Raw genomic sequence first — 144,179 nt, 5'->3', positions numbered from 1 at the left:
TTCCTTTCTCCCTTATATACCTTATCTAGTACAGGATTTGGGGCAGGGGAAAAGGTACTGTCAGTTGGTACTAAGTTTTTCAACTTTACTGTCTTTCCAACTGACGAGTTGGGTGACAGTGGATAAGTTATTGACCTCTCTGGTTCTCATCATAAATAAGGGATACTGATTCTTAACTAATGGGTCTATAGAGAGGAATGCATGAGCTCTGTGCATGGGAAGTGTATATGGGCCTAGTACACATTCAATTTTGATAAAAATTTGCTATTATAGTAAGCAATAAAATTTAGGACAGGCTTCTGAGGGCATCCTCCAGATAGAGAATGAGAAATAAACTGGATATGCATTTTTTTTTTAACTTTTATAAAGAAGAGGAACAATGGAGGAAGTTTGGGAGTGTTAGTTTCAATAGTTTCTCCAGAATTTCTACTAAGTGCAAATGAGGTTCACAACTATGCCTTGGAACTCTCAATGAGAAAGGGCTCTACCTGTGTACACACAATACGTCTTTCTGTATAAGAGGACACTGTCTTGAAGATCTTTTCATCTTTATAAATACATCTTATTTTCTATAAGCTTTTCTCTGGCCTAGACATAATCTATTTTCCACTTCACTTTGGTGGATGTCCAAGTGAGAAGTGACAAGTGAAAGCAATGAACTGATGTGCTGTCTTATTTAAATATCTCCCCAATCTTTGCACAAACTCCTCAGGAAAAAGCCAATTTCTAGTACTCCATTTTATTCCTTTGGATCAGTTGATTAATGTTTGGTTGAGGATAATACAGAGGCATGATCTGGATTTCACAAGACAATACATGCAATCGTGTTCAGAGACACAACTGGCTTATTTTTAGTATTATACCTCAGTGCTGACTTTTATTTTATTATCAGCCTTTGGCTTAATTTTAATACCTATCTCAGCCAGAGGAACCAGAAATTTTATATCCCTAACTGGAATAATAATGGCACATGCCTCAGGGTCTTTGTCTATGTGTCATGAATGAACAAGTGATTCACTACAGGTCGAGGGTATCTGCTGCCCTCTGGAGGGTCCTGCGCTGTTGTAAATGAAAACAGCATTGCCGAGGCATATTCCAAGGCAGATGAGGAGGTATATAACAGAAAGGTTTCAGGGTCATTTGGAAAATTCGCAACTGTGGAAAGCACTATACCCATACCTAGGCAGGAAAGTCCTAAGGCAAGAGGCAAAAATAGAGATGGAGAAGTTCTGTGATAAAGAAACCTGATTCCCAAACTAGTAGGGCCATTTCCTACCCCCACTCAAATCCTGCCAATATTTGGGGAGCTAATATTCTATAAATAATATTTTGCATTCATAATGTACAAATAAAAATTTTGGAATATGTACAAAAGCTAATGAAGGATCTCTTAAATAAACTACGAAAACAGTAAGATTGATGAAGTGGATACGTTCCAATGAAAAGGTCCCACAACCCAGGCAGTGAAATACTGACTGGAGGGATGAGATCTGATATGGAAGTGTGATATGCCACGTTATAATGTTCACATTTATCTTTTTCCCAATTTTTATCCTAATGAAACATTTGCAACGTTTACACTAATACATGGAATTGTGATTTGTGCTTTCCAATATACACATCTGACTTCATTTACTATCATGTGCCAGGAACCATCCTGTGCCAAAAATGTTTGAAGGACAGAGAGAAGCCAGGCATAATGGGGTTCTACCAAGAATTCAGTTAGTAGAGTGTCAATCCCACATACACAATTACAGTTGTGCTTTCCTCTGACTGGGAAGATAACGCATTTGACAGAAATAAAAAATTTTGTAGCCGGGGGTTTAGGTTTAATCCTTTTTGTGATCCTGGTCAAGCAAATAAAATTCTCCTTATTTGTAAAAGAAATATCTAGAGAGCTGTTGTAATTGTCCATGGAGATAAAATATGTGAAAATACTTCACACTGCATCTGATTTACAGTAGATGCTCAACAAATCTACGTCAACGTAATATCACCAGTGAGTACAGAGATAGCACCAAAATAGTCAAAAGATCATCCCAGGGGATGGTTGAACTGGAATAGTGGTCACCCTACCTTCAAATCCAGAATGGAGTGCAAATAACAAGGACATGGGAACATAAAGAAGAAGGGACCTGATGTGGACCAATATTTTTCAGGCAGGGGCTTCCTGATCAAATGGCCAAACAGAATTCAGTGTGAGTGGCGTTAAGTCCAGAAGTGGAGGTCAGTAGACATACCTGACTTTCCTGAGAGAAACTAAGGAGTCAGCTAGTGCTATCAGAGAGCAATTCTATAAAGTAATGTCTTAAATGACTACAGTGATAATGAGAAAAGAATGTTCTCTTCTGTGAATAATGTTAAGACAATAATTATCCATAATGCAAAAGAAAATATCCTGCCTCAGATGACAAACAAAAGTTAACAACTTAGAAGCCTAGATTTAGAAAAAAAAATAAGCATTTTAGGAGAAAATAAAGGAAAAAAACTTAATGAAAGACTTCTTTTTTTAATATCAAAAGCAATATACAGAGTCAGTGTAGTCCCTATCAAAATATTAATGATGTTCTTCACAGAACTAGAAAGAACAGTTCTTAAATTCATTTGGAAGAATAAGAGACCCAGAACAGCTATCGAAATCCAGAGCAAGAAGAGTGTTGCAGGTGGCATCATGATACCTGATCTCAAATTACACTTCAGAGCTAGAGCAACAAACAGCATGGTACTGGCATCAAAATAGACACGAAGACCAATGGAACAGAACAGAAGACACAGAGACAAACCCATACTTATAGTCATCTGATATGTGACAAAGGTGCCAAATATATATTGGAAAAAAGATATTTTTTTCTCTTGTACATCTATTCTTTATTTTTTCCATATTTTATTGGTGCACTTTAGTTGTACATAGTGGTGGGATTTGTAGAATGAAACTAGATCTCTCTCTCATACCCTACACCAAAGTCAATTCAAAGTGGATCAAAGACTTCAGAATTAGACCAGAAACTTTGCAACTGATAGAAGAAAACAGAGGCTCAACATCCATCATATTGGTGCAGGAACTGACTTCCTTAACAAGACCCCTAAAGCTCAAGAAATGAAACCAAGAATCAATAAGTGGGATGCCAACAATTTAAAAAGTTCTGTACAGCAAAGGAAAGACTTCTTAAATAAGCTCAAAACAGGAAAAGATTGACAACATGACTATTTGAAAATGGAAAGATTCCATGAGCATAGTGAGCATTGAGCCATAACTGGGGAGCAGTATTTGCAAGGTATCAAATCTACAAAGTACTTGCATCAAGAATATGTTCAGAACTCAATAAATCCATAAGGACGAGGCCAGCAATGCAGTAGACACAGAATAGGAATATGGCATTTGCAGAAAAAACTTGAGTGGCAAATGCACATTTTTAAAAGCTCAGGACATCAGAGAAATACAAATGAACCCCACAAAGAGGTAACATTTTATACCAGGCAGAGAGTCAGAAATAGAAAAAGCTTGTCAGTACCAAGTGTTGGTTAGAACATGGAGCCTCATTGCTGGTGAGGGAGTAAACTGGCACAACCATTTTGCAGAGCAAATGCTCAATATCTATAGATTTTTTAAAAATATACATACCTGGGCAACCCTTCCTAATTGTGTCACCTAGAGAAACTCAAACATGTGCACAACAGATCATATATGAGGGTTTGCTGTAGAATAACTTATGAGAATGAGAGACTAGAATCAACCTAAATGTCCACCGTGTGTAAAATAAGTAAATTATGGTATCATTCATTTAATGCATTAATACCATACAGTAGTTAAATGAGCAGAGCTAGATGATTAATATCACCAAATCTCAAAAACACAATATTGACCTAGAGAAAGATTTGTACAGCATGGCATCATTTATAGCATATGTAAAATGCAACATTATAAATTTTATGTAAATGCAATGTATAATAAAAATATAAAAATAGTCATAGAGACAATAAACGATAATAGTTCTGAGAAGAATAAGATGGAGATGCAATCACGAAAGAGTTCAGAGGGCATCAAGTGTGTGTATTATGGTTTATTTTTTAAATATCGGAGGTAAATAAAGCAAAATGTTATGATTTTCCAGAGCTGAGGGATAAATTCATAAGTTTAATTTTATTCTCTATATTTTCTATATGCTCCAAATATATTAGTTTGGAAAAATTGAAAGTAGTGTTGTTGACATTTAAATTCTGATTACTTCAAAATTACTGTAAACTTTTTAAAAAGTGAGACAAAACTATGATTTTAAGAATTGGCCTCGTAGCAGCCCCCAGCTGAGCATTATTTGCAAAGAATAAACTAAATTACCCACTGAAATGACACAGATTCCACTGCCACTTACCCAACACTAGATGTCACTTTACTTCATGGATTGAATTTGATATAAGATTTTTCTGGTTGAAATGAGATGAATTTGGTATGTTTTATCAACTTCTTTCTCCAGTAGATTCAGAGAATGAAGAAAACTGAAAGTGCTGTCTGCTACATATCCACCCAGAAAGACCAGGAATATGTCTACTTGGGTTCATCCTTTTTTTTTCCCCCAGCATCTACTGGGTTGTAAGAATATTGGTAACTGAATGGATAAACTATATAAAAGACTAAGAGACTTCCTCCTCCTCCTACTCCTCTTCTTCTTCTTCTTCTTTTTTAAAACAGTGCTGGGGATCCAACCCAGGGCCTCACACACATTAGGCAAACACTTGACCACTGAGCTATATCCCCAGCCTAAGGATACAAGAGACTTTGGAACAGTTTTTCCTTCAAATGGCAGCTCAGTGTTCGAAGTAGAACTCAAAAGGGCCTGCACCATAAAGTTGATAACTCTAACCTCTAAGTTCAGTTTGTGGTCAATGAGGAAGAGATCTTTTAATTCAAGGTTCAGGTCTATTAATCCAAGGTTGTATCTCAGTAAATTGAGCATTGGGTACTTGACAAACAAAAGCTCCTTAAATCAACAGTTGTAATCCTTTGAGTAGGGTGGGGACCTTTGATAATCATGAAAATTGTGGACTTTGGAAATTTTCATATAAACATATAACAGTTGATACATGCCATCTCTGAAGATGTGCTGACCTCCTTAAGCTCAAGCATGGATCTCAGCTCAGTGTCCCCTGCCTCAGATCAATAAAATCACTTGCCAGGGGCCTTTTCTGAGAGCCTTCTTTTTTGTTTGTTTTGTGGTGCTGGGATCTAACCCAAGTCCTTAGGCATGCTGAGCTAAGGTTATACTGTTAAGCTACACCCCCAGTCCCTCCTGAGCCTTCTTAAACTCTACTTTCACACTCTGGCAATAACTAGAATTTTTGCTAAGATCTTCACATGTCATGAGGACTAAACAATAAGGTCTTGTAAATTAACAGTATGGAAATTAACTCTGAAAAATCAGGTGGTAACCAAATGTGGGCAATAACTACTTCGGAAATACTTGGTTTGTAGATACCAGAATATTTGTGCATATTTTTCTATCAGTGTATTTAACAAAAGAAGAAATGGAATGTATTTATTTGTGAAAATGTTTATTTGGAAACTTCATTGGGGGAGTAAATTAATTCCCAGGAATTGCTCCACAAATTAAAAATAAGTCCTAGTGCCTGAACATTTACCCAACTGTTTTCATTTTACTTCTCTTTCTTCTTCTATTTTTAAATTGATTCTTTCTAGTTATATAACATTAGGATACATTTTGACATAATCACAAAAGCATGGAATATTATTTGCTCTAATTCAGTCCATAGCATTTACTCTCTCCCTTTAATCCCTCCCCCTACTCACCTCCCTCTTCTCTACTAATCTTTCTTCAATTTATTGATAGTTTTTTTTTTAAATTAGTCTTGTGGATATACTTGATGCGGGGATTCACTGTGGTAACAAAATTCCGTCAGATTCATTTTATACCTCTTAATGATAAAGGACTACTTCATAATTTTATTACTGATTTTCTTGCACCCTAAGTGTTATAAAAGTAATCCTTAGCCCAAACTAGTTAAAACTACTTGATTTTATGAATAGGAGTTAATATAATTTGCTAGGTGCTGTGGTGCATGACTATAATCCTAGCAACTCAGGAGGCTGAGGCAGGAGGATCACAAGTTCAAGGTCAACCTGGGCAACTTAACAAGTCTCTGTCTCAAAATAAAATAAAATAAAAAGGTCTGGAGATGTATCTCAGTGGTAGAGTGTCCCTGGGTTCAATCCCCAGTATCAGAAAGCAAGAGAGTGAATAAATTTCACTACACAGTGTAAAGATACTCAAAATCAAATAAGTCAAAACTTGTTTAACTTCTTTGCGCCAGAGATTTTATTAAAAAGACCTTCTCTTTCCAGGGATGCTCAGTTCTGTAAGCCACTTTATCAATCTACCCAAATCAGGTGCTGAAAGACAACGAGGACTCCTCTTTTTCATGACCACTCTTTTACTTAAACTACTTAGGCCACAGTTATGACAGATAAATTGGGTCAGGTTTTTTAAAGAACCATTTTACTCACTGGACATTACATCAATGCCATGAGAATGACACAATCAGGGTTTATTTTTCTATTACGCAATTTTGCTGTATGTGCTAGACCATGGTAAAATAAGCCAAGAGTCCCAACTTGTTGCAATGATCACAGCATCCATGGCAATTACATGTGGAAAATGGGTCTTGGTTTAAGAGAAAAGAATCTAACTCAGATGTTTTCTTAAAGAAAATGATGATGAGAACACTTTAACCCTATGAGAAAAATTTATATTTTCACAACTAACTACATGACCATTTACCCAATAAAATTTTGTGAATTTTTGTGTATTGATTTAACTATTCCTCTTTAGCCTTAAAACTTGGAATCAACTGACTTTTCTCTTTAAAAACTGTTATTGCAAGTGCTTGATAAATGACCACCCTCTTCCCTGGAAGAAGTCATTTCCCATCTGAGTCATGGGAGGCTAAAGCCACAGGCTTGTAATTCTAGTTCTCCACCCGCAATCTTAAAATCATATCTGATCATTCTGCCTCTTTTGGTTCTGTGGTACAATATTTCATGGGTATATGTTAACACCATATGCCAAATTCAAGTGTTCATTTTGTCATCATTCTTGACACTTTAAAGATTATTAGCATTTTTTTTTTTTTTAAGTTTAGAATCACCTACCAGGGAGAAGTTCAGTGAGGATAGCAGGTAGATAGCATTTAGACCCAGGTGCTACTGAAGACTGGCTCCACTTTTTTAAGGTATTCCTTGGATCTCTGGGTTCTCTTTCTGGGCCAAGTTACATCTTCTTTTCGTTGATAGTTAAAGCATATCAGAAGGTCTTGCAATCTTCACCTTTTTAGAATTTCACTCCTTCCGATTAAATCTCACCAATCCTATCACCATCCCCAAAGACTGTCTGATTCTCCACGGAATCTCCAATGCCTAAAACGAGGTGCTTGGCCAGCACTGGCCGAATAAATGAATGAGCAGATCCAATACTTACAAATATGTGAACCTGGCTTTGTGATAAGGGGCTTATTGATGCGCTTGTAGTCTCCACTCAACAAGAAGCATCGTGACTTTTAAAGAATGCCAAGAGGAATTCTTAATTACAAACACTCTTCAAATTCATCAAGAAAATTCTATCTCTAAAACGATCCCCTGGTCTGCATATGTTTTATAGTACTTGAGCCAATGGGTTGTTTAAAGGCTTACCCAAGTGAGTAGATTATTATATGTATTGTTACACACAGAATCACTACATTTGTCAAATTATATTCTATTTGTATATTTTTATAGAATTAAAAAAACAGACATCACTGGTATTACTATTATGCAAGTACAAGGTATCTACACTTTATGACAATTTTAACTCACACTCAAATCCTTAAAGTTCCCCAGCATTCTCTACTTGAAATCTGAATCTGTGTGAGGCAAATCTACATCACAAATAATGCTGAAAAGTAAGAAAAATTTTAGCAGATTTAAAATTTCATATCTATTCATCTGAGTTGATCAACAGTGAAAGGGCTAACCACAGTGGGGGATGCCGAGTTCCCAGTCAGATGGTGAATTCAGCTGCCAACCATCTGCATGAAGATCCTGGCTTGGTCGCTTACCAGCTCCATGACCTGAGGCAAATCAATATCCTCCTCTTGCCTCATTTCCTCATCTGTAAAACAGGGATAATGGTAGTATTTCTGTCACAGAGTTATTATGAGGGTCACCTGAGTCCTTATTGTTTTTAAGTCAGTACCTGGAACATGGTGTAATGTAAAGCTAAACAAATCAACAGAAATTATACCATTGTAGATGTTAAATGGTTTTTATCCATCGACAAGAGATGTATGCATGTTCAGAGAGATCAGTCTAGAAGACCTTCAAGTTCCCTTCCAAATTCTTTTACTCTCGCTTGCTCTCACAAGACATGGCTACCTGGTGTATCTAAACATTCCATACTCTGACCATTCACGTGTCTTTGTGGAAAGTCTTTTCTGTCATTCTTTAGCCTGTTCACATCTCATCATCTCTACCCAACATCTTTATTCCTGGGCATCCTGGGCTCCCGAGTGTTTTATTACTTTGTAGTATGCCCTCATTATTTTACATGCAAATTATTGTCTGCCTGATCAGATTGTAAGGCTCTTGAGAACAGCTTAATGCTTCATGTATGTTTACCAGCACAAAAGTAGCCATTTAATGAATGAGTAAATGGCATGGGAAAAATGAAATTAGGACTCAGTTCTTGAGCGATCATGAAATGCAAGTAAAGCAGACTATACATTCAACGTTTAGATGATTACTAAGCAGTTCCTATTTCTAAAGAAATTTTGGTTTATATCCTCCCCCGCTTTTTTTGATCTGATCTACTATATAGGTGAAAGATTTGTAGATTAGCTGGTTCCCCTTCATTCCTTCTCTTCTGAAATGTTTGTTAAAGTAAAAATGCCCAGAGCAATAATTTGTGGATAAAAAACAGCTGCACATGAAAAATAATTGATGTGGTTTAAAAATTACTCTGAGGTGAAAAGTAAAATGCCTTTTTCAACCTACACTGAGAAGAGTGCTAAAGCCGATTCCTTAGAAATCACAGAACAGAGGCACCCATTTGGGGCAGTCAGGTGATTGTAAACAAATCATTTTAAATTTCTGTGTAAAAAAGTTGGAAAATATTGTTTGCTGAGAAGACACAGCTGAAGTTAAAGAAAGCCTTATCTACAACCTTGGCAACACGAGTTTAATTTTTTCCATAATTACAAATAAAGAACCTGATCACTGTGGTTTATAGGCTAATTTTTTTTAAAGCCTTTGTAGTTTTAGTTCTTTTTTCTATCATGCCTCTGAAATTTTCCTGGAAGTGACCCAAATGGCAAACACTCTTTATTGTATTCCCCAAGGTGCTATTATCACTGATGTGCTACCCAAATACCACTTGCGCCAGGTGTGCAGGTACATCTGAGATGCCAGACGTTGGGATAAGACTGGAAGATGCAACAAGAGATTATCACATCACAACACAGAATATATTTGATTGCTTTTTGTTGTTGTTGTTGTTGTTGTTGTTGTTGTTCTTAGGAATTCTACACAGGCTCATCCTTTCTTTTCTTTTTTCTTTTTTAAAAAAATACAGTTCAGAGGTTTTTCCTTCCTCCCTCCCTTCCTCCCTCTTTCTCGCTTTCTCTCTTTCTCTCCTTCCTCCCTCCCTCTTCCTTCCTTCCTTCCTTCCTTCCTTCCTTCCTTCCTTTCTTTCTTTCTTTCTTTCTTTCTCTCTCTCTTCAATACCTGTTATATAAGTGTGCTTCTCTGGATGCAAGAGGCCAGCACTTCAGTCAAACCCAGGTACCCTCTCTTTGGCTTCCTTCTTTTTCTGATTATTTTCCTTCACACATTTCAAGAAACTGTCTTGACTCTCACCATGCTCAATATGATCAATATGCACATTGATTCTCTTGGCAAAAATCTCGCCCTTAATTGTTTACAGGAATGCCAACAGCATGCTGGGTAACATTGCAAACTTCTGATTTGCCATGGTAACGTGGAACTTCTTTTCTGAGCAGCAACCTTTCCCTTGATGTCTACATCACCTTCCCTGCAGATCCACATGTATGCGGCCAAGGACCAACTCCATACTTTCTAAAAGTCCTAAAGAACAGAGTGGGTATCTTTATCTGAAATGGTTAGCTCTAGACGATATGCCTGAGAGATTTCCAATTCCCTGGTTTCCTTTTTACAAAGTGTGTCTGAGAAATATTTAAAGAAAAAAAAAATACTTTCCTTTAAAAGGAAATTTAAGCAGGAAATAGAAAAGTTTTTAGTCATTATTTTTTAAATTGCTGTATCTCTTAGCTAATTCACACAGGAAGCCTACAAATTAAGCAGCATTAAAACAGAATGAGTCACTAGCAGTTTTCAACCACTTAATTTGAGGCTGTTATTAATTTCAGTATTTCATAAACAGTAGTTAAGCATAAAGATTTTAAAAAATACATGTACTTTTAAAATCTTTAAGCCCTATGATCTTTGCTGCTTAGTAGTACTTGTAATACAAAGATAAAAAAATTCTAAGAATGTATCACATTTTTTACAGTCTAATATTTACTTTTTTACTTGAAGAATTTGCTACTAAATTATATAAAGATTGTAATTTAAGCCTAATCCTGATTTGGGGGAAAAAGATAAGCTGGGACAATAAAAAGCAATGACTCTAAATATTCGAGGATTACAATAGAATTAAAGCAAAAACTGCAATATATTCAAATTAGAAAGACTTGACTCTCAATCACATATAAAATATATTTGAGACATTTAGAGTGGGGAAAATTGGAAGTTTTCCCTATGAACACTTTAGTAATGCATCTGTAAAAATCAATTGGCAATATATATATATTTTTACATGCGAAATTACATTATAATTTTTTTTAGTTGTCAATGGATATTTATTTATTTATTTATTTATATGTGGTGCTGAGAATTGAACCCAGTGCCTCACACATGCCAGGCAAATGCTCTACTACTGAGTTACAATCCCAGCCCCTATAATTATTTTTTACATGGGAAAAAGTAGAGAAGAAAAAAACACATGTAAGTGCATACTATGTGCAAGGCACTATTCCTAGAACTTCACGTGGAAGTGACTCATTTAATTCTCAGGACAAATCTATAAAATAGATATTATTACTATCTAGATTTGTTGGTGAGGCATAGATAATTTGTCCAAAGTCACTGGTAATGAATAGGATTCTACTCAGATGCCAGAATCTCAGCTCTTAACCATGTCTCCATTCTGCTTTTGCAGCATGATCAATACTCTTGCAACTTGCTTTTTTAAAGCATTAAGAATGCCTAGTTACAATAGCAAGTTGTGGCAAGTTGATATTCTACCACAACAGGGAATAGCCAAATAAGTTGTATATAATTTTTTGTGCAGTGCTAGGAATCAAACACAGACCCTCATACATTGCTGCTAGGCAAACACTCTACCACTGGGCTATACCTCAACTCTTAGGAAAAAAAGCGACTACCTTGCTAGAAATCACATTATCAGGCTATCGGGACTAGAAAAAAAAAAAAAAAAAAGACAAAAGAAAAAAGAAAAAATTCCACTGCACCTGGTAGAAAAAAAAAGATAAATAATAATTAACTTTTATTAAATGTGCCAAGTATTATTCTAAGTGCTTTAATTAAAGCTATTTAATCTTACCACAACCTGATATGATACCTATTATTACTATTCCTATTTTATGAATGAGGTTAAGTGGCAGTTAACATACTTACCTTGCCCCCTCTCACCTCTATTCTTTATTCCTGGAGATTTCTAACTCTTCAGTGTTTTCTTGATTTACATGTCTAGGTGAATTTTTTTTTTTTTTTTTTTTTTTTTTTTTGGTAAGGAAGGTTGCGATTTTAATTTAGGACTGAGTTGGAGGATAATTGCAGCTTCATAAAAATTAAAAATAAAACTTTGAAGGTATTTTGCTTTCTGCTGGCATGTTACTAATGCGTAATCTAGTTTAGTATAAAGATTATGAGTCTCATGTTTCAAATCCTGTCTCTGCCTGTGTCTTTGTTGCTTCCTGCTGCTATCACAAAATACCTTAGACTGGGTAATTTATAAATTTATTTCTCACAGTTCTGGAGGCTAGAAGTCCAAGATCAAGGCACCAGCAGATTCAGGGTCTGGCGAGAAGTTGCTCTCTACTTCTCACCTTCCAAGATGGTGTCTTTTTGCAGTGTTCTCACAAGGCAGGGGCGGGTGTAAGGGAAAACAGGCTCCCTCAGGTCCTTTTATAAAGCACTAATTCCACACGTGTGGTGATCTAAGGGACTCTGAAAGATCTCAACTCTTAATAGCGTGACCCTGGGGGGGTAGGTTTGAACATATGAATTTGGGAGGCCCAACATTCAGACCATGATGGTTTCTTCTTGGTTAATCTTGTGCAGGTTACTTAACTTCTGAAGACAATGCTGTGAATGAACCATAGGGAAATGTCCCTCCCTGGTTTGTGTTTCTGAGGTAGGGGTGGAAGAGGGTAAGCCTGGACAGGGGAAGGAGGAAGCTTACTGACCGAGGAAATGAAAGAGGCAGAAGGTTGTAAAAGTACCTAAAAACGTTCCCTCCTAACCTCACTGGACATTTTCTGTTACCTATCTGATGTTCTGATGCTATTTGTTTAATGATGAAATCTGTACAATTGCTCTCAGCTGCTTCTTAGTCACAGGAGAACTTTCTAGAACTAGTGTTCTTACATGAGAACTGACCTATCAGGCCCACCCATGCTGTTATGGTGAGGTCACTTTGTGCAGCACTCGTTCTCTGTCTGCTTGCCATCTTTCCTGATGTGTCACCAATGCTGTCTGTGAACCACACCCACAAAAACAACTCAAAACAGATCTTCTCTAACCACATATGACGCTGGCGCATTGGGATATTTTAAAATCAGGTCACATATCTATCTAATTGATCATTCTTCTTCCACTTCCAGCAAGTGTTTTTTGAGAACTTATTTTTTAATAAGTTCTCAGCTGTGCCTGGTACCAGTGATAGAAAGATGAATTAATCACAGCTGTGGTTTTTGGTCACTTTGTCATAGCAGCAAGCCTCATATACCTTAAGTACTGTTAGGGTGAACTTTTAATTATTTTAATAAGTTACTTTCCAACTCTTGAAAACTTAATTTTTTTAGATACTGGGGATCAAACCCAGGGTCATTTAACCACTGGGTCATATTCCCAGCCCTTAAAAAAAAAAAAAAGTATTTTATTTAGAGATAGGGTCTCACTAAGTTGCTTAGGGCCTCACTAAGTTACTAAGGCTGGCTTTGAATGTGCAATCCTCCTGCCTCAGTTTCCTGGCTCGCTGGGATTATAGGTATATAATGTGCCTGGCCAACTCTTGACTATTCTTAACTTTATCTTATAATATGTGGTCTTTATTTATTTATTTATTTTTTTGTCTCCTGTTTACCTCCTTTGCTAGCATTATTGCTTGCAAATAGCAGAACATCCAAACTTCATCCTTTTCTAATAAGGTCATGGTTGATTTATATTCCTCTTTTGGCTTAATCTACTGCCTCGTTCTAATACTGCAAGTTAGTGATAAGCATTTACTTTATACATTGGACATATTATTCCATGAGTGAGTGAAATATTCCACATAAATATAACAGCTATGTGACTTTAAGCTTTAGATGTGAAGCTGCAAAGACGAATTGGCTATATATCCTTTACCCCTTTGAGGATATATCTTAAGGCCTGCTTTTCTAAAGAAAGCTATATGGTTTCAGTTAGATAAAATTAATTTTGACCTTGCATGGGCATGAGATGAGACTTTAAAGAGTTATAACAAAAGAATCTGGCGTCATTGTAAGTTTGACTTACGTCATTAAGAGTGCCATTTCTTAGTGAGAAAGCAGCAGCTATGCTATGTTCTGCTCTCTTTCTCTGTACTTAAAGAGGTTTTTATGGCAGGGTATAAGCTATAATGCAGCTTAAACTTGGAACTAAGCCAAACAACTAGCATTTATGGGTATAATATCATCATCATCATTATTATTATCATTAATGCCTTACCATTATCTCATAACAAATATTATTAGTACTACTAATAATAATTAAAATTATACTATTTTTAATGTTGATTCTTTCCCCCAAGGAATTTCTCCTGTATTTATCAATTTTTTTAACTTCATTCCAATTGCATCTCTATAAATAGAAGTGACAATTAAATACATAATACTAAACCAAAAAACAGAATCAATACTGATTTGGAATAGTATTTTGCCTACTAAAATTGTATTATAACAACGTATCTCTGGGGTATAATAGTTGTCAGCTTGCAGCCAAGAAAATAAACAGTTTTTAAACACATTTTAGGTTTGCTTTTAGAATCAGGCATTTGCAGATTATCATTACTTGCCTGAGAGAGACCCCACATTCCCTAATTAGACAGAAAATGAGAGACACAGGCAGGGTTATGTATCCAGCCTTGCAGGTTACACACTGCACAATTCCAGGGTATGCCCCTCATAAAACAGTGATGAGAATGGTATCCCTGGTATCGTACAGCAAAGCAACCTACATATGTGGAAGTACTGTTTGGAAGGACAATTTCTCAGTAGGGAACTTCATAATAAATATTCAATTCCACAAGAATACACCATTGGAAAAGATAAATGTGAAATAAGGGAAGTATAAAATGAGCAAAATGAGTAGTAGAAAAGATAAAGATGTGGGAAGAGATTTAAGATAGTAAATGCAGATGAGATAGCTTGAATTTTCTTGGAACAGAAAAATCTAATTCAGGGTTAAAAAAGAAATCAACCGACAAACATGATTTTAAACACATTGCTTACCTCACAAGACAATAAGGGAAATCACTGGTTCTCCAGTATTATGACTTTTCAAAATGCACTAAATGGTGTAGCCAATGTAACAAGAAAAGAAAAAGAAAATGTATAATGATTGAAAAAGAACAAATTGTACCTATTTACACATATGGTTGTTTACACAGAAAAATTCAAGAAATTATATATGATTAGAACTAAGAACTTAGTAAGGTTGCTGGATAATATCAGTATACAAAAATCAACTATATTTCAATAAGCCAACACCAAAGAGTTATAAAGTACTACTTTTATAAGGATGCTATTCATAAATAAAACCAACAATATGTCTAGGAATACATCTAATGAAAGAATGGCAAGATTTTTTATGAAGAAAAAAAAAAAACTCTATTGAAATGTTTTAAAGATGACCTGAATATATGGGGAATTAAACCACATTCATAAAAATGTAAATTCAATTCCCTAAAGATATAAATACTTCTCAAATTAACTATAAATGTAACACAATTCCAACTCAACACAACCCAACACATGTAAATAAGTGGAATAGACTTGAGGTATTTGGGGTGAACTGCAATTCTGTGGGGAGCCTGACATAATTAACAGTACCTCTGATAGAAAAAAAAAATTCCCTGCAACTCAAAAGGATGAATACTCAGATAAATATTGCAAATAGAAAAGCTATCTTATTTACCAAGAACTGGAATATTTGCATCCACATTAGAACATTAAGAATGTCATTTCTTGGCAAAGGGACTGCTATCTCAGTTGTAAGATGGCATTTTTCATCCATGACTCAGAAGGAAAGTCTGGAATACCTGCCCAGTACCTAATATGGGTATAGATATTAGGTTTTCTTCTCTAGAGAAGAGAATGTTTTAGCAAGTGCACACTACCACACATGAGAGCATCCAAAGCATCCAGAGGTATCTGAATGACTATATCTCACCCACTTGTTAAACTATAACAGACATGCCACCTGTTCCTTCAGAGGCCAATAAGTGATCTTTGAACAGGGCTGAAGTTAAAAAGTAAACCTGTGCTTCACGTTTTTGCATTGTTATAACTAAAGTACTTATAACAACTGACTTGATAGGAGTGTGCAGTCAATGTTTGCTTCTAAGATTTGCTCAGTGTTTACATTTTAAAGGAAGGACACATTTGCTATGACTATTTTTCCAAACAGTCTGATTGCTTTTGAAGCAGCTCTTAAAACTCTATGTAATCAGCCAAACTTTCTGTACTATAGTTACCTTTCCAACTCTATCATCATTGAATTTTTGTTATTTTGCAGTGAAGAGAATCAAAGCAAAAGAAAATAAATGCTCTTTTTAAGCGTTACACTACTACTTCTGCATTATAAACTATGAATTCTCAAGAACATAGCTGAAGATAATATCCTTGGTTAATAAATATTTTCTTGGTAGTCATGAAAGCATTGTATAGAATATGGAAAATATGTCAGACTAATGACGTGATCAGTGTTGCCTTTCTGGATTTTCTTCATGTTTCTGACTCACCCCCTTACCCTGCTTTTCCTCTTACACATCCTCTTCATTGTTAGAGAGAGATGACAGACGCAAACTAGAAATTTCATGGAAAGCAAGCATGACAATCTGTTTCCTACAATGTACGCTTTAAGGGTAATTAAGGTTTTTTTTTTTTTTAATTAACTTTTCTTGTTGCTCACTAGTTGCTAGAACTGTGTGCCATTTGGAAAGGGCAAAATAGTAAAGTTATAGATGGCCCAAATAAACTAACAAAATCCAAACAATAGATGTTAAATGTCCAGTTGTAAAATCAATTTGATTCAGTTGACATTTACAGAATACTCCATTCCACAATAGCATAATACACATTCTTCTCAAACTCACATGAAATATACAAAATAGACCATATGCTGGGCCTTAAAATATACCTTGAGGCTAAGTTTGTTCTCAGACCACAATGGAATTAAACTAGAAATAAATAAAAGATAACTGGAGCATCTTCAGTTATCTGCAAATTAACATGCAAAACATGACTCTAAATAACTCTGGGGTGAAGGAAGAACTCTCAACATCAATTTAAAAATATTTTGGAACACAGCAAAAGCAGTGCTTCATGGACAATTGGTAGTATTATATGCATATCTTAGAAAAGAAGAAAAATCTAACCTTGTTAGGAAGTTTGGAAATTACAACTTAGGAAGTTAGAGAAAAGTGGTGAAATAAAACTGATTAGCAAGCATAGAGGAAATGTTCAATTTAAAGTATAATCCAACCAAAGAATGCAAATAAAATGCCACTTTTCACATATTGAGTTAGGAAATTTATATTTTTAAAATATAATGTCTAATGTTGGTAGGGATGAGGTGAAATGGGCACATACAAATGACAGGCATACAAATGGATACAACCTTCTTAGAAAGGAATTTGGCAATGAGGCCTAATATACCTGTCCTTTGACCTGGTACTTCCATTTTAATAGGTTATAAAGAAATAATCTCAGAGTAAGAAAATATTTAATTCATAGAGATAGCTATTTAGAATACTGAAAATAGTCCATGCAAATAAATGTGGCATTAAGTAGAACAGGGTGTACCTACTCACTAGAAAAGTAAAATGGTCCTGAAAATTGATGCTTGAGAGAATTTCTAATAACTCAGCAAGTGAAGAGTGTGTGGAACAAAAATCATATGGATCAGAAGAAAATACACCAAAATAAAAACTGGTTTCTTCTGATTATGGGTTTGCCTTTTTTACTTTCTATATTTTTGCTTTTCCATATTTCCCAAAAACCCATGGTGAAAATAGTATGTCGCTCATGGGCTTTGGAGTGCAATGGTTTGGATTATGGTTTCAACTCTGCTACTTAAATAGTTGTATGAATCCTCATTCTCATTTGTAAAATGAGGATGATGACAGAAGGACTCTCACTAGGGTGACTGTCTGAAGGTGATCATGTGTGCGGAGTGTTTAGCATAGGCCCTGCCATGCATTAGGTCCCAGTAAATGCTAGCTATCATTATTGGTTATAATAGGGAAAGAATGTTTTATCAAGAGTAAGTACAGGGGGCCTGGAGTTGTAGCTCAGTGGTAGAGCACTTGCCTAGCATGTGTGAGGCACTGAGTTTGATCCTCTGCACCGCATATAAATAAATAAAAATAAAGGATCATCATTAACTAAAAAAAAGAAAAAAAAAAAAAAAAAAAAAGCAAGTACATGCTGGGTGTCATAGCACATGCCTGTAGTCCTAGGAGCTCATGAGGCTGAGGCAGGAGGATCACAAGTTCAAAGTTAGTCTCAGCAACTTAGCAAGGTCCTAAGCAATGAAACCTGTCTCAAAAAAAAAAAAAAAAAAAAGTAAAAGGGTTGTGGATATAGCTCAGTAGTTATTCGCCCCTGGGTTCAATCTGCAGTATCAAAAAAAAAAAAAAAAAAAAAAAAAAAAAAAAAAATCACAAAGAAAGACAAGTCCATCCAGATTTTCAGGGTTTAGTTCTATTTAAGCTGCTATTTACTTGATCCTTTGAATAATATGCAAATTCAAGGCATTTATATACTGATTGCAGAGCATTTTATGTCCACAAAGGGGCAATCATATACATATAGATATAAAGTACACACTGGGAACCTATAAGTACATTTTGCTCTCTTTGTGTATTTAAAAGAGTCATACCCAAGATAATTCCAGTGAGAATGAGGAAAGAATTCAGTTACTGACTTTAGCTACTTATTACCTTAAGTCTGCAGGTTTTGATTTTTTTTTTTTACCCCAGAGTAAAAGATAGTAATTTGTACCTCCTTTGTCCTGTTGGGTGGGTAGAAGGCCAGAGAATACAGTAGGCCACAGGGCAAAATTCCTTCAGGGTCATTAGTAGACGAAGAAATAGTCTGCTATGTCAGGATTCTTTTCAGTATGAAATTTAATATTATTTTAAAAGGGTTAATATAACTCTATATGATGTCATTACCAAAACCAGAGTTCTGCCCTTTAGAGAAATACCATGCATTCTAACAATGATTAGTCCTTTTTTTTTTTTTTTTTTAACTTTGTGTGTGGTCTTTATTTCAAATATTTGTTAAAACACCACTATTATTCCTTAGGACAAGAGCAAAGATCACCCCCTGCAGAAACTTCTAAACTATGCACAGACTTTACAGAACAGAGGCAACAACCCTTCAAGGAGGCTGAGGTTTGACCAGAGAAAGGAAGGTGCCCTCTGAATTGAACTACAGCTGTCATGGGGGCCTATCTTGTGGTCACAAATTGCAGGCTCTGTTTTTGGATGGTTTGGGTACAGCATAAGAATTCCATTTGTCTTCTTGGCTAAAACCCTGGCTGTGGTGCCATTAGATCAATGTCACTCAAGTTCTTGGCTACCAAACTCCCACAGCAAAGAATCCCAAATGGAGAATCAGTTTCCTCCAGAAATCATTCCTATTGGTCGAAAAAAGTGAGCTGCCCTGGAGTCAGTCTCCTGCGTTGTCTGGAATACTGGGGTCTTCATTTGCTGAGCAGGCAGCACTCTCAGAGACCCTGCTGGAAGCCATTAATGCCTTCCAGCTCTGTGCAACCCTGGCATGAAGCTGATTATCATTTTTAAAGAAGAGTCCATCTTTCCTGCTTGCAGTAAAGCTTGTTTTCAAACACTTCAGAAGTAGAACTGAAAGAGGGGAAATTATGTGTTTTTCTTATGATGAAGGAATCTTCTAGAGTTATGTTTAGAGGAATTAACTTCTTGAGTGCAAAAGTGCTTGAACTTCAGAGTAATAAATACTTTTTTTTTATTAACTTTGGCTTTAGGCTTTCAATTCTTCAAATTTAGTAAGGAATATTTGTGTAAGCATATAGCTTTTAAGTAGAGAAGGACTAAGGTAGACATATGAGGTGTTATTCTAAAGTGTGAAGAAACACGAAGAACTTATATTTATTGTAACCTTGGGTGGCTACAGTCTTTCAATTTCTGTTACAACTCATTCATAGAACTTCAAAATGTATTAACACTTGAAGTTACTTCTTGAGCCCTGAGGATGGATGGTATTATATTTGGATACTGCTTAGAGAAGTTCTTCTGATGTTTCTGGGAACTGAATCCCCAATATGGTTTAGATCTAGAAATGTACCCTCCAAAAGCTCATGTTTTGAAAGCATGATACCCAGTGCAGGAAAGTTCAGGAGTGGGGCTTTTAGGCAATGATAAGAGCTATCACCTCATTAGTACATTAATCCATTTGATAGACATGTAATTTGAATGAACGATTGGGTGGTAACTGTAGGTAGGTAGGGCATGGCTAGAGGATGTAGGTCACTGGGGGTTATGCCCTTGGGAATTATATTTTGTCCCTGGCCCCTTTGCTTCTTTCCTTCTCCCTCTCTCTCTGTTCCCTGGCTATCATGAGCTGAGCAGTTTTCTTCCACTGTGCCCTTCTGCCATGATGTTTTACCTCACCCCAGGTCCAGAGGGAAAGAGTCAGCAGACCATGGACTGAACCTCCAAAAGTGTGAGCCCAAAATAAGCACAATGGTAAAAAGCTGACTAACACAATCCCTCTTTACTATGAGCTCCGTTATAGTGAAATTAGTGTTGAAGCAAACTGTGTCATACATTTGCCTTCTAAATTGCACCATAATCATGTGAGATTTGAAATACAAATTTTTAGAAAGGTCTTGTTTTTGAAATTACAGCACAGATTTAGGATTGGAAAATATTCAGGGTAATTAAGAGCTAGAGGTAACATGATGCTAGAAGTATATCTAGTTTTATTAACAGGTTGAGCACACTGTACTATAGCATATATCTTGAGATTCTACCTATAGAGATTTTTAAAGTCAAATTGCTGCTTTAAGAGATTATAAGATTTTTTTTTTTAAATTTTTAGTTGTTGATGGACCTTTATTTTACTCACTTATATGCGGTGCCAAAAATCAAACCCAGTGCCTCACACATGTGAGGCAAGTGCTCTACCACTGAGCCACAACCCCAGCCCCAAGATTGTGAGATTTTTACACCTGATCTTCTAATTTTTGGACAATAAATTTTCTTTGATTTTTAGATAAAAAAGCAGAAAAATCTGTAGAACCTTTGTGCTTTCAATTGCTTACATAAGAATACTAGACATAGAGAAGTTTAAATCTGCAATCCCAATGCAGTCATTCACCCTAACTAGCTGTATAATCTTGACTAGGTTAGAGTCTATGGAATAATAAGTTTTAATCTAGAATCTCAAGGGACTTCAGTTTTCTCAGGTCAGAAAAGGAGGTTGGACTAACTTCCAAGATCTTTTCCTATACTGATATTTTATCATGAAATTACAAATTAGGTAAAATTATAATACTGATTTTAAATGTTTATTTTAAAAGTCTGCCTCTCTTGGAGATTTTATTTCTACTATTGTTTTGACTGTCTTTTTATGTAAATGAGTCCTCCCTGGTGTCTGGATCTTGATGCTCTGTTGAGTGAGGTCAGGGTCCCTGTGTACTGGACATGTCGGGCCTACCTTCTCTCTAAGTCAACTAGTCCAAAATGGAATCATTTCCCCTCCCTAGCCAACAAATTTCCTGATTTCCCTATTCTTGAAAAAGAGATTAGCCTTTTTTTTTCAGCTAGTCAGAGTAAGAGCCACCGAGTCATTCTTAATTTCTCTCCAGTCTTCTGCTGATTACATGATCAGTCAGAGTAGAAAGGCCAATCAGTCCCCTTTATTTTTCCTTCAGTTCACTTTTCCTTTCCATTTTCCCTATCATCATCTTGGTGTAGACACAGGTATCCTCACAGAGAAGACCTAAGCCTCCTCCTAGGTCCTCTTTCAAAATTTATTATGTGCCATCTCTGGATAATGACAGCTACGATTGTGTTACTTCTCAACACAAGATAGCCTGTCTCCCCAGTGCTGTTAACTGTTTGGCCCTACTTTCCTCTTTCTTCCCCATCTCTGAGGATCCCCATGACTCCTCCCCTAATAGAATCCGCCCATTCTCTTGGAGGCACTTTGTATATTCACACCTGAGCCCCCGTCATGTCCATCACCAGCAAAGTCGGCCCATACCCACCACAAAATTCATCAGACCCTACCCAAGTGATAGACCCAGCTCAAGTTCACACCCTCCTTGTAGTTCTCGCAACCTCCTGAGCCCACAATGTTCCCCGTGCTGCCAATGCCCTACTTTATATACCACTTTTCATGTACAGCTTTATGCTTTTTAAATATTCTGCCCTAAGCTGTTATATTTTGTAAAATAAAAATTTCATTATAACAGTCACATGATATTGCTGAAAGTTCAGAAACCAGAGAAAAATTCATCTCTGATATTTTGATATATTTCTTTCTGTACCTTTTTCATATAAATGTTTCTCACTCTTCTGACTAAAGCATATATTCCATTTTGCTTCCTGTTTTTTCCCACTTGGTGTATCAGAAAAAAATTATAACAGAATAATAAAAGTCATGCAGGGGATGTCATGGGATGGTGGAGGGTCACCCAAGTCTGTTGTCAGAAGAGAGAGTAAGAAAGAAAGGTGTCATAACACTTAGTGTCAGAACTGAATTTCCAAGAAACTGCCAGAGTCAGCCAGAAGGAGAGAAGAGGAGGTTGTCTATCTCAGAGACTGCAGGAAGTTCAGTGTGGATGGCAAGAAGCCCATGGCAAGGAACTGGTACATGATAGAAAGTTTGGGTGCCAAGCTAAGAAGCATGAATTCCATCTGCCAATGCAGAGGATCCATGGAATATGTTAACAGATACTTGGGCCAAATATGTTAGTGAAATTGCTAACTTTTGATGACACATACAGCTCGTTGTCTTCCTGATATCCAACCTCCCCTCTTCCTAATAGAATCCTGACTTGGTTAAGAGTGGCAATGTGCCCAGGTGAAATGCTTAGCTCCCTAGACTTTCTTGTGGTTTGGAGAGGCCATCTAAGCCAGTTCTGGACAATTAGATATTAGCATAGGAGCTGCTAGGAGAGTTTTTAAAGATTCCATTGGCCTATGCCTTTTTTTTTCCTTCTCTCTTTTTCCATCTTTCTTGCCTAGAATAGGAAGGCAAGTCCTAGAGGCGGAGTAGCCATCTTATGACCATGAGGAAGAAAACCACACAAATCCTGATGAGCTACTTGAACAGGGGCACTACATTAGACCGTATACCTCCTGAGTCCTTGCTGGATGAGGAAAGTTAATCTCAGTTTGGCTAAGCTAATGAATTGGGTTTCTGTTCGTGCAATTGAGTGCAATTCTATCAGATATGATAGTATAGCTCTTGTAGCTTCACATAAGATTCTGAGAAAGACTAGTTAACTTTGTTTAACCTAATATTAAAATTAACTGACTATCTGGGGCTATTGTTCAGTGGTAGAGCTCTTACCTCACACGGGTGAGGCACTGGGTTTGATGCTCAGCACCACATAAAAATAATAAAGATATTGTGTCCATCTACAACTAAAATTTTTTTAAAGAAATCACTTGATTACCAAATTCTTTTTCCTTAGAACATGTATCTCACTGAACACAAGTGTTCTGCAGAAGTTTGGGCAGGATACCCTTTTTGTGTTGATCAATGCACAGAAGACGCTAATCTGTAATCCCAACACAATCACTAATACTAACTAGCTACATGACCTTGAGTAGGTGGGGGTCTATGAAATAAGTGCTTTTACCAATGAGGCCATTGGTCCCAGGACCCTCCCTCTTCACTGCCTCTCTGGCTACACCAAAGAGGAAATGGAAAGAATGTACTGTGTACAATCAGACACCCGGGAGTTCAAATCCTGACTTGTCTGGTTCCTCAGCCGTGTGACCCCGGCTCAGTCAGTCAACTTCTCTGAGCTTCAGTTTCCTCATCATGCGGGTGACAACCACCTTTAGAGAGTCGCCATGATGATTATACTTAACAAATTATAGCTGCTCATTCAAAGCTAATTCCTTTCTCCCTCCGTCTAGAGAAGGTTTGCTGCTTCAGATATATTTTCATCTCCTGTAGAGTGCCTTTCATAGATGGAAAGCAGCATTCAGAATTAATCCAGGGTTACCACTTAGCTTCTGGCTACTGAAGATCTATCCACATCTAACTTGAAGATGGAATTTCAGAGCAGGTCAAAAGAGATTGTATGTACATGATCAACTTACACTTTACTATTTTATGTTTTAGCAAACTAAAGTGCTTCCTGTGTGTCTTGGACTTGTCTAAGCACTTCATAAATATTAGCTCATTTAAGATTCATGTTAGTCTTACGAATTAGGCACTGCTATTATTGCCATAAGGTCAATGTGGAAAGGATACACAGAGAGGTTAAGTAACTTACCCACAGTCATATAGCTAGTAAGCTTCACAGCCAGGATTCAAACCTGGGGAGTCACAGACCATAATTCATGCTCTTAACCATTACACTATTATATGAAAGCCACAGATAAAAGGAATCACCCCCTACCGTTCACTATTCCTTCATCCTCATGAGGCCTTGTTGATTCTTTTCAGATTTCTCTATATTAAGAAAAGTAATAATTTGTTTCAGAGAATCATTTAATCAAGGTCAGAAAAAGCAATATGTGTAGAAAGTTTTAGCTAACAGTCATTGAGAGGAAAATTGTTTACCATGTGTGTGGATACAGGGCTGTCAATAGTAGCTATCTCTGTAAAAACAACAGAACTGTTCCTGTCGTTTAAATTTTCTAGGCTCCATATAATTAATTTGAACATGAGAGAGCATGCGTGCATTTTTTTTTTTTTCTTAAAGAAAAGTACTGGTTACCCTCTTGCAAGAGCACGTGTATTTTCAAAGGCCTCACTCCCTTCCTAGGAATGAGCAGCTGTAAGCCAGGAAGCACATGAAATAAGAAACAGTGCCATTGGCAGGAGCCTTAGATTAAAGCTTAAGGAAATTCCCAAGATGATGTTCTTAAAGGGCATTCAAAGGGCATAGGCCAGATAGAAAATTGATGGTAATGGATAAACAGTGATTTTTTTTTTTTTTTGATCTGCAAACCCAGGTTCAATCTCCAGTATATTAATTACATGTTTATGTATGTATGACCTAACTCTGGCACTTGCATCTTCTCTATTACTTTCTCTTTGTGTAAATGGGCACAACTATTCCTGTTCCCTCCCACACACTGATGCCGCAAGGATAAATGAGATAATGTTTATAGTTCCACGGAGGAAGGATACTAGGTATACTAAAAATATCACTATTTGCAAAGTCCTTCCTTTCCTTGGAAAGTAGAGTAATGCCACATATGTGCAATGCTATTGAAGAGTTAAATTTTTCATTGAAGTTAATTCTTTTCTCTCCAGAAAATAGATAGTTATTCCACTAAGGACTAAAAGTTTCTTTTAAATTTTTTAAACAATTTTTTTAAAATTCAGCAATTTGCATTTGTTGATTTATTCTTTTAATTAGTGTGTATTGAATGCTAACCACATGCAATGTATTCTAATAAAATCTCCTCTGGTTATACAAAATATACTTTGCCATTTATGAATGACACTGTAAGGCACTGGTATATGTAAAAGGTATCTTGGTTGACTTCAAGCGTGGTATCAACCAACATCACAAAGCTGCGAAAGCATTTTTAGGCTACAGAGATAAAAGAACTAGCTCCAAGTTAAGGGAACTATTAGTTATGTTTATTCTATACTGATCAGACAAATATGGAGTTGAATTATAAGTATATATTATAAAGTAGACTGGAGTATACCTAAAAAGGGGTGATTAAGATGATAAAAGGTTTGGAAATCATGTCATATCATTGATTAAACAAATGCTTTGAATATGTCTCAGAAGAGAAATTGGACTTACTCTGCATAGCTGCAGATTACTAACATATAGACAGTGGACCTAAGGTCACATATGATTCTGAATACTCTATGATTCACTAGGGACCTCAGGTATTGTACCAAGTTGTAAAAAGGTGATGCCTTTATAGCCTTCTGGTGCTTTGCCTCTGAACTAAAAGGCCTTAGGCTGCTGTGAGTTTGGGGATTTTGTTGTTGTTACTGATTTTGTTTTGTCCAAATGTCTGCTTTTCATAGTTTCCCAGTCCTCCTTATTACTAGGTTGTCTGAACTTATTCCTCTATTTAATAGAATCCTGATTTACTTCAATTTATTACTTCTACTATGCTATGATCTAGGAAAACATCATAACCAAACATTAAAATTGCATTAAAAAAGACTGGGGGTGTAGCTCAGTGGCAGAGGGCTTGCCTAGCTTGTGTGAGGCCCTGGGTTCAATCCCCAGCAACACACACACACACACACACACACACACACACACACAAATTGCATGAGTAATTTAAATGAGACCCTGAAAAGCTCTCCATGAGTATATTCTTTGGTACGTGGACTTTTTACTATTTTTAATTATTAAAGTTCTTTTTGGTGTTCCTCCAAGTTGTCAAGACTATTCTAGATCTAATTTTGCCAATTATATGACTTCTGAAAACTTGTTATTGAAGTTTTATAAGTTTGCTAAACTTATTAAAAATTCTGAATCCATTACTGAAATTTAAAAAAAGCATACAATCATAGCCAATGATATGCTTACCATTGAGCAAGATTTACCTAAGCTTTTCTTGGATAACATCTTCAAAATGAAAGTATAATTTGTAACAAATTAGGCTATCTAAGCAAATTAAATTGATTAGAATGCTGACTGCTTTTTTCTTCTGAGATGGTTTATGTATAAGGTATTAGTGTAGAATGTACAGATTCCTATAGAATATGGGAAATCATTCTCATTTCACTGGTTTTCTTCTTAGTCTCTGTTCTTAGTATATAGCAATATATAACTCAATCAAAAATATTTAAAGAGCCACCTGTAATCCCAGTGAATTGGGAAGCTGAGGCAGGAGGATCCAATGTTTAAGGCAAGCCTGAGCAACTTATAAAATAAAAAGGGTTGGAAATATAGCTCCCTGGTAGAATGTCTCTAGTTCAATTCCCGATACCAAAAACAAAGATTTAACAAACATGTACTATATATCTGGTAGGTAATTTCAGTTAAGAATAATGAATATGGTCAGGGATGTAGCTTGGTGGTAAAGCGCTTGCCGTATGCAAGGCCCTGAGTTCAATCCCCAGTACTGCTCCCCCAACAAAAGAATAAATGAATATAAGAAAATGTTTTGTATAGACTAAGAATAAGAAACTGTTCTACCATTAAAGAGCATATTGTCTTGTTAAAATAAACAAGACCCAGTTATAGAGCAATCAAGGAAGTATATTATCTACGCAGGATTGTTGCAGACAGTTAATCCTTCTAAAATTTATAATAAGAAATGGAGTAGTTCTGTCTAAACACAGTAGACTCAGAAGTTAATAATAAATATTTTCTTTCTTTTTCTTTCCCTTAGCAATTGGGTTAATATTTGTGCTGAGTCCTAGGCTGTTACAACTTCCTATCACTTATTTAATAAAAAGTATAGTTGGAGAGGTGCTTCAGTGACTTATTATTAGAAGCCTATCTATTAGATATGAAGAGAGTCTCTGAATGGCCAATATTTGAAAATTCAAAGGATTTGTTTTCTAAATGGAAAATGGCATATGCATTGCTGTCACATACTGATTTGCCACTACCTGATGTTGACCAAAAGAATAATTTTTAATGTTTCCCAAGTGGATTATGCTCACCTCAATCCAGTTCCTCCCAGGAGAGATAAACTTCTTATATATTCATATAAGAAACATTATATAGTAATGTGTAAGGCATTTATCTTTTCCCAGAGGAACTGGGTTGAGGTCATTATAAATAATACCTACATGTGACCCAAGCTCTGAATTATCCCCACCTGCAATACATACCATAACCTAATGGTATCTGTAAAATACTTAATTTTCTGGAAAATATTCAAAGGCACAAACTAAACACTGCAATACAAAATTGCATTCGTCTTAACTTTTGCCAATTTCCCTGAATGTGTAAGTAGAATTATATTTTCACAGAACTTGCAAAAGTCCCAGACTCAAGTGCTATTTAATCTCCTTCCATAAACACCAGCCCTGAGCAATTCTATCCATCCTAATTAGCTGCTTGTGGTTGCTACTAAATTTCTGCCCATGAGTTATTTCATAACATTATTGTTGCACAGCACACCATACTCTATAGAGTGAGAGTGCGTGGAAGGACCAAAGAATGCTTTGTAATCATGACCATAGACAAGGATGTTCTTCAACAGCCCACTAACTAATCCCGTGACCCTTTTTCTTGCAGCACCCTGAGTATGATTAAAGAACCCCTTTTGCACCTGGCTACACGCTCGGAACACGTAGACAGTGTTTAGCCCGGCTGCGCCCCTAGCCCTCAAAGGCGGCAGAGAAGCAGCGAATGCTACTTAGTGGAGCGATCTCGGGGCCAGTACTCCGGACTGAGTTGGGGGTTCCGAACCCGGGTCGTGGGACTCGCGGAGAAGGGATGGCAGGAGGAAGAGGGAAGGCTTGTTTTGCTGGGGGACGTGAAAAGTAGGCGCTAGCCTGTTTCGCGGTTTTTTAAGCCCCTTGGCATGCCCTGACCTGATCAAGAGGGAGTCAACTGCTCTCAGGAATGTTCCGGGAGAAGGTGGGAGACTGCTTCCCAGGGGAGGCCTGTGGGTGCTGGAGGGCACCAGGGGGGTCATGCAGAGAGATGCTGGGCGCGCGCCGGGAGGGGCGCCAGGGCAGCTGGGGGCCGAGGGGAGGGCGCGCGCCCGGCTGAGGCGGGCGGGACCAGCCGGCCGCGGGGGTGGCGGCTCGGGGCGCGGTGGACCCCTCCCCGGGCGGCGACGCCGGCGACCCGGCCGCGCGGGCTGCACCGCCCGGGCTGTCAAGCGCGGGGGGCGGGCGGGAGGAAGGGGTGGAGGTGCGAGGGGAGGAGGGCTGGCACCGGAGCGCCGCGGTGTCGGTGCAATAAAAATGCATCCCATGGAACTGCCCATGGAGAAGGACGGGACCGAGGCGCGGCAACCAGAGGAGGTGGTAAAAGCGGAGGAGGACGCCCAGGAGGCGGCGGCGGCGGCAGGGACGGCCGGGAAGTGAAAGGTCTCGCAAAGTTCAGCGGCGGCTGCGGGCGCTGAGCCCCAGGCTAGCGGCGGAGGAGCCCTCAGGGCCGTTCGGCGGGGCAGCGCGGCCAGGCCGGCTATGGTCCCCGGGTTCCCGCCGCCCCCGAGGTGCCCGGGCCCCGCCAGGCCGGTGCGCGAGGGTCACCCCGCCGCCCGGCGCGGCCCCGGCCCACGGCTCCGCGCCACCGGTGCCCACTGACCGAGCCTAGCGCCCCAGGAGGAGGAAGAAATAAAGAGCCCCGGGTTCTCCTGAGGACGGTTGGCGCTGCATCCCAGAGCCGGGAGGTCTCCGCTCCCTCCCGCACCCGCCCAGCCCGGCTGCTCCCGGCTGCTCCCGGCCATGGGGAGCTGCGCGCGGCTGCTGCTGCTCTGGGGCTGCTCCGCGGTGGCCGCAGGTGGGTGGTGACGCGGCCGGGCCCCCACCCCCTTCCCTCGCTCCTTCTATACCCCAGATCCAGACTCAGGGGTGCAGGGAGCCGGGCTGGGAGCTCAGAGCTCGGCTCCTGAGGATGAAATGAGTGGCCATGTTCCGCCTCCTTTCCCCGGGGCCCCGCAGTTTCAAATACCATTGATATTTTTGCAACTGAGATACACTTGCCCTCGGATAACCCGATATCCTGAGTGCGCCCTACTAGAGATACTGCGACCTGGGTTTCTTTCTCGATTTGGTTTGTTAAAAAACTGCCTTTCCACTTTGTGAGGGAACAAAGGACCCAGCTCGCCATCCCCCGGCACTTCATGGCCTGAGGAATGATGAGGAGCGGTGGCCCAGCGACCCTGGGCGCGCGTGGGCCGGGGCGTGTCTCTCACTGAGAGCGATCACCAACGTCCCCGACCTCGCGCTGGGGACTAGGGAACCAGGTAGGGCCACCTGGGGCGGGGGTGGTTGCCCTCTCCCCCGTGCAGTGACTGGAACGCAGGGGAACTCCGGGCTAAGACGATAGGTGGGGATCACCCTGGTGATTGCACGGAGCTGGCTGGCCGCCCCTGGGGAATTGGTACCCTGGCCGAGGCTCTGCGGGAGGTCGGAGGCGGGTCTGCTCCCTGTCTCGGTAACTGGACAACCGGTAGAGGCGTCGTCAGATGCCCTCTCCCTCACACTCCTGTCCTGGCTTTCTTGGACTGCCCTAGGCCACCCGTTCCCAACTCGCTGTTTCTAAATTCGGGAGCCCCTTCTGCTCCTGTCCCTTCCTCGTGCGGGTCACCTGGTTTCCAGTTAGGCATAAGTGCAGCTAGCTGTGCGGGTAAAGGGGAAAGTGAGGGACTCTGAACCAACCAGGCTCGCAGGCGGACCTCGACTGCTCCGAAAGAGGAGCGTGGGCTATAGGAGCGCACTGATGGATCGCACGCATCTCTTCCCTTAGCTTCTTCCACTCTCATCCCAGAGCCTCTGGGACCCTGTAAAAATCCAGCCTTTAGAGCCTACATCCCAAAGCAGTCAGTCATAGGAGCATCCCCGGTGTACTTGGAGAGTCACTTTTTTAGGAATCTCCAAGTATTTTGTTCATTGATTATCATTATTTATTATCAAATCTTTTCCAGACTTATTAGTGTAGGGGCATTTAAAAATGATTTAGCATTCTCCCCAAGGAGCTGTTAAAGGTCTGCTTTTACTTTAATCTTTCTTGCTTATACACCCTTATGTGCACTTACATATGCTCCTCCAACCAAAAGTAAACTTCAATAAGCTTTTCCCTTTTCAAACCATGTTATGGCAAAAACATGCAAGCAATCAAGAGGTTGTAAATAAATATCACGAGGCAAGTGTTTCAAGTCAAAAATACTTGTACAGGCAGTATATGATTTTCCCCCGAAATGCTTTACAGGTGAGTCATAGCACACCGTGTGTTTGTGTGATTCTGGCCACAAGCAACTGTTGCTGCAGCTAATCAGAACAATGGCAAATAGAGCCAGGCATAGTGCACACTTTAATTTGACATTCAGAAAATAATGCCTAAGGAAGCCCTTTATTTTGGTTGCAAGACTACATGGGACTGGAGATCGTCAATCAGCCCTGAAACATCTCTGTCTCCCTTTCAGTCAAAGCTGTCATTTGGCTCCTTTCAATGCCACAGTGATAACAGTTCAGAGGTGCTCCCTTTTAAGCAGAAACGTTCAATTAGCCAGAATTTGGGGTTTGGTTTCCTTTTCCTTCTTTTTCTCTCTGTTTTAGCTTTTATAATAGGTGATTTTGCTTAAAAGTATTCATAATTAAGATGACAACCCAAATTAAAGGAATATGATTTATAGTCTGCATGTTAATAAGTGGATAATGTTTACCATTTTAAGTAATTTTGAAACATTAAGGTCTCTTGGACCTTTGGGAGGAAGAGTGTGTTTCTTTAAGAAGGTGTTTTAGTTCACAGACAATCGTTAAAGATGTGTTAGTGGCTGCCAGAGTGTAAACATTCTCTTGTTAAGCAAACAGGTAACTGCTATATAACCTGTCAAAGGTAAAGGCACTCAAGAGGCAGAGAACATGTAAAATAGGGTTTCCTGTCATTTGGTAGTTTGGAGGGTTTTTTTCATAGTTATATTTACATAATATTAGAAATGAATTTTGCACATTGCCATCCAGTGATTTATGGCTTTGCCTCCCTCAAATAAAGTCCTATTGTATTATTGTATGTTCATTAACTATCACATATTGCTTTTACTGGGGAATTTATCTCTTCATTGGCTTAAAATTACAAAGAAAGTAGAATTCTGCATTTCCTCCTAAATGCACTCTTGTAACAGACAAGTTAGATAATTGCTAAGGACACAAATTATATTTGAAAGACTAAATTAGCTGATCTTAAAAGCATGGGTTTTGGAGGCTATAATTTAAGTCATGACATCAAAAACAATTATATTTCAAAAATAGAGAATATTAATGAAGCAAAGTACTTGAAAATATTAAGCCAATATTTTTCACCCCAGTGTTCACATTTTCCCTCACTCTATCTGAAGTTTTCTCTTATGTGAATTTTATAACTGAATGTAGAGATCAAACACTCGGATACACAAATGTGCTGTGTATGTAGATCCATGTTCATGATCAAATTTGGTAGAATCTCCCCATTAGAGAAAGTCCCAAGCTCTTTGGGGAGACCTTGACAGTGGCTGCTGGACCAGGTAGCAGAAGCGCTTCCCTGGAGGGTTCGTCTCTAATGACATGTGCTTTTCCCTCCTCAGGACTGAGTGGAGTAGCTGGAGCCAGTTCCCGCTGTGAAAAGGCCTGCAACCCTCGGATGGGAAATTTGGCTTTAGGGAGAAAACTCTGGGCAGACACCACTTGCGGTCAGAACGCCACTGAACTGTACTGCTTCTACAGTGAGAATGCAGATCTCACTTGCAGGCAGCCCAAATGTGACAAATGCAATGCTGCCCACCCTCACCTGGCTCATCTGCCATCTGCCATGGCAGACTCGTCCTTCAGGTTCCCCCGCACGTGGTGGCAGTCTGCAGAGGATGTGCACAGAGAAAAGATCCAGTTAGACCTGGAAGCTGAATTCTACTTCACTCACCTAATTATGGTGTTCAAGTCCCCCAGGCCGGCAGCCATGGTGCTGGAACGGTCCCAGGACTTTGGAAAGACATGGAAGCCTTACAAGTACTTTGCCACTAACTGCTCAGCTACGTTTGATCTGGAAGATGATGTCGTCAAGAAGGGAGCTCTTTGCACCTCTAGATACTCCAATCCTTTCCCATGCACTGGAGGAGAGGTAAGGGCACCTGTTTAACTCTACACTGTAAGTAAAGTAAGGTAGAAAAATGTTACCAGCCTACATTTTTTTAAAAGCATGAAGCTCTACTTGTAGCAACATGAATGAAAATAGAATTTTTCATGAGCTTTATTTGTCATAAATTATTTCTCATCCTTGGATATGGATGTGTAGTCATTTCCAAGCAGGTTGCCCACACTGGCTGCGTTTAAGTCAGAATTCTACGATTCCATTTCATTTTCATTTTAAGAAAGAGTAGGCACACACTCTGCTTTAGAGATTTAAAAGGCTAATGGTTTCTTCAGTTGGCAGGATTACATGTGTTACTGAAGGGGGAAAGAGTTACCAAGACAGACTGTTCCTGGAGTCCACACTGGTACTTTCCTGATACTGTTAACATAAATAGGAAATAAATAAAAACAAAGCCAACAGAGAAAAAAATCTGTTTGCCAGAAGGATACTTCTGTGTGACAGTGGGGTTTTACTGTTAAGATTCCAAGATTCATAGCAAACAAATGAAGATAGTTTGGGACTCAAGGTTCTTTTGGGGCTTACAGACAACGTCTGTTCCAGCTTAGGGACTTGGGTCTATACTGGATTCAAGACCAGCTCAAGCACATTGTGAAAAACAGTCTCCTTAGCTCCTGGTTCAATTGTTGCATGGAATGTTTTCTCTCTAATATTTTCCTTCCCTAGGGAGGCACCTAGAAAGTTGCCCCCATATATGTGAAAACATTCAGAGAAAACTAGATGAAAACAAATTAAAGAGAAGAGATGATTATCTTTCTAATTCTGAAACATATCACGAATATACAGAATAAATAAGTGGTTCTTGACTAGGGGTAATGTCACCCCCAACCAAGGACATTTGGACACTTGGCAATGTCTGGAGACATTTGGGAGAGGGGGCATTACTGGCTTCAAGTGGGTGAGAGCCAGGGAGGCTGCTAAACCTTAGACAATGTGTAAGACAGCATCCCTCACCTTACACCCAACTAAGAATTATCTACCCCAACATGTCACTAATACCAAGGTTGAGAAAGTAGACCAGGTATCATATACCCAAAGCACATATTATAATCTACAGACACTAAAGCACACTTATAGCAGTCCTTTATTTAAACTAGTCACAAACTTCCCAGATGACTTTATTTAATAAACATTTATTGAGTTCCTGCTATGTGTCAGGCACTGTACTTGGTACTAATTCTGCCTTTGGGTTGGTGGGGTACAGTTCTTACCCGGGCCTGATGGAAAGATTGCTTTGGGAACTTCTTCTCCCACTACTCTCATTGGCATATAGGAACTTTCAACATGTTGTCCAGCTACTCGTTCTTCTGAAGAGAACTTAAGAATAGTGTTGCAGACCCCAAAACCAAGTAGGCCCTGGGGCAGGCAGCACACCAACTTCGCAGTCCCTAAGGTACTCTTAATATTGTAAGCCCCTTGGCACCCTGTTATGATGGATGTTTTTAAAGGTACCAGGACAGGAAAGAGATAGATAAGTTAGACTCATTGCTTTCTTATGTGGAGAACACTTTGTGTTGAAAACAAATGACTCGAACTCTCAAATTGCTTTGGAACTGATCCACGGGCTCCTATCGGCTCCTTCCATCTCAGTGCTACTGGGCCATGTGCATCTATGAAGTAGCACAAATACATGTTGGTAACCAGATGGCAGGCACACTCCCTTAGCAAATATCACATTGATTACAGTGTTCTAGCAGTTACTTAGAAGTGATTAAAGTAAGTTACCTGACCTATAGGGGCAACAAAATTTGTCTTCTTTATAGCCAAAGTACTTATTGTCACCAATGTTTACATCAAATTCCAAGCAGACAGTGATTACAATTTATGTTACTTATTTCAATGTACAGATGCTGGTTTTATCCAGTTGTAGATGTTTTTAATTGCTGCTGTTTATTCAGCAGTCTTATATTTTAATGGCAAGAAAAACATCAAGTGCAAGTTAGTTCCCCCTAGAGCATATTAGCAAGTCTACATTAAGTCATAGAATTTCTTCCCTTCAGAGAACAGATTTGCAAACTCATCTTTTTTCAGAGGGTCTTCCTCTAAGATAAGCACCATGGGAAACCTCCCCAGAAAGGATTATAACTTAACTCTCTTCTGTCACTTTAGAATATAAAGTAGTGCTGAGCTACACATTTATTTTGCAGTTACAACTCTATAGCATCAATCTCCATCTTTGGAAATTCAGTTCTCAGAGAAATAAGCCAATTAATCAAGTGCATTTATTGCTTGTTTATAATAGACCTGTTTCTTCTTGCATTCTAAGTAAGACTTCTTACAACTTCTGTGGGTATTATTCTGCTACTCAGGCTAACATAAGTATATCACAGACAAAATTTGTTCCAACGTTCATTCAAAAATACTGCTTTGTCTTTTTACTTTGATATCCTATAGCTTTGTGCCTGAGGAACAGATATCTATATCAATGGAGCTAAAGGAATCAACCTTCTGAAAGAGGACTTTAATATTATAGGCACAAAAATCCACCCAGAAGAGCACTTTTTCTTCTCTCTCTCTCTCTCTCTCTCTCTCTCTCTCTCTCTCTCTCTCTCTCTCTCTCTCTCTCTCTCTCTTCTATTTGTAGTGCTGGAGATTGAACCCAGGGACTTGCACATCTAGGCAAGTGCTCTTACTGCTAAGCTACACCCCAGCCCCAGAAGATCATTTTTTAAACCAAAGTTAAACACAAACTCCCTAAACCGACCAGCAGTTCCAAAGAATGGGGTGTGGTTATATCTGAAAACTCATCAATTTCCCAGGAGACAAGACTGAGGCTCAGAGGTAAAGTGATTTGCCTCACAACATACAGTGAGTTATGGGAAAGAGCTAGGACTATGTCATGAGTCTTCTGACCTGAAAGTCAGTATTTGTTCCATTAAACTATGTTCTCCCTCTATTATTGACACCCCCCAACCTCCAGAACTGCTAACAGGGAGATGTATGCACATCTCCTTTTCCATCAGTCTCCCAAAACCATTTGTTGCTATTCATTGGGAAATAACATGAAGAAGAAAAAGAATCTGCTGAACAGTTTTCTCCTGAGAAGTAATATCCTCTGAGATATTGGTGGTGGTCGAGGATAAAAGGGCTACGTGGTCAGATTAGGTTGGGAGACACCAACTGGTGTCTTAGTCTATTTTCTTTTGCTGTAATGAAATACATGAACCTGGGGAATTTATAAAGAATAGAAGTTTATTTGGCTCATGGTTCTGGAGGCTGGGGCATCCAAGAGCATAGCAAGCACGGGCATTCACTCATTCTGAGGGTCTCGGGCTGTATCCTAACATGGTGGAAGACATCATGTGGTAAGACAGCAAGCTTGCTAGCTTGGATCTCTCTTCCTCTTCTTATAAAGCTACTAACGTTGTCATCCCAATATAATCCTAATTACCTCCTGAAGTACTCACCTCCAAATACCATCAACATATGAATATGGGGATTAAGTTTCTAACACATGAACTTTTGGGGTATACATTCAAATCATAACAACTTGGTTTAACAAAGTTAAACATTTGTAGGAACTGGAGTTGTAGCTCAGTGATCGAGTGCTTGCCTAGCATGTGTGAGGCACTGGGTTTGATCCTTGGAACCACATAAAAATAAATAAAGCTACTATGTCCATCTACAACTAAAAAAATTTTAAAAACATTTACAAATATACAAATATTCTTACTTTTCACCCTGTGCCCCCAAGTGAGAGAAATAGGATAAGGTATTGTTTTGCCATGGGACCCTCTTTTTGCCAAACCCCAGTTAGTTCAGGGCTCCAGAGAGCCACAGAGCACAATGTGGGAAATTCTGGGATGGAGGCATTAGGTGCCCCCAAAGCCCTGGTGCACGGCAAAGAAAGCCTGGGGCTTGGCAGGGTTTTACTTCCAGACTCTCTCACTTGGGGGCTTAGTCTCCAATTTAGGTGAAGCAGTAGATAATAATAACCTTGAAGCTAAGGATGATGGATTCATGAGACTCTTTCAGGATGCAAAGAAGCACCCTGAGATCACCGCTGGGTGCAGGAAATTAGGGAGATATAGAAAACCACTTTAGGCCCCACACAGTCAGGCCTTATGAAACTGGAATTTCAATTATCATTATTCAAAAAACAGCATCTGTTCCAGGAACCCAAAAGCAATTCTAAAGTGATGTAGGTATCTTCTTGTTGAAAGTGAGCTTCCCTGGCTCCCTGCTTCATTAACTCACTATTAAGAGCTCTCAATCAACCTTTTCTCCAAGGCATGATAAATACATAACACTCAAAGGGAGGACTGTAAGGTCAGAGGCGGCAGGGAGAGAAGCCCAGAGAGGAGGGAGTAGCTGGTCTCCAAGTAATCCTTGAATAGATAAGGATTGTTAAAGAGGGTAAGAGATCTGTCAGTCGTATTTATCTCTGCTACCCAGCACTTAGCACTTGACTTGGATCACATAAGCAATCAAATATGCAATTAAATGAAAGTATGGAAATGACAAGCAAGGTCAGAGAGGGAGAAACGGATAAGTCTAGGGCAGGGGACGAGATTCAGAAATCCCAATTAATGTGGAGAAGCTGAGTTGTTAGTAATATGAAATAAGCTATGGGGTAGGGAAGGGCTAGGGAAGGGATCTTAAATAATGTTTATTCGCCCATTCATTCAAATAAATTTTGAGCTTCTATGGATCAGATCCCATTCCAGGTTCTAGGGATATAGCAGTGAACTAAACATAAAAATCCCTGTCCTTTAAGACTTACATTCTAAGTGGAGACACATGGGAAGAGAGAGGGGAAAATGAAATATACTGTGTGCAAGGGTGTGATAAATGATGAGAGGAGAATGAAAGAGGGGAGGGGACGGGGAATGCGGCAGGGGGACAGTTTACCATTTTAAATATATACCAAAGGATTTGTGTTTGACAGAATAGTGACATGGACTTGGAGTTCCTGACAAGTTTTCATGAGTGAACAATATCTATAATTAAGGGTTACATTTCTTTCAACCTATAGATATGGGAACACGAAGTTGGATGTAACTTCACGTGACATCCAGTGGGCCAAATCAATTTTGCTAGTGTTTGCTAATGAAGCAGAATCATCATTGCCAGTGTGTCTTAGAATGAGAGCATTTGAAAAGGAATCTAAATGTCATCCATGGAAAAGAAGATTGCTCATGAGTAATCTGAGGCCTAAAGAGAGTGTAAGCAACTTGTCTATAGTCACTTAACTGAAATCTTTCTTTCCTGACTTCCAGCCCGGTGTTATTTCCATTAAGCATACGAAGCTGAAATTCCTTCGTGCCAAATCAATTAGTGTGGAAGATAGGAAAAACTATATCCGTTCCTTTCCTTTTCTGTCCTTACAACCTGCTGGGTAAAAGAGTACACATGATAATTTATGGACTGATTTATTAAATAATATGAAAGTGTACATGATGAATCTTCCAAATACCTTGTATGGATAATATGCCTCTCAAGATCCAAGCATTTACTTGTCTCTGTGTTTCAGTCTGGCACAAGTGGGCAGAAAACGGAAAACGACTTAATCAGGTTTATACATATTTATGTATATTAAGTTATACTTAGGATTTTTCAACTTAAAAGATAAAACGAAGTAATGTAAAAGTAGAAATGCTTTATCTAAGCACCATTCTTCGGTTAACCACTCATTTTCTTTGGTTCCTGGAGTGGGTCTATGGCAGCAGCTATAAGTCATGAGTTAACTGGCATCTGCTGATGCCTTCCCACGTGTCTGGTAGGATGCACTACACCCTTCTCCTCACCGGACCCTCAAGGTTAGGTAGTGACATTAACTCCATGTTACAGAAAAAAGGAGGGGAGACAGTGAGTGGGAGTAACTCAGTCAAATAAGCAACGAGCTAGCCTATGCCAGAGCAGGGATAATGAGCTACATGGAAATTATTTGTACGATTAGGCTTCATTGTAACCACACACTGTAAAAGAAAAGAAAAACTAAATTGCTCTGGCGATGGTTAGGAGTTGTATATACTTATAGTTTAATTGATAATTTGTGAGAGAGCTGCATGTATTTTGTATAATAAAGTTAATATTTTCTTACATTGGATAGTGAAGACACTGTGCACTTAATGATACCCGAGATTGTTGAAAATATGCTATATTGGTATGAATATGCAGTTCTTCAGTACCATTTAGCATGCCTTTTGATTGATTTGTTTTTTGAGGGAAAGAGGAATTAATACTTTTTTACAAACTGGTAACTACTTCAAGTAGTTTTTCCAAGGTAACTATGTGATGTGTTGATGTGTCATCTTGAAATGTAGACTCGGATATAATTTTGTTGAATTTACTTGAAAATAAAATGTGGTGTATATTTATATAGAATAATTTAATCACACATACCACATGCTATTCCCTTTCTTTAGGGGTGGTGTTGGAGATTTATAGCAGCATATTTCCAAAAAATGCCTTTAGTTTAAAGAAAATCCACTGTGGCTACTAGTTAAAATTATTTAAGGAAGCTACATAAAAATAAGAACAAACCCAGATGTCCAATTAATAAATAACTTGGTTTATTGATTTCAAAGGGTGGATCTTTCTACCAACGAAATAATTTCCTTGCTAACCATCTTTTAAAATGTCTGTTTAGCACTTGTTTGCTTTGCATTTGTTCTATATGATGGTTTTACTTTGCCAATATTTGGTGAACATAATCTGGAAACTTTTGGAAATCAGATGATAAAATGTTGAATTATTGTAATGACTCATTGAAAAATTAAAGCCCAACAATGAAGAGCGTATGAGGAGCAGGCACCTGGAAGTCAGGTCTATACAGGCATATGAGGCAGCTCAAAGGAAGGGAGAACCCCAGAAACCAGGATGGGGGTCCTAGAGGTGAAGCTCTGGAAGATGAGGAAGATGAATCAGGTCAGATGACATGGAAGTTGATTGCCTGTGATCAGTAAGGTGTCTGAAAGTTCAGGGAGGATGATCTCTCTCTCCTCTGCACACCACACAACTCATACATAGCTATTCTGCCATGTCCCTACCTCTTCCACTCCCACACTGTTCACTCCTTGAGGGACATTGTCCTCATTGAATTTGCTCTATGGCTCCCAGGCCCTCAACCTCTGCACCCAGTACAGATCCCTATAAGGAGTAAATGTCCAAAATACATTTGTTGAACTAAATTATATGAAAGTAACTATAAAATACTAATGCTGTCTATTAACTGTTGGATGTTGTGCGTCTACTAAGTACTGATCCTTAAGTGTGAGCTGCCTTTTAGACATCAAATTGGAGATATTGAGGAGGCAGTTGCATTTGTGAGGTTAGAGTTCAGAGAAATCTGGACCAAGTACATAAATTTGGGAGTCATCAGTGTAGAAATGTTATTTAAGGCTGTGAAACTGAATGAGATCATCCAGGGAGTGGGTGTGGATAGAAAAGATGAAGGTCTGAAAACTGAGCCCAGTGGGGATTAAACTCTGTCCATTGAGGCTGCCATTACTGAAAACACTCTTAAAAATCCCAAGGCATATACAAAAACCAGTCTTATGCCTTCGTGGGTCCAACTGTCACTTAATTAAGCAACAACACGAATTTAGATACCATTAAGTTACCACAGAGTGGTGGGTGTAAATTCCAAAATGACAATGGAGAGGGAAGTTGGGAGTGGCAACATTAGGTTTTCAAAAGAGGAAGTAAAACCATCCTAGAGAGGGAAACTGCTACTCGATAACCAATGAAGATAAAAAGGGGAAGGAGAATGGTAGTTAGAATCCTATATTGGAAGAAAAAGTCTTTGAAAATATTATGCTGAAAGAGGAATGCTATAATTTCAGGGACGTTCAGCTGTTGAGATCTCATATTCCATTCCATCTTGATTCATCCAAATTTTCATCCTTTTTTTGACTCTTGAAATTCCAGTTACAGGAGCAGATTTTTGGAATGCTCCTAGATCATCACATTTTGGGAAATTAAGTTAAAGCAGCATTGTACACATTATTCTGCTTAACGGTTTGTAAAATTTGATCTGCAGAATGTGATGTTTGGGCATCTACCTAAGGCACAGGGGCTAGACAATTAATCCTATTTAAGTAGAGTGTTCACATTTTCACAAGCTCAATTCACATGCAGATTTTTTTTAAAAAATGACTTTATGAATGTTTTAATTAATGTTGAATATGTTGATGTTGAATCGCTCTGTTAAGGAGAACAGAAAAACAACACTTAGCGCTCCCTCTAGAATATGCCATTTTCTGGGCTGGGCATTTTGCATGCATCTCATTTTATCTCTAAGATACAAATTCTTTTCCTGGATGATTTCTCTTACTAATGAGCATAAAAGCAAAACAGCACCCTTCTTCCTATATCCTATTTCTCTCCTCTTGCTCACTTTCCTGCAACTGGCAGAGGAACACAAGTCTTCTCAGGCCTCAACTATGTTTGCTGATGTTACTTTATACCTCATAATCATAGTTTCTAAGACAAAAAAATAATTATGAAAAATATTCAAATGCTTTCTACATGACATCATGTTCATTTGTGCTAACATTGTCTCTTGGCTGCTACTGAAAAAGGGCTTCTCTGTTTTAAAATTGAATCGAAGAGAGAAAATGTGATCACTGTCTTGCACTGCTTAGTCAGCTTTACTGATACCTACGTTTCTCTCATACTTTATGCCCCCTGACCCCACTTCCACCTCCAAATTAACAACTAAAGGTAGGACTGGGGTGTGGTTCAGTGGTAGAGCACACCCTCTGGGTTCAGTCCTCAGCACAAATAAATAAATAAATAAATAAATCTAAAGGTAAAGGGTGGACACATCAAACCAGGGCTGTATCAGGAGGGATAGGCACCCCGCTCTCCATAACCCTCTCCTTTGCTCTTTCCTTCCCAACATAACCCAGGTGTGCAAAACTCACCCTTTGGTAACAACAGTTCCCTCTGTAGTGAGTATCAAAGTTCAGAAGAAAATCAGTCCACTGCAGGGTCCTTCCTGAGGGAAGGGGTTGTAATGAGAAGGTGTAGTTTTGCAAGGACAAAACCCAGGCGATTGTCAACTGTGCCTCCCACCTCTCACTTCCCATGTTCTCTATTAATTCCTGGTTTTTACTTCTGACCATTTTTCTTCTTGGTTTTCACTTCGAATTTTGTCACAGTAGACTACAGATTTTCTCTTCTCTGGCTCCTATTTGTCTGCCTCTGTTTGTCTATGAAACCTGGCCCCTTGATTTCCTCTCTGGAATCTTCTATCAGGCCTTTCAATTCCATTGCCTCCCTTGTCTCACTCACATTCCTATCCTAGATCAATCTGCTTCTTGCTCCTTCAGTTGGACAGTGGAACTCTTTTGGGGAAAATAGCACAGTTGTACTAAGAGATTCCTCTACAAGTCTGTTTTCCCACTCTCAATTTGACCCTCAAACTTCCCCCAGAAATCCTGTTTTCCTCAGCCCTTTCCTGCAGGCTCCCTTTCCTTTTCCTCCTCTAAGACCCCTCCCAAGCCCCTGCTCAGACTCAGCTAAAGAACTTACCTCCTATCTCACAGAGGAAATAAAACCAGGAAGAATGGCACCACTGTCCAGCCCAAAGAGGCCCATCAAGATGAAAAGCTGCTATTCTGAATCCCCTGCTCTTCTCCCACCAGCTTCAAATATTCAGCAGGTCTTAACCCACTCAGCCAAGTTTTCGAGTATATGGGCTTCTATCCTAGTGCAAACCAGCCTTGCATTTCATCTGTACACGGGATTGCTCTGAAGTGTCCTCTCTCTGTTCTGTCTCACTCGCTCTCAGTCTGTTCTCTATATTGCACTTGGATCTTTTTAGATGTAAAATGTCATTTCCTGGCTCAAAACTCTTTAGTGACTTCCCTCATAACATCGTCCCATTCTTCAAGGTGGTGCACCACCCTTACCGAATGCCCCCTGGTTCATCTCTCACCACTGTCTCCTACACTCTAGCCTCCAGCAGTGTCTGTGGAATTATTCACATCACTCCAAGGTGCCAACTTCTTTCTCACCCTCTGACTCATGGTTTCTTGGCTTAAAAGACTCGTCTCTTCCAGTCCCTTTTCCCGAGTTCTACCTCTCACTCACTTAACTAAGGTGTGACTCAATATTTTTTGGATGGCTAAATGGATGGATGGATGGATGGATGGTTGGGTAGATGGATGGGTGGATGGATGGATGTATAAATGACTAGATAATTCCTACTCATCCTTAGGGCCTTTGCTTAAACTTCACCTTTTACCAAAAATTTGCATTCAGTGAACCATGCACATGCATCACATATGTGCACACATAGTACCCTATTTTCTCTACTGTCATAGTGCTTATTCCCTTAGTGAACTCATTAAGGTGGTACAGACCACACCTTGAGAAGCATGATCTTGGCTTCTAACATACTGAGTGATGTATTAAACAGAAAGTTATCAAATAAATGAACTCTGAGGCATTACTGTTATTATTATTGATGACAACTTTCCATTGCTTTTTTGTGCTTTAAAGCACCTTTATGGCAGAGAATCAGGTATATAGTCACACAAAATAGTATGTTAGAGAGACAGTCCATCAAGTGTCTCATAAACCATTTAGAATGACACATCCTTGGGCAGACAGTTGATGCATGAAATGATGTCATGGGTTCCATCATCTGTAAACCCAAAGCACAGGCTCTATCCCTAATCTGAGAGGCCTGGCTCAAAGGACTCCAGTTTGGTGAAAGACTTGCACCTATCACCACCTCTTGGAAAACAGCATAAGGAGTGTGTAAAGGTTCACTCAGGGATTCATTTAATTTCTCATTAATATCATGGAGTGATCAGGAAAGGTGTCTTGTACTTCTGCAGTGTGGCCAGCCCTACTCCTTGTCATGGTGCTGCCTCAGTGGTTGTTTCTGTGATTCTGTGTGCCTCGTGCCACTGTCTCTCCCCAGGCTTGTGCTGCTATTTGGTTCACTCAGATAAACTGCCAAGCCGGTTACTCTCTCTCCCAAAGAACTGCTGTTTCAAGTAAGCCAAATCCAACTCACCTGCTTTTCTAGAGTTTGGAGGAGAAACTAGTTGTGGAGAAACTTTCTTTGGAGAAGAAGTTTTAAAGATCATTTTCCTTAACAAAATATGCCAAAAATCTTTTTGCAAAAAAATTCTATGCTATGTCTTTCCCTATTACCTGCATTCCATTACAATATATTCCTATTTTTAAGGAGTTCACGGTCTGATTGGGACTTTTAAATTGCTGTCTCTTAATGGATGGATTACGCTTGAAAAGTGGAGAAGGGGATTCCAAGGAAAATGCAGATGAATAAAGAAGGTTAAGCTTCAAAATGGTTGGAGAGTGTGGTGTGGTGGGTGTTGGGGAAGAGGGACAGGGAATGAGGCTGACCCCGGAGTCTGTGGGAAGTAGAGATCCATCAACGGTTCTTTTGAGTAGGGATAACATAATCACTGTTTTAAAAACTCAGGGATCAGTGTGAAATATCCCTGGGCAAAACTTATGAGATTAAACCTAATAATGTTATAAGTTTCTCTTTTCAAAAATCAGCTGTACTACTACCAGAAAGGTGTGACTTATCAAGTGGCCATGTGAAAAGACTTGAGGGTAGTATTGACTGATTGCAATGTGGGTCAACAATATATCATGACTGCCAAAAAAGCTAATGCAATCTTAGGCCACATTAGCAAAACAATGTCCCAAACAAAGGAGAGAATAGTTCTTCTGTCCTCTGCTCCACTCAATGCATTTCTAGAATATTAGGCTCAGGTCAAGATATTCCTCTTTGGAGAAAGCTGAGTAGAACTGGTGAGATCAATTAGGAGCCTTGTTATATAATGAACAATTAAGTTGGGATATTTTGCCTATGAGAGAGGATTTATGGATGTTCAGGAATTGCTAGCATTCTTCAGATGTTTGAAGAGGGATTAAATGGACTCTGATGTTTTCAGAGGCAAGAGTATGACCAAAGAAAGACTTTCTTAAAATCTGGATGTATCCAAAGAAGAACTGAACTCTATTTTCCCATTCCATGAAATGTTTAGCAAAGGCAAATGATCCACAGTGAGAAATGGTATAGAGAAGATTCATGTGATGAATCAGGTTCGTCTCAGAACTCTTTCATGTCCCGTCCAACTCGGAATGCACACATTCTGACTTAAGAAAATCCTTTGCATCCAGCTACTCAATGACAGAGGGCTGTGTTAGGTACTGCAGAGCCAGGTCAGTTAGTCTTCCTGCTAGCCAAGCAGGTACGCTCAGATTTGGGGTAACTGCATAGGAGAGATTGTATTTCTTGCTACTGCAAAAGGAGCTGCAGTTCTTCACTAATAAACATAAATAAGTCCTTTAACTGCCCCACCTAACAGGTCGCTACTCTCTGAATCTCCACTTTGTATTCAAGGAGGACATTTTATCCATGTTTTGTAATATTGCCAGACGCCACGTAGCAATGAGGATGGGAGTTGGAGTACCACGTCTGGGCCATCCGGGTTCTGGCAGTTCTGGCTCTTACATTGGTTCTCCACGTCCACTGCAGCCACTCAGTTCCAGCTCACACTGGAAACTTGCAATGCAGTCTAAATGGCTGTCTCTTTATTCTAGAGGCAGTAGAATCTTCATTTGTAAATTGGGCCACCTGTGAGAAAGACTAAGATAAGGCACCTATAAATATATTTTCTAAATGCAACATGCCATGTAAGTGCTAATTAATAATATTGTAATTCTATTACTAGTGAAGAGGACGGATGGGGCTTGTTCATGCAGCAAATATGTGGGTGCCCTCTATGTGTCTACCACTGTACCAGGCTGTGGAGATATAAATGAAATAGACTAAAATGCATTCTAAAGCCCAGTTGACCCACAGTACATTTTTGGGACATAAATCAGTTGTAAATTAGGCGCTTTGTGTACTAACTTTGGTTGTCTGTCCATGTTTCCAAGAGCACCAAGGAACTACCTTTTTACTTAAATCCTTTCAGACCAGATTTAGAGAACAGCATCAATCTTGGTCAATAATATTATATAAAGTGACATAAAGAATTACATCGCTTTTATCAAAGCAGTGGACCAGCCATCTTCTTAGGCAATAACAGGTTAAATTCAGAGAAAAATGAAAAAAAAAAACAGATGTAAAAGGACAATTCATATCTCTACAATCCCTATTTAGTTCAACCTATCTATTGTGACTTTACAAATTCTTTTGAAATTATATTATGAATGCCAAGTACAAGATAAGGAACTAAGCCTTTAAAGATATTTTTAGATGGCGGTGTTACCATAAGATAAAAGTAGGAGCTGAAAGTAAAATGTCTTATCAAAACTGAAAGAAATGTATCCACCTATATCTTGTTGGTATTTCAGGCTCATGAAGGAATGTCCAAGTGATTCTGTTAAGAGCTTGCTCTGTAGCGAACCTGGAGAGAGCAAGGGAGTTCAGTGCTGGGCCCTCCTACGGCTTCCCTATCTCCACTCACCTTATTCTTTTGTTAAATGTAGATACTCTGTGGTTTGTCGTTAAGATTTATGGACTTTTAAAATAAAATGCTTTTCAAAAATCTGTCTTAAGGCCCTGTTCAAATTAGTCAGGGATTTATAACATGTTTAAAAGATTATCAATTTGAAATACTGTAACCAGAACTCACACACCTGTTTTCCAAGAACTTTATAAAACATGCACCAGGCACAGGTGGAAGGAGTTCAGTGATGAGTTATTTCTGCTTCTTTTTAGTTCTCCTCCTTTAAAAGCCAACTTCATAAAGAATTTAGCTACTTCTGGGTGGCCTGGCAGGTACTGTGAGTGTCGCCTAGGGAGCAGGCCCTGGCTGCAGGCCGCTGTGTAATATGTGGAGCTGGCTCCTGGTGCTGTCGTCCTCAGAGCCCATTTTGATCTTCTGGTCAGCTTCCAGTCAGTGACCTTCATCACTTCATCAGTGTAGGGGACAGGGAACTGATTCTGTAACTACTAGATATTTAGACTGCTGCTGCCTTCTCAGACCTCCACTGGTTACCTCAGTCTCATTGGCCAGTCTGCCTGTCCATTTAGTTGTCATGTGACCAGAGCAATTATTTTCTCATTACCTAAATAACACAATGACAGCTGTTATGGAAATATGTAGAGGGTATTATTGTGCTCTAATTCAGATGTAGAAGTGAATCTTTCCTCCTTCCGTGCTTCCCATGATAATGGCATTGGAGCTTCTGTCTTCCAGCCCTGTCTTACCATGACTGGCAGTGACTGCATAAAAGGCTATATAAACAGTGTGTCTAGAGACAACACATTTTTTCCCCCATCACACTACCATCTCCAGTCGCTCAGCTCCATTTCTTCCCAAATAGCTTCCCAAATACTGAGTCTTTTAAAATTTGAATATATTTCTTTACGGAAAAACCTTTGAAGACAAGTGGATTAAAAAGAATAAAGTTGGAACAAGAAACATTCAGAAATGTTTAACATCGTACAGGAAAAAAATCTAGAAAATATTGTCATCAGTAGCTTATGCATTTAAATAAAACAGAGGACCTTTGCTACTCAACCAGAGTGGTAATGGTCAAGAAACTATGGAATATGAGACATGTTAGTAAAAGTTAAGTTGGTGACTGCCTTTAAATATTTGAAGGACTTCCATATTGAAGATAAAATAGACTTATTTGTAGAGCTCCCAGGCCAGTGTTAGAAATCATAGGGGACAGATTCTAGCTTTATGCCAAAGAACTTTTTGATAATTAGAACCATCTAGAAATGAATCATGCTGCCTGATGAGGGTGGAGGATCTTCTGGATCACAGATGGGCCTCAGCTACTATAGAGAAACTTCCTGCACTGAGAACTTGGGGTTAAATGGCCTTATGTTCTCTTTTGGTTCCTAAAAATGTTTTGAGATGTTGTCTCACACCACTTTTGATAGAGCTTAATTTTCAAGAATTAGGGGAAAACTGAAATCTTACCCATAACTGATTTTCTTACTTAGTTTGTTATCCACAGTACCCAGGACAGTGACTCCCAAAAGTAGTTCTTCAATTAAGTGATGGTTGAATTAATACATTATTCCTCTATTAAAAGGTTTAATAACACATAGACCTGGGATTTTTATCTTATTTGATGATGGCTTTGTCATCATTTGAAAGTAAGTATGCTCTCATGATGTGAGTCAAAATCAGAATTTATACTAGGCTTGCAATCTATTCAGGTTTGAAATATCTTTTTATAATCAAAATGCGTAAGAAAGAAATATTTTTATTTATTTTGTTAATGTGTGTGTGGTGCTGGGGAATCACATCCAGGACCTCACTTGTGTTAAGCATATGCTTTACCATATGGTCCAAGAAAGAAATATTTTTAGAGGCTAAAATAATTCAATTTGTTGGCCAGTTTCTCTTGTGAGTCTAGAAGGTCTATCATGAGCTTTCTTGTTCCATAAGCCCAATGGCTACTTTGCAGAAGAAAGTGTAGACTAATTTTATAGTATTTACTGTTCTCTATCTTTGTGAATCATATGAATTAGCTCTATTAGAACTTTTTCAGTCAAACTTATTGTGCTTCAGTGCAAGTAGGGCAAAGTACAGAAAATAATACTTGTGTTTTACTTTTAAAAGACTGATTGCTTGTCTTTATTTCTGTTAGTTTTCCCTCCTAATTCAGTTTTCAGTTTTCTCACTTAATTCAACTGTTGAAAATAATCCTCATACTTCAGACTGGAACTCAGTGGGAAAAGATATGTGAGATTAATCTCCACTGGGAAAACTTTTCATAGTGGTAATTAATACTCCTCCTCAAGGTCTCCTACAAGTAAAGGACAAAGTGGCCCTCTCCTACCTACCACTACAGTAACAGCAAATATTTGTCTGTGGCTTAGGGCAAGTTGGGAGGTCCCTTTGAAATCTGTTTGTTTGGTAGCCAGGATCTCCCCACCAGGGTAACAGTGTTTAAAGCTTGATCTTTTTTTTTTTTTTTTTTTAAACCTTAATCAGGGCTTTTGGTTGCTGCTGATAAAGTCTCTTGAATGAAAAATTAAAAGCACATTCTACTGTACATTTGTATTATGGAAATCCCCCAAAAGACACACATATGTTCAATAAGAAAGCTAGTTTTAATGTTGAAATATATTTGACAACCATGGTTTTCTATGGCACTCAGGTAAAATGTTCATTTTTAATTTTATATTCATCTATTTATACACATGTAATTATATAAGTAATTATATGACATATACATTAAATTATTCATGTGTTTGTATGTGTATATATGTTTTAGTCAGCTTTTTCACTGCTGTGACTAAAAGGACCCAACCAGCACAATTATAGAGGAGGAAGAGTTTATCTGAGGGCTCACGGTTTCAGAGGTCTCAATTCATAGAAAGCAATCTCCATTCCTAGGAGCTCAAGGTGAGGCAGAATATCATGGCGGAAGAGTGTGGCAGAGGGAAGTAGCTCACGTCATCAGGAAGCAGAGAGAGACTCCAATCTCCAGATACAGAATATATACCCCATAGCCATGCCCCAATTCCCACCTCCTCCAGCCACACCCTACCACTTCAATTAATCCCATCAGGGATTAATTCACTGATTGGGTTAAGACTCTTAGAACCCAATCATTTCTCTTCTGAACCTTCCTGTGTTGTGTCACATGTGAGCTTTTGGGGGACACCTCACATCCAAACCATAACTATATATATATATAAATATCTCACTCAGTCCTCAGAAAGCCTTAGTAGTGGGGTTAAGTTAGTCCTAGAATAAAGGCTACATTGGATTCATACTAAAACAAATGTAAAACAATCCTCAAAAAGACCAAACTGATTCCAAGTAGGTTAATTGCATGTCAGAGAAATACATCAAAATCCAGCAAGCATCATAAAATTTGCAGTGTGTCTAGTGTCCATTCAAAAATCATCAGTATGAAAATCTGACTCCTACCCAGCAGAAAACTCAGTTAATAAAAGTACACCCATAAATGACACAGCTGGCAGTATTGGGCAACTACTAGAAATACATTCCATACATTTCGGAAAACATGAACATGTTGAAGAGAGAAATGGAAGATATGAAAAAGATCAAGAAAAAACTTCTAAACATGAAAAACTCAATTTCTGAAGTGAAAACTATATTATAAGGGATTAACAACAGATTAGATAGTGAACTTGAAGGCCCAACAATTAGAACCTATAAATTGGTGAAGCACAGGAGAAAACAGGATTACATAAAAAAGAATATCAGTGGATAGAAGTAAATGTTTTAACATTAATGTAATAAGAGTTTAAAAGAAGAAGCAGAGGACAAAAAAATATTTGAAAGAAAAATAGGAAAAAATGTTCCAAACTAGATGAAAACCGTGAATCCACAGATCTAAGATGCTAAATAAACCTCAAAGCAAAAGAAACATGAAGAAAGCTCACCAAATAAATTAGACTTCCATATGTGAGTTTTTTTTCAAAAAGAACCTCAACAGTTAGTTCACACCCTGTAGAAAAATTCACCTGAAATGGACTTTGGACCTAAACATACAAACTAAAAACTATAAAACTTCTAGGAGAAAATACATACTTTGAATTAGGCAAAAATTTCATAGATGGGACACAAAAAGCACAAAACATAAAAGTAATGACAAACTGAACTTCACAAAAATTTTTAAAGTTTGCTTTTAAAATGCTGTGAAGACAGTAATAAAACAAGTCTCAGACTGGGAAAAAATATTCATGAATCAGGTCTGAGTATATATATATATATATATATATCATAATTCATAAAGAACACACAACTGAAGAATAAAAAATGGACAAAATATTTGAGTAGATATGTCACCAAGAAAATGTATGTCAAACATGTGAAAAGATGCTCAACACTGTTAGTCAACAGGGAAATGCAAATTAAAATCACAATGAGATACTGTTCATATTCACTATATAAAGGCTAAGATTAAAAAGACTGATGAAGTGCCAACTGTTGGTGAGGATGGGTAGCAACTGAAACTATCATCATGCATTACTAGTAGAAATACAAGCTGCACTACAGCTTTAGACAAAAGCTTGGCAGCTCCTTATAAATAGATGCTTAGGCTGGGCATGGTGTGGTACCCTTGTAATCTCAGTAACTCAGGAGGCTGAAGCAGGAGGATGGAAAGTTTCAAGCCAGCCTCAGCAACTCAGCAAGGCCCTAAGCAAGAGATGCTGCCTCAAAACAAAAACCTGAAAAGGACTGGGTATGTGGCTCAGTGGTAAAGCACCCCTGGGTTCAATTCCCAACAACAAAAAGTAAACATGCACTTACAATACCTTCTAGTAATTCCTCTCCCAAGTACCCATGAAAAGAGATAAATTGTGTTCTCATAATGACTGTTTTAGTCAGCTTGTTGGCTACTGTGACTAAAAGATCTGACCAGAACAATTTTAAAGGAGGAAAAGTTTATTTGAAGGCTCATGGTTTCAGAGGTCTTAATCCATAAACAGCAGGCTCCATTCCTCCAGGCTTGACATGAGGCTGAACATCTTGGCAGAAGAGTGTGGCAGAGGGAAGCGGCTCACATGATGATCAGAAAGCAAAGAGAGACTCCACTCAACAGATACAAGTATATATCCGAAGCCATGCCCCAATTCCCACCTCCTCCAGCCACACCCTACCACTTCAGTTACCACTCAGTTAATCCCTGATTAAATCACTGATTGGGCTAAGACTCTCACAACCCAATCATTTCTCCTCTGAACCTTTTCACACTGTCTCACACGTGAGCTTTTGGCAAAGCAGCCAAACTATAACAGACTCTCTCTAAATGTTCGAAACACTTTTATTAATAATAGCCAAAATCTGTAAACATCCCAATTGTCTCCCATTTTAAGGACAAATAAACAAAATTCTTCAATCACTTCTTTCTTGCTTTCATTTCCTTGTCCCATGTTCTTTTCTGAAATCTTTACAAACTGTCCCTTATTCTCTCTAAGCTCTCAGAAGTATTCTGCTATTTAGCCAAACTCAGCAAGCTTCTTGCAGTCTTCTTTCCTGTCTTTGGAATTGCTCTTAATGTTGTTAATTGCATTTTCTTTCTTCATATTCTCTTTGGGCTTCTGTGATAGTAAATTCTCATTAATTTCCTACATTGCTCACTGGTCTTTTCTTGTATTTTTTTCTGGCTCTTCTCCCTTCTGATCTCTAACCATGGAGGTACCCACAGCTTAGCCTTTACTTCTGAGTTTGTTCTGACATTCATTTCTTTGTCCTCAGTTGTAGCTGCTCTTCCTCTTACCACCCTCTCTCTGGTTCCCCACCACTGGCTCCCCACTGGCTCAGCTCTTCTCTCTGCCATGTCATTTCTCCTGAAGGGAAGTTCTGATCATTTCACTCCCCATCAAGTACTCTGTAACCATACAAAATCAGTTGTGATGTAACAAGAGCACTGAACTTGAATTCCAACAACCTAGAACTCAGCCTCTTACTAGTTAGATGATCTTGAACAAGTTAGCATTTTCTTAGTTCATCTACCTGAAAGATGCAAATGAATAATACATAATAGATTTACTGTAAGTTTGAAATAAGATCAAAAAAATGAAATCAGCTTGTACAATGTAAATCATTATAAAAGCCTAACTATGAGTTTTCAACAGATATGTGTTTACTATTTGTGCCAAAGCATCGACTATACACTGGGGGGTAAGCAGACAAGGTTCCCTGTGCTCATGGAGTTCAGTTTGGAGAGAAATACAAGCAGCTAACCAAGTTAAAAATTGACGTAGTAAATTCTAAGTCTGGAAGAAATGATAAGGGAGGATAGCTAATCTAGACTTGTGGTGAAAAGGGATGACAAAGAAAACTTGCTGAATAAAATGACAAAACCAGAAGATAATGATGATCCAAGGTGAGGCAGGGATTCCTCACTGTGGGCCAAGCACACTGCAAAGAACACAGAGGTGTGCCAGGCACGGTGGCGCACAGCTGTAATCCCAGCCCCTTGAGAAGTTGAGGCAGGAGGATTGCGAGTTCAAAGCCAGCTCTCAGCAATTTAGAGAGGTCCTAAACAACTCAGTGAAATCTGTCTCTACACAAAATACAAAAAAGGGCTAGGGATGTGGCTTGGTGGTTAAGTGCCCCTGAGTTCAAACCCTGATACAAAAAAACAAAACAAAACAAAAAAACACAGAGGTGATAGACAGTTGGCATCTGAGAGGCCTGTCAAGGAATATCAGCGACTGGGCTGCATTCATCAGTTGGGCTGGGTCCCATTGAAGGGAGAGCCACAAGAACAAGGCAGGTGTCCAGGTAGAGTCTACCAACCAATCAGATTTATTTATAAACAGCAGTAATTTTTCAAGATATTTCTACATCTGATACTTTTTTAAAAATTCTTCACTGCATCATTATGCTCCAAACAAGAGCAGGTACCATCAATTTCACCATGGGTAAGTTTGATCCCACCCATAATTACAATAAGTAGAAGTGAGATAAATCAAAGAAATAATAATAATAATAATAATAATAATAATAATAATTAATTTCCTTAATCCCATATTTTAAATTTAACTTTAATCCAGAAATTGCTAGTTCCAAAAATATAAAGAAGGAAAAATCATTAGATTGAGAGTAAAGAAACTGGGTTCTGGACTTTGTCACTAACTTGTCAGTTGACCTTTAGCAAGCCACTTTAAGCACTCAGAGCCTCAGTTTCCTCTAGCTGGACTGGATCATGATTGTTGAGTACTCTCCTGACATTCTAATCCTTCAACTCCAAGTGCTGAGGGCAAAGGAAAAATTAGGATTCCATATATATTGGGGAAATTTTAAGAATGTATTTTTAGCCCAGATCTTTATTTCTATTTTGGTCTTAGGTTGTTTCTTGTTCCTCCTTGTGGTTCTGTCATTCCCTTCTCCCTGAAGATAGTTAAGAAGCAGTCTTTTCATCACGTTAAAACTGTAAATATGCCCTTGAAACATGCAAAGAGGCTTTTGTGTACTTACAACTGAGGTTATTATCGTACAAGTAAGTCACTTGAGTGCACTGCATTCCTCGGCCTGCTCCATTGAGAGCTTTATGAGGTTATATTGTCCTAGTTCAGAAGATAAGACTCCCCCACTTTAAAAGGTGGGCTATCTGATGAAACGGGTGCCTAATGTTCCAGAGTGTAAGCAAAGGATTTAGGTGCTACCCAAAAGACAGACACACTTCTCTAAGACAAGGAGGTGCTTCACTTAAAGTGGCACAGTCAAGGACAAATGTTCTAAAATTAAACCAACCAGCTGCTCCACTGCAGACACCCACGTGCCAATTATGCTATCTGCTCCTTGTCCAGCCTTCTCTTTCCATGGGACCAGAACTCCATGGGACCAGAACTCCCCACTCGTCGCAATGCTTTAAAAGCCTGAAGTTTCTCATGCTTTCCGAAAGGCTACCTGTCCATGAAAGCAGAAGCCTGCTTAGTGATTATTAGGGTCCCTGTCCTTGTCTCGGAATGTGTGCTCTCTGAGATTATCAACTGAGATGCCCCCAACTTCAACTTCATAAGGGAATTGAAGTCTAACCTTCCCTGTTAAAGTGAGATGACAATACAAAAACTGGAGTGTGTTAGTCCCATACATTTTAGAAACCTAAAAATATAAGAGATTTAAGTCTTTAGGTAGTTTGATAAACATTTGAAATGGAGACAAGTTTTTTTTTTAATCAGTTAACAATAATCCTAACAGTTGATGTCTAGTAACATAAGACTGCAATGAAGTAACCAGATGCTGCTGTTTGCCAACAAACACTTGAAACAAATGATGGCATTATAATATAATGGGAAGTGTTTTCCAATACAGATGCTATTCTAAACAGGTTTATATGGAGTGGGGAAAAGCATGATTATTTTTCTTACATAGAAATAGTTTTTCTAGAGAAGTAACTTGTCTTTTTATTAGATTATATTAGGCAAAATTTCCAAGGACTCCTTCCTAAATGTTTCAAAGTCATTTTTGAGGTTGTGATATGTTTGTTTTTGAAACTATATCATTCAAATAGGGTATTAAAAATCATTACTTTATATTAATATTTAATTCACTTTTTTTATGAAGTAAAATTTGATTATCATATTGAAGGGAGTATAAATGAGCATACAACTGAAGTATGTTGTAAAATGATAAAGTTTACTAAGAAGTAATATATATGTAGTACTTCTCTCACAAATAAAATACATGTTATAAAAATAAAATTTTGTTTTCATACATCAGAAAATTTAAACCTGTACTAACATGATTCTATATTGACTCACTCATTCAATAAATATTGATAATTTATAAGATACTATAGTAGATGCGGGGGATGTAAAGATGTATAAAATTTCATAAACATAAAAATATATGGAGCAGAAAATCAGTATCATAAGTTATTTAAAAAGTTATAATGAAACTTTACCTGTTCATTAAAAGAAACAAATTACTAAAGCATGGAAAAATTGAATAAACTCACTAGATTTAGATGTTTATATGCTAAATTATTTCTTATATTACTTTGTTAATATGCCCAAGAAGAAAGCTTATTTACTTTTCATGCCCTTTATCTACAAACTGTAACAATACTTATAGCTTTATTATAAAACTTCTAGTCTGTCATTTCTATAAATTTCTATCCAAAAATAAAGGGTTAGTCCATATGCAATTTTATGAAAGTTAAGCTACCTTGAGTTTTTACACTATACCTTTCAGCCAGGATGGGGTGACAAAGACAAGATTTACCCTCCTGCCTGCCCAAAACAACTGAAAAAGCAGACAAAACTATGGAACAACAATTTTCAGATATATAGGACACAAGGCAGTAGAGGACAGTAATCCCTGGGGTTGGGGGCAAATGAGGTGAACGGGATTGTCCCTGTTACTGCCTAGTGAGAGCATCCAGGGAGCAGTCGAGGGAGGAGAAAGCTGGACCGAGTCTGATGGGTTTCCTGAATGAAGGACCTACAAGCCTGGGAAGGCCAGTGCAGCTTGAGCTTATGGGGCAGAGTTCCAGACAGTTGAGCACTATACTGGGAGAGACCTCCCAAGGTGGTCCTTCTTAAGCCTCCAACTGGGTATTGATCAACACATGTATATAAGAAAACTACCTCAGCTGAAGAACCACCTTAAAGGACAGAAGGAACAATCTCCAGAGATCACACAGGACCAGAAATAGTCCAGCATGGAAAACTTGTAATTCATCATTAGAGTAATTAAAGGGGCATTGCTTCAGTAAGGGGCTAAAATGTGTCCTATGGTAAAGGATGCATTGGTCCAACCTAACAAAAGTTAAAAGCAAGCCTCAAAAAGAATCTAACTCCTCTCAAGTAACTTAACTGCATCCCAGGAAAAAGCTCAAAAATACCAAACTAGGGCTGGGGCAGAGTACTTGCCCAGCATGTATGAGGCACCGGGTTTGATCTTTAGCAACACATAAAAAAATAAACAAACAAATAAAAATAAAGACAGGCTGTCCATCTATAACTACAAAAGAAAAAAATTATAAAAGCACCAAACAAAAGCACCCAACAAAGTAAAATTCACAATGTCTAGAATCAATCAAGACCTGCAAAGAAACAGAAAAATGCAATGCATAATGAGAAGAAAAATATATCAATAGAAACAGACCCTGAATGACAAAAGTTATAGAATTAGTAGCTTAGAATTTTAAAATAATTACTACAACTATATTCCTTATGTTTTAAAGGTAGAGGAAAGATTGCCCACATTAAGCAGAGTCATGGAAAAGATAATAAAACCCCAAATTTAATGTCCATTGTTGTAAAATTTGATATCTGAGATGAAGAACACACTCAGTAGTATTAGTAGATTACACATCATAGAAGAAAAGATTAATGAAGTTCAGTGCTTAGCAATAGAAATGATAACACAGGGGAAAAGAGCCAGAAAAGAAACACAGCATCAGTGCACTATGGAACAATTTCAAGAAATTTAATATATGTGTAGTTGGAGTCCACAAAGGAGAGAAATAAACAGGAAAAAAAAAGGAAAGAAAGAATGGCTGAAATTTTTCTAAATTTGATTATAACTATAAACCCACAGCTCCAAGAAGTGCAACAAGCCTTAAATACAAGAAACAAGATGAAAACTACTTCAAGGCACACAATAATCAAATTGTTTAAAAATGGTCACAAGAAGAAAACCTTAAAAGCAATCAGAGAAGGAAGGAAGACATCTGTATAGAGGAACAAATTCGACAATGACAAAAGGTTTTTGTCAGAAACGATGCAAGTCAGAAGACAGTGGAGCAAAACTTTAAATATTGAAGGGAAAAAAACTGTCAAGGGCTGGGGAGATGGCTCAGTTGGTAGAGTGCTTGCCTTGCAAACACAGGGCCCTGGGTTCGATCCCCAGTACTGGAAAAAAAAAAAAATCTTGTCAAGTTAGAATTCTATACCCAGCAAAAATATCTTTCAGATAGATGAAGATGAAATAAAGACTTTTCAGTGAAGTTGAAATAAAGACTTTTTCAAACATGGACAAGCCAGAAAATAATTTTATCACTAGCAGACTTGCATTACAGGAAATGTTAAAGGAAGTCCTTCAGACAGAAGAAAAATAATACCAGATATCAATAAAGGAAAATGTGGATATATATGAAATATCCTTTTTCTTGTTTTTAAATTATCTTTAAACATAGTTGTCTTCTTAAAGCAAAAGTATCATCAGTGTGTTGTGGGATTTACAATATAGATAAAAGCAAAATACATAACAATAAAAGTATAAAGGTTGGGGTGGGGAATGGAAGGAAGCATGTTGTTATAAGTTTCTTATATTGTATATGAATTGGAATATGTGACCTAAATGTAGACTGTGATAAATTAATAGCTCTGTGATAGACAGTTGCCTAGCATGGGTAAAGCCCTGGGTTTGATCCCCAGCATAGGAATGCAGACAGGCAGGCAGGCAGGCACTATAGACCCTAAACCAACCAACATAAAAAAGTTTAATTAACAAAAAAAAAAAAAAAAAAAAAAATGGAGATAAATGTGACCCTTAAATATTCAGTCCAAAAGAAGACAGAAAAATAAAAGAAATGGAAAATAAAGCAAATAGCAAGATGGAAGATTTTTAAAATAATGCCACTGACAATCACATTAAACGTAAGAGATGTAAATATTCCAATTAAAGGCATAGATTAACAGATTGGATAATATGTTTTAACAAAGCACTGTGTCAGGTGTGGTGGTCCATCCTGTAATCCCAGCAACTCCGCAGGTTGAGGCAGGAGGGTCACAAATCTAAGACTAGTCTGAGCAACCTAGTGAGACCTTGTCTCAAAAAAAAAACAGTAAAAAGGGCTGGGGATGTAGCTCAGTAGTAAAGCATACCTAGGTTCAGTACTCAATACAAAAAAAATTAAATTTAAAAAATTAGAAGACCAACTGTTCTGTCTATAAGAAACCCCCCTTAAATATAAAGCCATAACTAAGTTAAAAGTAAAAAGATTGAATAAGATATGCCATGCTAACACTTCAAAAGTGACTATAGTACTATCAGACAAAATAGACCTCAGATCCATACTCATAAAGGAGTCAATTCATCAAAAGACTATAACAATCTTGAATGTTTATGCAACGTAATTATTGGGCTTCAAAATGCATGAAAGTAAGTGTGTATATGTCACAATGAATCCCACTATTCTGTATAATGATGGGATGCACCAATAAAAAGTACATGAAGCAAAAGTTGCAAAGAGAAGTAGATAAGCTGATCATTGCAATTGGAGATTTCAATACCTTTTTAAAGGCACAAGGAGCATTTATCAAAACAAACCATATACTGGGCCATAAAACAACTACCAATAAATGTGAAAGATCTATAGTGCACAAAATATGTTCTCTGACCAAAATGGAATTAAACTAGAAGTTAATAGCAGGAAGATATTTGAGAAGTCCCCAAATATTTGGAAATTCACATCTTTTAAATAAGCTATGGGTCAAAGAAGAAATCAAAAGAAAAATTGCAGAGTATTTTAGAACTGAATGAAAACAAAGCCACAACATAGCAAAACTGTAGGCTACAACTAAAGAAATGTTTAGGAAAAAAGAAAAGTCTTAATGATCTAAAGTTCCACTTCAAGAAACTAGTATAAAGAGAGCAAATAAACCCAAAGAAAGCAGAAGAAAGTAAATAATAAAGATAAAAAGCAGAAACCAGTAAAATAGAAAAACAATGGAGAATATAACTGAAACCAAAAACAGCTTCTTTAAGAACATGAAGATGTCTAGGATTTCAAATACTACTAAAGAACAATGCAGTTATGTTTCTAAAGCTTCTATTTTTGGTAAATAAGAAAATAAGACCAGAAACTATGGAAGAGATCTACTATTTCTTTGAGTGTCTGCTCATACCTGCTTCATCCCTTTCCTTAAGTATAGGAAAAATCTTGTGTGCCACTGAAGAGAAGGAATTTACAGTCATTTTGAAACATGTCACATATTTTTACAGAGGTATTAATGCAATGGGGTGTGTTCAGATGCTCTCACCAAGAGGGCAGAATTTGTGGTAAAAGCATCTTTCTTAATTCTTCTAAATCCTATCCTCTGTTTAGCTTCTCCTTTCAAAATGAAATTTGAGAAACAGTTCATTCACTTATTCCTCCAACGGCAATTATGAAATGGTACAATGTGCCAGAGACTGTGGGACATGCTGAGGGACACAGCTGTTAACCAAACAAGATCCCTGCCCTCTGAACATTGAGTCTAATGAGAGATACAGACAAGTAAATAGGCACTAACAATAGACTAGTGTACAAGTGCTATCATGGAAAGAACAAGTTCCAAGGGCGTCCACAGGATGGATAATCAACTTGGACATGAAGTATTCCCCAAGCTACCAGCTTAAAAAAAAAAAAAAAAGATAGTGGATCAGGGGGAGGGAGGAGGGGAGAGAAAGGGAAGAGACTGGGGAAAGAAATTGACCAAATCATGTTATGTGCACATGTAACCATGGCATAATGAATCCCACTATTATGTATAACACAAAAATAAAAATAAATATACAAAAGAAATTTTTAATGTGATGACTAAGTTTTTTTGTGTTTTTCTCTTTCTTTCTTCCTGTTTGCTTTTTTTTGTTATTTAGATGCAGGACCTTGTGCATGCTAAGCATGCACACTATACCACAGAGCTACACCCCCAGCCCCATGTTCCTTGAATTACTGTGATTCAACACAGACAGTAAAATTTTAGATAGAGAGCAATATGTAAGGTACAAGCTAGATTCTAAAAGAGCTCCTTCACTGCTTGTACCTAATATTTATTCCTTATTCTGTCCACACTGTGTTGATACTGTTTGAACTTGCATGTCAGAGTATAAATAAGACATAGAATGTTATTTTTACTAATTCTCAATATTGTTATTGAGAGGGTATTGTGTGTGTGAGAAAATTCTAGAAAAGAAAGACAATATAGGTGGTCTCAACTTGTTTAAGACTTTTTAAGGATTGCTTCATTACACTGGGGCATAAGAAATAACAGAACCTGAGCCAAGAATCCAGATCCTCAGGCAAAGTTTAAGGGATTCCAGGCTCAGAAAAGTCAGGAAAGATCAGGGAAATGTGAAGATTCCAAAGACGAAGTAGGAAATCATTCATGATTCATTCAGAAGGTCAGACATTTTTAAAATTATGCCTTTTCTTTTTGACCCATTGATATCACATCTGTAAATTCATCTTTAGGAAATTACTGTATATATCCACATTTTAGCTACAAAGTTGTTCATGGTAGTTGGTTACACTGGAAAACCGTAAACAACCTAGTTGCCTAATAATAGCAGCCTGGATAAATAAATTATGTCATATCCATAGGATGGAATTCTAAGTTTTTAAATTACACAGTAATGTTTCTCAAACTTAATCATGCATCAAAATCACCTGTAAGGATTGTTGAAATACCGATTACTAGGCAAGGCCTGCAGGGTTTCTGCTTGAGTTGATCTGGGACAGGGCCCAAGGATCTGCATGCTAACAAATTTCCTAAGGATGCTGTTGTTCTGGGGGCCATACTTTGAGAATCACTGATGTAGAATGCTCACAGGGCGTACAAAGTTATTCTGTATGTGTGTATACCCGCAGAAGTTTAGATGGAAAGATATTATCAAGTTCATATGCCCAGTTGTCTTTGGGGTGGTTCACATTGAAGGTACTGTCTTTTACATTTTGAATGACAGATTTTGTTTTTCTGTAGTGAGCAGAATATTAACCACTAAAACATAATAAAAGTACTTAATTAAGGAAACAAGATCATGAAATACAGGCCCGAAGTATCTAAGTATGATTGATCCTAGTCAAAAGCTTGGACCCTGACTTTTAAAGCTGCCATATTGGGAGTGTATATTCAGAAGCAACTGGGGACAGAGGAACAGCGATGGCCCCATAGATACATGCTATTTGGGGGTGGAAACCAGAAAAGGCTGATGTTACATGGAGGACTTCTACACTTCATCTTATTTCATTTTTGCAGTGCCATACAGGCTTCTTCTGGGGATGTTTGAAGAAAACCTGGGTGGGACCCAAAGGGCGACCTGCCAGAAGTTTGAAGCATCTGCATTGGCGCACTCTTTGTTTCCTGATGCAGGCTAGATCCACTTCCCAGGGTATCAGATTAAGGCGTCTCCTTTCTGGAAAAAAGATTTCATGGTTTAAATTCCCGTTCACTTTTGTGTCTGTGGCACTCTGCTGTCTCCTTCCCAGCATGCGGCCTCAGGGGTCATGATGTCCGTCCCCTGCTGATATCAGCGTGCCAACTGTGGTGTCATGCACACCAAGCACAGAGCGGCCATTCAGCCTCCGCAGGCTGTGTCCAGGAAGCAAAAGCGCGTCTAAGTTTCCCCAAACCTTGACAGATCTTCCTCTTAGCTCCGCAAGTGATGAGCAACTCTCAACTCCTAGGGTGAGGGAGGAGTGGGGTGGGGAGGCAGAGGGAGCCAGGGTAAATGTCAAGGGTAAATATGTGACAGGAACAGAGAGAGCAAACAGCTGCCACCAGTGTTCAGGAAAAGGAAGGGTGGGCAGACAACAAGGAGAAGTGCACCGCAGACTTTTCAGGGAACAATTCGCACTGGGTTACCCTTTTCCATGTCCTTGATTACTGTGGTTGATAAAAGGCAGGGGGAGGTTAGCCACATCATTTGTATTATTTAGAGTAAAAGTTTCTCATGAACATCTAACAAAAATGCTGGCGTTTGGGATGACATATCGAAAATGAGTCCTATTCAAAGCCCACAATGGATTCAATGTAGTTTTTTTTTTTTTTTTTGGTTTTTATTTTGAATGTTTCAAAATATGAAACCATGTTCTGATTTCTGCCTTTAAAAGAAACAGTGATTACTTCTACATTGACTCTCAAATAAGTGACATTATTTGGAAGCTTTTTCCCCTGATGTGTTGTTTTCCACCACTTTACCTGTGGTTAAATGGGGAAGAATATTGTTTAAGGTACAACTTTTGTCTAAACTTTGCAAGTTTAAAAGAGCTAGAAATGCATACCCTGGTTAGTTATCCAGTTATTTATTACAGAAATCAGGCAGGACCCTTATAGAGCCTTGTAACTTTCTTCTGAAGGAAATGGGAAGTCTTTGGCAGAGGGTGGGCAGGGGAGAATGGGCTGAAGCAAGGGAATGCAAGTATCCAGCTCATGTTTGTAGAGAATCATTCTGGCCACTGCACAGAGACCAGTGTACTTTGAATTGTGCCCTCTTCCCTCAACATTACATTTCATAGAGGACAGTTTTGGAGATGTGGTCCTACACAGTGGACCCTACATTGAGGACACAATGGAATTTTGCCTTTTCATTCTTTTAGTGTAAAATCAATTTCTAAAATGAAATTTTTACATCCAAAGTATTTCTTAAAGAAATTTTTTTTCTGGAAAGTTCCTTCTGGATACATTTTACCTAAATGGGAGTTTTTCCAAAGCCTACTTTTTGATAATTACTTAATTTTCATACTACTTGGTTATCAAAATTTCTGGGGTTTTTTTTTTGTTGTTGTTGTTGTTGTTAATAGAATCTTGACATAAAGGTCAAGAGTTGCTTAAGCATTTTTCAGGGGAACTCTGTGTCTCCTACTACACCTACATCTGTGTATAATGTACATTATAATTTATATACATTTAAATTCATGAAATTTCTTAAGGCTTGTTTTCTTGTTGATAATTTTTTTTTAAAAAACTGTATAATAAAGTACAATTCAGTGTTGACCTTCTGATACTATCATTAAATGTGACAGTGTATTTTAGATTTTTTTTTTTTTTTTATATTCCTTAGTTTCCACTGGCAGCAATTTTCTCTTCCACCAACCCTTGCTCCCCCAAGTAAGGGGGCCACCAGAGAGTTGCTACCACCCATTCAGATTCCACTATGCCTCCCATATAAAACACAGACTCACACACATGCCCATGGGTTTCCCAATAGCCAGTAGCCAAAATCTGTACCATCCCAGCCTTCTTCCCTCTAGTTTCCTCTTCAGAACCAAAGTGTTAAGTTGCCTTTGAAGCCTATCTATAACCTACACAATAAATTACTTAATTCAATGCTCCATTAAACCAAAGGTCCTTGTCAGCCACTTTCCTCCTTACATTTGGTTGTAAGTGACTTTTGACTAATTTTGGAAATCAAATCCACCTTGAAGAGAAGTATATTTAACACCAGCAAGGATATCCCCAAAATGGGCTACCAGCTTGGAGGGCAGTTCTAGAAAAGAAGAACCAAAAATTATTGGTAGCAATAACAGCCCCAAGTAATAACTAGGCAGTCTTTGAAAGGGTCAGACTTCATTTAGGAATATAAATTCCTGGATCTTGATTTTTGCAATTGCTTCCTGACTTGATCTTCCAGTTTATATTGTTTACCATTTATTTATTTAGGTTCTCATGCATACTATGCACAAGCTCTGCCACTGAGTTATATGCTCCCAGCCCCTATTCTTTACCTTTTACAATCCATTCTCTTTGCAGACGTGAGTTAATCTGTTTATCTGGGTGTGATGGCCCACACCTGTAATCCCAGCAACTTGGAAGGTTGAGGCAGGAGGATTGCATGTTCAAGGCTGGTTAGCAAGGCACTCAGCAACTTAGTGAGAACCTGTCTCAAAATACAAATAAATGAAAAAGGACTGGGGATGTAGCTCAGTGGTAAAGTGCCTCTGGGTTCAATCCCCAGTACCAAAAAAAAAAAAAAAAAAACAGTTATCTTTTTAGAAGATGTGACAACTCAGATCAGATCACTTCTCTGCCTACAATCAACCTTTCAGTGGTTTCCACTACAATTAGAGTAACTCTACCATGGCTTTTTTTTTTTTTTTTCCTAGACAGGTTTTCACTAAATTGGCTAAACCAGCCTTGAACTTGTGATCCTCCTGCCTCAGCCTCCTGAGTTGCTAGGATTACAGGGATGGACCAATATACCTGGCTTACCATGACTTTAAAGGGCTTTCTTCATGTCTGTCTGGCACATGCTCTCTGTCCCCTGTAGCCACTCTTCCTTTGGTCACTGGTCTGCAGTTGCTGACCTTGTTCTTCTCAGCCCAAGTCAAGCTTGACTTGCTGAGGGCCATTAACCTTGATGTTCCTTCTGCTCAGAATGCTCTTTCTTCAAGATCTTTGATTGGCTGCCTTTGTCACGGATGTCAAGTCTGCACTTGTTACTTAGTGTATACTTCTACCTGAAGAGGCAGCACATCTGCTCCCTAGAATAACAGGGTGGCTCTTCCCCAGGTGTGATCAAGGTCTAAAAACCTGTCGCTATCTTATCACTCATAGATAACAAAAGGGTATAAATCAAACTGAGACTGCATTGGGCAAACATTTCAGGGTTTGCACACGGTCCTCTACACAGGTGATGTTTTCTTTCTTTTATAGGTTATTTTCAGAGCACTGTCACCACCATACGATGCAGAAAACCCTTATAGTGCCAAAGTTCAGGAACAGCTGAAGATCACCAACCTCCGTGTGCAGCTGCTAAAACGACAGTCTTGTCCCTGCCAGAAAAATGCCTTGAAGGCAAAGCCTCAACATTTTACCCACTATGCAATCTATGACTTCATTGTCAAGGGCAGCTGCTTCTGCAATGGCCACGCGGATCACTGTATACCTGTTGATGGCTTCAGACCGGTCAAGGCTCCGGGGACGTTTCATGTGGTAGGTAACACAAGTGCTCCTCTATGAAAAGCAAGTTGTAAGTACCTTCAGCCTTGGGTGGTGGTAGTTTAAGTTCCTTGAGATTTGGTACATGCCTAACAGAACTTCTTGTTTCCCCCTCTGCTGAATCACTCCTCCAACTCCACTCCCATTCTATAAAGTACCTATTAACTTGTTTTTTAATCTTCAATTTTAGTTGAAGTCATGTGTGATAGATTTCTTGGAAAACATCTATGCCAGTTTTTAGTACTATAACTTTCAGATATAAATCCTAAGGTGAGCAGTAGGGAGAGGTTGGCATAATCACATTAGTGGCATTAGCACACAGAAGCCAGCTTTGACAGTAAAGGGGGACCATTGTTGAGTAGGTTTTTGGTATGGGGAAAGCAAGAACCTCAATTTAATGCCTGTATATTTGTTGTCCAGAATAATAATTCTCTGTGAAGACCAGTCTGACCCTTCTTCACCCTAAGACAGAGTTAACCTTTCTTTCTTCTATGTTCGTACATTTTGTGCTTTCCTCTGAACTTTTTCTTGTCTGCATCCTCCAAGAAACCATGAACTTCCCAAAGACAGTTATCGCATGATCATCACATCCTCAGGACCAAGTTTGTTACCTGAGTCAGGAGCAGATGCTCAATAGGAGTTTTATTGAATGATAGCAACATAGGAATAGGAAGATGATGAGAAATCAGTGTCATTGTCTCACCTCATCTTCCAAAAAAGAAACAGTGGCTCCGACAGCAAGCACCTTGTTGGGATACATCCAGAATTATAGAGATTAGTCAAGAAGATGAGTAGGAGAGCACTCTAATTCTTTTATCTTATAGGTCGCCCTGATATTTCTGAGCAAATCAAAACAAAAACAAAATTAAGTTTAAAAGGCCTCAGTGTATCCTTATTGCATTACCTGAAGAACAGATTCCACATTCTTTTCTTGTTCTCCCAGCCTTAATATAGAATAGGATCACCATGGACTAAAGCTGACCCACAGGACAGCATGTGCTGACTGGGCTGTATGCAGGGCACAGAGCAGCATTGGGGGAACTCAAATGACTAAGACAGTAGCCAGGGAGTAACAAAAGCAGAATCAGTCTATTACTGCTAGTGAATCTGAGGCTCCCAGAGTTGAAGAGAATGAAGCGTTCATGCAACAAATACCTGCTAGTTTACAGACATTGAAAAAAGTTTGAAATTGTGCTGCTTTATGGAGGTACAGTGGCATACACCTGTAATCAGTGGCTCTGGTGGCTGAGGGGGGAGGATCCTGAGTTCTAAACCAGCCTCAGCTACTTAATGAAGGCCTAAGTAACTTAGCAAGACCCTATCTCATAATTAAAAAATATAAAGGCCTGGGGATCTGGCTTAGTGGGTTAGCAGCCCTGGGTTCAATCCCTGGTTTAAAAAGAAAGAAAGAAATTATACTGCTTCAAATAAATAGTGGAATAATTTAGTGTATCTTGGTTAATTGCGTTCAGGTATGACTCAAATAGGAAATAACCCAAATATTCTAGAGACATGCCAACCTAGACTATAAACTAGAAAGCTTGTATGAGGTTCATAAATTTCTGCCATTATATTTTGGTGAATTCATGAAAAGAGGCCTTTTGTTTCAACTGTATGTTATAATCCAAGATTTACAGGTCCACTTCAGAGTAGAGTCCTGAGAAAAAGGACAGACACAAGACTGGGGCCCCCATTGCATGGCATAAAGTAGGCCCTCAATAAATATTTGTGCAGCAAATGACCTATGAGACAACCTAAATAGCTCTGATCAACCAGACTAAATTACTAGGGTTCTCAAGAGCCTTATAAAACATTCATGAGCATGCATTTAAAAATGATCGTTTCTTTTTTTCTTTTTAAGTAAGTTCTCTGGGTGTAAACTTTCAAAGAGTTACCAATACTTCCTAAGGCTGAAGGAGAAAATTCTAGAAGTTTTTCTTTATTCTATTAAATGCAAAAAGGAGTAATTACTCAAAGTGAACAGACTTTTGTAGAAACCTTAAAATAAAATTTTCTTTTACAACATTCTGCTGGCAAGAAAATTACCAATTCAAGGAAGTAACTGAACAACCAAGTAAAGGGAATTATATATTGAGTGCTTTTCCATTTTAAAATAAGGATGTTTGAGTGAGAAGTCTTCATTCTAAAAGATCGTATGGAATGAAAACCTCATTTCCTTACTGATCTCAGGCTGCTTTGAAATTGAAAGCAATTTCCTATTAAAATAACACTAGTTTTCTGACATACTGCTACCCAGTTTTCATACTGATTTCATCTTCCACAGCAGTGGTAGTAGCCCTTTGTGCTATAACTAAGCATGTGCCTGAACTAGGCCAGGCCAAGCCAAACCTGGAACTCGGACCAGGTAAGGGATAAAAAACAGGGTAAGTGCCACTATGTCGGCTGCCAGGGAGCCAGTTCCATGAGAAACCTTTCTCTACTCTTCTTAAAAAAAAAAAAAGTGAATAATTTTGGTTTCAGCTTTTTTCCCCACCCCTAAACTTAAAGCAATTTAAATATTTAAAAATTACATAATATCTATATTTTTCTGGATTGTAAACCACTGGTACAAGTTGAGTATCCCTTATCTGAAATGCTTAGGACCCAGAAGTGTTTGGGATTTGAGAATTTTTCAGATTTTGGAATATTTACACATATTCAGTGGGATATCTTGGGGACGGGATCCAAATATAAACACAAAATTCATTTGTTTCATATACACCTTATACACAGAGGCTGAAGGTAATTTTATACGTTATTTTTACTGCATCTGTGCTGTGACTACAACCCATCACATAAGGTAGTGTGTAGAATTTTTCACTTGTAGCGCCATATCAGCATCCCAAATTTTCAGACTTTGGAGCATTTCGGATTCTGGATTTTTGGATTAGGGATGTTTGACCTGTTTTGAATTTGAAAATGGTCACTTCTTTTGAATGTGAAGCTTTTATTCCTATAATTGTGAAGCTGAGCAAATTACACATTACAAGCATAATCTTTTGCCTCAGTGAAACACCTGCAAGTTCACTTGCATTCCCACATTCATCTGTGGATGCCATTCATTTTACATATATCTCTATAAATAACTGTATTCACTGATTATACCTGAAGAATGGAAGGTAACCTCTTCAGAAATGTTATTCTTTGTGAGGCACTGGGTTAGGTCCTCAGCACCACATAGAAAGAAAGAAAGAAAGGGAAGGAAGGAAGGAAGGAAGGAAGGAAGGAAGGAAGGAAGGAAGGAAGGAAGGAAGGAAGGAAGGGAAAGAAAAACAGGCATTGTGTCCATCTACAACTAAAAAAAATATTTAAAAAAGAAAAGTTGTTCTTTGGCAAGTTAGTTTGTCTAAAGTGTGTGTGGACAAATGTAACTTTCTTTAGCACATATTTTATCTATAGCAGTGTCTCTCCAAGTGTGGTCCATGAACCAACAGCATCAGCATTACCTGATAGCTTGTGAGAACTGCAAATTTCCAGATTCTACCCCAAACTTAGTGAGTCAGAAACTCTGGAGGTGGGGCTCAGGACTCTGTTTAACAAGTCCTCCAGGTGATTCAGGTGCGTGCTAATGTCTGAGAACCTTTATAGACTGAGTCAATTCATCTGCAGATAACACTCTTCCTAGGATGAGAAATTAATTGATGAAATCTGATTTTATGGCATAGAATTCTTGATGGCCGATGATAGTGAATTGGCGAAGTTCATGGAAATGATACGTGGTCTATTTCTTAAGCTATCTAAGATTTTAGGGTCATTTCCTTTCTCTGCAAAAAGGGATACAAATTGGCAGCCTCATGTGTCCTTTTTTTGTGGGGGAGATGGAACCCAGGGCCTCACCCACACTAGCCAAGCACTCTTCCATTGAGCTATATCCCCAGTCCCCTCATGTGTCTTCTAAAGTGTTACCACCTTCTCCATATTTCCCTTCTTCCCATTTCCCAGTTGGCCTGCACCAGTTCCATTTTTCCTCCACTTTCCTTTTGCTGGAAGGCAGGACAATACAATGATTAAAACCCTAACACTGCAGTCAAATGGACCTCAACGTGACTCATGATGGCATTTACTAAGTTACTCAGTCTCACTGAACCTCAAATTCCAAATAAAACAAGCATAATATCTACTTCTGCAGTTACTGTGAGGACTAAAAGTATGATAGCCAGGGTCTGGGATCTGGTAAGCCCAACTTACATTGCTGTTATCATGCTGCTGTGTTATCTCAGTCACCTCTACTGCTTCTCCCACATACACTTCTTCCCCAATAACCACAAAAATAAATCAGGGCTACACGCCGCTTGACATGTTTACAAGGATAGGATTTTGTGACAAGGAGAACTGTACTTTAACTCCAGCCTGCTGAGATCCCAGAAATTATGTGAAAAGGAGATGTTAAGCTTTCTTCTCTTTGCAGCTGTAGAGGACTGATTTAGTTCTCTTTTTTTTTTTTCCCAGCAGCTGGTGACTTTATAGCTGTTGGATGACAGATGGTAATAAGAAGGAACATGGACTATTTCATTGTTATACTAAAATATCATCCATTGAATAACACAGAGGCCATAGAGTACCATGGAGAATTATTTAAATGCCTTAAGTTACACTTGTTAGGATGAACTTTTCTTTCACAATGAGAAACTCATTAGAAAAGGGCATTACTATTTTGACTGCTGTGTATTAAATCTAAGAGTAAACACTGAAACCTGTAGAGCTATGTTAATGGGATTTGGGGATAATGTACTCAGTCACCTCGCTGTTTAAGACAGGTTTTAGAAGAATCATTCATATGGTCTCATTCCAAAAGTTTTTCCCAACTGAATCTGAGTACACTTATTCATGTATTTATGTTTGAACATCTCACATATCACATCTTATAGCTTCAGGAAAAATTTAAAGCTGTAGCTTGTCTTCTTTTGAAAATTTCTTTACTATGACTAAGCCAAAAGTATATTTTGAAAGTTCTTGAATACTCACAGCCTAAAGGAAAAGATTGGAGGGTTTAAAAAATGTTATTAAATCAGAATTTTAAAATATTCTTATATATTAAAACATACATTCATGTTTGGAAATGAACATCTCTAAATTAGCATAGAAAAAAATCTTAGCATAGAAGAAATTAACTATTATGAATTAGGAGTACCAACAGTCCCCACTTTCTCACCAAGTGCCATGTTATATACTATCAGGCTACAAATGTTATTGAACTTAATCTTCACAACTATATAATATATTATCATCATTTTCGTCCATAGATGAAGAACTAAAGCTTGGAAATGTTAACTGACTTCCCCAGAACTCAGAAAGGGGAGAGCCACACTTTAAATTCACCTGTCAGGCACCAGTGCTATGAAAGATATAGATCTAACCAGGGTTGACATTATGCTAAGAACAGAGAAAAGAGGGGAGAAAGGATGGGAGGGACAATGGGCAGGGGGATGATGGGTTCAAGGGACTGAGCGGGATGATGGCACTTGGAGGATGGAAGTGAGGATGTGAAAGAGCAAGTTTTCACCACCAACAGCTAGCTGTTTTCTATTTTATGAAGCTCTTTTTCATCCACTATTTCGCTTGATCTTTACTACAACTCCAGAAGGTATTTTTATAACTATTCTAAAAATAAAGGAAATTGAGGTACAGAGAGATTAGCTTACTTATTTGAAGTCACAGTAATAGAGCAATTACATGCACTCAGTTTTGTCTCTACTGTACCCCACCTCCACCCACAATAAACTTCCAAGGGGGGAAAAGAACTCCTATTCAAAAGACTCCTCTTGTAGGGATGGGTAATCTACACAGATCATCTACATTTTAATATGGAACGAGATATTAACATTGGTTCTGCCTTCTCTTCCATTCAGCAACTGGCAAATTGGTCCAAAGGGAGGAAAAAGAGAAAAAATGACAACAATAACTTTGGGTAATCTACAAAGTAAATAATTTAGAAGTGGCTGTCTTTGGCAGGGGGAAGTTTCTTTGGTTTCATTAGTAAGAGGTATTTCTGGATTTCCTATCCTTTACTTCCATGTCTAGTCCTAAATCATTTTTGCTGTGGATGTAAAGAAGCAGCAACCTTTCACATTTGCATTTCTCACATTAGGATCTGGAGGAATAGGTAATCCTGTCACCAAGGGGGGCACAATATTTTCCTAATATTAATAAAACATAAAGTATGCCAACTTGACAGTTGATGTGAGGCTCTTTCTAATTGGTCTCAAGGTCTTAAACTTCTTTTCAACACTCCTGCGTTAGTGTGGTACAGCTTTGCCAGTAGTCCTTAGCAATGAGTAACTATTCACTGAGCAATGAGTAATTACTCTTTTTATTTGATGATTAGGAAACCAGAAGTCTTGAGAACCAGGGGCATTAGAAAATAATCTTTGCACTCATGGAAGGATTCCCTATGGGATTCCTTTCAAGGGTTCCCCCAGGACATTTAAACATTTATTTATAAGTATTTAATTATTTCACAGAGAGGTAAAAGGATAAAAGCATCTGAAAGCTAAAATGTTGGTGTGAGAGCTGACATATCGAAAAGTAAAATAGAAGCTGGTGAGAAAGTAAGGATGATCCTCCAAAATACTACATTTTTCATTCTGCTTTTTTGTGAACATGCTTTGCAGAAAGGGAAGCACATTTATATCTAGTTCAAACTGGGGGTACTGTAAAGGTACAAAAATGGATCTCTTTAACAGGTTTGAACTGCCAGTTCTATAAATTTGGGATAGAACATCTTAAATTTGTTATTTTTCTTATTTTAAAATGTCCCAACTCCAGGTTTAATACATATCTCTCTTTGAAAATTTTTTCATGAACAATTTCGTTTTCGATGTAGCATTTTGGGGTCCATACTGTGAATAGTTGAGAGCCTGGAGTCAGATCTCTATGTCTGGAAGACCTGATCTCCCAATAATTGCTAATATAATGGGAGGAGAGGAGGGAGGAAGCTACACGGGAAGAGGAAAGCTAAGGTTACAGATGGCTGTCTGACTTCTGGTTCACAACCAGTGTCTCTGTAGTATTTCATTTGCATCTTGCCAATTTTGTAAGAGCTGGAAATGTACTTCACTTGTCCTAATGCAATTATATTCAGTAGAAGATAAACTGTAATTTAAGTCCTTATTCCCTTTTACAAGGAGCATATTTGTTGAACAGACACATAAGTTTAACACATACACATTTTATAATATAAAGTCATAGAAGACAGAAAATTCACATTTTTTTTAGTAATGTAGAACTCTGCTTTCAGTTTAGCTTTTCTCTAGTTCTTTAGATACGAAAACCCCAGAAAATTATGATTTTTTTAAATTAAAAAAATTGCTAGCTTTAAAAGAACTCACATGTTAAAAATAGAAAATGATTACATAATCTCACCATTAAGTATTTTATGTATGATACTCAACAACTATGACGTTCATAAGAATAAACACTGGTCAAGTGTCTGTTGCCTTTTATTTCTGCATATCTAAGTACATCACTACTGGGCATGGCATGTGGCAGGCTCAGTCAGCTCTCAGAATTCTGTGGGGCAGTGGTTTCATTGTTTGCCAGATAAGAAACTAGTTGGGGCTCTAAAATTAAAGGGAACACGGAACCAGACTATGTCCATATACTAAATAGAGGCGACAATTCATAGATGTAGCACATTTATCTTTTCATTCCTGTTTGGAATTTCAGTTCCCATGTGTAATAAAAGATAATTTAATTTTGGGATACACGGGAGTAGGAGAAGTGAGTACAGCTTGCTCCAATCTTTTCCACCTACTTTCACTAACATGCAAAACAAAGAACTGTCACCTTTCTCAAATAATCAGATTCTTAGTGGTCTTTCCACAAAACCCCAGTCATTCCTCAGGTCGCCCAGAGCTCCCTGTATTTCTCTCAAATATAGCATTTACCTCACTGCATTGCAGTCATTTACTTCCATATGCAACTTTCCTTATCCACTAGAGCATCTGCTTCTTTCATAGCAAAACTGGGACATTTGTATTGTCTAAAATGTAATAGGTTCAAAAAATTCCTTGTTAATATATGAATGAATTAATTAATGGCATTTAAAAGATAAGAGATTCACTCCAAATAATAATGTTTATAATAATGACTTTCTTGATTATGTCACACATTTATATTTATTTTCTCTTTTAATTCCCCCCCCCAAAAAATGAATAGGGCCAGTATTTTTATCCTATCCTTGGTAGTAGGAAGCCATATTATGTTATTAATGATCTTATCCAAGATTACTGAGAGTAGAGATTAAAAAGTCCATGTATCTAATTTCAAAATTTATTCTTTTATGTCACATTTACCCACATAATGCTAAGAAAAGAACCTCAGAACAGCTTAGTACTGTTTCATATAGAGTTCTTCTTATTTTCAATTGATATTTTCATGGTCTTATGAAAGCAATAAGATAAAGACTAATAATCCATTATAAGATCATCTCAAGGAAAGGAAATCCTCTTAAATAGGCTTTGTAAATAAATGCAATCATGTAAATATTAAGAATTCAAACTGATTATTCTACCTTTGATCCAGAGTCACATTTCTTCAGAGAGTAACTAACTTATCTTCAGTGTCTTTCCATTATTGGATTTCTGAAAAATGTTGAAAGGAAAAACAGTGAGATTATTTGATATTGCCATTGTTTTTCTTCCTCTTCTTCAGACATAGATGACACCAAAACTTTGGAACATTTTTTATGTGATTTTTCTGGGTTGAACAGAAAAGAAGTTATAATGGAAACTCATTTCTATTTCACCTATATTGACTTTTAATTTTAAAATACCATTCTAACATCAATTTACTTCTTTTTTCCATAATATAAAAATCCTTAATAATTCAATTACAAAACATTTGGTTTATAATTAATTAGCAACTAAAACATGTTAGATTTGTTACTGAAAGATCTGATTCACAAGAGATATTTGAATCCATTCTATTGTATATTATTTCCTTAAATTCATCAGATTGCAATGGAATTAAAATAGCCTTGCCAGGGAATTAAATTGTTATCATGCAGTACATATCAAGAAAAGCAAGATCCTGCTCTCTGTGCTTTAGATATTAAATATTGAGTAATTATGAAATTTAAAATGTTCCAATTTTAGCAATAAATTATTCTTATCAAATCTACTAATATCTGCTTGAATGGAATGCTCAGAAGCCAAAGAGCTATATTAGCATAAAGGTATCTCATAACAAACAGTTTATAACATTTCAATATCTAGTATAGTCACATTGCATACGTTGTAGGACTTGAAAAAAACAGAAAAATATAATTTATAAATACTAAGACATAGATGACCTTAAATACATCAGCTACCTCTCAGTATAATAAATAGTACTATTTTTCCATTTAATTTATTATACTAGATTTTTTTAAAGTTTTTTTTTATGCTACAACATGCATTGAAGACATTTAATTCTAGAAATTGAGTTTTTACTTCTTAGTTAAGATAAATCCTTTAAAATATTTTTGTCTAGACATTGCTAAGTCAGTCAACACTGATGCACTGTTTTTCTCTAATTATTGGAAAGAGTAGTAATACTTCCCAGTTGAGGAAAGAAGAGTAGTATATTCTTGGTTATAAAATTTTACTCCAGTAAATATCAAGAATTTGAAATTCATGGTTGGTTTAGCGTTAGAAAGTCAGCCAATGTACTGTTTCTTAATATTAAAATAGAGGACAAAAACCACATGATTTCTCAATAGATTCAGGAAAAAGCACTTGACAAAATCCAGCATCCTTTCATGAATAATGAAAAAAATAGCACACAAAAAACTAAAAATAGATGTTCCCTTCATCAACATAATAAAGGTCATCTACAAAAAAAGCCACATTTATAACATACTTAGTGGTGAAAGACCAAATGCTTTCCTTCTATGATCAGGAACAAGACAAGGATGCTTGCTCTCACCACAGCTATTCAATTTTGTACTGGAAGTTTAAGCCAGGGCAATTAGGCATGAAAAATGAATAAAAGGCATCCAGATCAGAAGATGTAAAACTCTTTTTCTTCACAGATGATATGACCTTATATATAGAAAAGTACATGTGTGCACACACACACACACACACACACAAATACACATACACAAATACTGGGCCTGATCAACAAGTTCAGCAAAGTTGTAGGACATAAAATCAACATTCAAAAATCACTTGTATTTCTATATAATAGCAATGAAAAATTCAAAAATAAAATTAAGAAAACAATTCCATTACAACCACATCAAAACAAATAAAACACTTAGGGATTAATATAATCAAGTATTAGAACTGAAAACTCAAAAGCATTGTTAAAAGAAAGTAAAAACCCAAATAAAGGGAAAAACACAAAAGGTTGGACACAAAAGTTCATATATATTATTATACCTTTTATATGAAATGTCTGTTCATGCACTGGAAGGCTTAATATTGTTAAAATGGCAATACTCTCCAAATTGACCTACAAATTCGATGAAATCTGTATCAAAATTTTAACTGCCGTTTTGCAGAAATTTACAAGGTAAACCTAAAACTCATATGGAAAAACAAGGAACCTCAAATAGCCAAAACAATCTTGAAGCAGAACAACAAAGTTGGAAAACTCAGAGTTCCCAATTTTAGAATCTACTTCAAAGTTATAGTAATCAAAACAGTGAGATACTGGTATAAGGATACCATATAGATCAATGGGATAGAGAGCTCAGAAATAAACCCATATATCTGCGGTTTATTGATTTTCAACAAAGGCATCGACACTATTCCATGAAGAAAGAACAGTCTTCTCAACAAATAGTGAAGGGACAATGGAAAGCCACATGTAGAAGCATAAATGTGGGCCTCTGCCTTACAACATATATAAAACTAATTTAAGAGATCAAAGCCTCAACACAGAGCTCACATTGTAAAATTCTTAGAAAGAAACATAGATGTAACTCTATGACTTTGGATTTAGGGAATGTTTTCTTAGATATGATACCAAAGCACAAGCAACAAAAGAAAAATAAGGGACTGGGGTTGTAGCTCTGTGGTAGGGCACTTGCCTAGCATGTGTGAGGAGGCACTGGGTTCAGTTCTCAGCACAAAAGAAAGAGAGAGCTGGGGAGATAGCTCAGCTGGTAGAGTGCTTGCCTCACAAGCACAAGGCCCTGAGTTTGATCCCCAGTACCGCAAAAAAAAAAAAAAAAAAAAAGTAAAAGAAAGAGAGAGAGAGAGAGGAAGAGAAGAGAGGAAGGAAGGAAGGAAGGAAGGAAGGAAGGAAGGAAGGGAGGGAGGAAGGTCCATCAATAACTAAAAATATTGAGAAAAAAAGAAAAATAGATTGAATTTCATCAAAATTAAGAACTTTCATTCAACAAAGGACACTATCAAGAAAGTGAAAAGACAATAGAAAAAACAAACAGAATGCAAGAATGGGAGAAAACTTATCCAAATCATGTATCTGATAAGGTCCTAGTACCCAGAATATACAAAGAATTCTTATAATTCAACGACAAAAAGACAAATATCCCAGTTTAAAAATGGGCAAAAGGTGTGAATGGACATTTTTTCAAAGATATGCAAAGGGAGTCGGAGTAGAGTGCTTGCCTAGCATATATGAGGCACTGGGTTTGATCCTTAGTGCCACATAAAAATAAACAAATAAAATAAAGGCATGCTGTCCATCTACAACTACAAAAAAATTTTTTAAAGATATGCAAAGGATCAATATGCACATAAGAAGATGCTTAATATCTTTAGCCATTAGGGAAACTCAAATTAAAGTGAGACCGTACTACACATCCACTAGGCTAGCTATAACCAAAAGACAAACAATAACTAGTGTTGGCAAAGACATAAGGAAGTTGAAACCCTCATATGTTGCTGACTGTAATATAAAGTAAGTTAATGCTGTGGATAAGAATCTGTCATTTCCTTAAAAAGTTTAATATAGAGTCATCATATGACCCAGCAAATTCTACTCCTTAGTCTATACCCAAGTGAACTGAAAATATATATTTATACAAAACCTTGAACATAAATGTTAATAGCAGCATTATTCATAGTAGCAAAAGAGTTGAAATAACCCAAATGTCCATCAGTTGATGAACAGATAAACAAATACAGTATATCCATAGAATGGAAGATTATCCAACTAAGGAATAAAGTGCCAACACATGCTACCACATGGATGAACTTGGAAACATTAACAAAAGAGGTCATTAACATAAACAAAAGAGGTCAGACACAAAAGTTCATTTACTATTCTTCTAATATGAAGGGTCTGAGATTGGCCATTCCATAAAGAAAAAACAGTTTGGTGGGTGCCAGGTGTAATGGGGAGTAAGTGCTTAATGGATGTGAGGTTTCTTTCCAGAGTGATGACAGTGTTCTGGAATTGGTGTCAATGATTGTACCACATTTTGAGTAGTCTCAAAACTACCTATACATAAGTATAAGTATCCTTTAATTATCCATTAAAAAGATTTAAATGATGAGTTTTATGTGAATGATAGCTCAATAAGAAAATATAAATCACTCAAAAACAAACACATGGCTGGTTATATGGGACTTTTATAGAATGAATATATTTCTTTTCAAGTCCCAGTCATTAAACTGTTTTTAAAAAGCAGTATCTTTGGATGGATGGGTTTTGAAGAGACCGATGCTTCCAACAGCCATGGCTGTTGTTTCTGGACATATACAGTGGATCACAGATTTTTTAATGGCTGTCTATCCTGTTAGATTTGCCAAACAAGGAGAACTTTTAATATAAATCAGTCATTTCCACCTTGGTCTTTCATATGAACATACCCAATAATGCAGACTGTGTTCTACAAGACTCCCACGGAAACAAGTGATTTCCCAATATGAAGAGAGGTATCTGAATGAATTAATTCAACAACAAAAACTATGAAAGAAAATATGCCTTAGCAACTGGCTTCTTATACTACAATCAGGGGCTCATTTATCTTAAACAAGTCAACTTTTGTAACACCCTCTGCACTGTATAGAGTACTGAGTGACAGTCAAACAGGGCTGTCAAGAAAGAAGGAAAACAGAGGGAAATGTGAACTAGAATGAATTAAAAAAAAAAAAAAAAAAAACTTTGTAAGAGAATGCAAAGTAGTCTGTGACAAGGAATTTTCCTTTAAAATAAGCAAAAGCTATGTGATCACATTGAGCAAATGAATGTCAATGGGGTGAAAAGTACTTAATAATCCCCACAGCATTTCTAATAGAATCTACCTGGCCCCCAACTAATTATAAAAACGCATCTAAATCCTAAAAGACATTGAACAAGACCCTACAAAACCTTCCTTCATTCTCACGTCAAGCCCTGCTGAACAGATAAGTTGCTTACAAAATGAGTCCTATTCATTTTTGCTTTCAGTTTCCCAGGTTCCTGCCTTAATATCGTTTAAGACTTTTAACAGCATGTTAATAGTTACATATTGTTAATTCCACTTTTGCAATTTCTTTCTGAAAGTATTAAAATTAAATAAGTACTAAGAAGTTGAAAATGAGTTGATCCCTTTTTTTCCCTCAAAGAGATTATTTTTGGTGTTTGTGGGAAGGAAAATTAAAAAATTCCCTGGATGACATCACTAATCTAAGATGGAGTTTCTCATATTTTGGGAGTCTCTTGAGAGTTCTGTTATACAATTGACTTGCTGTGTGATCCTGGAAAAGTTTAAATATAAAAAGACAAGTGCAAAGTGAAACTATGAAAACAAGACTTAACTGAGATCAAATGAAGAGCAGAGAGGGAGTTAAATGGCCACATAGCAACTGTTCTCGTAACTGAACTTAGTGACTTGGCGGCAATTTTGGCTTGAAAGAAATTTCAAATTACCTAGTTTTGTAGTAAAGCAGTTTCTTATATGATATTATAGGAAACTCAAAATTTACCCATGGACAAGCTCAGCATTATACATCTAGTGATATTTGTCAATCATTTTTTTCCTCTTTATTTGCAGTTGAAGAAACTGTGACTGTTACAGTAGAGGAAAGAAGCCAATTTGATATTCTTAAGCAATAAAGTGTTAAGATACACTGAAATAAGCATCTTAAAAATCATAGCACCTTACTTTGTTGACAGTTGGTACATGCAAATCTGAAGCCAAATTATGCATATATGCTAGCTCAATTCACTTGTAGGATCTAGTCAAATTATCTGTTAGAAATCATTTTTTAAACCAGGCACAGTGGAATTAGTCCTGTAATCCCAGCAGCTCAGGAGGCTGAGGCAGGAGGATTGCAAGTTCAAAGCTAACCTCAGCAAAAAAGAGATGCTAAGCAACTCAGTGAGAACCTGTCTCTAAATAAAATACAAAATAGGGCTGAGGCTGTGGCTCAGTTCAATCACTGGTACCCTACCCCCCAGAAAAGAAATCATTTTTAAAGCCCAGTGGCCAGAAATAATTTTTCAAACCCAGTGGAAACAAAGAACAAATAAGAACAGTTCTACATAAGGAAGTAATGGTATGGAGGGGAAAAAAAACTCCCAAGTTGGTAATAGTGTGATCTTATCTAAATGTCATCTTCATAAGCCTCCCAGGCATTCCAGCTTTCAGTTCAATGCTATTTGCATTTTTTATAGCAGAAATATTTCTTACAGTCCCCAGAGGGAAGATAAAGTACCTGATGATACTGAAAAGAGGAAGCTGGTAGAATTAATCTCACGAAAATATAAGACATTGAAAACTCACTTCTCTATATAAAACATGTAGCAATTCCATCTTTAGAAGTAAATCCTGAAGTATTCATGTTTAAAATAAAAACTTCAGTTAACACATGGAAGGTAATAAATAGTACTGTTAAAGGATAAATTTTTAAAAGGGAATCATGACTCATACAGATATAAAATGAAAATGTGTTAGAGATGAATTTAACTCATTAAACAAGGGGCCAGTAAGACATGACAACCAGTTCAAAGGAAAATTCAAAGAAATCATATATTCATAGGCAAATAAAGCATATAATTACAAATAGATGCAAAACAGGTCAATAGACACAACTGATTTGTGTTGCTATGAACAAAAACTATTTGCATTATTGCTAGTTTTCTATGACTTACAGAGTTGCAAAATAGTTCAATGATAATAAAGGGAGAGATAGCCCAGAAGGGTGTGCTAGACAAGGCACTTAATAATATTTTCCCATTTCAGATTTATCAGGTTTTTTTGGTTTTTTTCCCCCAGTAGTAGAAATATAATTTGCTAATTTGCAAAATAGGCAAAGAAAAATAATTCTGGTTTTGAGATTTACCAAACAAGTGCTGTATTTGAACTTCCAAACTTCACATTTATAAATGAAAGTAGTCCCTATCCATGAGGAAAGAGATATGTTTGTTCTGGGAAACCATTTCTTCTCTGATAGGTAAATAATACTCCTACCTAAAGTTACTCAAAACCCCAACATTTAAACTCAGTTGCTCACTTGCAAAGAAAAAAAAAAAAAAACTATCAAACCAGTGAACCAATTTTAAACATTTTAAAACAATAAGAATACTATAACACCTTTCATTTGACTTTTTTAAAAAATATGCCATTTTTTTTTCTCTTGACTTTTTAAGTGAGGTTTATTTTATTGACAATATTTTGGAAGCTGGGATGTACCTCAATGGTAGAGTACTTGCCTAGCATGTACAGGGCCCTGGGTTCAATCACTAGCACCACCAACAGAAAAAAATAAATAAATCTAAAAAGTCTCTGCGATTTATTTGAAAGGTTCATGTTATGCTTCTTTTCACTCTGGGGCAATTTCTGCCTTTCTGAAGAAGACCTGGTTGGGGTGGTGGGGCTGTTTCTTTGCTTTCTTTTCTTCTTGGCTAATCATCCAATTTTTACAAAAGTGGTCATGTTATATGTTGAAAGACAAACCACAAAATTTATTTCGGTTCTTAGTTCTAGCTGTAATCCTGCAAAACAAAACTGCTGTACTGTAACTCCAAGCAATCTTGGAATCAAAGCTCAGAATTTGGAATACATAGAAGTGGTAAAATTTGGAAAGTGTATATGTGCACTTGCTTCCGAGTATCCCTTCAGCTCTTGATGTTTTAGGGTCTGTGCATTGCATGGACAACAAAACAGATAAACTTTCAATGAGATAAATCAACCAAAGCTCTGGGGGCATACAAAATTTTTTGCATGAAAAATGGAAATAAGCTAATCTAAAAATCTACCTAAAGCATTAGGTTTACATGGTGATTTCCTGTATTATTCTTCATAATCTAAATTAAGACTGACTGTAAAAGTCATCACCTTATATGACATTACTACCCTTTCCTGATTATATTAGGGATAGTAAATAACATAAAGAAGACACTATCCACAAAGAGGAAGTCTTTAATTCAATTAATTTACATTCCCATTGTCATCTCCATTTGTAAATTTATTCCATGGAGTTTCAGATAAGATTTGTTAATGCTTGCAGTGGCCTGGAAATTCCCCTAGGAGGCATTAGATTTTTTCAATGAGCAGAAAAGGTTTTTACAGCAAATCAATGAGTATCTAAAAGCATTCTCTACCCCTACCTGTAAACTTATTCATGCCACATATGGGAAATTGAGACAATCTTCCTTTATTCACCCACCTTCAAAACTTCCTTGCTTCTTCCGGAAGAATAAGATTAATAATCCATTCAAGGACAGAATACCCATGAAATGGCTCACCATGGGTCCAAACAAACCTTTGTCCTGAAGAGTTCTTAAAGGACAAATTGTTTTGGGATGTGCCAATTTTATTTATGTATCACTCTGACTTGGTCAAAGTAAATCCCTCCAAATACATTTTCCAGAACATTATAAAAACATAGGTTAGGGGTTAATTTGGGACTGTGGAGTCAGATGGCTACAGTACAAAGTAGCCCTACCACTTACTAGGATGACCTTGGGCAAATTATTTAAACCCCTTAGACCTTACTTTACTCATTTGTGAAACTGGGCAATAATTATCACACCAACCTTGTAGAGTTTTTGCGTAAATCGAATGAGTTCAGGGCTGGGGATAAAGCTCAGTTGGTAGCGTGCTTGCTAGCGTGCTTGCCTTGCAAGCACAAGACCCTGGGTTCAATCACCAGCACCACAAAAAAAAAAGAGTTCATATTTATACAATGACTAGAAAAGTGCCTGGTGTATTGTAAGTACTATGCGAGATTAGTTACTATTACTATCATTGTTATTTGTCATCATCTCCATGACAGATTCATGTTCCTTAGACTTACAATATATCTCCCAGAGATGCCCAGGTATGAGCCAATACATTCTTTATAGGAAGCACTTTGAACAAATCTGAATGTCTTCAACAATTGCAAGTATCTCATTCTCACTTCAAATGCATAATTAGCACTCTCAGCCTTGTTGGCAGTTTTTAAAATGGAACTAAGCTCAATAACAAAAGTTCTCAAAGTCTCACTAAATATATAGCAGCTGAATGAAAAAAAAATAACATATTTATTGAAAACCTATTATATGCCAGTTACTAGGGATTCAAAGAAATTTCAAGCCACCGTTTCTTCTCTGCAAGAGTTTACAATCTAGTGGAGAAAGGCAGATAAGCATTTGATTCCCATACAGAGTGCTAAATACTTAACACTTTCTTTCAAAAATTTGCATTGGCTCCATTCATGCTTTTTTCCCCTGATCTGTCAGTCAGAGCAGGGTCTTGGCAAATTAGTGAAGTAGGCACAGTTTGTCTTTGGCTCCTTCCCGCTCCTCTTAAGACATTCCCTTCCCCTCCTCCAGGAAGCCCCTTCCTCCTCCAGGCAACTCTGAGTCCAGTTGTAGGATTGAAAACAAATGGTTAGAATTCCCGCTGATAGGTTTTTGTTCATAATTTAAGAATTTACCCCTCCTGAGATTTCATTTGTATGTGTTGTTTTTTGTGGAAATGGCGAAAGAGCCCAGGGCCCAGGAGCATGCTAAGCAAGTAAGTGCTCTACCACTAAGTTACATTCCCAGGCCAGTACGTGCCTTTTTATAAGGAGCTTCTGAACCTGCAACCTTGTGAGAGCTGAAGGAATGATCTCCACGGGAAGAATGTCAGGCGACCAGCTACCTGGGAGGAACAGTCCCTAGAGGACTGGCCAGTTTTCATTCTCTGTCATAATTGCTTTTCACCCATCCCTCCCTTCATTTTATTGTCTGTGCTTTCTGTGTTCAAATATACACTAAAAAATAAATTCTAGAGCTTTTCATTTTCGCTTGTATTTTTCTGTCTATGTTACTAGACAAGAATTTGAAACACTGAGTCTTCAACCAAAATAGGTTGCCCCATTCTGACAGGGTGTTTCAAGCCCCCTGTTTCACGAAGCACAATTATTATGCTTCATCCTCAACACAGAACTCTTACTTCTGTTAAATTAAAACATGCAAACCTTTAATAGGAAAAAGGCATATTTTATTCGTTAATGAAAAGGCAAAACGTGCTCACAATGCTTTCTATTCAAAGGTTGTGTCGTAGCATTGTTGTGCCTGTTTTTGTCTGCATAAGAGAAGCAGGTTCCAACAGGCTAGCCTGTTATTAGAATTTATCTCTTTTCATGCATAAGAAGTTCATTCTTTTAGAAGTTAATCCTTTTCTTTACAAGGGACATACTATCTCTTTAGAAATTAATCAGTTTTTGCCTTCACGTTTGGTCTTAAATTGCCACATAGTATTGTTCCCCTTTCTAAATCATTTGTTATAGCTAAATAGAAGCCCATGAATTGCTGCAGCTGCCTTTAAGTGGACATTTTTCTTCAGCTCATAGAATAAGCACTGTTTGTATTCTTCCTTCACAAACTTTTTTTTTTTTTAAGTTTCAATGATGGTTTGAAAGAATATTCATTTTCCATTGGACAAAGCTGCACAGTAAAGAATAAAAAGTCCTGTATATATAAACAGTAACAGTGCAATGGCACAAGGAAATAACTATTTGTGAAATTCAAAAATTTCTGAACACTAAGTCATAAAACAACCCTTTTTTTTTTTTTTCTCACTAACTTTCATGATCATTTTCAGGAAGACCTGAACAAGAAGGTCAAACAACAGTTTACTTCTTTCTTGAAAAGCAATTGGGAAGCAAATTTATCAGATATTCTCTAAAGAATTTAGTTAAGATGAGTTCTCTGAAGCACTGACCTTGATTTTCTGCTGTGGAACTCCACCTTGGTGATTGTCTTCGGGGAACATCAACACTAGATGACAAAGCACATCTTTATTTGGAAGGAGAAACTATAATGATTTTGAGTCTAAGATGGTGTCAGCCACAGAAATGGACGACATGGCATAGAGAGTAGAGGAGGAAGAAAGCAGAAAGAGAAATAAAAGTAAAATTTATTTAATTCGATTATAGTCAATATGAAAAATGAAAGTTTATCTTCAGACACTATTAATGGTTACTTTCCCATTTATGCCACATCAGCCATGAAAGAAGACATATTGTCATAGTTCTCCCTTGGTTGATTTCAGATGATTCTGGAAACATTCTGGTGAGGTGGCAAGAGGCCCCAGCTGTGTTATGAGAATCACATCTGGTAGCTCAGAAAGGATTATGGATAGTTGCCTGCAACCTCACAGTCTCTACAATACAGAGAAATCAGCCTTGAAATTACAGAACCTTAAGACTAACACAACGCTAAGGTTATCTTAGGTCAATCTTCCATCTAATATCTAAATAGTCTACAACATCTTGATAAGTGATTGTCCATCCCATATGATCGACACTGCCAGTGACCAGGTTCCCACAACCTCCTCCCATGTCCCATTTCCTCAACCACATGACAGCTGACTTCTGAAAGCCTTCTGCCCACAACAGAATAACAATAAAAAACAACTTTTCTAGGCAAGCACTGTACGTCTGCTAGTGATAGAACTGACAGATAACTTCCTCATTTTGCCCTGATTTAAAATCTTAATGTCTATAGTTTCAAATGTGAAGAGATGATATTTTCTCATCCACGTCTCTTTGACTTTCTTTTTTTTTTTCCCGCAGTGCTGGGGATTGAACCCAGGGCCTCATGCTTGTGAGGCAAGTACTCTACCAACTGAGCTATACCCCCAGACCAGCTTTAATATTTTTGAGGAACGTGGGCAGCTCTTAACATACACGCTATTCCAATAATTCTTTGGATTATTCATTCAAAGTTTATAGGAGTCCTTTCCTATAAGATAAATATGCTAAAAATGACTGTCAAGTAGGTTAACATTAGTAGCAAATAAACTCAACTAGATATGAGAATGAAACTTATGACATCAAGAGAGAAAGAATTTTTAGCATTTACAGAGGGGTTTCTGAAACTTGGAATGTCCAAAATATCTCTTGGGTAATTAGGAGTCATAGTTTTATTATTAAGGTAAATTTTTCATTTTCCCATTAGACAGACAGACATCACTTTTCTTCAACTAAACCTGAAGGGCACAATTCCATTTTCCTGCTCTTTACCTAGTTCATGTTTGTGTACCAAATAAGAGCTATGTTTAACTTGTTACTAAAGTTTCCTTTTTTGTCTTTTTTTTTTTTTCAATGAAGACCTAGTTTTACTTGCACATTTTTCACGAGCATCAAATAGTGGGTGATCTTTCAAGCTTGAACAGCAACAGTTGTATCGCTGAGGAAGGATTTCTTGTTTCAAACTGTCTAGGTAATGATTTACAGCTATTTTTGGTAATTCTCAAAATGACAGCTCCTTGAATTTTTCTGTATGCAGAAAAATTTGCTGGACTAGCATCTTTCAGACCCTGGGAGGCTCATCCCAAACCTTGGCATGTGGGAACAAGGGAATGCCATGAAATCCTTACTCCAGAGGGAACTAACCTGTCCAGCATTATCTTGTGATACATGTGAATGTTTGATGAGGTTACCCCCAAATGTCTGTGACCTCCTGAGGCCTGGAATTTGTGAGACAGGATGAACCTATGACTTGGGTGAAATTACATATAGGCCTTCAGCATTCCAAGACCACAACTGGTAAATGGAACCTATGGCAATAGTTGAGTTCCTCTTTAAAAAAAAGAAAGAAAAAGAAAAAAGAAAAAAAAAAAAACTAACACAACTTTGCAACATCTATCTCCATATAGTCTTTAATATATGGTTGCTAAAAAGTAGAAAAGATGCCAAAGGGTAGTGAATAAAATTAACAACCTTTAGAAATTCTGAATGTTATAGAAAATGCATGTGGGTGCCACTGGCTATTGGAAGGCATAAACTGGGGGTGGGAGGGATGTAGAAAAGAAGCAGTAAAAGGGAAGCAGGAGAAACAATAGGCAATTAGGGAAGTAGAAAGTATTTTTCTTTAAAGCGAAGAAAAGAAAACGTTTTTAATATACCTTTCATTTATCTCCTTACTTCAATGGATCTGCATTATCTACAGGATAAATTTTAGTCTCTTTAAGTTGATGTTTAATATGTTCCATGACCTGGACCCCACTACCTCTCCAACACGTACTTCTGGCTTATTTATTGATTGTTCCTTGAACGTTCCTTTGGGGTTCTTATTTTCTTGCCTTTGCTCTCTAAATAAATTCCTGTGTACCCTTCAAGACATGACCCCAGGGACTGCACTTAGACATTTTATACAGATAGTACTTATTGACCTTCTTCTCTCTCTGGATACTCCTTTATCTAATGCCCTACTCAGATAATCCCTCTGTCCCCCTTGACAGCAGTGATGGAAGAGGGGTGGTTTATTATAAGAGCTCTGACTCTAATTCTATCAATTCACATGTATTTTGTATATCTTGTTTGCTTGTGTTTTGTTTATGACATGGGATTTAGACATTCACAAAAACTGCCCTTCCTACTAATCTCCATTGTGCTACTGCTATCAGATACATGTGTCTTCACTTCATTAAACTCTTGGAAAATTTTTCCTATCCAGTCAGTGTTTCCAAAAGTTCCATTTTGTTTGAAACCAGCATCTAGTACTACAAGCAAAACAATGAGTCATCGGTTTTTACTGAGTTTTTTTCCTTCACATTTTTAGTTGGTGTATTATAGTTGTACATAATGGTAGAATTTGTTGTTACATATTCATACATGAACACAATATAACAATATAATTTGGCCAATATCATTCCCCAGTATTTTCTCTTCCCTCTACTCCTCCCTCCCACTAGTCCCTTTTCACTACTGATCTCTCTTCGATTTTCATGATATCCCACCTTTTTTTTTTTTTTTTTTTCCTCTCTAGCTTCCACATATGAGAGAAAACAAATGATCCTTGACTTTCTGAGTTTGGCTTATTTTGCTTAACATAATGTTCTTAAGTTCCATCCATTTGCCTGCAAATGACATAATTTCATTTTTCTTTATGACTGAATACAACTCCATGTGGTGTATACATGCATTTTCTTTATCTATTTGTCCATTGATGGACATCTAGACTGGTTTAGCTAGTGAGAACTGTGCTGCTATAAACATGGCTATGCATGTATCACAACAGTAGGATGACTTTTTAATTCCTTAGGATAAACACCAAGAAGTGGTAGGTCATAGGGTGATTTCTTTTCTAGTATTTTGAGGAAACTCCATACTGATTTCCATAGTAGTTGTACTAGTTTACAGTCCCACCAGCAGTATAAAAGTGTTCCTTTTTCTCAATGTCTTCTCTAGCATTTATTTTTCTTTGTATTCTCAATGACTGCCATTCTGACTGATGTGAGATGAAATCTCATACTAAGAGTTTTAAAAGAAACTTACCAAGTAGAAGATATTTGATAAGAGTTTCTATTTTTTTCATGATGAGAAGGAATGCTGAATAAAAAAGATTTAATAAAAGCAGTAGGGCCTCAGTGTTCACATATACTTATATATGAAGATACACAGGAAAAACCAGATTTCCAGGAGCTAGGATGAAAAGGCCTCAGTACCAAATGAATTCCTGCAGCTCTCCAAGTTTAAGTGCAGCTTTGTCTTTAGAGCTTGCCTGCATGTGTGCATGGAGAAGTGTGATGACCCTTTATAGCTCCATGGACCTCCATAAATAAACCGTTAATGTCAGAGACAGTCGAGAAGAGAGGCCCGAGAAGATAGTTTATTATCACTCAACACATACTTGGGCATTTCAAGACCAAAACCAATAAATGGAATCTATAATATTAGCCAAAATTCTAAAGAGAAAATTATTAACAAAGATTTTTGTAATACCAATTTACTCCAAGGAGCCAATCCTATCCTCTTTTAAAAATATCTCTATCCTTGCTAACCCCTGAGAATTAAAAAAGACTGCAATTATTTTCATTAAGCATGAGAACTTTATGTTTCTATGTACTGAAATTAAATTTAATAAGATGGTCACCAAAATGTTATCCATAAAATTTTCCCGATTATGACCCTCAGGCATCACGTGGTTCATTCACGAACAGCCTCTAAGCCCTGGGTATAATCCTGCACTTGAACATAATGAGAGCACGATGCCCACCGCAGTCACACGCGTGTGCCCGCCCTGAGGGCCTCCACCATTGGAACGATGGATGTATATGTAGAGAAGCATAAAAAGACACAGGTCCTGGACGTGGTGACAATTTACTCCAATGTCTGAAATAACAGTATATCAATGTATTGATGTGGCTGTTTTCCAAGTTTGTTGAACTTTAGGGTCTCATTTTGGTTTGGCCACTCTTAAGTACATGTCATTGTTAGTAGTTCCCTTTTTGTTGCAATCAAAATATTTTAGATACAGTGAAATAAACTTTGTTCACAGACTCTCCTCACACCTTGGTTCACTTTGGTTTCTCTTCTTGGAAGGTATCTTCCCTTTGACCTGTTAGCAATGGCTGCCCATCTGTCGAGGGCTCAAGTCCCAGCACCTCTCACAAAGCCCTCCACAACTGCAGCGCCTGGTGACATCTGCATCTTTTCAGTTCCAACATCATTTTTCTTCTTAGGTATTTACATACTGACCTGTTTATTTCCTATTTTTTCCCACACAAATCCTTTTCTCTAACTACACTACCTCCTTCTAACCAAGACAGTGTAGACCAATGGTGTAGCATAATGACCACCCCCTACAAATACTTGTTAAATATTTGCTGACTGGTTGGTATAATTTGTTACCTCTAACATTGTCAAGGAAAAAAAAAACCCTCTTAGATCCATATATACAAACCCCATTTGGAGCTGCTTTACAAAGTTTCCATATTTACAGTTGTGATGTCAGTATCAGTAAATACATCTTGGTACTGGAATCCATGGCAATTCTTAGATACTAGGAGGTAGTGCAGATGATCCAAAATATTAATTTTTAGAAGTTATCAGTAAAATAATACCAAGAAAATTAAAATTATCAGATACCTCTACTAAAGTATTCCTCTCTGTAAAAAATACTATTTTAATAAACCTTCAGGTACTTGACTGTGGGGTCAAAAGAAAATGCCTAGTTAGTGTGACAAAATGTATTCAAAGCCTTAATGATATACATATTTTAACCCTTCAATTTTACTTCTAGAAAACACATTCAAAGGAAATAATGATTTACACAAATGCTTAGCTACAAGGATAGTCATTAGAGCATTAAATATAGCATAAAAATATGTATAAGCCTAAATAACAATAAAATAGGTAATTGGTCAAATAAATTGTACATCACATAAGAGAACCTTAAAATGTGTGTTATGCAAGAATATGTCATGAAATGGAAAAAGATCAATGTATTACATGAAAAAAGTCTTAAATGTAATTGTATTTTTAAAGTCTTGGAAATATATACTCTAAATATTGATATTAATATCACTTTGTTATGAGATTTCATATTTCTAAATTTTCTATAGTGAAGATTTTTTTTTATTTAAAGAATAAATAAATATAATGGTATTAAAATTTTACTTAAATGCTTAGTTAGCACCTCAGAAATGCTCATTAGGGTCACAGATCTATAGCCAAGAAAAATATTCTTTTGAATTAATCACATGATAAGCTAAAGAAAGGATCGCTCCTCCTGGTAACTAACCTCTTCAGAAAAGTGAGTGGGTGTCTCATGATCAAAGCCAACTGTTGCAGTGGCACTGTGGGGAGACTGTCCTTCCTGGCATCACTTACACTCGCGGCTCTTGCTTGATGTTGTTTGCAGGTTCACGGGAAGTGCATGTGCAAGCACAACACAGCAGGCAGCCACTGCCAGCACTGCGCACCCCTGTACAATGACCGGCCCTGGGAGGCAGCTGATGGCAGAACAGGGGCTCCTAAGGAGTGCAGAAGTAAGTAACAAGCCCACCATGCTCAAAGCCTTCTCTGTAGAGCAAACCTATCTGTGGACTCCTTCTTGTCTTTAGACACAAAATATAACCACGTCCCTGTCTAGTATGACTTCGACCACTGAATATACGATGGTGTGCAAAATTGCCAATAGGACTGATTTGCCAAGAATGCGTTGCCTACCTGCTTGGATCCTCTGTGAGACCTAAGCACCCTCCTGGATGATTTGACATAATACCAACCTTATTAGAAACAAGAGCAACTCTGGGTGGAAGTGTTAAACTATAATCCATGAAAGTATCTATTTTGAATTTCAGTTCTCAAAACAACCCTAAAAAAGTGGGTGGTATTAACTCCATTTCAGGGATCAGGAAACTAAGGCCTGGTAAGATGAAGTGTCTTGCCAAAGTTAGTAAATGAAAGAATCAGGACTTAACAAAGTCCTCTGACTCAGAAGTGATAGTTTTTTCCCCCATAATACCATTATGCCTTCTATTCAGTATGATACTTGAAATGACAGATCAGATTTGAAATTAAGCCAGTAAGTTAAGAATGAGATTGCTTTGCTAGGACTAACTTTGGGTTTGAGATTGGAGATTAGATAGGAGAGTAAAAAACATGGTAACAAAAACCATTTTTCTCTCTGCAATGTAAAATGTCCAGAGAAATGCACAAGCTCACAGTAATGTTTACACTCAACATATTTAAAGGCAAAAACCGTGGGTAACTTTGGGAGAAGTCTCTTCCCATACATAATTTGGAATCATATTGATTTATTTTGTTTCTAGGAAATGTAAAGGATTTCCTTTAAGCATAAATCTTAAATTATCTTACAATATGCTTTTTAAAGATACAAATCTAGTCAAAATATCATAACATATCAAGGAAACAATGAAGAACAATAGCACAAACATTTTCAAATACAGTTGGCTTCTACGAAAAAGTCTCGATTCTCATTCTAAATCACTCATCAAAAGAATCTAAAGAATTTCTCCTAAATTCCTAGAGTGCCATTCTGGTCCTGTTTGCAGAAACTCACTATACATCTAAGAACACACAGAACATAGAGATGTGTCCCCCAGTGCTATTGACTGATGATCTTAGAAATGCCATTGAGAAACTGTTACATAAAGCAAGACTGTGCGCCTCTTCTCTAAGAAGATTGAGGCTTCTGTAGCAGACTGCCTTATACTCACCACAGAGACAACAGATGAGGAGTGGACCTCATGAAAGATAACTCAATTTGCTGGCCAAGTTGCTATGCCCTGTCCACTAGAAGTTTCCTTCCAGGCTTGGGAGTGAGCATAAATTCAGGCTCATATCTACAATATAAATTGCCATTTTCAAATAATGTCTGGCAATCTTGGTTTTTCCTAGTAAGGTCAGGAGACTCGCAGTGATGACCTTGGGAAAGAGCAGGAATGGCAATGGTGAAGCATTTTCATTAAAGAGCGAGGGGAAATGGATGACCACTCCAAGTCTTTCCAAAATAAATGCCGACCCCAGTTGACAAGATAACCAAAACATCTGCCTGACCAGATGAATCCACACTTGTTAATTTCATGCATATCCTAATGCTTATTTTTAATTAATAATCTATAATGAAAAATGGAAGGATAGATAAGAAACTTAGTAAAAAAATAAATAAACTATTGAAGGCAAGGAAAACAGGTATGGAGAAGCCAGGGTTCTCAGTAGACACTGTTTTATATGCTTTCTATTCTTGTACTATATACTCTTCAAAAAAAAAAAAACTGTAAATGAAATAAATTATCAAGCAGCTTGTCATATATATGTATGTGTGTGTATATATATATATATATATATATATATATATATATATATATTTGTTGTTGTTGTTGTTGTTGTTGCAGGTTTGGGATAAAACCTAGGACTTCAGACATTGTGGGCAAGTGCTCTACCACTGAGCTACACTTCTGGCCTCCCCATCCTACCTTTAATTATTTGAATATTGGAGAATTTGTCACTATGTGCTTAATTATTTGTGTTTCTCCTCTGCTTCTTCTTTTTTCCAGCCTGTAAGTGCAATGGGCATGCTGATACCTGTCACTTCGACATCAACGTGTGGGAGGCATCAGGGAATCGCAGTGGCGGTGTCTGCAATAACTGTCAGCACAACACAGAAGGTCAGCACTGCCAGCGGTGTAAGCCAGGCTTCTACCGTGACCTCCGGAGGCCCTTCTCTGCTCCAGATGCTTGCAAAAGTAAGCCAACATGTGATGCCTAGAAACAAGGATGGTTTGTGCAAAAGAGATGAGTCTTTCCAGTTTTTGTTTTGCTGGTCATGAAATTCTCTAACAATATACTCGTGGATAAGATAATTTCCTTGTTGTTAAGGGGTAAGGATTTTCAATATGTTAGGTGAAAACAGTTCAATAGTCATACTCCTTTTCATGCCCCATGAAGTGAAATTATGTCCTGTAGCACCACATTTTAGAAAATAAAATTAGCAATAAGAGAAAAAAAATGATAAAGGGGGGAGATCTTTAAAATGGTCTTAAGACTATATGAGTAGAGAATACACAGTAAATGAACTCAAAGTGATGACATACAGAGTAGTTACCTACACCTGCTTTCACCTCTATTGTGAACTTGAACACCTGAAAAACCACAGGTTTTGGTTTTATTATGCACTGTGGTTGACACTGCTCTTCTGTATTTGGGTATCTTAACTAATTTTGAGCATAACAAGAATTTTATACCCTCCCACAGAATATTAAATTCATATAAGATGGGTTCTGCTTCTTTGTTGGCATAACCCCAAGAAGCTTATTTGAAAAAAGATCAAATTTTAAAAGGTCTACCTAATTCATGTGATATTATCCTCACTATGTGAATATGAAGACTGCCTACAGAGCTTCTGTACACTTCGTGTGGATGAACAGCGCATCTAACTCCCTCAGTAGTCATATGTCTATCAACTTGGAAATTATTACACAACAGAAAGCACTCAGGACTATTAATGGAGATCAACAACCATGCCCTTCCTTTCTCTACCAAGGACTCCATCTTCCAGCTCAAAAACAGGGACAATACAATGAAAAATAAGCATTTAAGACCTTGAGAGTTTTTTCTTCTTCTTTCTTAAGGAAAAACCAAAGTGCTCTTAAAAGATACATATTTTTAACTTCAGGGAGAAGACATAAAATCCGTGTGTGGTGCAAATGGGTTTGCTGTCCATGCTTCGCCTCCTAAGTAGTGGAAGGTAGAGAGAATGGCACAACTCACTTTCAACATCAAGCTATAAATTTTGGGTTGTGCCATAATATTTCTCCAAGAATTCTATTGTACTTCTGCTTCTTGTGGGTTCTCAGGCTTTCCTTTTAATAGATTTCAAACAGATCTAGATCTAGATTAAATGTCTTCACTGCCACTTCCAGCTCATGACCACTATGCCAACTACTGAGGCTCTCCCCTTAGACTCCAACTTCTTCTGTAGTGCTCTAATGAGAAATAAGATGTAATATGCATATAAGATAAAGTGTTTATCACATTGCCTGTCATACGGTAAGCCCCCAGAAATGAAAACTAGTATTATAATAACTGCTCTCCTATAAGCTAGAAGGTGGGAAATAACACTATGGCGTTTCTGTACTTTATTAAGAATACCTTATGTCAAAGGTAATTACTTTAACTTCCACAGCACCCTAGAGTCTAAACTAAAGGATCCTTATCTGCATGTGCTGACTAAAAGGACAGCTAATAAAAGTGTCTTGACCTAGAACACATTCAGTACTAACATCAATTTGTACAAGATATGTTTAAATGAATAGATATGTATATGTATGTATCCCATAGCTTCAGACCACTAGTACAAATGTCTAAAAATCAGAATGTATCAATTTCTAAGCAGGAAAAAAAAAGGAAAAGATTTGTCATTTAGTAACCTAGATGATTACCTTGTAGCACAACAGATAGCATTTTTTAAAGATACTGTTACAGAGTATATACTTGAAGCAGTATGTTCTACAATGTACCTGATGTATTTACTCATGTATTCATTCATTCATTTAGTGACTGCGTATTAAGTGCCTACTATGTGCCCAGTGCTTAGGACATATCAAGGAAAAAGACAAAGATTGCTGCCCTTGAGGAGCATCCATTCTCACAGAGGAGACAGAAAGTAAATATAATTGCTAAGTTGGTAATATGCGAGAAGGTGAAATGTGCTGGTATGGTTAAAGATGAACAAATAAAACAAGTTAGAAGGGATAAAGGGTTTGGGGCAGGAAGAGGAGTGGCAAAGCACTGTATTGAATGGATGATGAGCATGGGCCTCATCATGGAAAAATTTGAGCAAAGATCTGAAAAAGATGAAGAAGTGGCTAAATGTTTAACTGGGGGAAGATCATTTTAGACAGAGGGAATACCTAGAGCAAATGTCCTAAGACATTTGCACACAAGTAATTGATAGTCAGTCAATAAATATCATTTGGTATAATTGCCTGGGCCCAAGCAGGGAAATTATAAAAAACTAATGCCAGTTTAGTTCTTTCAGCATGATTTGCAGGGGATGTATGGGTTAGTACAGAAGATCTGTATTTCCTTCTTCCCTTCTCTGGACAGCCCCTGCACCAGTAGGCAGACTCCCCATGGAAGACATGTCTCCATTCATCTTCTGATTCTTCCACAATCGGGCAAATGTATCCATTTCCCTAGGTGGGTTTTCCTTACTGGCATCTTCTTCCAGAATATTACTGTGGCCTTTTCTAAGCCTGCAGTAGATCCCAACAGTTATTAGCAATTCTTTTCTATACCTAAATACTCTCTATAATGTATTGTTTGATTAGCAATAGTTTACAGCATTTCATCATTAGTAATATTTTCATGTCACTAACTCCTTCCTTAGCAAATATCTCACAATGTCACCTGTTCAGTTATTAACTCTGACAATAAAGCTATGACACATAAGTTAACATATCTAACATTAATTAAGTATCTATAATGCACCAGTCTTCATGCCAGGTGCTAATAAAGCTATTGCTATACTTAGAGGTTTCTCCTCCTTAGTTTTTACTTTCCTTTCATGAGGAAGTTGATAGTTTAAAAAATTTAAACTATCTCAGTGTGTGGTTCCATCAATGGCAAGTACAATGTTATTCAAAATAACAATTTTATTATTCTACTGTGCTTGCCAAGGCAGAAAATTATCCTGATGCTCAGAGTGTGGGCCCCACAGTGGTTTCATTGCCATTATCTGGTTGCTGATTAGAAATGCAGAACCTCTGATCCCAACCCAGACCCAGGGAATCAAATATGTACTCCAACAAATTTCCTAGTAGTTTTATCACACTAAAGGCTGAGAGTGCTGTCGTAGGACAACAGCAATTCAAGGGTTGAAAGCATTTTACACTTCCTCTACATTTTTTCAAAATTAGCTAGCTGAAACACCCAATTTAACCAAGTGTCCAAATTAACTAAGATATACATCTCTATGTGTGCATACAAACTTAGAATTTTAAAAATAAGTTATACAGAGATTTACCAAGGAAATAATAGAAATCTAGATGAATGTGTTCTGTGAAACAGAATCTTCCACAGTTTGATTCTCCATAAAACATTAATCCATGAAATGTTAGTAAGAATTATGAGAGGTATTTTCAAATTTAGGACTTGATGAATTAAAGGTCTGTTCAGAATTTCTTGGAATTTAATATACTAATATTCATTAAAAACCTCCCTCTCTGTGTAATGGCCATATCTATAAGATTTCATTTGGAGAGACATATCCTAGAAGATTCCTTCATGTCCAATGTTTAGGCTGCAACTGTGTATCAAGGAAATGAACTGTTCATCTCTAACAATGAAATAATCACCGATACCATATCGACAAGGCCCAGGTAGTCTTCAGACTGTTGGACTGCCAGCAGGAAGTATGTGATAGCTCTTGTCTCCTTTTGTGGATTTTGTCTCCTCAGGAGTTGGAACCATTGAAAACCTGAAGCAGCAATCCAGATAAATTTAGTAGAAGTCTAAGGTATAGCTCAACTTAGTTCAAGAAAACATTTATTGAGAATCTTCTCTGTGCCAGATACTCTGGAAAGCACGAGGTCTGTAAAGATGAAAAGGTCTTCTCCAAAAGATCTTATGTTCTATGTGGAGGAACTTACAGTAAAATCATGTCAAGACAGCATGGTGGCAATCATGATGATGTAATTGCAATGGCTGACTTTTACTGAATGCACACTATTTTCTGTTAACAGTTCAAAGGGTTGTATGTGTATTAATACATACAACTTTTATAAAAGTGCTTTGATGTAGGTACTATTATGACCCCCTACTTAACTTTCTCTCTCTCTCTCTCTCTCTCTCTCTCTCTCTCTCTCTCTCTCTCTCTCTCCCTGGTACTGGAAATTGAACCCAGGGCCCTTTACCACTGAGTTATAGCTCAAGACCTTTTTATTTTGAGACAGGATCTCACTAATTTACCTTGGGCCTCACAAAGAGGCTGGCCTTGAACTTAACAAAATACTTGCCTGGGTACATTAATTCATTCAACAGATGGTGTGACATTAATCTTAGGACCCTGTTCTCAGTTAGGTAGCATCCTGCTGAAAAAGCCAAGAACTCTGGCTCCATTAATGTTGTGGGCTGTTTTTTTCCCTCTCATTCTCCTGATAAGAACTAAGCTAAATGCAATGGTTCTTCTATCTACACTTTTAGTTAATGGTCATAAATTCATCAAACCTGAATAAATAGGGCCCTAACCCCAATCTATTGGTCAGTAAATTAATTCCTGTGAGCAATTCAGTCATCTCTGTCCTCACTTCCTCTTCATTTCAACCTTAAACAGAATCTGCTGTGAGGCCCAGACAATCAACTACACATTTCCATGCCAAGAAATCACTTCTGAGGATTCCAGAGATGTTGTTTGTTTTTTTAAGACAAGTGGAGATCATTGAAACTGAATTTATTCCTACAAGTCAAGGGGAAAAAAATGTTTTAAAGGACAGTGCATTTAAGGTCTGTAACCACAAGGGAAAATGTGAATCTTTCCAGCTGAAACTAGGGCTGAGAACAGAAATGAAGGTTCAAACTGGCTGGTTGCTACAAGACAGAGGAAAAGGGGGGATACAGGTCCACGTACTGAGGTACTTTGAGCAGTATTCTGTTCTGAAAGAGCATGGTCTCTTAGAAGAATTCATCTGAAACCTCTAAAGTCACACATATGACTTTGGTATCCCATAACCTAAGTAGATTTTCCTATAGCAGGCATATTTCAAAGGTGAGAATAACCCTACCAGACAGGTGTACTGAATATCAGGGGATAAGGGGGTGAAAAAGGTCCTGACTTATAGCACTTGCCAATTTCTATGGCTTAATATTCCCATCATACCTAAACCAGACAGAGACACATCGAGGAAAGAAAATTTCAGACCAATATCCTTAATGAACATCGACGCAAAAATTCTCAACAAAATTTTAGCAAATCGCATACAAGAACATATTAAAAAGATAGTGCACCATGATCAAGTGGGTTTCATCCCAGGGATGCAAGGTTGGTTCAACATCAGGAAATCAATAAATGTAATTCACCATATCAATAGACTTAAAGTCAAGAATCACATGATTATTTCAATAGATGCAGAGAAAGCATTTGATAAAATACAGCACCCCTTCATGCTCAAAACACTAGAAAAAATAGGGATAGTGGGAACATTCCTTAACATTGTAAAGGCCATCTACACTAAGCCCATGGCTAATATCATTCTAAATGGTGAAAAACTGAAAGCATTCCCTCTAAAAACTGGAACAAGGCAGGAATGCCCTCTTTCACCACTTCTATTCAATATCGTCCTTGAAACTCTAGCCAGAGCAATTAGACAGACCAAAGAAATTAAAGGGATACGAATAGGAAAAGAAGAACTCAAACTATCCCTATTTGCTGATGATATGATTGTATACTTGGAGGAACCAGGAAATTCCACCGAAAACTTTTAGATCTCATAAGTGAATTCAGTAAAGTAGTGGGATATAAGATCAATGCACATAAATCTAAGGCATTTTTATACATAAGCGATGAATCTTCAGAAAGAGAAATCAGGAAAACTACCCCATTCACAATAGCTTCGAAAAAAATAAAATACTTGGGAATCAATCTCACAAAAGAGGTGAAAGACCTCTACAATGAGAACTACAGAACACTAAAGAAAGAAATTAAAGAAAACCTTAGAAGATGGAAAGATCTCCCATGTTCTTGGATAGGAAGAATTAATATTGTCAAAATGGCCATACTACCAAAAGTGCTATACAGATTCAATGCAATTCCAATTAAAATCCCAATGATGTACCTTACAGAAATAGAGCAAGAAATTATGAAATTCATCTGGAAGAATAAAAAACCCAGAATAGCTAAAGCAATCCTTGGCAGAAAGAGTGAAGCAGGGGGTATCGCAATACCAGATCTTCAACTCTACTACAAAGCAATAGTAACAAAAACGGCATGGTATTGGTACCAAAATAGAAAGGTGGATCAATGGTACAGAATAGAGGACACGGACACAAACCCAAATAAATACAATTTTCTCATACTAGACAAAGGGGCCAAAAATATGCAATGGAGAAAAGATAGCCTCTTCAACAAATGGTGCTGGGAGAATTGGAAATCCATATGCAACAGAATGAAACTAAACCCATATCTCTCACTATGCACGAAACTAAACTCAAAATGGATTAAGGATCTCGGGATCAGACCAGAGACCTTGCATCTTATAGAAGAAAAAGTAGGTCCAGAGCTTCAACATGTCGGCTTAGGACCAGACTTCCTCAACAGGACTCCCATAGCACAAGAAAGAAAAGCAAGAATTAATAACTGGGATAGATTCAAACTAAAAAGCTTTCTCTCAGCAAAGGAAACTATCAACAATGCGAAGAAAGAGCCTACAGAGTGGGAGAAAATCTTTGCCAATCATACTTCAGATAGAGCGCTAATCTCCAGAATCTATAAAGAACTCAAAAAACTCTACACCAAGAATGCAAATAATCCAGTTGACAAATGGGCTAAAGAAATGAATAGACACTTCACAGAAGAAGATTTACAAGCAATCAACAAACATATGGAAAAATGTTCAACATCTCTAGTAATAAGAGAAATGCAAATCAAAACCACCCTAAGATTCCATCTCACCCCAATCAGAATGGCGATTATCAAGAATACAAGCAACAACAGGTGTTGGCGAGGATGTGGGGAGAAAGGTACACTCTTACATTGCTGGTGGGGCTGCAAATTAGTGCAGCCACTCTGGAAAGCAGTGTGGAGACTCCTTAGAAAACTTGGAATGGAACCACCATTTAACCCAGCTATCCCACTCCTTGGTCTATACCCAAAGGACTTAAAATCAGCATATTACAGAGATACAGCCACATCAATGTTCATAGCTGCTCAGTTCACAATAGCCAGATTGTGGAACCAACCTAGATGTCCTTCAATTGATGAATGGATAAAGAAAATGTGGTATATATATACAATGGAATATTACTCAGCCACAAAGAATGATAAAATTATGGCATTTGCAGGCAAATGGATGAAACTGGAGAATATCATGCTAAGTGAGATAAGCCAATCTCAAAAAACCAATGGATGAATGATATTGCTAATAAGTGGATGATGACACATAATGGGGGGTGGGAGGGGTTAGTGTTAGGGTTAGAGTTAGGGTTAGGGAGGGGGGCAAGAATGGAGGAAGGAAGGACTGTATAGAGGGAAAAGAGGGGTGGGAGGGGTGGGGGGGAAGGGGAAAAAAATAAAATGAATCAAACAACATTACCCTATGTAAATTTATGATTACACAAATGGTATGCCTTTACGCCATGTACAAACAGAGAAACAACATGTATCCTATTTGTTTACAATAATAAAAAAAAAATATTCCTATCATGTCCAATTTTAAGCTACTAGATCATTCGCCAGGAAATCAGAGAGACACTAAGGCAGAACTGAAAGGGTTTCTTTCCTGTGGACAAAGTCTAGCCTCTGCCTTCATAGCCTATTTTTCTGATCTCAAGCACTGCTCTCTCCTCATTGGTTTCCAAACCAGGATGTGGATCAGAACCAACTAGGAGCACTAACTGAAAGCATGGAATCTCAGAGTCCTGGCCTGCTTCTGCCGACTCTGACTCTCCAGCAGGAAACAGGGCCAGAAACATGTATTTCTCTACAAAGTCTCATTGGTAATTCTAGTTCAGCCTTTTGGCCTCCAGGTCAGCATGAGAACCACTGTGTATACCAGTCCAGTTTCTAGCAGAGCTCTGTTCACACTCCACCTTGCATGAAATGTTAACAATCATCTGTAACTTAATCTACTCACTCAATTAGCCATATCTCTGGTAGAAAATCCTAAAGATTTACTAAATCTCTGGCTAGACACTTTTCCTAACACACTGATAAATACTGGTAGGCATTCATGTCAATTATCTTCTTCCGTTTAACAATGTCTAATGTAGAACTTCTGGTTTTCTCCAAGAAAATTTCTGGCACGAATTCTAGGTAACCATTTCAAAATAAATATCTGGTTATTCCAACCAGAAACATCCCCCCTTATTCACATAGATTTTTTTTACCATAAATATCTCATACTTTAAAGTGAATTATTGTAATGATACTAGAAGCTGATAATAAAACTAGCCTACCACTACATTGACATTTACTTCTGTATTTATGTATTGAGAATATAGCATTAAACTACTATAAATGCTATTTTGTTGCTATTTAGATAAAAATTGAATCCAGTTCATAAATCTCTCCTTCCCAATTCTCCTCTTTCTATCACCAAAGGATATATTAAATGATGCATGGATGGGAAATTGGTTGCTTATGGATATTGATAGCTACTCCATGATACTTTTCTATAGAAAATTTCCCTTACTTTAGTAGAACACATTTGAAACAGATGTTTGAAGAAATGTTTTGCAAAGCAGAAATAACTCTCTTTTCAGGAAAACTTAGTTTGTTTCTTTGCAATAAACTTGCCTTTTTATGTCAAGACACATATTTTTAACTATTGCATAGTCTCCATATTTAAAGAAAAGTCAGCAAATGAAAAACAGAGTAGAATGTATTCCCTGTCAAAGTAAACAACCTCTTGAAAAACTGGCATGCCCTTCCTTCCGCCCTGGTGGGCCAAAATAAATGTAGTCAATTGCCTTTTCACAGAGTGAATAAAAATAAACTTGGTCCCTCTGCCCTGAAACCTAAACCAAGTGTTTACCAAGATACCATCTGGTTACAGGGTCATGGTTACCCTCAACTAGCCAACTATGTTGGTAAAGAAAGGTTCTAGCTTCTAGATCTCTCTTTTCTTCTTTTCCCCCTGCTCCTTTTCTTCTTTCTGGCTTAGGTGTAAAGTACTCAACTGATACAAATGCAGGATCTTGGGAGAATGACCATCTTTCCATCCTTCAGGCTATTCAAATAGCACCTTCTCACAATTCTCTCAGGAAGAATCTATTTCTCTGTTCATTTGTATTGCTGTCAAACAATTATTTCATTCTACCTCTAGGATAGCAATTTATTTCTTTGCATTTGTCTTACAAATAACATTTTTTAATTACTTAAATCCAGAGTACCTTTCCACGATGACACATTTAGGAACCCATAAGCACCTTCAATTTTTCTTTCCAATGCCTGTGTCTAGTCCATGTGTCCAAGGGTGGCTGAGGTCACTCAAATAGTAACCAAGCAAGCTCTTTCTTTCAAACTAGTTTTGGCAAAGCCACATGAGCTCATTTTATGCCATATAAACAACATAGACATCTTTGTTTTATATTGAAAGCCACTGTGAACGATTCCAGCATAGAATCAATATGAAGTAACTGTTTTTGAAAAGAAAACTTTAAATAGAACCAGTGACTTGGCAGTAGTAGTTGGGAAACTTTAGTCTAGATTTTTTGGGTTTTTTGTTTTGTTTTGTTTTGTTTTTAGGAAGTAAAACCAGACAATTTCAAAGTGATAGAGGTAGAGAAAATAGATATTTTATAATGTAATAATCATACTAAGACAACCCATTAAAAAGATTAAATAACACATGTTAAAATTCACTCCCCACCCCCCAAAAAAGAGACATCTCATAAATTAATGTCAAATTTAGGAAGTGGGAGAGGTTATGAAATTCTCTAAAATGTCTCTCAAACAGGAAGTATAATTCACTGAATAGATAATATGCCATTCTGCATTTGATGAGGACAAGAATTAAATAATCAAGCAACTAATTATAAAATATCAAAACCTGCATAAAATCTGAACAAAATTAGGAGGGGGCATAAAGAAGGGAATTAACATTTGTTGAATGGCTATTGTACACAGGCCCTGTGCTGGGTAATTTACATAAGTTATCTCATTCAGCAATCTTTATAAGTTAAGTGGTATTTTTTCTATTTTATAAATGAGGACATTGAAGCCTAAATTGATTATGTAATTTATCCAAGTTGACACAGCTCATCAGCGACAAACCTAGGACTTGAGCCCAGGTTTGTCTGAGTACAAAGACCTTGACCTACAAAGACCTACAAAGATCCAAAGAATTCTACTCTACGCTGTGACCTAATTGAAAACAAAATGAATAAACAAAGGTAGACATAATCAGATACATATTTTAGAGCCAAAAGTAATTTGCAAAGGACCTAGATTTTTTATTTAATTGTGTCCTTTGGTTTTGAGTAAGATCCTGATAAACACCCATGTAACATCCAACTCTACAGAACTGTATTGAGGAATCCAAATACTAGAAACATGGAATTGACTGCAGAGTGTTCCAGATCTGTAAACGAAAACAATTGAGAAAAAAGACAGACTAATGAATAAATGTGAAGGATGATAAGTGTATGCAAATTAAAATAGGAAACTTATTAGGGAAAATGCAAAAAATTTCTACAGATACTAAAAAGGTATAAGGGATACAGAGGGTGGTTAAAAAAAAAGTTACTTCACTAGAACAAAGAATTGTAATTAGATATAATTGCCTGAAAGAGAAGAAAAGGAATTTCAGATTGATTAATGTGAAAAAATATTTGCTTCCAGTGAAAGGCACTTATGGGTGGAGAATGTCTCCTGCAGAGTTACAATAAAGAGCTTTTATTACAAATAATATAACTGAACTAAGTGAAGCACTAAATGAAGGAAATAGTCATGCCCTGGTGGTTCATAATAATCTACTTTGTTTTGACCACTTCCGTTTTCTATAGATTTGTTTGGTGTTTTTTCTGTTTCTAGTATTTTCATATTGTATGCTGTGATGTTAAGACACTAGAAAACCTGAAAGAGGAGTAACATGAATCTGTTAGAATATTTATCAAAACATAGAATTATTCTATGGTTGTTGCTTATTCAGAGGCACATTCATTGATTCAACAAAGACTGAGTTGATTAAATGGGTGAGGCATGGTCCAGGATTTTGCAGATATTGAGATCAAAAGATCCACAGGGTACTATAGAGATGGCAGTGAGGCAAAAATCATAATGAGACCACTGAAGGCTAAAAGACCATCAGTCAGTAAGAAATATTTAAGAGACATGATTCATCCATTTTTAAAAACACTCAACTATATTTACTGAGTGACTACTATGTGCCAGGCCTGTTCTAATCACTGAATATACAATGTAGTCTCATGGAAATGAACTACAGATAAGTTTACCCAAGTAAAGATGTAATTAAAAACTGTAAGTGTTATGAAGAGAAAAAGTACCAGGACAGATTATATAGCAGGGACCATTGAGTTCAAAGGGAATATCTAGCACAGATACAGTCGATAGGGAATAAGGCTTGCTTCTCTAGAGAAAAAAAGAAGTGTGGGCTGGGGAGATAGCTCAGCTGGTAGAGTGTTTGCCTTGCAAGCACAAAGGCCCTGGGTTCAATTCCCAGTACTGCAAAAAAAAAAAAAAAAAAAAAAAAAAAAAAAAAAAGAAAAGAAGTTAGGGATGACCACAATTCTTGGCTAGGTGCCTGGGTGGATTAGGAATACTGACATGTGGTATTTCTTAAAATAATGATGATGATGATGTACAATATAATCAAATTCTTCAAAGCAAAATATAATGTCCAAAATTATATCCAAAAGTTTTCTAGGGATAAATAACTCAAAAATGCTTTCTCCCATTTAAATGAAGTAGCTAACCAGGAATATAAAACTGGTGTATTAACTACATAAGATCCCTTAGATATACCCAAGAATAAATAGCTTCTGGCTTGGTGACAACTCATAAACAGGAAAGGAACGATGCAGAAATCAAATAGAGGTTCTGAGCAACAGAACCAGGGAAACATTAAGAACAGTAGGCATAACTCTAGTATTAGTTTGCATTAGGCATTTAAAAATTTATAGAAAAGGGAAATAGGAAATATCCTTAAATACCTTATACTTATGTTTTAAGCATTAAGTAGAAGCGTCTCTTACATACCAACATATCTTCCTCTTTTATGGGGGTTGTACAACTCTTTAGGAGACTGAATTTCAGTAACTGAAAGGTAAATTTTAAGTTAGATTATTTTCTTCTTAGATTGATTCAAGAATAATTTTATTTGAAATTAAATACACCTTGAATATTGTGGACCTAGTTATCTCTGAGCACAATGTATACAACATTTCAAGAATCTATAGAAAAATGTTCCCTGGGATTAGTGAAGGGGAAACTCTCATTGCCTTTTACAAAGTGCAATTTGTTTACAATTTGTTCTTTTTTTATATAGCTACTCATCCACTAGCAAAAATAGTTGATAATAGAAGGAAAGAAGAAAACACCATCAGAAAAAGATGGAAGGCTCCTTTTATCTACTATTTAACTTCACACTTAATATATTTGTTAACAGTTCATAGTATCTCCTTTCTGTTTGGAGCTGCATCTCAAAACCATCTCCTTCAAGTTCCATTCCTTCTAAGAACGTCAGCAGACAGCTGGGCAGCTTTTGAAATGACTTTGCTATTAAAAATTCCCCATTAGAAATTCTGAAGGGCCTTGGCCTTTTCAGAAGAAAACAATGCTGGGAGCCTGGGAGGCGCTGTGGAGGGAGTGGCCACCGGTTAGTGGTGAAAGGTCTTGAGCAGCTACTTCTTTCCCAGCTAAGGGCCTTGAACTTTGAGTTCTGTTTTTAGAAAAGCTAAATCAGGAGCAAATACTTTCAGGGTATTTTGCTCCCAATGTAGCTTTTAATAACAGAATAGCAAAAGTGAGAGCCATCAGGTAATACTAAGAAATGCTGGTGAATTAAAAAGAGGTAAAATGCTGGGTTCGATTGGTTGTTTCTATAGCAAGACTGGTACCCAGCATCACTCTTAAAGTGAAAGGCATGCAAACAGACTCAGAGTTCCAGTGAAAGTGGGGAGGCGGCTCAAAGGCAGCAATGGTGTCCTTTGACTCTACCACTGAAAACTGTAGCAATCCCCTTGGAATAAAGTGAACCGTAATGGTTCCTGGCCATTTCCTACTTGTATTTACATACTTACATTCATGTGAGTGACCAGCTGGGACTTTTCCTCTACATTACATTGCAGGGTAGCTCCCTGGAAGCAGCAGGACCACAGATCGCACCTGACTTTTTCCCAATGATCTACAAAATGAGTAATGGCAGATCATTTTTTTTTTTAATCCAAGAAAAGGAACCTGTAAGAGGAGAGGAACTTAACTCTGAAGGACTTATGAGCAGTCAAGAAGGCTACTTCTTAAAAAGCTTCCATTTGCCACCATATTCCTCCCACAGCCAAGGCAAAGAGACTCTGTGGAAAGCCAGTTAGGTTATTAATTTCCTTAAAAACCAGTCCTTATCTGCAGTTTGGCCTCTAGTGCACTTTCCCCTGTGTTCTTAAGCACACTGGACTAATCTGACTCTAACACATAGTGCCCTTTAATTGTTTGTTTGCACATCTCTTTTTCCCTCACTCAAGAGAGATGACTCTTGGTGTCTTCAATCCCTAGCATAGTTCATTTAAACACTAACACTCAAAAGCTCTTTGGTGAAGGTATGAGTGAATGAGTGGATGGATGAATGGATGAACAGACAGGTGGACAGTGGTCATTTTATTTATTTTATTTATTTATTTATTTATTTATTTATTTATTTATTTATTTATTTATTAATTTTTGCGGTTCTAGAGATTGAATCCAGGGCCTTGTGCTCTACAGGCAAGCACTCTACGAACTGAGTGAGCAATATCCCCGGCCCTAACAGTGGCCTTTTAAAACTAATGTTTCATCCAGATAATATTAGTTCCTTTTGGAGGATTTGGTGCCACTAAACGCCTCATCTATTACTAAATACATGCACTCATTCAATTCTCAAACAACCCAGTGACATGGGTATTGTTATTCTTCATTAACGAGAAAATTAAGAATTGAGGAGGTTCATTTCACAAACCCTTATGAAGAACAAGCCTCAGAACAGAATTTGAACACATCTGGTTCAACTCCCAAACTTGTGCTGTTACCAACTTTATTATATTGCCTCTGTTTTATTTTCTGTTTTCCTAAGACATTTTAAGGGCAATTTCTAAACCACTGGATTGATTATCAGTTTTTATGGTTGAAACAAATATTAGTTTTAGAGCCTGTGAACACACAAGTTTGTTTGAAAATGTGTGCATCCATTTTTTCATTAACAGTTGTGTTTGCTGTTAGAAGATCCTCCATAGCAGCTTCCTGTTCTCTTTTCTGTAACTGCCCAATAGAAGGGTATTTCTTCACACAATAGATGTGTCGCTGCAAATACACATCCGCAGATAAAAATGTGCATCACACTCAACGATTAGCTAAATACATTGATTTAGGGGAACTTATGAAATCTTTGTATTCATTTCCTTTAGCTTGTTTTGAAAGTTCTATATTGTCACTTTAGATTTTCTTCCAATAGGACACCCTTGGAAATAATGTACTATGCAAAATAAGTCACTGATATTATTAAAAGAATGCTTGTGACAATGTTTAAGAATGAAAATAGCATTTGTGATCATTTCACTTTGCCACTATGGTTGTGGTGTGAGCATTCCAAGGTAAATGATTTGGGAGAAAATAATGACTCCAATGTTGAATCTATTTGCCACACAGCTCCTAAATAAATCTGGCTGTCATCAAAAGCTCCATTTTGGCTTTTAAAGACAGTCTGCCAAGAGTCATATACACTAAAAATTATAATGAAGAAATGATTAAATTCATAATAATAATATAAGGTGTCTGTTCAATCTTCACTATTGGGGTTTATGTTAAACAAGACAAAGAACTGAAGTCAAGGACTTATGTCATTCTGGGTCATAATTTTCTCATTAATTATAAAAAAGTAAGTGTTCAAGTTACACTCTAGAATCAACAATCAGTAAGAAAGATGTGTTGGGCAGTCAGAACTAAGCCCAAACCTAAGGAGATCCTTTTTCTTCCTAAGCAAAAAGAAAATATATTTTCATTATGGAAAAAAATAAGAAATGTAGATTATGCGTGTCAAATATTGGCTATTATCAAACTTCAGGAGTTAGGTATGCAAGGCAAGCCTCAGAGTGCAGTCTGAAAAAGTATGTCTTGAAAGGTGTCAGAGTCTCTGCCTGGAGCTAGTTCTGCATAGTTTCCAAGTGGTATTTTTATCTTGTAATTATGCAAAAAGTCATATTGACAGTAGTCCACAAGTACATGTGATAGAATTACATTTTCCTCTTGCCATTCCTGAAATGTATGCATGTTTTAAATACAGGATCCTATAGAGACATCAACTCCTAGAAATGCTCAAATTTTCCAGTATATGAAAACATAATGGTGATGGAATACCATATGTTGCTGTGATAGGGGGTCCTTCAACATCCTTCATCAGGCTGAATCTCCCTACCTGCTGTCTAGAGCCAAATCAACCTAAATGAGCAATATAGTAACTTTGGGTTTAGTTGTGTCAAAATGAAGAAAGCTTTATACTTTTACATGGAATTTCATTTAATATCACATCTATACTGTATTGAGCATAGTTCTTTGATATATTCACTTATTATATAATCCCTCCCAATTATTTCTTAATTAAAAATGAAAGAAATCAATAGTGCTTTGGTATCATAAGAGAAAATGTTCTCAAAAATGGAATGACTGAAAGAAAAACTAGGGGATTGAATGCAAAAACAATTAACCAAACTGCATGAATTTAAATAAAGCCATTCTCCTGAGAACCTCAATGTTGTACAGACAAAAAAAAAAAAAAAACACTTTACTTCTCTCCTTGTATTAGGTAAAAATTTTTAAATATTGGAATTACTCTTGAAGAGTCAAGATTCTCTTCTTTATATACGACTCCTAGTAAATAATTGCTCAGTACTTAGTACATAGTAACTGCTCATTAAATGCTTGGTGAGTGAGTGAATGGATAAATACTGCCTTACACAAACTCACAAACTGTTCAGTCTTTCAAACTATGCCTTTTATGTTTTTCTCCATTGTTCTTTGAAAAGAGTTTTCATCATTGCTTTTGAATTCAATTTAATGGCCATGTTTTGAGCATCTGTAATGTACCATTTGGTAATTGCTTATTAAGTGCTACAGACATACACTATCTTTCAGTTAGTCTTCACATAACCCGGTAAAATAGAAGGGTGGGACTCAGGTTAAAAAAAAGAAGCACTGCAGGGCATAGTTAAGTGTGTGGCCATAGTTGAGTGACTGACTTGACAGAGAAAGAAAGGAAAACACCTATTGTCTGCAATGCAAAGAAGAGTGTGATCAGAGATTAAAGAAGAACTGCTATATAAGGCCTTGGAGGGTTTCAAAGAAAGGATACATTAGATTCAATTGTGTTGGAATAAAGAATGATGTCTAAAAGAGGGTAAGCCTGTCCCTTAGATGGGTAATGAGAGTAGCTACCCTGGGCTCCACACTTGGGAAGAAAGGGGGCTGCCCTTCACTTCTCTTCTGCATATTGTTATATTTCAATTTCAAAAGTTTAATAAGAAATATGTCATCAGAGATGAGCACTGATGTCATCAGATATGTTGAGCACTCTCACCCCACAAATGGCTGAATTGGGGCAGCTCTGAGGGGTGATGTTTGAGAAGATCTGGAGAGATGTGTAGAATTTCAAAAGATGGATATGGAAAGAAGAATTTCCCTATAAAAATTAATAAAGAAACAGGAAAGTTGGTTTATGTCTAGAAATTGTACCATTTAATAAGGATAAGGACCATATGTAAGAGAGTAATGAGGGCTGGGGTGATAGCTCAGTTGGTAGAGTGCTTGCCTTGCAAGCACAAGGCCCTGGGTTCAATCCCTAGCATCGCAAAAAAAAAAAAAAAAAGAGAGTAATGAAAGTTTCAAATTGAAAAAGTAGGCCAGGGCCATAGTATGAAGTACCTAAAATGTTTAGCTATGGGGTGTCTGCATTTTGTAAACTACAAATGCTTCATAAGCATTAGAATTATTATTTTCAACCAGCATTTCTTAGTTGAGTGGGTAAATAAATGAGTGAACCTGAGATTCTTCCCCAATAGAAAATACACACCTTTTGCAGAAAAAGAGCAACATTCCATGCTCTGTCATGGTGGTTCCCAAACAAGGGGAGCATGTGGAGGGTTGGGACAGGAGTTTACACACAGAGAATTTTTGCAGACTTCACATGGTAATACTTGTTTGAGAACCACTGCTCTACTGATTCTTGGTTAAACGTTGAAAGAGAGATCTACCCAAAGTAGCATGTCATCAGGGTCTCTAAGCATAGGAAAAGCTGGAAAAGTTTCCAGCTCCTGCTCTCAGAACAGTCACCAGTAACCTGATTGACAGCGTTCCTGGCCTGTTATCAACAGTATGACTCAGGCCTTCTCCATTGTTGATCACTGCTAGCCGCTTGAAATTTTCTATCCTTTGCTTCCATGACAACACTTACTTTATATTTCTCCTCCCTCTCCACCTGGTGTCCAACAATCTGTTTCATGAGTTCTTGCTCACGTAACTGAGACACTACATGGATGTCCTTTGGTAGCCTATTCTTGGTTATTCTACACATTATCCCTGCAGAGTCTCCTCTAACCTTCCCAGTTTCAACTACCGTTGGCTGGTAACTCTCAAAACTATTTTTGTGACCCCCAACTTTTCTCCTAAGCTTTGGATCATGTCTAGTTGCCCTTTGCCACATGTTAGCATATCCTTCGAGCATCTCAAAGTTGGTATGTTTAACCCTGAACTCTTTCTTTTCTCCCTGCCTTCCATACCACCCCCTCCCCAATGTGGATCTATTACAGCCTTCTCTAGCCCTAACTCCAAATCTTTATAAACAGTGTCATTATTTATTCAGTTTTACAAACTTGAAATTCTAAAATCTGCCTCAACTTGTTTGTCCCTAACAATTTCTTCTTCCTCATCTGGATGGTCCCCAAGTCCTTTCTATCTTAAAAAAATAATGTGTTTCATATGCAAACTTTTCTTCCATTCCCATACCTCCACACCTACTGCCTTCGTCATTTCCTTGCTATTATTTCCCTGACTTTCCTGCCACCAGTCTAATCTATACAGAGCCACCAAAGTGTCTGTCAAAACTAAATCCTAACCACATCTTGATTCTGCTGTAAGATCTTTCATGGTTCACTATGCCCATAGGACAAAATTCAACTTCTTGGAATAGGACCTTCCACAGTCTGGAATTCCAACCACAGTCCAACCTGCGCTAGAGCTTTCCACTCTGCTCATCTGCCTTCAACTGCTGCCTGCTCATCATACACTCCAGCTACACTAAGCTCCTCACATTCCCCACACAGGCCATGCCCTTTCACATATGATTCCCACGGCCTGGAATGTGCTTCAGGTCAATTCCACAAATACTTATTTGAGCATCTACTATGTACCAGACTCTGTTCTGAAGTCTCAAAAACAAAAATAAGAAAATAAAGATCCCTCTGTCAGTGATTCAAGCCTAGTTCTAAGGAAGACAGACTTTTAACAAATAAAAATAATGAACTGTGATACACAAAAACTAGAAATATATATACAAAGAACAGAGGCAGCATAGAGGAGAGAGTGGATAACTGGAGGGAGCAGGACAAGAAAGTAAGTCAGGATCTGCATGGATAAGATGGAAAAGCAACGCAGGCAAGGCCAAGGGCACCCAGGCTCCAAAGAACTTTAGTGTCTAGGAGGCAGTGAGAGTTTTACCGTCACACAGAAACATGAAATGCAATGGGGTGAACTGTATGCCTATAAATGGCTAAGGTGATAAATTTTATGGTGTTTAATCACAATTAACAAACCAAAATACACCTTCACTTGAGTTTGTATCCCTACCCAGTTTTAGATACCACTTCATTTCTGTGCCAAAAGATCTATCTTTTTCTCATGCTCAGATTCCTCCATTCGCATTCTCTCCCGAGTTCTCTTCAATTACACTCCTGAATTCATTCATGTACACTCCGTTGTACTGAAATGGCTCATATGAAGGACACCAATGGCCATCATGTTGCTAAATGCAACAATACATTCCCATTCCTCATCTTCAATCTATCAACATTTGACACAGTTGATGCTTAACTTCATTTGGCTTATAGAACATCTGTATGCTCATGATTTGTTCAACTAAAAGCTCCTTCCGTCTCCTTTGCTAATCCATCTTCATCACCTCAACCAACAGCATTCTTATTTAATGCCTTCAATTTTAGAATAAATTATGTAGTTCTTTTTGCAGCAGACGTGCTTTTCTGATTTTATCTTGCTCTCATTCTGGGCATACACCAACTGACTAAAGAAGGAATCCCAGAAAGGTGCTGTGTGGTGAAGGGAAGTCATTTTGGAATTGCCAGGCCTAATCTACAGATGATCTACAGTCTCTCATGAGTCTTTGTGTGTCCTCTCTGTTGTAGTGTGTTCCTGCCATCCAGTTGGATCAGCTATCCTTCCTTTCAGCTCAGTGACCTTCTGTGATCCCAGCAATGGTGACTGCCCTTGCAAGCCTGGGGTGGCAGGGCCACACTGTGACAGGTGTATGGTGGGATACTGGGGCTTCGGAGACTACGGCTGCAGACCTTGTGACTGCGCGGGGAGCTGCGACCCTCTTACGGGGGACTGCATCAGCAGGTGAATGTGCATGGCTTTTGCTCTCATCTACCTGTATTTCAGATTCTTTCAAATATTCCATAGTGATCTGGAAAATCTTGCGTGCCACCAGGAAGATATATTTGCACGTGTATTTAAAGAATTTTCGTCAAATTGCAGAGTTAATTAATTTGTTCTTGCAAGATTCTAGAGATCATCTAGTCTATTTTGCAAGATAAATTATTCTTCACAATAGTTTCTTAAAACACTTCTGCATCCTGGAAAGTGAGAATATGGAAAGACAAAGATAAGGTTTGAATTTGTGTGAATCAATTCATTTCCACTCAAGTTCTTAAAAAATTGCTTAATAAGTTCTTCATTGTTCTCTGTTTTATTAAGCAGCACAGATATAGACTGGTATCATGAAATTCCTGACTTCCATTCCATGTACAATAAGAGTGAGCCAAACTGGGAGTGGGAGGATGAGCAAGGATTTTCTGCACTTCGACACTCAGGTGAGATAAACATAACTTGATATCATATTTCCAGGTCTCTTCTTGAGTAACCAAGAATGTAACAAAACAGGGACAGTTTTTGGATCCGTGAAGAGAGCTCTCTAGTTCTATAGCTGTATACAGTAGTGGCTCCCATAAATGTGAAACTAAAATTTGTCTGAGAGGTATTTTAACAAGTCTGTTTACTTTCCGAATGTTAGGATACCATATCTAGTTAGTACTGAAAATGTGGAAAATGTAAAACATCAGAGTAAAAGAAAAAAAATCATCCTAGGTCTCATTACCACACTGTTAAGACTTTCAGGTATTTCCCTCTCTCTGAAACCTGATGTTTTACATAGTTAATAGATAACTGAACAGATCTGGAAATGTACAGATCCATTTAAAGGAAAAAGTATTCTTACAGACTAGTGTAGCTTAATACGTTCAAAACGAAAGCTACATGTGAACTCCTTATATTTGTAGCCTTTATAACTAGAAAACAACAGTAATTTTACAAGGTAAGTATAAGCCAAGTAATAAAATTGTCGTTCATTAAATATGAAAAATTATTTTTACTGTCCACTCTACCCGATTCTTTGAGTTTGCCAAATCTATACTATTTCCTCTGACTCAATTGTCCTATGATATTTTTCCATTCCTTCTTTTCATGAACTTTCTGTGACATAGGTATAAATACTTTCTGTGTTCATCCTGTCCCATTCTTCTCTTATAGAAAATCAAGTGGTTTTATTTAGACCAAATTGCTCCTTTAACACAGATTCAGATGTGGACCAGGAGGCCAGTGCAGTTGGAGCAGAGTAACCCCGAGGAGGGTAGTAAAAGAGGGAGTGGAGACTGTATAGGCCACTGGAAGGACTGGGGCTTTTACCTGGAGTAAGGCCAAAGCCTTTGGAGGGTTTTAAGCTGAGATGTGGCATTTAAGATAATACCAGTTGGCACAGATGATGTTTTCCTTTGTCACATTCAGCATTGTGGATACAGGCATAAGCAAAAAATTGAATTTAATCTGAGTGGAGCAAGAATGAACAACAGAGGGCAATGACCACTCATGGAATATAGGCCAGGTAAGGAAGGATATGAGGGTGAAAAGAGCCAGGGTCAAGAGATTGCAGGGTTTCAGAGGATTGTGGGTTCTGGAAGCATGCTAAAGGCTAGGAAGTAGATAGTCATCTAAGAAGGGGACGCTTGAAATTGAGACTGCGCATGTAGCAGTTATTAATAATGAACATGTCAAAGACATGATCATGGGAGCAGCTGGGGCCATTGTTTGTAATGCCACTTCGTCCTATATTAAGTTTCTATATATGTACAAATTTACACCTTGTCTTTCATGTTTCATAAGCCAGTACCACAATGATTTGTTACAGTTGCATTAAAAGCCCTGATTCTTGAAACTCCCTCCATTTTGTTCTTCTCTCTTGAAATTCTTTTAGCTATTGGTTAGTTGCTCTTTCCTGTGAAATTCAGATAGAGCTTATTAAGTCCTACAAAAAGCTCGGTTGAGATTTTGATTGCAATTCCACTGACTTTTTTATAATATTGAGAAGACCCCAATGTGAATGTATCTTTCTATGTATTAAGGACTTCTTTAAGGCCATTCAGTAACACTTTGTCACTTTTCTCCATAAAGGCTTCACATTTCTTTTATTAAATTTAGTTCTAAATATGCTTTACATTGAATTACTATTGAGAAAGTGTTCTTTAACTTATAAATTATTATCATCAATATGAAGGAGAACCATTTATTTTCTTGCATTTTGATCTTGTATCCAGCAACCTTACTAAACCTGTTTACTAATCCCAATGGTTTATAGTTTATCTTGGATGTTTAAATGTAGACCATCATCTCATTAGCAAATATGGACAATTTTGTCTCATTTTTAGTTCATATATCTCATTTTTTCCCTTGCCTTCATTAGGTATAATGAAGTATACCTAATGAAGTATAATATCTTCCCAAAATTGATGCAAACATTTTGAAAATGTTCAGGCATACAGAAAGATTGCATACCTACCACCTTTATTCCGATTCATCTACTAATCTATATTTTTAGATCAGGAAGAAACCACAGTTTTAACATATTCTCAGAGAATCTGTGGACCCTTTAAGAATCAAGACCCCAAATTATGAGAAACACTAATATGTGCATTTCTGTTTTTTTTACCTTACTTAATCTTGTGCTAATTTTCTGAAGGGTTCCACTTTAATTTGCAACAGGAAAAAAGTAAGAAAGATAAGGTAATATGAAGTTGCCACATTTACCTTTTAAGCATCAGGAAAAGAAAACAAAATTTTCCCATTAATTTTTTTGCCTTGACGTTACATAGTCTGAGTTTTACAGCTTTAATGGTCACTTTTGCAAGTTTTCATCTACTTTTCTAATACGGTGACTTTTTATAGTTCTCCAGCTGGGTCTGTGAGGTCAACTCTAATAATCGGGTCTTCAGGACTATCAGACATTTACTGAGCTAATGACACATGTTATTAGGGAGTTGGCAGCATACCGATCAGCACATAAAGGGCTGGCACCAGAATGACTCCAAACCCTCCTGTCCACCACAGCTGTTGGTCTGTGATGTCCCCAGAGAGCCTGTGACATTCATCTGGATGAGTCCCAGGTGCAGGGAGACTTTGATCAGTTTCCTGCTAAACAGCAACATTCCCACTGGGTATAGGATAGTGCTCCTGGCACTTAAGTGATCAGTTTCTTAATCACTTAATTCAAAAAGTCTATCTTAAAATTTTGGTGCCCGCATGCCCACAGACCTACCATTAGTTTCCATAAAAAACTTTCAACTAGAAGTATGATGCACTATTCCAACAGAATACCCTTAATTCTTAATTTCTTTCTTCCTTCCTTCTTTGATTTCTTTCTTTTTGGTCGTGCTGGGGACCAAACATGGCTTACACATGGTAGGCAAGTACTCTACCACTGCTTTTCGTCTTTAGTCCCTAAATACCCTTAATTTCTACCACTTCTTGTGAGGTGAAGAACACCAGATATAAAATTTCATTTCCTAAATACCAAAACTGGCTTTAAATCGTGCCACAGACCTCTCAATAATGCTCATTTAAAATGTTGTAGGTTTCTAGAACATTTTGAAACTAAACAGGTTTTTCTTCCCTTCCAGATTCATGTTAAGAAAATATATGTAGGTTGAAGCCTGACCAACAAATTTTTGTTTGAGCTCTAAACATATGAAAAAGGAATATTATTAAGCAGACAAAAAGACCTTCAAATAATTCTAAAAGGCTGAAGGACTAAAGAGAAAAGCATTGTATTGAGGAATAGTATATGCCATTAGATTTTATATATCTATTTATTTATGCAGTTCTGGAGATGGAATCCAGGGCCTCACACATGCTAGACAAGTGCTCTTCCACTGAGCCACATCCCCAGCCCTCCATTAGGTTTTTATACTGTGGTAGTTAACCACACTCTCCTGTTTTGCTGGATTTTCAGAAGACCATGGGCTATTTCGCTTAGGTTACTACAACTTCTGCATGAGTAAAATTCTGCTACGTTTAGATTATAAGCAATGTTATTTAACAGATCACAACAGTTGGTTTGAGCACCTTTGACTTCTCTTTTCCACTATTTCATCCCACTGTGATTTTCCACTTGTAAACTCATTCTCTGATTTTGTTGGCAGCTTTAGCCAGAGTGGACATGCCAATGTTTTCCACATCACTCAATCTACCTGGTTTCACCAGAATCATCCTCTCACTTCCACCTGTCAAGTCTCTGATTCATTACATTCCCCTCCTACTAGGTCTCTGCTGCTTCTATTCCACCAGATCCATTTTTTTCTTTGTCTCCTGCTATTTTGGGGGCAGCTCCACAGTTTTTCTACGAGAAGCAGCCCTTCCTACATCTATCTGTACTGTCTTGGATAAGCCAATCAGATGTTCTCTCTCTGGAATTTAAGTCTAGAACTAAAAATGGCAAAGTCTGAAAATAGTTATAATTCATGAAGCCATTGGTGAAACTATTAAAAAAAAAAAAAAAAAAAAAAGACTACCCAGGAGTCCCTACTGCCTGAATCTCCAGTGCTTTTCTGATTTCCGATCTTTCCGAGTTCAGGTTCTTCAGCTGTTTCTCCCTTCTGTAGGCTACTCCACATTCTTTACAAAAAATTAGGAAACAGCTACACAAACCTTTCAATTAGACTCCTTAAGATTCTCCCAATTTCCCTCGTTCTGTTAGTAATACAATTCCCTTTCACCTTTACTGAAAGCTTCATTTAATGAAGTTCTTCTCCCCCTTGCCTCCTTCCTCCTTCTTGTACTGGGGATTGGACCCTGGGCCTTGCACATGGTAGCCAAGTGCTCTACCCCTGAGCTATACCGCCAGGTCCTGAAGTCCATTTTTATGCTTCCTTTTCCCTGGCCCTCACCCAGCCCATTGTCAAGATTTGCAGCATCGTTGATGCTTCTTCCTTTCTTGATCCATAGCTACCTCTCTAGTTAGATCCACATTACATGGGACTAAGAGAAACAGTATAGCAAAAAGATCAGAGTTTCAGATTGCCCCCATCCGAGGCTTAAAATCTAGCTTTTCTACTTGTTAGCTGTGCTGCCTGGGACAAGCTGATTAATGACTTCGAGCCTTCGTAGTTTTTATTCATTAATGTCTAACTCCATAATGTCATTAGAAATATTAAATAAGATTATACAGATAAATTTTCTTATGTATTTATGACTTATAGTTGGCACTCAAATTAATTATTGATATTGCTGTTATAATTGCTTTCACTAATTTTAATTGATCCCTGTCTCCATTTCCTCCCCCTTCCAATACTTTTGAGAAAGTAATGCCAAATTAATTTTTGTATATATGTATTTTTTTTAATTCATATAACTTCTCTAAACTGATAGATGCCCCTGTGTCTAACAAGTTAATGTCGGGGCCTAATTACATGTCAATCAGGGCCTTCCCTCACACCTCTACTACTATTCTCAACCTAGCCAGTACCTAGAATAAATAGGCTCACTGGCTCTTCCACAAACACTGTCCTCTCACTCTTATATTTCTTCGTATATTCCTATCAAATTTCTACCTGTTAGATTATTAAATGAGTAAATAAATGTAAAACAAACTAGTGCCTGGTAGGTTTGGGGGTGTAGCTCAGCAGTAGATTGCTTGTCTACCATGCCCCAGGCCAAGGGTTCCATCTCCAGCAGTGAAAAAAATTTTAAAAAGGACCTGGAATAAGCACTCCACATCCAGAGTTCGCTGCTGTTGCCACTCAGTGCTTATGAAGTGCAGGAGAGAAGGGGAAAGGAAAGGGGGAAACTACATGTAACATTAAATCAGTTAAGAATATCCTTTCTAGGTTCTAGGAACATACAGATGAGTGAGACATAACCATTGTCCTCCAGGATTACCCTCAGAGGATACAAATAGATAATAAGTGTGAGAATGCTCTGTATGGTCTCTGTACAGAGGTATTCTGAAAGTTCCATGTGGCATGCAATTCTCTCACATCTTAGAATTGTGGTAATCTCACCTGTTGGGAGAACATACCCTACTGTATCTTCAAAGTCCATGTCAAATCTTTCTTCAGGCACAAAGCCTTTTTTTTTTTTAATAACTGTAATGAACTTTTTAAAAATTTTTTACTTTTTATTTGTTCTAATTTGTTGTACATGACAGCAGAATGCATTTATACATTTTGATAGATCATGTGTAAATGGAGTATAATCTCTCATTTTTCTGATTATGCATATTATAGAATCACATTGGTCATACAGTCATATATGTAAAGACTTTTTCCACCTTCCAAACATATGTGACCTCCCGGGCTGGGGATATAGCTCAGTTGGTAGAGTGCTTGCCTTGCAAGCACAAGGCCCTGAGTTCAATCCCCAGCACCAAAAAAAAAAACAAAAAAAGTGACCTCCCACCCAAGCAGATTATACCTCTCACAGACCACTTACTGCTTTTAATAGACTTGCTTTATGCACTTTACTGGTTTGTAGGCCTTAAGGCAAAAATCGTACCTTGCTCATCTTTATATACTCTGAAGGATATATCAGGCCTTGCATATCATAGGTGTTAAATTTATACTTTTTAAATTGGGTCATATTACCTTTAATGGACTATCCAATCATTTTATTTGACTTTTATTGTCATGAACAGTAATTATAAAAAACATTTTTTTTTCTATAGGTTATCCATTTAATTGTTCCCTTTCATTAATACAGAATATTAACACTGGACATGGGATATCATATTTATATTAATATTAATATGATATAGCACCAGTTACATGTACTGAAATATGACACTTTCTACTTTCTATGTTTTCTAAGGAAAATTCTTCATTGGATGATAACTCATTTGATTCAGAAAGAGACTATTTCATGGTTGCTTAGTATTTATGGGTTATGTTGCATGAATCACTCAAGGTTCAAAGAATATGTTTCCTGAATGTATTTGCTAATATTGCCCCTCCTCTTTCTCCCCAAGTAACTAATGCCATTTTCCACTTACTTTCTGTAGGTAAATGTGAATGTAAGGAACAGGTTTTAGGAAACTCCAAGGCATTCTGTGGAATGAAATATTCATATGGTGAGTCTGAAGTTCTCAAATACTGCTGAGAACCTATTCAAACTTAGGGCAGAGAATTTTTTTTTTTTTTTTTTTTTTTTTTTTTTTTTTGGGTGCTGGGGATCGAACCCAGGGCCTTGTGCTTACAAGGCAAGCACTCTACCAACTGAGCTATCTCCCCAGCCCAGGGCAGAGAATTTTTAAGGAAATGGGAAGTCTGGCTGATGACATGAACACATTACCAAGCACATAGTAGATGCTCAGAAAATAGTAAGGAAGAGAAAGAGGATATATGTTTGTGTAACAGTGAGACTAGTTATCCACCTAGGTCTCTTGCCCAGCTTCTCTGAATACTCTAGACATCTCTGCCTTGCAAATACTATGAAAATACATCATGTGAAAGAAGAAAAATGGTACTGCCCTGAGGAATGACTGTACTATCTTCAAATTCCAAATGCCTTCACATTTATTATTAAATATATTAAGATACCTTATCTTACCAACATATTCTTGATCAGTATCTGAGGCTTTTTATTGTTCTATAGTTTATATGGCCTGAAATATGCAGTACTCTGAAGAGAAAATTGTAAGCCATGCTTTCCGAAACCAACTACAGTATTTAGATTCTTGATAACATTGTATTTAATCTCATAAAAGATTAAAAAGTAAATGATAACAAACACATAAGTCTTATCTATAATTACATGCACACTTCCCTCTCTTCACCTCTCAATTTGGCTAAATAGCAGAAGAAAACTTTTGAAATGTATAGTGTCCAAAAAGGGAAAGGTAGTTTAGAGGAAATAACATTTGCTATCAAAAGCAAGAAACATGATAATTTAGTCCAAAATAATTTAGCTCAGGGAAACCATCGACTGGTTCTCATCACATAGATCTGGCAGCTCTCTGACAAACAACCAGTCTTTCAATCAACTATTTTAACTTTATACTGAGACAGTGAAGCATCTTGGTCTTCTTAACTATATTACACCTAAAGACTTGGAAAAAAATAGGTTTCTCCCTTTCCATTCTCTGACTTAATGGGAAAACACTTTATTTATTCCTTTATCACATATTTGTTGAGTGACAGTAATTAGCAGACAAGGCCACTGCTGTCGTTGAGCTTATAGACTAGTGGAATAATAATGCGGACATGCACTGAGCATTCATGGTGAGCCAGGCACTATGCTGGTCGCCCTTGATGCATTGACTCAGCAATGTCAATGCATAGTCCAGAAACTACCTCTAGCCAAGCAGTCACGTGAACTTAAGCAGTTCACTTAATTTCTTAAAACCTGCAAGACTAGATGAGTTCTTAAGACCCTTTAGAAATCTAAACTTTGATGATTCTGTAAAGATTCTGGCACCTGTTCTCAAAATATAGGATCAGCCAGATAAGTTTCTCTCCTTACACACAATCTTCCAACAAGATGTAAATGAGCCAGTAAGAACTTTCCTAATGATATAGAAAATTGCGTTAAGTGTTCGTTAGGTCTACTTTCTTCCCACTCCAACTTAGCCCATTACTTAATTCCCAGTCACATTCATTTTATAGATGGAGGAACATAAGAGAATCGTAAGTCAAGCAAAATACCAGAGCTCTATAATGATACATATTGTACTATGTATTTCAAAAAAGTTAAAGAAAGGATTTCAAATGTTTTCACCACAATGAAATGATACATGTTTGAGTAGATCTGCTTGTCTTGATTTGAACATTACACAATGTATACATGTATTGAATTATCACATGGTACTCCATAAATGTGCACATTTTTTAATCTTAAATATACTTTTTAAAATGTTAAAAAAAAATAACAACATTGGAGTTCTGCCATCTGGTAGAGGGATAGCTTCCCTAACTCCATGTTTTAGTCAGTTTTTTCACTGCTGTGACTAAAATACCCACCAGAACAACTATAGAGAAGGAAAAGTTTGAGAGCTCACAGTTTCAGAGGTCTTAGTCCATAAAAGGCTGATTCCATTCCTTAGGGCTCGAGGTGAGGCTGAACGTCATGGCAGGAAAGTATGGCAGAGGGAAACAGCTCACATGGTGATCTGGAAGCAGAGAAAGAGAGAGATACAAAATGTATATCCCGTAGCCACACCCCCAATGAACCACTTCCTCCAGCCACATCCCACCTGCCTCCAGTTACCACTCAGTTAATCCCATCAGGGGGTCAATTCACTGATTAGGTTAAGGCCCAGTCATTTCTCCTCCAAATCTCTTGCATTGTCTCACATGTGAGCTTTTGGGAGACACCTCACATCCCAACCAGAACACTCCAGTCAGCTTGCATTGTACACCGAGGGGAAAACAGTGGATAATAATCATATAATCTTTAGAATATGTAAAATACATTCTAGCAGTAATATTTTTCTCTCTGTCACAACATTATATTGTCAACCATGAAAATATAATACAGTCAGAATCCAAATAAAAAGCAGGATAACAATTTTACTTCCTGTTTCTTCTCTCTATATAGATTTGATAGCTGAATGTATTTAAGATTATAACTGCAGTAAGAAAATGGCTACTATCCCCCTACTACAGTGATGTGGGAGGAAGTAGAAATTGAAATTGCCCAAGAAGGGAGAATATAGTTTATATAGATGAATCAGATAAAATCAGTGCGAAAATAAATGAGCCTGATGACTCTTAAAGCAAATTTCCACCTTCTGATCATTGATGCACCTTCCTACTCTGAAATGCATATTTAAGTTGTTCAAATTTCAAAAGATAATGTGAAATTGATGTATTTTGACTTTTGGTATTATGTTGTTACAGTGCTAAAAATAAAGATTTTATCGGCTCATGATAAAGGTTCTCATGCTGAGGTCAATGTGAAGATTAAAAAAGTCTTAAAATCTACTAAATTGAAGATTTTACGAGGAAAGCGAACATTATATCCAGAATCATGGACAAACAGAGGTTGCACTTGTCCAATCCTCAATCCCGGTGAGCATTAGATCTTTCTAACTTAAAACCTACTGTGTCTCTGCTGATTTGCTGCTTGTCTTACATCCTCTGAACCACAACCTAAATAAACTCAGCAAGGGCATCTCTCCTTTTCACCATCTGAATTCTGGGGAAAGTCCAAGTGGAATTCTTTGAACTGACATCAAAAAATTATTTATCTTCCATGTGCTCTGTAAAAGTAAAATATTTTAAAATCCAGCAATATAATACTTTCAGTCCTAAAAGAGAAGTCTCAGGTTGGATCCAGGTGCCAGTTGCATAGAAAGCACTTTTATGAATTTATCTGCCACTAGCACGTTATCTGAAAGCTAGATCCTATTACATTAGAACCTGTTGCCAAAGGAAGCTCAAATGCAAAAGTCCATCTGTGCAAATAATATTGAATTCATTTTTACTATTGCATGAGAAGCATCTGTTTCTCCTGGATAGAAAACAACTCTCAAGTTCTCACCGTGTTGTTTTTCATTAAATGATCATTCTGGTTTCAAATCAGAAACAACAGGGAAATTTTTTTAAATAGAATTATAGAGAAACTTGAAATGGAGGGAAATTTGATTTGAACCTTAAAATGTATGGCAGAGTGACTGGGGCTGTAGCCCCAGGGCAGAGCGCTTGCCTAGCACGTGTGAGGTGCTGGGTTCAATCCCTAACCCCACATAAAAATAAACAAATAAAATAAAGGCATGCTGTCCATCTACAACTACAAAAAAATATTTTTTTTAATGTATGGCAGAGGTAGAGATGAGCAGTAAACACAGGAGTTCTTACCTCTACGCTGGACAAGTTTATGTGCACTCTTTATACAATGTTGTGAGTTACTTATTTCTGTCTCCCCCATTAAATCTGAGGACAGTATTTAGGTTCTTGATCATATCTTCAGTACCTACTATTAGTACCCGTGCAATGGTAATATAATACTCAGTAGCTTCTAGTAAAACAAACAATAACTCAAAAAAAAAGTCCTGTGTCCCTGTTTATGTCGTCTGTTTTCCTGTTTATGTAGTCATCATCTGTGTTGAAACAGGTGCATAATTTATGTTCTGGATCTACTTCCTTCTCCATATATGCCAGGAACCCACAGTCATGTTAAATAAAGAGTCTTTCATGGTCTTTGATTAATAATAAACTTGAAAGAAACAGATAAACAGAGAAAAAATAGCAATAAAGTATCTCCTCAATCTAAACAATCTAAGCAGTGATAAAAAAAGCTTTAATTTTTCTCAACTTTTTCATTAGTTTTCATGCCCTTTTTACCTCTTCAGTATTTTACCCAAATTCATTCAAATTTTAATAAGAAAAAGAGGGAAAGCATTTCAACCTGAAAAAAATATATATACTGCCTAAGGATGAGTTGAAGTAATAAGAATCTTGGATTTTGAAAGCAAGACACAAGGAACCATTAATTAAGTTCTATTTCCCAGTGATCTGTGCTGAGGGGGCTCTTCTTATAATCACTTTTCTACTATCTTAGCAAAAGAAAAAAATAAAGATCTGCTGGTTTTTCAGTAAGACATTGAAACAAAAGCTTTTTGGGTTCAGCCACCCTCCAGGAAGTGCACTGAACTTCCTAATCAGGTTTCTGCCAAACAGTCAAGAATCAACTGAGTTCATCACAATTGAAAACATAAGCACAATTATTCAAAGAATTCTTGAAAACATGTTTACTTGCTTTGAAGAAAAGACTGGAACCTGCCAAAGCAAAACCAGACACTCTTTCATTTTACTTTGTTTTTCCATTTTTACAAGTTTAATAGCTACGGCCAAAGAAAGCTGATAAGAAAATTCTGAAACCTTGCACGTCAACTTGCTTCCTTCATTACCTTGGCAATCTAATTGGATACCTCTGAAAAACCATTCCTTTTAATTCATGTGTACCTTCACTCATTCATCAGTTATATAGTTTAGAATACCAAGAGTACACTAAAGTTTATTTTCTTTTTCTGTGGATATGAAATAAAACTTTGTGCCCTCCAACTTGTAGCAAAATAGATGTCAAAGCATAAAGATGGAAAAATGAAGTGCAAGTGCTAAAAAGAGATGTGAAAGATAACATTGTTTTGCATGTTAATTTTTGTTATGGTGTTATTCCATAACTTACAGATTTATCAGTATCATTTATATTAGTTTAATTTATATTTATACTTTAATGGTAAACTCCTGTATTCTTCTTCATAGTTTCAAAATAAATTCACTTAAAATACTAGACTTAGTCTTGGAGTTTAAAAAAAATTTGTTCATTATAATTTTAAAAGAGGAATTTATTATTCTAAGTATTAGACAATATCAAGACTATTATATTTTTAACTAGTATGTCAATTAAATATTGGGACACTTTTTCATGCAGATGCCAAGGTAACTCTTCAAAGAATGTAATTACTTTATAATCTATTTTACATGTTCTCCAGTATTATTATATCATAATTTAATAATATTATGTCATTAAATTATTATTTCATTTTCTCTATGGCATTATTTTCCTTTCTCCCTTTCTCTCTCTTTTAAAACACCGTGATAGCTATTTTTAAGTTTAGAATTGATTTTGTTTAATAATTTTTTGTTTTATTATTATCGAAATGGTAATGTACATGCACAGTATAGAAATTTAGGGAAAATTTCTAAACTTCACCTTTCTTACCCTCCCCAAAGAGAACCTCTATTAATATCTTATTGAAAATCCTTCCAGATCTTTCTCTATATGTGTATATAGTGTATTTTTAACCAAAATGAAAGAGTAGTATATGCTTTATTCTACAACCTGCTTTATTTAATCTTTATTTTAAATTTCAGTTTATTTTCATAATACCTAATATGAAAAATAGGTAAGTTCTGATAAGAGATCAGACCATCTTCCTATTTCCCAACTGATCCCTAAATGTCCTTTGAAGCTGATTTGTCCTTGCCAGTATGAAATTTAAAGTCACACATTATATGTGGCTTTTCAGAACCTCAGGTCTCTTTTATTCTATCATAGTTCCTTTTTTATGATTTGTTGAAGAAACTAGGTTAAGCGTCCTGTAGATTATCCAACCTTCTACATTCCTTTGAGTGGTTCCTTGTGTCATTTAGCTTGTTCTTCTCTCTCCCGTCTCCCATAATCCCTAAGGCAAAGCTTGATTGATTCAAGATAAACTTTTTGGCTTGCATCTATTATAGCTCTTGCTATCACATTACGTCTGATCCTCTCAGAAGGCACATAGAACTTGGGCGACCCACATGGATGTCAGTAAGCTTGACCTCATGTTACACTGAGAACAGTCTGGATCTCTCGAAGTTTTGTAATTCCACTTGAGATTAGGAAATAATGAGGGTGGTCTTGCTTGGCACTATACAAACATTCACTTTTCTATTAACCTTTCTTTTAAAGATTTTATCACCAATTGATGTCCCTTTCTGAATCCACACTTTCAAGTTTGATGTTTTTTTCTTTTTTTTTTTTTTCTTTTGTGGTGCTGGGGATTGAACCCAGGGCCTTGTGCGTGCGAGGCAAACACTCTACCAACTGAGTTATATCCTCAGTCCTTCAAGTTTGATGTTTTTTTAAATTGTCTAATTCTCTTTATTTATTAGCCAGCATTCCGTAAGAGGACTTTCTCACCCAAGCTGTGGTGTTAGGTTACCATGAAATGCAATTCTTGTTGCAAATGCAGGATAAATGCTGAGTTCTTTCCTTTTAATTCCCAATTTTTAATGTAAGGGATGGCTTTAACAGCTGCTTCAAAAGATGCCAAACTAATTTCTCTTCAGCTTTCTCTTTTTTGAGTATTATTTTAGAATCACAGATTTTCATTGATTCATTGTATTTCCATATGCAGTTATTATGTTTCTTGGTGCTCAAATTATCACAACCGTGACAAGTTATAACTTGTTACAATCCATTCTGCTAGCTCCTATGTCCTTTAAAAAAGTCCCCTATAATCTCTGGAGGATTCCGTAGTCTTTAGCACAATATATGTCTCATACTCACCTCCTGTTTGTCTGCCTGGACTTGAAATGAGCTAAGAAGCATTGTTTTGTTTTTAGTGAGACATGTTATTAGAAACCATAGTGTGGGGGTGGGCGGGAAGGAAAAAAATAATAGAATGAATCAAACACCATTACCCTATGTAAATGTATGATTACACAAATGGCATGCCTTTACTTCATGTACAACTAGAGAAACAACATATATCCCATTTGTTTACAATAAAAAAAAAAAGGAAACCATAGTGTGTTTGTTACAGGTGTTCATTACTACAGGGATGACATTTTTTTCTAGGTCCTTTAAGTGAATGAATGAGAAATATATAACCATAAGCTTAAATTGATATTTGCAATTTAATTTTAACATGTAGTGTTTATTTAATGTTTAAAACATATAGCTCTTCATCTTATACTGGAAACTTTTCTTTTAAATAAAATTATTTGCCCAATCATATATAATATTTTTAAAATTTGTTCCTAAATACCAAAACTGATTTCATTATAAATATTTACTAGGGAGATTATAATTTTTTAAAATTAATATGTAGGTAATGAGACTGTCCATTCATTTTTGTGTGCACTTATTAGCCAAAATTTTTAATCTGAAATCTAAATAGAACTTTGAATTATAAGAGCAGCTCTAGATCTAGTCACATTTCAATATATTTTTAGTGTATCAAAAACAAATGTTCTATATTCCAAAAACATATCAACTTTATGTAGGGCATATGCGTTATTTTATATAATCCATAGCTATTTTCCAATTTTTTTTTCTAAATGGCTGTTTCATTTTTCTAAATTCCTTCTTAATAAACTGGAATACTGGAGTACTTAATATACAGGAATACTGATTTATAGCAGTTTGTTAGGGGCCCACAGAATCCTCACTTCTGTCCCATGGAGAATGGTACAGTATGAAGCACAGGTTCTAACATCAGACAGACCTGGGTTTGAGTCAAGGTGCTACTGCTAACAGTGAACAGGTTTCTTTACTTTGCTGAGCCTCAGCTTTCTCAGTTGTAAGAAAAAAAAAAAAAAAATATATATATATATATAAATATATCCATACACACATACACGCTCCACAGGTTGTTTTCAAGATTAAATGAGATAATACATGCAAAGTACTTAGCATATAGTAAATATTTGTTGAGGAGCCACTATTGTCTATTATTCCCTATTTCAACCATGCATATGCAAAACCATGAATAAATTAAACTACTGAATTCACATCTCCCCCTTTAATAAAGTCTAACACTGTATTGTTCTTTTAGGTTTGGAGTACCTTGTAGCCGGACATGAGGATGTAAGAACAGGCAAATTAGTGGTGAATATGAAAAGTTTTGTCCAGCACTGGAAACCATCTCTTGGAAGAAAAGTTATGGATATTTTAAAAAAGGAGTGCAAATAACAATAAAGCTGTACAGCACACGATGGCACTTGTCTGTGTACAAAACACAAACTTAATGAAAAAGAGTCCTCAAAAACGAAACTGGAAATTTTTTAAGTGCCAAAATTTAGAGAAATGTTCAAATGTGTGGGCCTTGTCTAACCTATCTGTTCTGGGCCCATGTTTCAATACAGTTTTGTTTCGTTAAGAGGAATGAAAAGCCCCAGGCTGGTTTCTGTTTCCTATGGACCGATTCTGAAAGTCTGATTCTCAAGGATGTTTCAATAGCAGCATGATATTTAGCAGTAACCCATGAAGGGCGGGACTTCTAACAAGGACTCCCCAGCTTCAGGTGTGTTACTTACATGCGATGCTACTTTCAGTAATTAATGAGATTTTAAGGGATCTCCAACCCTACTTACTATCAGGAAAGGTATTTCTTAAAAAGAGCCTTCCCTTGTATGTAGTGAACTTGGGTCTGTGGGATGCTAGACGGAACCCTGTATATAGTATTTCCTTGTATAAAGCACTTTACCAACTACCATTTGCATTGTGAAAGTTTGGAGACGTGTTAACAGGAAGAAAAGAAAAGGGCTTGTAAAAAAAAAAAGAAGAAGAAGAAGAAGAAGAAGAAGGAAAAAGAAAAAAACCTGCTGAAACAGAAGCACTGCCACTACATGTGGACAGAAGTGACCGTATAAAGAATATGTACTATTTAACTCCGAACACTTGGAGAATCTATGTGAAGAAACATGTGAAAGAACACATTTGCATCAAGTCTCGGCTTTGGGCTAGAGGTTAGATTCCAAGATACTGGCCATAATGAAACTTTAAAAAACTAAACAAAAAGAGACTTTAAAATAAAAGAAAGAAATCATTAAGTGTAGAAATATGTTTGCATAAAGGGGAAATGGACTTTTTTAATTTTAAAAAGCTCATTTATTGGCAATGCACTTGTATACACTTCAAAAATTATTGTAGACACTGAATTTGTTATATTTTTGTGTTTAGTATTTAAGCCTGAACATGAAACAGTTTTACTCCCTGTCTTTATTAACAGTATAGAGTCATTATAGTTACCCATTTTTAACACAATGTATGTGATAGTTCACCAAATTACAGTTTTTCATTCAGTAGTTTTCATCTTCTACCCCTGCATAACCACTATACATACAGTTTCTTCTGTACTTGAATATAAAAAACACGAACCACAGTGCCATAAGATTAAATTCACATACAGAACATATTGTTTTTCTGAGGTCCTGTGGACTTGCAAAAGATATATATATATTGCTTTGTTAATTTGTTTTTATATTTCACATATGTAATAAAGGAATATGATTTCCTGATTTTTTTTGGTCTCATTTCCTGATCAACTCTTTCAATGATGCTAAAGATTAATTTCTCTTAATGAGGGAACTTATATTTAATTTTTTTTTTTTTTTTTTTTTTTTTTTTTTTTTTTTTTTTTTGCGGTATCGAACTCAGGGCCTTATGCTTGCAAGGCAAGCACTCTACCAGCTGAGCTATCTCCCCAGCCCTTAATTTCTTAAATTAAAAAAATAAATTAAGCCAGGTGCAGTGGCACCCGCCTATAATCCCAGCCAAATGGGAGGCTGAGACAGGAGAATTCCAAGTTCAAGTTCAGCCTCAGCAACTTCGCAAGTCCTAAGCAACTTAGTGAGACCCTGTCTCAAAATAAAAAGGGCTGAGGATGTGACCCTGGGAAGGAAACAAGGAAGGAAGGAAGGAACAAAGGGATCCAGTATTTCTACCCTGTTACTCTGAGGTTTTGGAATACAGTAGAAGCTAATTTAGATAAGTTTAGTTTTTGTAATCCTTAGACATGTTTTTTTCATGTGGTACACTGTAATTTTTATATTTATTTTAAACTAATTTTTAAAGTAATATAAGCTCATTGTTGAAAATACAGAAAAAGCATATTTGAAAAATACTTATATTTCAAACATCTTCCATTAATGATTGTTAGTAGTTTAGTGTTTATGTATAAATTGTTTTCTAAGCATATACGTACCTTTCATAAAAATGAAATCATATAGTACATACCCCAATGAAATCTTTTTTTCACCTGTAGCATGACTCTCAACTTCTTGCATATCCCTATCTAATCCTAATAAGTGGAATACTATCCTGTTGGGTTATAATTTAGAAACAATTTATAAAACTTGTTTGTAAGGGACTGGAGTTGTAACTCAGTGACAGAGCACTTGCCAAGCACGTGTGAGGCCCTGGGTTTGATCCTCAGCACCCCACGAAATAAATAAATAAATAAATCCATACATACACACATAAATAAATAAATAAAACAAAATAAAGGTATTGTGTCCATCTACAATGAAAAAATATTTTTAAAAAAACTTGTTTGTAAGTATATCATACCAAGAAATATATTTTAAATGTATCAGATATATTTTTTTCATTTTCCTTTATTTAAATAACTATTGACCTTTAAAAGGAAAAGTAGAAATAAAGGCTATTTTTTTTTAATTTTTTTTAGTTGTAGATGGACACAATACCTTTAGTTTATTTTTTAAATTTTTAAATTTGTTCTAATTAGTTATACATGACAGTAGAATGCATTTATGTACTTTGATATATCCTACATAAGTGGGGTACAATTTCTCCTTTTTCTAATTGGTGGATCAAACTGGTGGAGGATCAAACCCAGTGCCTCACACGTGCCAGGCAAGTGCTCCACCCCTGAGCTACAACCCTAACCCCAATACTGGCTATTTTTATAAAAGAGTAGAAAGATGTCCATAAAACACAAAGTAGAAATATTTTAGAACAATATCTGACCTCCAAAAGAAAAACACATTTATTTTACATATAGTGCTTTAGAAATTCTGAAAGGTACATTATAGAAGTGTTTGTCCCCATAAAAAGAAGTAAGGCGATCCTTTCTTTATTTAAATTTTACATACATCTGCTTGTAAAATGACTTTCTTTCACTAATTGTGTACTATTTATTTTTTCAACAAGTAAAATTCAATTTTTTTTAAGTATGTTCAAATAAAATCACAACTAAAAGTTTAGTCTCATTTACCAAATTATTAATCCCTAACATGTCTTCCCGGTCCTGTTATAGTTCAAATCTTAAAAGTCTCCCAAAGCCCTGTGTGCTAAAAGTTTGGTTGCCAGCCTGTGGCACTACTGGGAAATGGTAGACCCTTTAGGCGGCGAGGCCTATTGGAAGGAAGTTAGGTCGCTGAGGGCATGCCGTTGAAGGAGATACTGGGACCCCAGCCTTCCTGTCTCAATCTCTTTGCCTCCCAGATACCATGAGGTGAGCAGCTCTGCTCTACTGTGTGCCGTCACCATGATGTTCTACCTCACACAGGCTCAGAAGTAACATAGTCAAAAAAACAGAAACCAAAACTTTGAAACCAGGAGCCAAGATGAACCTTTTCTCATGTCTTTATCTCAGGTATTGGTCACAGCAACAGAAAGCTGACTACACCAGTCCTGTGACTAGAATCTTCTTTTAATTTATAGCACCTTTATTCATCATTGCCAAATCTTAGAAGCAACCAAAATGTCCTGGGGTAAGTGGATGGATACATAAACTGAAATATCCAGACAACAGACCATCACTCAGCAGTGAAAGAAATTAGCTATCAAACCATGAAGTGCATGGAAGAAATTTAAATGCACATTACTGAGTGGAAGAATCCAATCTGAAAAGGCTGCTTAATGTATGATTCTAGCTCTTTGATATGACAGAAAAGGCAAAGTTCTGGACACACTGGAAAGATCAGTGTCTTCTTTCTTACAGTTGCTCTTTCACCTTTTCTGCAACATCCAAAAACAAGAAAGAAGTCACTGTTACAACCATTTGTTACTGTTTCAATTCTAAAAATCACTTGCAGCCTTTCCACTACATTTTAAAGCTTTCTCTGAGCATCCTTTAATTTCCAAATTGGAAAAGGAGTGGGGGGGAGAAAGAAACCTTGTGTTCCCCATTTGTTCCCCATCAGACTGCCACGCTTCTGTATGTACTTTCTCTTCCTTAGCATCTTTCAAAATAACCACCTCCGTGTCAAGTCAACAGAGTCAAATAAACTTCCATCTATGGCTTCATATGAACCCAAACACTTCCTTCAAGAGCTGCTGGGAAAGTCTCTGCCCCTGGAGCTTTACTCCCTGTACCACTGGGCTTTATTAGTCAGAAGATTAGTTGCATAATCTCCACATACCTATCTGCGTGATGTGCCTGAGGTCAACAGTCTGTGCCCTCTTCTTACATCATTCTCCCTGCAGAGGAATGTTACTAATATTTAACATTTGATGCAATGGAAATTCTCAATAATAGGATAATCTTTTAATAGTGTCCACTGAATGAGGTCAAATCTGTGGGGATATGACCACAAGTTAAAAAGCAGGGTCCATCTGGCTGTATTAAACAGAGTGCAAGGCCTAGGATGGGTAAACATAGTCGTTTGGGACATTGTAGGTTCCTGCAAAACAAATCCTTTTCTAAGTGATCAGAGACTCAGTGACTCTGCAGGGTAAGAAAGGGGGCCTTGACAATATCTTTTGCTGGCTGTCCCTTTGCCACTCCCTGGAATGCCTGAAAACAAGAAGGGTGAGCACACTTGGCCGCTGAGTTTTGTCAGAGGCCCCAGGACTGAGCTGCTTTTGTGTTCATTGTTTCGATGATAAGCAGTTCCCTAACCTAACCTTATCAAAGAGCCAAAGTTACTCACAACTTATTTCCCACAGTTTGGAAGGAAAAATATTTATGAACAACTTCAAATTTTGCAAAGGAGATTGGTATGATAAAAATGGAATAGAAGCAAAGGGGCGTGCCTGGCATGACTGATGGTTTGTTTTTAATCATTTTCTCTGAGAATGATCTGCCTGAAAATACTTTTTCAAGCATGATGTCCTGGTCCCTATGTTCCCTACACTTTCACCAATGGACTTTAAACATTTCTCTACTTTTTTAACATTAGTGATTCTGTTTGAAACCTGTAATTTTTTAAATGACAATCTCTCAGATTTATAATTAGTCCATTCACATATACTGAATAACTAAAAATACAGATTGTTAGTCATGGGGGTAAAAGAATACACTGACCAAACAGATATTTCTAAATGTGAGCCTGCACATTTGGAAGAGAAGGTTTTAGTCAAGGCTGAATCTATGTCTAATTTCTCAGGATGTAGTCACACCATGTTTCAAAGAGTGATCGTTAGCAATGTGGTTGTTCTGAATTGACTTTTGCATTCAAGAGCATCCGAGATTAATTAGGAATGATTCAGTCATAGTGTGCTCAACCTGGCACAGTAGTACCCACCGTGGTACTTAGAGTTACTTGGGAGGCTGAGGCAGGAGGATCATCTGAGCCTGGGAGTTTGAGTCTCAGCAACATAGTCAGACCCAGTCTCAAAATGAGAAAACAACGAGGCGGTTCTGGGAATGTAGCTCAGTGGTACAATGCCTACCTAGCCTATCTGAGGCCCTGGGATAGAGAAATCAAAATGTGCTCATCTGACAAGCGGGAACAGTAGCCAGTCGAGGAATTTTGCTTTCCAGAAAGAAAAACAGCCATTGTTAGCAAACTTTCATACTATCAGTTAAATGGTCTAGTCAGAATTCCTGGGCACTACCAAGGATTTTAAACTCGGTGAATGAAAACTAAGAGAGGAACAATAGCAAACAAGAGTTTCACAAGGTAGGCAGATTATTATGTGCTTTACATGTGTCACTCTCATTTCATCCTCCTAAGCACTCCTGAGGTGTGCGACCATTATGTTTCCATTTCCCAGTCAAAGAAACTGAGGCACAAGGAAACTAAATTGTTCAAGGACACTCCACTAATAATTGTGAACCCAAGCATTTTTACTCATAGAATTCACATTTCAACCCTGAAAAGAGAACCCTGGCATTCAGAAAGGAGCCCATGGGAGGTGATGCCAACTGCACCATCGTCCCCAGTGTCTGTTTCTTTTAGATCACAGTTGAGAAAAGAGTGCTGAAAGTCAGCATTTCTCCCAGTTTTCCTTCTCCACACTCTGAATTACAATGCATTCCATTCTGTGATCACATAATTTCCTACTATCTTTCTCACTGTTAACATTGCCATGAAAATAATGCCGTTTGCCATAAGTTACATTAAGATGAAAGGGTAAGAGTCCCTTTTTTCATCTTTGCTCTTTTCCTCTTGATCTGGCTTTTTAAGGTTCACTTGGGCAGAAGATCTGCTTTTGCATTTATCAATAATGATGCTGAACAAGCAATGGTGACATTCAACAGCATTTCATATCTAGCTCTGACTTGTGCTTGCCAGAGAACTTCTTCCAAGATCAATGAGAAGGAACTGCACCAGAAAGAGACAAGGAAATAGGTAAAATGGAGAATGTAAACACTTTGTCAACCAAGGAGTGGGGGAAAGAGGCAGGAAACAAAGGATAAAGACATAAGAGAATATAAGAAAGCAAAAGCTGGGAACAGAACCAGGTGGTTTGTTCTAGTAAGAATAAGCAAAATACTTCAAAGTAGAATATATTCAGGGCTGGGGATGTGACTCAGTGGTAGAGTGTTGGCCCTAGCAAACACAAGGCCCGGGGTTTGATCCCCAGCACTACAACAAATAAATAAATAAACAACACCAAGGTGAGGCTCATAAGTTGGGAAAAAAAAAAAAACAAAAACTTGACCTCAAAGTAGACTATGTTCAGTTAACCAATTCCTCTATTGCTAGACACCATGATTTATAGGAGACATTACTGAATATTTATTACAAAATTTTTCCATCTAATTTTCTTGCTGTTAGACTTGTTTGAAGAGGCATAAAAATTATAGAAGATAAAATAATACAAAAATCTTAGATAACAGTAATTGGGAAATTAAGAAAACAATGTTTTACTGTCTACTGAAATACAAATTTTAATTTATCTTTTAGAGAGTACCTAGTCATCAAAATACTGAGTATCAGTAAGCATTGCCTAAAAGTCTTTTTCAATACACCTGCTCATCATAGTAATGGGTATCTATCTCTTTTGCCCTCTTTCTGTGCCAGGTGCTGTGCTACACTTTTTATGATTTCTCCTCATCCCTCAAATAATAGCCTTGTAAAGTCAGTAATACTATTAGGCCCCAACAGAGGGCCAGGAGCATCAAATAACTTGCCAAAGGTCACAGAACAAGTCAGCAGCAAAGCAAGCCTTTGAGCACTGATTCACCTGTCTACAGAATTTACACATTCTTACCTCTGTGTTCTGCTGAAAACTTTAAGTCAATGATCTCAAGCAGTATGCATAGAAATCAGCAGAGATGGCTTTTTAATGCAGAGTCCCAGGTCCCTCCCTCAGAGCATCTGTTTCTAAGGGTCTGGATGGGGACCAGAATTTTAATAAGCACCAGTGGCAACTCAAATACCAGTGGTGTATAGATGACTTTGAGAACCTGCACACACTTATAGAATAGTTCCAACAAAGTCACAGAATTATTCATTAGTTCTGTCTGCAAATGTATTTCCCTCTGGTCCTAAATCTGCTTGACCTTAGTCAAAAATGTTATTTTATGAATAACAGAATCATTAGAACTGTTATAAGACCAAGAACTAAGTTACTCAAGAACTAAAACCAAGCAGTATGGAGATTCCTTAATAAACTAGGAGTGGAATCACCATATGACCCAGCTATCCCACTCCTTATTATATATCCAAAAATTTTAAATTGGCATACTACAGTGATGTAGCCACATCAGTGTTTATAGCAGGGCAACTCACAATAGCCAAGCTATGGAATCAACATAGTGCCCTTCAACAAATGAACAGATAAAGAAAATGTGGTAGATACACACAAAAGAATATTAGCCAGAAAGAAGAATGAAATTATAGCATTTGCCATGGATGGAACTGGAGACTATCATGCTAAGTGAAATAAATAAGTTCCAAAAGTCATAGGTCAATTGTTTTCTTTGATATGTGGAAGCTAATCCAAAATAAGATGTATGGGGTAGGGGAGGGGATAAAAATGGTGTGGGGAGAATTCCATCAAAATAGAGAAAGATCAAGAGAGTAGACCAAAGGGATTGAGGGGGAAGAAGGAGGGACAGTATAAGGGAAGACAGTGGCATGCATCTGACTAGTATGTACATACTTGAATGCCCATGAATCTCAACATCAAGTATAACCAGAAGACACTAATTTAAAAAAAAAAAAATTGTAAGTAAATTGCAGAAAAAAAGGCAGTAGAGGGAGAGGAGTGGAGGGAAGGAGAAGAGGGGAGGGGAGGGGAGGGGAGAAGTTCTGGGACTGAAGTAGGGCAAATTATATGCCATGCTTTCGTGATTATGTCAAAATGTATCCTAATGTTATATGTAACTAAAGAGAACCAATAAAAAATAATAACCCATAAATAAAAGAACTAAAACCATGGAAAAGGGAAATTGTGAGGATGCCCCTCCGTCAACTGTCCCTAACTTCCTAACCTGGCATTCAACGTAACCGTGAAACACCTAAATTTCTCTTTGATATCTTATCTCTGACATCTTAACTCTTCAGTCCACTCCGGGCGATCTTCTCCCTCATGCCCTTCAGCTTTATACTGTCCAGGGTCCCACAAAGATGCCAGACACAATCCTAAACTACCAGCTTTCCCTCCAGCCTCAAGCAGTCCACTGAGCTGCCAAGGTGCTACTCCTGACCAAGAGGTTGATAGATGGATAAGGTGAATTCAGTCTTTCTAATGAGATACTTTCCCATTTCCCCTCTAACATTTGCTTGGACACCAAGAAACCATGAATGTCTGCAGAAGGCTTTTAATGGACGATTTTAATCACAGGAACTCTAGGCCCTGGTGGCGGGCCAGAGAAGGAGATATTTTTGGTCAGATGTGCCTTTCAATGCCTCATAAATCAGACTGCCTGGACAGTTTCCTAATTTCCCTTTCAGCAGGGCCAATTCTGCTCACATGTTCAATTGTACCCACTCAGAGGCTTAAGGAGAAAGGTGAACGAGAAGGGACACTGGGAAAGGACAGCATGGCCACTGCCTAACTTGCCCTCTCCCAGAAAGGTAGGTTCAAGTCACAAATAATCATATCCATGCCAACTCTATGCTTTCCTGTTTTATAAGTGGGAAATAAATACAGGAGAACATTTTCTTTGACAGGGATCAAATCAAGGAAATGTACACAACTTGTATCACGGCTAACAGAATTCCTTAACATCAGAAGCACTCCGGTCACACACAAAGTCTCCAGCCTCTTATGCACAGAGCCTTGCCTGGCAGTGACCTTCAAGGACCCAGAGAGCTTTTGATAACAACTGAGAATACAAAACTGGATATTTTTATCAGCGTGTTCTTTGCCTCTGACAAATGTTATACTAAACCCTTTGAAGCAAAAATACAGTGAATACACTATTTTAAAATAGTATTTACAAGTGCACTTAATTTAGATCTCCCCAAATTTTACAGATTTTGCCAAATGCCTCTGATAGAAAGCTGAGTTTAGGGAAGTTCCCCAACTTTTCACTTGGCATAGGAATTTGCTTAAAGTCTCATATTGGCCACAGTTGATTTTTCAAAATTCAATATCTTTATGAAATGTTTTCCTTTTTTTAAACAGAAAATAGCATGTTTGTAAGAACAAAACAATACACATCTGCAACATGAAGAGTGATTTAGATTCTAATCTTGTGGCAATAAATTAGCTATTTGCCCTTCCTAGTTCTGCCACCGAACAGGTAGCCCATTGTGTAAATTCCTTACTGAAGCAATGGGATTTAGGGAAGGGTGGGAGAAGAAGCAGCATTTTTAGAGCTACAAATACCATTGTATTCATGATCTTGACTAGTCCTCAGAACAACCAATTTCTTTTCTTTTTTTGCAGTACTGGGGATCGAACCCAGGACCTCACAATGGTAGACAAGGGCTCTACTACTGAGTTACATCTCCAGCTGTTTTTATTTTATTTTGAGATAGGCTCTTGCTAAATTGTACAGGCTGGTCTCAAACTTGTGATCCTCCTGCCTCAGCCTCCAGATGATATGCATGTGTCACCATGCCCGGGCAAATGGTAGGCATAGTTCTAAGTTCTGAGGACACAATAATGAATGAAAAATCCCTGCCCTCACAAAGTTTACATTCTAGGGGGGACTGGGGCTTCAAAAGACGGCTCAATAAAATTTGTTCTCTCTCCACATTGTAGGACATGTTATCAAGCACTCAACACCCGAAATGATATAAGAGAAAGATTTTCTTTCAACTTCTAAAGAGTAAATCAATAAAATAGACCCCATCTTAATTATGCTGAATAAAGTCCTCTCTCCATTCTCCAGATGATTTGAAAGCAATAACTAAAACCTCCAGAATGGAAAGCTGATATAATTGGAGAATGGTCACAAAGCAGAAGTTTTTGAGTTATGATTAATGCCTGGAGGGAAGCAGCAGAATTCTTTCTCCCACCACCCATTACCAAGTTGACAAGGTCCTGCTCTGTGCCCTGCCCATGAATTTTCCTGTTGGCTTTAAAGATTTATAACAGCTCTTATTGACACCCCTGTGTGAGAAAATCAGGGTTCCCCACCCACCCAAGCCATGGAACACTGGCCAGCTTTGCTCCCCATAAGCCCACTGGGGGCTCTTCTATTTCTATCATAGAAGCTCTGGGCAATTCACTTGCTTCTGTGAGAAATAACAGTGACCATAATAGAAAAGAAATTCTAGGCATTCTTTCGAGCTGTTGGGAAGTTCCAGCACATTCCGGCTGCAAAAGAATTCAAGTCCCTACACTCATGTTAAAGCTCCAGCACTATCCGTGAGTGCTTTGTACATTTACTAGATCAAAGCCTAGTAATTAATTCTATAAATTCTCTCCCTGCATTATTTATCATGAAGTGCAAACTGATTCTTTAGGGAAGTAGGTGAATTATCCTCAGGTTTTGAGCCATGACAGAATACAGAGGCTTGAAGACTCTCGACATTAGTTAATATTGCTATTCCAGAGCACCAAGTCAATCATTTATGGTTTGGAGAATTTTGCAGGATATTTTATTCCTTAGGTTTCAAATATCCCTGACTACATATGGCTATTGTAAAGGGAAGTCCTCATCCTGTCAGGGTCCAGAAAGTCAAATATTCTTGTGTCTTTTTTTCTAGGCCTAAAGGCATCCTCCAAGTCACCCCTGTTTAAATCATCCCTTAAAATCTCATATTCACCTGATTCTATTTAAGACTTACCTCTTACTTACCTCTGAATTCTTCTTTGCCTATTTCTTTCTTTATAAAGGAAGGGAGAAGAATAAAAGCAAACTGAAAGAAGTTGCTCTGATTTTTCTTGAGGCAAAGAAAAAAAAAAAAACGAGACCCATCATGAAGATGTGTCCCTGAGCAGTTTTGACTGGTACAAAATCAGGCTGCTGCTAGTCAGTCAGAAACAGAGCTTGATAGTGCGGCAGGATTATTGTGCTCTATAAAGAGAAACTATTTCTTTCCTGCACCACGGATGCAGCACTTATTTCCTTCCATATATAATGAGTGTGTCTTCATTCCAATGGTTTGGAGTAAAAAAGGTGGAAGAGGAAGGAAGACAAATACAATCCAAACGCTTGCCAGTGGAGATGTGGCAAGAAACGACCAATGAGCAACAATCTGTCACTCGGGGAGAGGTGCTATTGAGTGAACCACAGATCATGCTGAGGAAACACTGAATGAGAAGGTGATTTGAACTGGGTCTGTCACCAGCTTCTCAGCTTTTGAATTTCACTAGGCAGAGGGAATCCAACTCCATATTTTGATTTATAACATCCAGAAAACTCAGTTGGCCAGACTCCCCTGAAGCCCAAATACTGTTTTCCCTGAGATCTGCTTCACTCATGTAATCTTCAAAAGTGCAACCCCTGAAGCAGGTGCTATCACTATTCTCAATTTACACACCAGGAAAAGGAAGCTCAAGTAAGTCAGCCATTGTAAAACATATAGTAAGCAACAAAGCACAAGTACAAGCCCGGGTCGGAACCCCAGAGCCTATGATCTGAGTCGTCATCCAAAACACTTCTTCCTTCACACCCACTTTCTCAGTCTGTGGAGACTGCCAACTGCTCTGGTTCCCTTTGAATCTCTCTATTCCTTCCAGTCCTCTGCATCATTTCTTGGAACAACTCAGGAACTGAGACCTGAGATAAGGAACCCAATAAATCTCCCTACAGTGAGTCACTATTATGAATAGAAGCTTCATCATCTCCATTCTCAGCTACTAAGGGTGAGAAATACTAAGAGTTCTTCAACCTTTAAAAAAAAAAAAGATGTTGAGCTAGGGATGTAGCTCAGTGGTGGAGTGCTTGCCTAGCACATGTGAGGTCCTGGGTTCAATGCCCAGCATCACAACACAACAAAAGTGAAACACAGAGTGTAGAAAATGCTGTCATCATGGCCCCGTTACCTGGTAGTAGACCCTATAGAACAGGTATGGTGGAACTCTGATTGCCTGAAAAGGAAACCAAGCATTTTGGATAGCAATGATAGCAAGTAATCATTTTTAAGTATCTGTTTTTATACATAGTCTGTTCTCTTCCATTAGACTGAACAAGCCTTCACGGGCAGGGATCCCACCCACTCTCTTTGTTCATGTTGTATCCTGAAGCACATCATGGTGCCTGGTACAGAACAGATATCAAAAAACATTTGTCCAATGAATAAATAGATGATCTCCCCAGATGAGAAAGGCAAACCCAGTTACTCCCTTTTCTTTATTTATTCATTCAATAAACATTTATTGAACAGCCGCAAAAAAAAAAAAAAAAAATAGCACAGTAGAGTGGTTGAGTACAAAGAATCTAGACCAAGATTTCCTGGGTTCGAATAACTGTTGTGTCACTTACCTACTCTGTGACTCTGGGCTACACAACTAACCTTTCTGTATTTCAGTGTTCTGATCTCTTAAGTCTTTCATGCCATTGAGTGTTGCGAATGCTTGTGTGCTGCCAGCAAACCAACATATCATCTGTTTACTTATGATTCCCAAATATAGATCCTTAGCCTCTGACCTTGCTTCTTTTCTATGTGGACTTGGGTATCCAGTTGACTATTTGGCATCTCCTCTTAATCCAAGATGGAACTCTTTATTTTCTTTCCTTAATCTGCTCTCCCATCTAAGAAAATTACACAATCATTCCACCACCTGTTCAAGACAAAAAATTAGGAGTCATTCTTGATTCCCCTTCCTTCACCTTCCATGTTTAATCTACTAGCACACCCATGAGTTTTTCTACCGAGCACTGTGTATAAACACAGTCACTTTCTCTGTCTTCATCTACACACCATTGCTTGTTTGGAACTCTTCAATAACCTTTTCATTGATCTTTCTCTTTCACTTTTGTCCTTTTTCTCAGACAACTCTCCATATATTGGCTAGAGGAATCTTTTTAAACAGTAAATCATGCTTTTCCCCCTCAATTATTACACATCATTACCTAAAACAAAACCCAGACTCCCGCGGTTCTCATGTTCTGACCCCGTGGCCTCCCTTGTGCTGTACACTTCAAACACTCCCAACTTGCTCTGATTTGGAGGACATTCCTCTTGCTCTTCCCTTTGATAAAAATGCTTTTTCTCATCTATTTGTGTGGCTGCTGCCTTCTCACTGCAGTTATCCACTTAGCTATTTCCTCTGCAGAGAGGCCTTCCTGACCTCTTGATTTTAGGTAGCTCCCATTTCCACAGTCTTATTTGCTAGGTAGAGCATGTTCTGTGCAATGCTGCTGGTTCATTTAAGTGGAGGCCTGGTTCCTCCAGCTGTTGGGACTACTCTCGGCCCAGTCTTCAGCTTTCAACCTATTTTGCAAATGCTTCAGCCATAGAGAGTTGACTTACCAAAGCCAGGCCCTTCCTAAGGCAACCCGCATCCTGTCCATCTCAGCCCTGACTCTGAAGAAAGAAGGCACTTCCACATTGCTTGTGGAGTTGGTTCAGGATGTTGTTGGGCCTGATTTGTAGCTCTGCTTCTCTCTCTGCCTGTTGCCAGTTCTTCCTCTTCCCTTCCACTGATGTGAATCCCCCAAACCTCTTTAATAAACACCCTCCATGCTAAATTGTTTCAGTGTTGGTTTCTCAACAGCAGTGAAACCTTATCACCTTTGCAGTATTTCAAACGATTTGAAATTGAAACTGATTTGTTTGTAGGTAGAGCATCTGTTTTAGTCAGCTTTTTTGCTGCTGTGACTAAATCATCTGATCAGCACAATGATACAGGAGGATAGGTTTATTTGAGGGTTCACAGTTTCAGAGGTCTTAGTCCATGGAAGGCGGGCTCCACTCCTCAGGGCTCCAGGTGAGGCAGAACATCATGGCGGAAGAGTGTGGCAGAGGGAAGCAGCTTGAATCATCAGGAAGCAGAGAGAGAGAGACTCCACCACTCTCCAGATACAAAATATATAACCCATAGCCACACCCCAATTCCCAGCTCCTCCAGCCACACCCTACTAGTTCAGTTAATCCCATCATGGATTAATTCACTGATTGGGTTAAGACTCAGAACCCAATCATTTCTCCTCTGAACCTCCCTGCATTGTCTCACATGTGAGCTTTTGGGGGGACACCTCACATCCAAACCATAACAGCATCTGAGACTTACCAGGCACAATGATATGCTTTGGGATACAGCATGAACAAAGAGTGGGATCCCTGCCCTCGAAGGGCTTGTTCAATCTAATAGAAAAGAATAGACTATATATAAAAACAGATACTTAATTAAAAATGATTACCTACTATTATTGCTATCCAAAATGCTTTTTTTCCTTTTTAGGCAATCAGACTTCCACCCATACTGTTCTATAGGGTCTACTACCAAGTAATGGGCCACGATGACAGCATTTTTGACACTCTACGTTTCTGTTTTGTGGTGCTGGACCACATGCATGCAATGCAAGTATTCCACCACCTAAGCTACATCCCCAGCCTATTCATTTTTTTTTTTTTAAGAATGAAGAACCTGGGGCTGGAGATATAGCTCAGTTGGTAGAGGGCTTGCCTTGCAAGCACAAGGCCCTGGGTTCAATCCCCAGCACCGCAAAAAAAAAAAAAAAAAAAAAGAATGAAGAACCTAGCTTGAACCCCAGCCAATCTTTAATGTGAGCAAAAAGGTCTGTTACCCTGGTTCTGTTGGTCAGATCTGAAGTTGCTGCTCAGCTCTGAAGTTCTCAGAGAATCCTGAGTTCTCTTAGGCTAAGTTCCAGATGCTTGCAGCCACTCACAGTTCTCTTTCCTCCCTCCTTGCCTGGCTGCCTTTAGATGACTACAATAACTTTCCAATCAGAATCTGGATTCTTACCCTCTGATGGATCCTTCCATCTCAGCACCCATTCATTTAGGAGAATTAGGAGTATTTTCTTTCCTTTTGTTACCATGTAGGTAAACACCTCCACTAATGGACTACAGAGAGATGAGAACCACAGGCTGGTGTTAGACCAGGTTCATAGTCCCAGGCTGTTCCTCAGACTTGCCCCCAAAGCCCCTGCTGCTTTCCTCCCCCAGCCCCAGCCCTGACCATTCTTCCAGACAACTCACAGTACACTAAACATTCAGAACACGGTAATAGCCCTTGACACATACGGTGCCGGTTTTATTCTTCCTTCTTTAGTCCTCACCTCTGGCATGGCATCTGAGGGCTTTTCCACCTTGTGAAATGCTGGTCCTATCTAATGTCTCATGTCTCACTTGGCTCCTTTGGTGACTTAGCAGGGGGCAGAGATAAGGAGGGGTTATGAGCAAGCAATGACCCTGAAAAGCAGTCACTATGTTCACTATGTGGTTCAATCTGCACCATTTCCCAAAAAGCCTAAAAGGAAACTACACCACCAGATGTCTCACATAGCAAAATATCATTAGTAGTGTTACATAGTAATTTGGCTTGGGACATTTCTCCTACATTCTCACGCCTGGGCTTCCAGCGAATCTACAGAAAGATGAACAGGTGGTGTTCCTAGAACACAAGGATTATTTAAAGTAAGCTATAGTTACGCTTGAGAAGTCATTATCGGATCTGTGCTAGGATTCTCCTCGTTGATTTTATAGGGCCATGATGTTTTTCCATAACACATACATCTTTGGTTGCTATGCATGGTATTTTCCTGTTGTCTGCCAGCCAAATATTCTTTAGCTGACTGGTCTTAGTGGGAAATGGAGAAAATCACAAAATTGCAGATTAGGAAGTAATGACATTGGTGTTCAAATCACAAGAAAACAACGTGGAAGCAAATAATTCTGCTTCAGTACTGATTTATGCAGTTAACAAACGATTGGATTTGGCAAGATAGGAAGGTGCCAACTCTTTTAGGTTATTGCCATTTAGTAAAAATTTGTTTCCCTGAACTCAACCAGATGTCTTTTACCAGGGAAGTCTTTTCACTGGAAGTCTCCTGTAAAGGGACACACAGACTCTCTCAGATTCCACCACTTCTCAATTCAAGTTGCACCCATTGGCCCAGAATTATTTTGTGATCTTGCCTCTGAGAGTTACTTACTGTTCTACCTGACAGCAGAGCCCCTTGAAGCTAGCTGTCTTGTTCTCATGTTATCTTAGGCACCTTCAGAAATAGCTTTAACTATGTCTCTGCTCTCGGATCATTTCGTTCTTAGATTTGTTTCCAACTGTGATAACCAGGCCTGCTGTCCAATAGGAACTACAGTCTCTTAGGCCTGCTGTGCCACGCTGCTGCCTTCAGATACATTGCTAGCTTCCTAGAGTGATCTCTTAGGGTTACCCTGCCATACCTTTGCCAAAGGGTAGCTCGTAGGAGTTCTCCACTTGCTGGTACAGATTACTTCTTGTGGCTCTTTTCGGTCTCTGAGGCAGGTCGTGAGCCCATTAATCATCTTTCAGTCCCAGGTCCTTGAGTGTGTTCTTGGCCTTTCCTCCATCACTCCTACTGTCACCTCCCGATGAAATGAGGACACATGAGCAGAACTAGTCCAGTTTCTCTTAGTTTCCCCAATACAGACCTAAAATATGTTGAGGTACACTTTTAAAGGAATGGAGTCCATGACTAGAGCCTATGTAAGAGTTAAGCCA

At 37.5% G+C, this 144,179-nt stretch overlaps 1 protein-coding gene and 1 pseudogene across 4 annotated transcripts; one reads left to right on the top strand and one right to left on the bottom strand.

Moving 5' to 3' along the window:
- Positions 1–19,138: 19,138 nt before the first annotated feature.
- Positions 19,139–19,362, bottom strand: LOC124982960 (mitochondrial import receptor subunit TOM6 homolog; annotated as a pseudogene).
- Positions 19,363–28,341: 8,979 nt separating this feature from the next.
- On the top strand, positions 28,342–128,488 carry Ntn4 (netrin 4). Of its 4 annotated transcripts, none has more exons than XM_047551708.1 (10): positions 28,342–28,360; positions 32,016–32,545; positions 64,341–64,619; positions 89,631–89,757; positions 91,792–91,980; positions 111,566–111,779; positions 112,137–112,252; positions 118,762–118,830; positions 121,598–121,768; positions 127,024–128,488. In XM_047551708.1, exons 2-10 carry the CDS (start codon positions 32,072–32,074, stop codon positions 127,158–127,160), a joined length of 1,776 nt encoding a protein of 591 aa, XP_047407664.1. In that variant the 5' UTR covers positions 28,342–28,360; positions 32,016–32,071; the 3' UTR covers positions 127,161–128,488. The 4 variants fall into 4 exon arrangements, with proteins under 4 accessions (XP_047407664.1, XP_047407660.1, XP_047407661.1 ...); XM_047551704.1 differs by lacking the exon at positions 28,342–28,360 and adding an exon at positions 28,645–29,233; XM_047551705.1 differs by lacking the exon at positions 28,342–28,360 and adding an exon at positions 28,646–29,233 and having other exon boundaries at positions 112,140–112,252.
- The last annotated feature ends 15,691 nt before the right edge of the window (positions 128,489–144,179 follow it).

Source organism: Sciurus carolinensis, chromosome 4 (genome assembly GCF_902686445.1).
Source record: "Sciurus carolinensis chromosome 4, mSciCar1.2, whole genome shotgun sequence".
Classification (NCBI taxonomy): domain Eukaryota; kingdom Metazoa; phylum Chordata; class Mammalia; order Rodentia; family Sciuridae; genus Sciurus; species Sciurus carolinensis.
Note: the sequence above shows the minus strand (reverse complement) of the source record. Positions and strands in the feature narration are given on the sequence as shown.

Excerpts from the sequence above, each read along its gene's own strand:
- Ntn4 (XM_047551704.1), top strand. The coding sequence starts at position 29,179 with ATGGGGAGCTGCGCGCGGCTGCTGCTGCTCTGGGGCTGCTCCGCGGTG. Across the intron at positions 32,546-64,340 it reads TCCCATGCACTGGAGGAGAG|GTTATTTTCAGAGCACTGTC; the intron begins GTAAGGGCACCT and ends TTTCTTTTATAG. Across the intron at positions 112,253-118,761 it reads TTCTGCACTTCGACACTCAG|GTAAATGTGAATGTAAGGAA; the intron begins GTGAGATAAACA and ends TACTTTCTGTAG.